At 35.9% G+C, this 144,179-nt stretch overlaps 1 protein-coding gene across 2 annotated transcripts; it reads left to right on the top strand.

The window, feature by feature from the left end:
• Positions 1-39,356: 39,356 nt before the first annotated feature.
• On the top strand, positions 39,357-98,160 carry RB1CC1 (RB1 inducible coiled-coil 1). 2 transcript variants are annotated; one of them, XM_026699204.2, is made up of 24 exons: positions 39,357-39,688; positions 49,550-49,662; positions 51,892-52,021; positions 52,494-52,620; positions 52,709-52,879; positions 56,822-57,024; positions 58,441-58,873; positions 63,627-63,797; positions 66,205-66,389; positions 68,052-68,238; positions 68,362-68,443; positions 71,786-71,847; positions 73,356-73,459; positions 74,240-74,366; positions 77,632-79,547; positions 88,094-88,247; positions 88,884-88,992; positions 89,083-89,323; positions 91,304-91,358; positions 92,840-92,887; positions 94,681-94,739; positions 96,255-96,382; positions 96,836-96,906; positions 97,211-98,160. In XM_026699204.2, exons 3-24 carry the CDS (start codon positions 51,951-51,953, stop codon positions 97,286-97,288), a joined length of 4,782 nt encoding a protein of 1,593 aa, XP_026554989.1. In that variant the 5' UTR covers positions 39,357-39,688; positions 49,550-49,662; positions 51,892-51,950; the 3' UTR covers positions 97,289-98,160. The 2 variants fall into 2 exon arrangements, with proteins under 2 accessions (XP_026554989.1, XP_026554985.1); XM_026699200.2 differs by having other exon boundaries at positions 96,255-96,391.
• Positions 98,161-144,179: the final 46,019 nt, after the last annotated feature.

The following is a 144,179-nucleotide window of genomic DNA, read 5'->3' as shown; positions in this document are numbered from 1 at the left end:
TATCTGACTAAAGATTCCTGTCTTTCATATGCACAGATATTTTTATTAATGTTGTTTCAGGTGTTGATACAAAGTGATTTTTTCCCGTTTTGGTCAAGGACTACATATCCTAAAGGGTGATCTATTGGCTTAAACCAAGGGTGTTCAAACTTGGCAAGTTTAAGACTTGTGGACTTCAACTCCCAGAATTCCTGAGCTAACATGACTGGAGGAGGAAGTCTGGAAGTTGAAGTCCACAAGTCTTAAACTCTGTGGCTGGAAGCTGTATGCGCAACAAGATTTGGGGCAGCGCAATTTCCAGCCAGATCCAGGAGGGAAGAGCAAAGAAACTATGTGGATGTGTCCTAACGTGACTGAGATTTATACTTCAAATGGTTTCTCATGTATCTTTTCACCTTTTCTTCAGTTCAGTCTTTACCTTTTTTCAGAAGAGAAGTGTGAAAGAGATGGAGTTCTTGTGAATTTGACTCCAGCTTCCTCTACCTAAGCTTCGGTGTATGGTAGTTGCAATATTTCTGAACAATTAAAGTAGCTCAGATCATCTTTAAAGTGGCATCAGCAGAATAATGTACATTTGCTTATCATATGCAGAAAAAATCTGAGTGATTGCTGTGAAAAGGAATCTATGAAGCCATCAATCTAACTTTATATTAAAAAAAAGAATTGTTAATAGAATGCTATTTTTTTTTCTTTTGTGAAGCCCAGGAATAGGATTGAAGTAAAAATTTCTGCTTAAAGTAAAACAGGTGGTCAATAAACTTTGCGAGGTTTCATTGCTAGAAGCAGAAATATCACTTCTATTATACTGTATAAAATACAACACAACTGAACTAGAAATTAATCAACTTGGTTGATAAAATAGATGACACTCAGAAAAAAAGAGATCCAGAACTGAAGCTGAAACAATAAAAAGAGCCTATAGAAAATACTATTAATGGGACTAATCCCAGATTGGAATGTTCACCAGGTTTGGTCAAATCTATATATGTACTTTCCTCCTTTGCACAGATATTATGGCCATCCAAGATGAGACAGAATTTCCTCTGAAATTCCCAGTACTCAATCTTGATCTTTTAAACATTTTGTGAGTTCTTTGAACTTCTTAGGGCAGTAGATGGGCCAATAAATTAAAATAACACCTCAGATTTGATTTTTTTTCAAGGGTGTCAGGCTTAGAACTGACGTAGCTTTATATACACCTTCTATAGGTAGTATAGACCTCCTGTCTCTGATCATCTCTTGTGGGATACTTTTGACGTGTTCTGAGTAGAACTCAGTGATGTCACAGTTGTAACTTGGTGACCACTCCTCTATTTGATCATTAACTATAGTAATTGTGTAGTTTCAGTTTCCAGGAAGAACTTGCTTTCATGTTTTGTGAGCTCCATTGTTTTCTACAAAGGAGAACTATGACCTTTACTGGCTGGTTCACACTATCATGTTACCAGCATATCTCTTAATATAATATCATGTTTTAAAACATTTTAGCATATTTATACTTTGTAGGAGGATGTTGTTATATGTTTTAATTTTCATTTCTTTTGCAACTGCAGACAATCCCCTACTTATGAACACCTTACATTCCAGGACGCTGTCCATAAATCAATTTTGTTTGTAAGTCCAATCAAAATTTAAAAATATGCACATCACAATTCTTGCCTTGCATAAATGACACTTATGCCTAATTTCAGACATAATTAATTTATAGTCAATACACAAAGGAAGACCACAGCAAATTAAACACCAAGAGATCAATGAACACAACAGAATGAGCTAGCATTCAAAGTGGTGTGAGCCTCTCAATGCACAAAGGTGCTGTCAAGTGTACATGTGCAGCATGCCATAAACAAATCCTTTCTTACCTTCTCCCACCTTTTTCTGGGACCCTCTAGGTTGGAGTTGCAGACAGGTTTCACTTTGCTGAAAGTTTCTAAGTAGAAGACGGTCTGTAAAAATATCCCAAGTTAAAATAAAATTTCTGGAAAAGCCACAATTTAGACTATTATTCAGTTTCTCTAACTTTTTCTAATTAGCCTTTACAATGAAGTATAAAAAACATTCTGTATTATCATTTCTGCAGTTTATTAATCTGTACCGAAGACCATGGTATCTCTAGTACATTCAGGCATAAAATCAGATCAGTCGGCCCTTTGTTTTTATCTAGATAGTTTCCGCATGGAGGTTGATTGCATTCTTTATTTTTTAAACTGAAGATGTGTAATTTCTCAATGAGTCACAAAAGTATATACAATTAATACGACTTGGGATTGACCAGTACTGACTTTTAAATAACGATTCACTATTAGCTGATACATTTCATCAATGCTAATTGAATGTCAGAGTTATCCAGGGCATGGCATCGCATCTCTTGCTAGAAATTCTAGCCCACTATCAGAAATTTGCTGCTGAAGAACTAAGAACTAATACATTTATTTCACTGCTGATACCCCAAGATCTTTAATAATGATTAGCAGCTGCAGAATACAATGCAGAAATCAAACTACATTTATAACAGACCTGGTGTTTAAATTCTAATTTATTTATCACATGCTTATGTGATAATGGATTTCTAACTATTCCTTTCTTACTCTTGGCTATGGAAGATAGCTGCAAATATTTTGAAAATGCCCCTGTTTGGTGTCATACTTCCAGCTTTGTCAGCTTCAGCCCTCACACTACTTTTTCTACAACTTTAGAGGATGATATGTTATATAGTGATTGCATAAGATACCATCTATGATATTTTTCTAATTTAATTTAAATTTTTTGGGAACTCTTGGATGCTTAAATACATCCTATTTCAGATTTAAATACATGCTATTTCACAATACTTTATCAGACTAACTCATTCAGTCAGAGATGAGATGACATATTCAGGTAAAGCAAAATGTGTATAACTTCTGACTTACCCCTTCTGTCTTTAGAGTTGACTACTTTTATTCCTGAATTGGCTTTTCAAGCAGTATGATATATCTTTCAAAAAGATGAGTCATTTCTCTAATTGAAAGAATTGGAGAAATGCATTATTCATCTACCACATTTCCTTAGATTATTTTTATCAGTTCCATCTGGGCAGTTTATTTTCTGTTACTTTATGCAATCCTGCTAATGCACATATTACCCTACAGGCCAAAATGAATAATTTTAACACCTGCCACTAGAAATATTATATATCCATAATATGTAAACAGGAAAATTGTAAGAAGGGCTGTTTTTTCTATGATGAAGCCAGATGCTCACAGCATGCAGATCCATAGTCACATATGTTATATCCAGTCTATACACTTTAAAATATATGTTCATATGGGCAATCCTGAAAGCTTGTAGCCCCCAGGATGAAGCCTACAAGAATCTGAACAAATTGGATAATATCAAGCACAGACAAGTTAAAATGTAATTAATAAAGAATATATCCAAAGAGTGGGGAAATTGCTGGAGACAAAATTGAACAGTGGTAACATGGTAATACCATGAGAGTCATCAATACCTAGGCCAGACCTGTGATGTATTGTTGAAATTATTGATTGGATACAAACTGAACTGGACAGTTTTGACCAAAAACCCCTCCCCCCAAGACAACTGATAACCGGGGTTGGGATTCTACCAGTTTGGACCAGTTCTATAGAACCGGTTGTTATGATTCTGCACAGTTTGGAGAACTGGAAAATGGTGCCTCTGGCTGGCCCCATCCCTCTCCACTCACCCCTCCCCTCTCTGCCTAGTCAGTCCTTATCATGCATGCGCATCATTGCGTGCACACCTGACATCACTGACTACGTTCTTCCCTATCCAATAACTCCTTAAGTTATTTCTTTTTTCCCTTCCTGACAATCAGCTGATCCTAAGATCAGCTGTGCCGGGATTCCCCTCAGTGTCTTACTGCTTCACCCAGGAGGCTTCCTTGAGGCAAAAAAAAAATGAAGAAGGGTGTGCAGCACCCTCTCCATCCCCCTGTTCCACGTTTTGCCTTTCTGGGCCCCAGGGAAGCCTTTTGGGAGCAAAAATGCCCCCCCCCCCAGGAGATTTCCCCAAGGCCCAGAAAGCCCCACAAATGGAGAAGTGCTGCAAAAAAAGCCACACCCACCCAGTCACATGGCCATGCCCACCTATCTACACCTACCTGGCCATCTCCACAGAATCAGTTGTTAAAAAATATGAATCCCATCCCTGCTGATAGTTATTCACTATGCATTATATCCTCATAGTGATATTGGTAAATTATTCCTGTCCCACATAAATGGAGGTTTACTTCAAGTCAAACTGTCAAAGAAGAAAAGCATGCATTGGCTAAGTATATAAAAGACAGTGAAAAACAGGCATCAATGCAAGTTAAATATGAATATCAACAGAATGTAACAGAAATGTGAAAGAATGCTAGATAGGAAAAGCATTACATGGTTAACTTATATAAAGACTGAGGGAAAAATAGATTAAAGATAAATCCTGGCAATAGTTTAAAGGGGTACATTTAAAAAATGAAAGCTTGATTTTGGCTGCTCAAGAGCAAACTATTTGAACTAATGCAATCAAGACCAGAACTGAAAAAATCACTAAATTATTCAAAATGCAGATTGCAGTAAGAAATAGAAGAAACAGTAAATCAACATGTGCAAGAAGATCACACAGATTATAACACAGTCACTAAAAGGATTCACTGGAGCATGTGTAAGCATTATCTTGTGCCAGTACTGAAAAAAATTGTGAGAACATATGATGATGGTAGTTAAAAAAGCAGTTGAAAATAAGCAGGTTAGACTAGAGTGGGATTTGCAAAGACAGACTGATAAAGACTTGGCTTTATGATGCACAAGATTTAATTGTCGTCGACAATGAAGACTGTGTGGATAATTGATGTGAAAATGCCAAGGAGTAATAAAAAAGAAGAAGAATTGGTGAAGATCTCAAAGTATCAAGATCTGAAAATTGAAATTGAAAATTCATGGCATACACTGGGCATAGTGGTCCCAGTGTTGATCAGCATACTGGATGCTATACTAAAATCTTGGACAGCATTAAGAAATTCTGCACATTGATAAAATTTCCATCTGTCAATTACAAAAGGCCAATGTTAGGAATATGAGTCACCTAACAGCTATTTGGGTTGGACAATATATAAACCAGGATAGACATTTTAAAACTGTATCTTTAAGGGAATGCAAAAACTGCAATTGGGTGTGGTTCTGCAAATGGCCATAAGATGGAGCCAGAAACCTGGGTTGTTTGGTCTTAGTCTCAGAAGAGACTGTGAGTGTATCTCTGTTTCCTTCTGTTGGAGAGTATTGCTGTTCCTCCTAATTGACTGCTATTTCTGGATTTGATGTAAGTCTGATACTGAACTGTTTTTTGACACTGGGCTTGTTACTTGATTATCCCTGGATGAAAACTGATTTATCTGTGAATGACTTTGGACTGCCTATTTTGGACTTTGCTTAACGTTTCTGGAAGTAAAAACCTACATTTACTGTACAGTGTATCTGTGTGCTGTGTATGTGTGTTATTCAAACACTACTCTCAAATACATCTCCCTGTATGTGCTCATTCTCCTAACAGGAAATTACCTCAACAGCCACACTGCTTGGATCTGCACATACACTATTCCATATATTAATACCATCCTGCATTCTTGGGAAGAAGTCAATATATACTTTTTTTTTCTTCTTTACTCTTTATTGGCCAAGTGTGATTAGACACACAAGGAGTTTGTATTGGTGCATATGCTCTCAGTGTACATAAAAAGAAAAGATACATTCATCAAGAATCATAAGGTACAACATTTAATATAGTCATAGGGTACAAATAGGCAATCAAATCATACTAGGAAACAGTCAATATAAATCCTAAGGATACAACAAAGTTATAGTCATAGAGCCACAAGTGGGAAGGGATCGGTGATAGGAGTGATGAGAAGATTAATAATGATAGTAATGCAGACTTAGTAAATAGTTGGACAATGTTGTGGGAATTATTTGTTTAGCAGAGTGATGGCATTCCGGGAAAAACTGTTCTTGTGTTTAGTTGTTCTGGTGTGCAGTGCTCTATAGTGTCGCTTTGAAGGTAGGAGTTGAAACAGTTTATGTCCAGGATGTGAGAGGTCTTTAAATATTTTCACAGCCCTCTTTTATATGAAGATCAACCCAGTTAAAGAACTGGCATGTGTGATTTCACATTCTTTTGTCAATAATAATAACAAAGCTATCATAGAACTGATATTTCCATGTCATTTTTTTTTTTTTTTTGCATATAAATTTTATTGAATTTACAATTAAAAAAAATAACATAACAACATTACATAAGAAACAGAGAGAGAAAAGAAGAAAGAAAGAAGAGAAAGAGAGAGGAAGAAAAAACAAACAAAAAAACAAAAAACGCTCGGTCTTGCGACCGAAAAAGGAGAAAAAGGAGTATAAACGAGAGAAAAAAAACAAAACAAAGAAACGGAAGAAAAAAGAAAATACGTTAAAACCAGACAAATATTCTTTTTGACAGTCTACAAGATCCAATTCTCCAATTCTTCTCTTACTTTAAATATGTCATATTTTTAATTTATCATTTGAGTGAATCAGTGTTATCTTTTCATATCATGTGTCTTCCCTTAGTTGAGTCAATAATAAAATAGAAAAGTTATGGCTTTGATAGAGAGAGAAAAGAAACTTCTAGTATAGATTACAAATCTCTGCAGATTCTTTTGAATTCAACAGAATTTTATTCAAAAGATCAGCCTGTCCATCATAAAACCTCATGTGCAGCTAGATATTAGCTGTAAAGTCATGGGATTTGCAGGACAGGAGACCATGTGAGATCACTTGAATATTTTATTATTTTATTTATTTTTTAATTTTATAGAGACATTATTAATTATATTAAACTGGGCAGCTTCCAATCAACAGTTAAACACCCTCAATAATATATATATATATATAAACATTAAATATATATATATATATATATATATATATATATATATATATATATATATATATATATATATATATATATATATGACACCAAAGTTAAGCTTCCAACACAAAGTCTTGAGGGAATCATGACAGCAAGCCTAAATTTATTCTTAATTTGATGAGGAACAAAATTCCATACCCTTACATTAGCAAACCAATGACCAGATAGGCAACAGATGAAACTTTAGGACATTGCATCTTTTCAAACATATGTGGACTGATGGTTTTGCAAGATATATTTCTCTTATTAAATTAACAGTCTAGAGTAGTCAAATTATTTTCTTTCTGTCCACAGGTTCTATAGAAATCACACCACATCCATTTTTGATCCACGGCCATATACATGAAAATACTTGTAGTGAAAGGAATTTTTCTAGGGTTATTTATAAAGAACTGAGGAATGACATTTTACAAACACCCTGCATTTTTTTTCAAACTTCATTAGACCTCCTTGGAAGCATGAATATGCAGAAAGAGAGGGAGGGAGGAAGAGAGAGAGAGAAAGAGAAAGAAGAGAGCGAGAGAGAGCACACACAGAAATTAGGTTTATTACATTCTGCAGTGCCTTCTACTGTCTTAAAAATAGATGCACTCCATTCATGTGTTTATTTGCTAAAATGGGCATTTATATTATCAGGCTGAATGATGAAATGCAATCAATATCTTAGACGGAATAGACAAGATAAGCACTTAGACTAGAGCACAGGAAGGCAGCTGTGAAGACTTGTTCTTGCCAGTCCCAGAACTCTTTAACGCTGTTGAGATTTTGTACTTTAATTATCTACATTGCATGACCTCTGATCCTTTTTTCCCCTGTAATCTGGATTTATCTTATACATTTTTAATGATAACTAATGATAACTAATTTACATGGCTGCTGTAATTATACTACTACAGCCATGAAACCACAATAATATTTTTAAGAATCATATCTGTACAGAAGACCCAGTTTATTTAGGACTACGTCTATGCCTACTATGTTTTTGCCACATTGCAAATACATGGATGAGAGTAAAAAATTAAAGAAAATCAACCACCACCACCACCACCACCACCACCACAACAACAACATGACAAATGGCCCAGAAATAAAAGTCAGGTTGACCTCTTCAGGGTTACAAACGTTGAGGCAAATTTTAAAGTTTCACTATAGATTCAATGCCCATTTGTATGTAGAGATTCTAAATCATCCAGATGATGGTTGCCCTAAAGGTGCTTTTTTCACCAGATAACTGGACTTTCTTGATTTTTTTTCTTTTAAAAATATTTTGCTTCTCATCCAAGAAGCTTCTCTAATGAGAAGTAAAACATTTTCAAAGAAAAAAAACAAGAAAGTCCAGTTGCCTTTTGGAAAAAAGCATTTTTGGCTATGCTATCTCTTTACTACAATTTTAAATGCTTCTCTTAGATCAGGGGTGTCAAACTTGCATTGTCATCGTGGCATTTTTTTTTCCCTTTGATAAACCGGGCGTGGGAGTGGCCAGTGTGACATATCCGGCCTGTGGGCCTCAATTTTGACAGCCCTGTCTTAGATATTGATGTTGATATTAAAGGCGGCCTGCAGAAAGATAGCAAAAAGGAAAAGAAACATTTTGACAAGTGCAATAGCAGAATATTTGGCAAAACATACTTAACTCTTTCTGCTTAAAAACCTAAACAATTGGAGAGCATTACAAATCATTATTTTCCACCTTCCAACCACTGTGTCTTGCTGCAATATCAATGGAGGTTACCAGAAAGGCCATGAATTTCTAGGCTTTTCAATTGCTTAAATCGATTTTGTGGCATTCAGAGAAAATAGGAGGCAAAAATGGTCTTGTTGCTGTTTCCTTGACGCCTTTATTCAACATTATTTTTTTTAACTTGCTTTTTTGGAATTCAACAGTATATTCAACTTGCAGAAAAGAAAATCTACATGAGATCTGATCCCTTGCTAAAAATTCTCCTTCAGATGTCTGTTGATGTGATTCTCCAAGCTTGTTCAAATTACATTATATTCTGACTGCTGTTATTTTTGTGAGTGTAATAATATTTATCAATCTACACTTTGATTTGTTCACAGATTGTACTTCAGTATGCTTGGAACAACATCCTGATGTTGTTTATCTTTTAAGCAACGTTTTTGTGCGTTAGTTCAATAATTTAACATATTCCCACTATGCATTCCCTGCTGCATAGTTTTGATAATCCTGCTGAGTCTATTGCAGAACTTCACTGCAAGTAAAGGAAAATGTAACAAAGGAGATACAGAAAGTCCTTGACTTACAACAGTTCATTTAGTGGCCGTTCAAACTTACAACACTGAAAAAAATGACATGACCATTTTCACACTTATGACCATTGCAGCATCCTCAAGGTCATACGATCAAAAATTTGGATGCTTGGCAACTGACTCATATTTATGATGGTTGCAATGTCCACGATCATGCAAATCACCTTTTGCAACCTTTTGATAAGGCAATGGGGAAATCAGACTTAACAACTATGTGACTAACTTAACAACTGAGAAGTTCACTTAAGTTCACCTCAGGCCTATATTAAAATAGCAAAGGAAAACACAGCAGCTTCATTTTTGCCTTCACGTGAATCATTCCTAAATTCTCTTCCAAAATGAACCACTTGAAAATGGAATAAAACGTCATCCAGAGCCTAAAATTCTGTACCAGCAGCAGGATTCTCTCCAGCTCAGATAGCTACTGCCTGTTGAGAGTCTTTACTTTGCTAAAAGAGTTAAGGACAGAAAATGCATTTTTGTTTAACATAAGGACTTGGATTGCCAAAGAAGAGGTCAAAAGATTATTTTATAGCTTTAAAGCACCAACGCATTTAAAGCATGACTTGCTCTGATGAGATGTACATGCATGTATTCTGGCTGAAAAATATAGAAAGCTCTGGCCGACCAGAGCTCCATATTGATTTAAACCTAGACAAACCAAGAATTTGAAAAAAAAAATACAGTAAGAAAAATAGCAATAATAAAAAATAAGAGATTGCAAATTGAAAAAGTATACTGAAAAAAACTCAGATACCCATATGTCCAATCTTGAGGAGAGATACATGTTTTAACAACCATAGTTCAAAATAATATTAATGCAAAATAATTTTAAAAAATAAATAAATGTGTCTTTCATTTTAGAAATGAAAATTTCATTTAATTTTTTGTTGTGGGTTTTTTGGGAGAGGGAGCACTAGGACAGACAACAATCAGATCGGAGGTGGTATTCAGCAGGTTCTGACCAGTTCTGGAGAACCAGTAGCGGAAATTTTGTGTAGTTCAGAGAACCTCTGACTGGAGATTTTACAGCATCCTTCCCTTGCCATGCCCACCAAGCCACGCCCACCGAACCGGTAGCAAAATAATTTGAATCCCATCACTGAATCAGATCTGCCATTTGATCGGCTCCATACTACTCTGGAGTCCACAGGCCCATTGGTAGAGCCATGTTTTCAGAGCCTTGAAAAAAAAGTGTCAAAGTGGAGCCAATCGTATTTCTGTATGGATGATGTTCTACATGGAGAAAATCCTTCTCTTGGTCTTGCTAGAGGGGTCTCCTTAGTACAGGGTACCTGGCATTCCCTGTCTACCTGTTCTGGTGGATTGGTTATGATTGGGAAAATACTGTGCTTCAAGTAACAGTGTCTCAAGCCAGGTAGGGCTTTGGAGGTGACAACAGGCAGCTTGAACTGGCTCTGGAAGCAAATTAGCAACCAATGCAGCTCCCACAGGATTGGTGACACAGGTGCAAATCTAGGTTTGCAAAAAATCATCCAGGACACTTATTTTGAACCAATCAAAGCTTCCAGATACATTTTAGGACAGCTCCATGAAGAGTGCATTTTTTTCTATGGACCAGAGAATCACAAACCCAGAGCTAGTTCATCTTTCCAGAGTTCATTTTCAGCTGTTGGTCCCCATCCAGCCTTTAACAGCCTCCAGGCACTGTGAGAAGGAGATCAAGAAATCACTTAACTCATTATGGGCTGAGACATACAGCTGGGTGTCACTGGCATATTGATGATATCTCAGCCCATGGTGGTAGATGATATTTATGTAGATGTTAAACAGAAGTAGATAAATTATCGAGCCTTGTAGACCTCAGAAAGCATGAGGACTGGATCTGTCACCTTATTAATACCAACTGAGAGCAACCAGAGAGGAAGAAAGTGAACAAGGACAACACAGCATTCCCAGGGGTGGGATTCTACCAGTTCGCACCTATTCTGTAGAACTGGTTGTTAACATTCTAAGCAGTTTGGAGAACCGGTTGTTAGAAGAAATTACTGGCCTAATCCTGTAAGGAAGGCAGGAAGGAAACATTCTGATGTTGCTTACAGAAACTGCCTCTCCATTAACCCTTATTACAGTCTTGGCAGGACTAGACTTCCTGTCTCAGGAACTTCTCTGGAGTTTTTTTCCCTCCTTTGCTGGTACTATGCTTGTGTGGAGTGACCATTCAAAGTTACAATGGCACTGAAAAAAGTGACATGACCATTTTTCACACTTACAAATGTTGCAGCATCCCCACAGTCATGAGAGGCCAGGTGAGGAGATGCGTGCCTCAATATCGAGTGATATTGAGTTGGCCATGCCCAGCCAATAACATGAGCACCAAACCACATTCACCCAGTTACATGGGCGTGGGCTTAGTTGGTGGGTGTGGCTTGGTGGTCATGTGACTGGATGAACATGGCTTGGTGGTGATGTTATTGGCTGGACCCGAAGACACAAGCCTGAAGATGACGAATGAGACTTCGTCGAAACGTCGCCAAGACACTTCCAATTTTATGTGGGAGAAAACCTGAATAACCAAAGATCCATATACAAATACCCGCAAAAACCTCAGAAAACACACACATATACATATACATATACATATGCATATGCATATGCATATGCATATACATACATACATACATACATACATACATACATAGAACATACCAGAGAACACACCCACCCAATCAGAACACAGCAAGCCCCACCCAGTCAGTCCCACCCCACTAGCAGTTAAAGGAAGAAGCAGCCACTCACATCACTCTAGAAGAAGAGCAAGACAGAAGCCTGAAGATGATGAATGAGACTTCATATATATTAATTTAGGGAAACCAACAACAAGATCCATATATATATATATATATATATATATATATATATATATATATATATATATTTGTTTTCTAAGATTTTGCGGGTATTTATATGTATGGTATTCAGCTTTGTTTGGGTATTTTCCCATGTCATTATAGTTGTGCTTTTAAAGTTGTAGCAACGTTTCAGCAGAATCTCATCTGCCATCATCAGGCTTCTGTATTGTATTTGTATGTGAGTCAGACTTTCATAGGCGTTTCTGTTTTAAATTTGGTGCTAGCCTACTGCTGTGCCAGAATGGTTTTTTCTTCATCCTGATTGGTTGGGAGTCTTGGTCTGTGTTTATTGGTCTTGGAGTTTGCTGTGTTCTACTTGATTGGTGTTTCTAATATCTTCTGTCTGTTTTGTAGCTTTTTTTTTTTTTTGTCTTGATTGGCTGGCAACATTGTGTTTCCTGTATTGGAGGCTTTTAGTGCAGCTTGGCTCTGAGTAAACAGATGGCTATCAGTTATTAGGAAACTAGGTTTCATCTGGGTGCCTAGTTGGGGTGTGTTTGAGCTGGAGGTATCGGGGGGGGGTTCTGTTTGTGCCTAGGTGTTTGCCTGGCTTGTGGTGTGGAGATTTTTTTGTGAGCCTGCACTCACAAACAAACAAATCTCCATGCCCAAACAAAGCTGAATACCATATATATATCTGAATACCAGATATATATATATATATCTCCATAATGTTTACATAAACGTCTGAATAATTCATTGTAAAAGGAGAGGTGCTTTGTAATATGCTTTGTTCTTTATAGGTATCACTCATGATTCTTACCAGCTCATTATAATATGTTGAAATTTTGATTAGAAGCTGTAGAAGAATAAATTACTAAACTGCTTGCAAAATCAATTATAGTACTTTTTATATATCTGATGTGGAAATATTAAAGAGGTAGAAGAGCAGAAGGAAGATAAGCTACTAAATAATGGATGTGCTTGTTTAACTGGACTTTCTTTGCCTCCCATAGGAGCTATACAGTTAGTCCTTGTTAACAACCACTTGTTCAAAGTTATGATGGCGCTGACTGAGTGGAAGCTAAACCTGATCCTAGGAGCTATGGGCATCACAAGCATCCCTGTGATCACATGATCTGAGCACTTAAGAACCAGCTCACAATTTGACATCATAGCATCACATTATCCTGGGATTGCTATTTGCTGGTTTCTGACAAGCAAAGTCAATGGGGAAGCCATCAGGAAGTCACAAATGACAATCACATAAAGTTGCACATGGAATTCACTTAACAATGGCAACTGGAAGTGCCCAAATGGCTGTTGCTAACTGACATGGTTATGTGATGTCACACTTTATGATTGCGTGGCTTGGTGTTGGAAATTCCAGTCCCAATTAAAGTAATTAACTGAGGGCTGTGTGGATTTCCAACACAAAAGATTTGTTAAATCTTTGACTGGCTAAATCTCTTAATTTTAGCAATAGCAATAACACTTAGACATATATACCACTTCACACTGCTTTACAGCCCATTCTAAGCAGTTTACAGAGTCAGCATATTGCTCCCAACAATCTGGGTCCTCATTTTATTGACCTCAGAAGGATGGAAGGCCGAGTCAACCTTGAGCCGGTAAGAATCGAACTGTTGAATTGCTGGCAATCAGCAGAATTACCCTGCAATACTGCATACTAACCACTGAGCCACCATGGCTCTTTAGCATTGCCAACTCCATCTTTACAATGGATGCTACATCTTTAGGAACCTGTGTTATCATTCATTTCCTTATTTATTAATGTTATTCTCTCATAGGCAAAGATTTTAGAAGAATCTAGATATTGCACCAGTGGTTCTGTTTTAAGTAATAAAATTACAGAAACAGAAAAGATTATGGACTTGGGTAAAATTGGATTCAATAAGAGCTAGTTGGGTCTAGTAGTTAAATCACCAGGTTAGAAAGTCAGAGACCATGTGTTCTTGTCCCACCTTAGGTATGAAAGCCAATTGGGTGACTTTGGGCGAATCACTCTCTATCAGCCCAGCCCACTGTACAGAGTTGTTTCTGTTGTGGGGAAAATAGGCAATTGTATTGGATATTTTTGCCATTTGGTGTTATTTGTAAAAATAACAGAGGTGGGATGCAAACAAATAAATACCCCCAATTTAAAAAGTATTCTGTGGCAGTCAATGACATAGAAAAATATTCAAGCCTGGAAAGACTTCCCAGAGTTTGGATTAAATTGTTCTTTTTTTAAAAAAAACAAACCCTTTGAATCCTCTTTAACTTAAACCTCACTGTGGATTCAGATCAATTTTTGGATGTATTGTTATATACTCCTTGAAGTTATTTTCACTGTAAGAGCTACAGTAGCTTATGGGATCAAAGGCTCATGTTAAGCAGACTGACAACTATGTAAGACTTTTATAAAAGTCTTAAATACTAATGTGTTATGTTTTGGAGCACTGTTGTAGAAGCTTTCATGGCTAACATGGCATCATAGATAATTAAATTCCTATGGATAATTAATATGTAATTAAATTGCATTGGATATTTCAGTACAAGTTCCCACTTGATTACATAAGTGGATGATTTTAGAACCATTGCTAGATTTTGTAGGGATAAAATTGAGAGATACATTGTTGGATGGACAATCCAGATTTAAATGAAATAAATCAATGAATGATGTTTCTCATTTCCTTAGGAGTACTTTTCCCCCAATCATCATTTGTTCCTGAAGTCCAGGTGGGTTATGGTTTGCTCTACTAAGCACAATTACTGCAATACCATCTTTTCAATTTTTATTTTTTCCTAGTTATTGTAGGTATGTGTTATTAACTATTGTCTCTGAAGAGTTAGGATCTACTAAGAAGATGGCAAAACTTTTGTTTGGTGTCCCTTCTATCATCTAGGAATTGCAAACTCTACTGACTCTAAAGAGAGGTTAAGTTTATTTCTCTGATTAATCCCTTCTTTACTTCTCTGTTACTCTATTGTACCCTTGTTAATTGGTTGCTTGTATCAATTTATTTTCTGTTCAAGACCTCTTTCCCCACTCTAGTTCCTTCTGTTCATCCCACCTGTATCCTACCTATTTCCTTTGTTCGCTTTCCATTTTCTCCTCCTTTCATTACTGGGGTTTTTTCTTCTTTTCTCCCTCCTACAACTCTGGTGAATACATTAAAATGGTCTTGTTGACCCATATGAACAGCTATGGTTTCACTTAACAATGATAATTGGATCTGGGAATTCTGTTGCTAAGCAACATTCATAAGGCACAATGTTACATGACCCCATTGATTTATAAGGTCAGGTCTGGGGGTCCCAGTTGCTATTGTTCGATGAATTCCATGTGGTTGCAGCATCTCATAGTTACATAATTGCCATTTGCAACTTCCTGCTGGGCTCCCATTGGTTTTGCTAACAGGAATCCAGTGGTGAGGGTCACAAATGCTAATCAGATGACCATTGACCTAAGATGATGTTGCAACACTACAAATTGCACACTACAGATGAACATGTACCACCAACATTTTCTTCATTCCTACTATCTTTGTAGTTGTCTAAGTAAGCTCTTATATTGTTCAGGAGAGCAGGAGCTGCATCATGTGTTGTTAAATTGACACAATTTGGCATTTATTAAAAAAAATTACAATAGTATTTATATGGGTATGGTATACTTCCCAATATTGACTTTTAAAATCACAGCAAAAAAAAGCAAAAAAAAGCAAAAGCAAAAGCAAAAAAAAAGCTAAGCATGGTCTTCAGTGAGAGATACTATTTCCACCCCAGAAAACCAGAATTGAAGAGCTGACTGGGATATTGCTGCTGATGAAACAGCATAATCCATATAATAAGTAGGGTTTGAGCTCAACTCAAAAAAAGTTTTTTTTCTCCTAAAGAAAGAATTATTGTTTTCTTGTAGTAATGTCTTCAGCTTTCGCTGCCCAATAACCTAAACAGTATACTAAGAGAAATACAAAGAATCATTTGCCAGATTAGGCAATATTTCCGTACTAATTACTACTACTCTTAAGGATGTCAAACCTAGTCATGTGACACTATACTAGCATGCAACAGAATCGGAAACAAAGCTAACTCTTAATTGATAGTACTTTATTTTGCAATGGAGATTTCCTGAACTATAACTTACAGGTTTTTTCTGCTCTTGGCTATATAACATTTGAAATGTCAGATATTTACTCAACAGAAATCAAATGATATTTACTCAACAGAAATCAAATTAAGCTGTTTTTCTATTGAAATTTATTTGATATCAAACAAAACATGAGGCAATGGAGGTTTAACCAAGTTGCTTGTCCCGGACCATTAGATTTTTACCCAAGAAAAGGGGGAAAGTACAAGTGATAATACTCTATTGGAAATTTAAATGGTGGTAGGGTGACAGAATCTTCCTTTTCAAACTGAATTATGGCACCGAAAATCATATTTATTTTCAGACTTTTTGGAAGAAAAAATTCTGCATAATAGCCAAGAATGAACTAGGAAATTCAACAGAATTCACTTCAGATAATTAAGCCTTTTATCTGTAATATTTTTTAAAATATGCTGCCTCAAAACAAGAGTTTAAAAATACCCTCACTGAAAAGCTAGAGTTTAATTTGTATGGTACTATTCATCTTGCAGGTAGACAGACATGTCATAAAACTGCTGAGAGTCAATTCTATTTTTACTATATTATTCATTTTTCTGGTTAAATATTTTTGGTATTATAGTGGACCATTTAAAAAAATAGGAAGAGAGAAATTTAGGAACCGAGCTATTAAAATATATGAGTATTTCTTCAAAGAAAGGAAAAGGAGAGATAAGTATACAAGCTATTAATTAAAACTAAGGTTTATCTGAATATTGCTGCATTCAATCAACATGTTCTTTTTTGTGGAATCCTTGCTGCTTTCTGAGTTTGGTTGTTTTCTTGTAGATGTTTTCTTGCCATGTAGCTATCATGTTTTGTTTTGTTTTCTGGAGAAAATAACACATCTCAACCCATGTGGAAATAGGTTTTATTGGAAATTTAATTCATATATTTGACTAAGTTATATAACTTTGACTTTATAATCTTGCATAGAGTTATTAAATTGCCCTGCAACATCTGAATTACCATAATGTGGCAGGAAAAATGTTTGCTATCATTTGTTAACAAAGATGTGTGTGTGTGTGTGTGTGTGTGTGTGTGTGTGTGTGCATATACACACAAACGCTTTTTGCCCTTTTATTCAATATTATGCTACAGGGTGTACTTGCAAATAATCTCTGATAATTGAATCAATCTGTCTAAATATTTAAACTGAACAGCAGGGACAGGGAATTAATGGATTCAGAACATTTCTGTCCCCAGCAACCTAAAACTAATAAGGATAACAGTGCATGAAAAATAGATGTTTGTGCAGGTAAGATTATCAACCTTGATGCCAACCAAAACCAAGCATTTAACAGTGAGTGTGTGTATTAATACCATGTGTATTAATCAAACAGGTGGCAAGAAAGAAGGGACAGGCAGGTACAACACAGGTTATGGAGACAGTAAACACAGTGCCAGACATAAAGATCTCAGGTGCCTATATACAAATGCACAAAGTCTGGGGAACAAGCAGGGTGTGAAGTCGAACTATGAATACATAAAGGTAAATATGATATAGTTGGAATAAAAGAAACTTGGTGGGATGAAACCCATGATTGGAACATACTGGTAGAAGGATACAAAATATTTTTAAAAACCCAGACCCTACAAAAGAGGAGGTGGAATTGCACTGTATGTAAAGGACCCCTATATTGCTACAGAAATGCATGAAACCAAAGATGAAAACCTCCTAGAATGCATATGGGTCAATATAGAAGAAAAAACGAATGACATGACCATAGGTGTATATTATAGGCCACCCAATCAAGCAGAAAAAAATAGATGTCTTTTTTGCCAGCCAACTAACAGACATATGCAGGAAACACACAACAATAGTAATGGGAGACTTCAATTATCCTGATATCAATTGGAAAACTAATTCTTCACCAAGTGAGAAATCAAATAAGTTCCTAACCAACCCAGCTGACAACTTTGTTGTCCAAAAGGTAGAAGGTGAAACTAGAGGGACAGCCATACTGGACTTACAAACAGAGAAGAAGTGATAGAGGAGTTGAAACTGCAGGAACCTTGGGTGAGAGTGACCATGTTATACTGGAATTCAACATAACACAAACACAAGCAACAGAACATAATGACACCAGAGTCTTGGATTTTAAAAGAGCTGATTTCAATAAACTCAGAGAGAACTTGGGCAAGATTCCATGGATGAAAATCCTAAAGGGGAAAACAACTCAAGAATCTTGGGAAACTTTAAAAAGTATGATCATACAGTAGAAGCCCAGACCAGCACAATACCACTGAGAAAGAAAAACAAAAAATCCAAGAAGAAACCAGAATGGCTGCACAAAGATCTCTCTGGCAAATTGAAAGCAAAAAAGGGCAAGCACAAAAAATGGAAAGAAGGACATACAACTAAGGCAGAATATTAGTAGATAGCCAGGATCTGCAAAGATGAAGTCAGCAAAGATAGCAAAGGCTCAGAACAAACAAAGACTTGCAACAAAAGTCAAAGATAATTAAAAAAAAGTTTCTTCCAACATATAAATAACTAGAAAAAAATCAAGGAAACAGTTGGTCCACTAAAGAGAGAAGATGGCAAGGAAGTAACAGGCAACAGAGAGAAAGCAGAACTGCTTAACTCATTCTTTGCATCCATCTTCACACAAAAAGAAACTATAGCTCAACCCACCAAAAACATAACTGTAAAAGACAGACCAGAAATAAAAGTTAAAATAAGCAAAAAGATAGTAAGAGAACACTGTCTGATCTTGATGAAAACAAATCACGGGGACCTGATGGATTACATCCCCGAGTTTTAAAGGAGCTGACAGAGGTCATATCAGAACAACTGCACCATATCTTTCCAAAATCCTGGAGCACCGGGGAACTACCAGAGGATTGGAAAAGAGCTGATGTGGTTCCCATCTTCAGACAGACCCAGGAAACTATAGACCAATCAGCCTAACATCAATACCCAGGAAGATACTGGAAAAGATAATAAAAAAACAGATCTGCCAACATCTAGAAACAAGTAAAGTAATAACTAGCAGTCAGCACAGGTTTGTTAAGAATAGTTCATGCCAAACCAATCTTATTTCATTCTTCAACACAGTGACTAAATTAGTAGACCAGCAAAATATATTAAGTCCTCCAAGAAATATAAACAATCATCAGATGTATCTGCTTCCAGTTATAAAATAATATGTTTTTTAAAAAACTTCAAATTATTCTGAAGATGAAAAACAGTTAGCTGCAATGGAGGGAACATTTGCATTTCATACCATAATTCACAATCAAAGTTTTTGTAAAATGGATTGTACAACTAAATTATTGAAAAAGTTTCACAATGCTAAATTTTCATGTGCCAGGCCAAAATGCGAGGCTATTATTAAATCAGTATTTAAAAATTACTGTGATAAAATACTTACAGAAGACTTGGAAACTGCAACATTTGTAACGGTTTTATCTGATGCATCCAATCATAATGAAACTAAATTGTATCCAATACTAGCAAGATAATTTAATGTTACCAAGGGCATTCAAGTACAAATTTTAAATTTAGAATCCATTGAGGATGAAACTGCTGAAATTTTGTCAAACCATCTATACAGAGTAATAAATGAAAACAATTTGAAATCCAAAGTTGCTGCACTAACAGCTGATAATACAAACACAAATTTTGGTGGGCGGAGACGCAAAGGAGTGAATAATGTATATGTAAAATTACAAGATTTACTCCAAAAGAAAATACTAGGAATAGGTTGTAATGCACATATTTTGTCAATGTGCCATGCCAATTGATGTAGAAGTAATAATAACTACAATTTATTTGTATTTTAGTCGTTTTAACATTCATGTGGCTACTTTAAAACAATTTTGTGAAGAAGTGAATGTTCAATACAAAAAAGTTTTGGAATATTCAAAAGTTAGATAGCTTGCTCTAACATCTCCTATAGAGTGCATTGTACAATTATTTGAGCGTCTCCGTTCATATTTCTTAAGTTTAGACAAATGTCCTAAAATCCTGGAATCATTTTTCAATAATGAAATATCTGAGATATTAATATATTTTGTACATAATCAAGCATCTACTTTTCACAAAACAATTCAAAAGATTGAAGGTGAACTCATTTCAGCTACAGAAGTTAGTCTTCTTTTGAATAACTTTATCCTTCAATATAAAACTCGATTTGAAGAAAAATTTCTTCCTTTAGTTATAAAAAGAAAATTGCCAGACTTAAAGGAATCAAATCTGGGCATAACAGAAAAGTTTATCAAAGAAGTGCAGACTTTTTACCAAACATGTTTTCAAAATATCCAAGAATGGTCTGAAACAAACATCACAGGAAATAACAGTTTTCTTTTTTAAAAAAACAAGTTTTATTCAGTTTTCCATATTTTAAAATCTCTTTTAAGTGAACAGCCTGATTACAGGTTTCACATATACACACAAATATGACCATGGTTACATATTCAGTTTTTATATCCAATTCCGTATCTTAACAGTGCTTTTATACATTTTCTATTTTATTGTATTATCCCAAATATTTATCTCATTATTTAATTCACTTATGATAACTTCATAATCATTATACTTTAGTACTTTTAACTGTCACATTTGTATATTTCATCTTAAATTCTAATTAAAAAGAGACACTTCTTCTATAAATTGGTTTCTCCCCTGAAATATCAATATAAGTGCGCCATCTCTAAGTTATAAATTCATTTATTTTCACCCTTTTAAATCTCGTTAAAACATTTAAAACTTTACTAAAACACTAAACTTAATAATCCCTTTAAAACTACATAGCATACATAAATCAGATTCTGCATGATTTTTCTCCTGTTAAATTTCATTAAATTTCTCCCCCCCCCCAAAAGGACATATTAATCTACTCATTCAAACAGTAAAACAATCATAAACCCTAAACTTAATTCCATTTCAGCTCTCCTCCTATATCATTTCATTTATTTCCATATATTTAATACACATATTCCATTAATTATTCCATTCATATTTAAACCAAAAAAAGCCAACATTCCAATCTTAAAAATATTTCAATGTATCTACTTATTCCATTATTTGTTACAATTATCTCTCTGTGGTGGTCTGGCACTTGAAATGAGACGCAGGGAAACATCTGAGCAAATGCCAGCCCTGAGCCAACTCAGGTAGCAGTATTTATTTAAGAAAGAAATCAAAAGTACAGAATCAAAAACAAATGACCTCAACAGAATGAGAATATGCAGCTGTGGAAAGTCCCATGAGAATATACAGGCACGAAAAATCCCATGGGAAAGTCTCGGCTGTGTACCATGAACTTTCACCTATATTCCTGGTCCCTCTAAGCTCGCAGATCAAAACAGGATGAAACACCCATAGCAAAGGCAATACTGCCCCCACCAGGAGCGTTTGCACATCCCTAGATCTATGCGAAATAGCTGTACAAAGGATTTACAGAAAATGATGAATAAAATATATTACCACATCTCTCTACATAAAGAGGAAGAGCATTAGATTCCATTATCCAAAAATAACAATTCTGTTTTTCCATCTTGTCAGTCTATATGTCCCTATTTCGTAACTCTAAATTTATTTATATTACCCCTCAATACCTTGCAGAAACCCCTTTCTATATAATAATCACCCATTATCTCTGTGTCCAGTTAAGGATTTCCCCATTTTTTTTACAATTCCCATATTTCTTTGTTTCCAAATCCTGTTTCTTGTCCCTTCTTTCCCCCTGTCTTTTCTCCTTTGTTCTTTCACTCCAGTTTTTATCCCTCTCTATTTATAGCTTCCTTTCACCCTTTGAATTTCTGCTGACTGTTTTTCCCTTTTTTAATTTTTCAGATAGTCCCCTTTTTATTTAATTTCTTAAATATCCTGTACTCATTTCCAGCTCCTTTCTTCTTTCTTTCAAGAGTTCTTGGTTCTCGATGATTAAAGATGGTTTCTTCAATGATTTGCTCCACCTCCTCTTCTGCCTTTTGTCTTTGTTGTTCATATTCTGCTGTTGCATTTTCAATAAATTTTAAAGCAAAACCCAGAGATTCATCTCGTTCTTGTAGTGTTTTTTTTCATTTTTCTGAGTTCCATTTTTAATGCCAGAATAGAAATCGCCATTTTACAACTTTCTAATTCACAATTTAATCCAAATAGTATCTTTAAAGTTTATTTCCAACAGTCAACTTTTCTTCCTCTCAAGTTTTTAAGTCTCCGCTAATCCAGTGCCAAATTCATGTCAGAATCAGCAACTAATCCAAAGGCAGAATCTTCCTAATTCTTTCTTTGTTACAATGTTTCAATTTTTCAAAGTTCTTGCTTTATTGTATCAATTTCCATGCAATTTCAAGAAACAAGAGTTTTTTAAAAGAAAAACAAGTTGAGTTTAACTGAGATGGCACTCTTTATTATGCTAAGTCTTCACCCCCTCTTTTCTTTTTTCTTCTCTATTATTCAGAGCTTTTTAAACCACAATTTTCCAACAAGAAAAAGATCAAATCCAGTTGATATTAAATTTCCTCTTTAACAGTCTATAGTTCAGCTTTATTAGTGCCAATATAAAATCAAAGTTTACTTATCCAAGTTGACTATATAGTTCCTTCTCCAGCTTCTACCTTTTGCGGTTTCAAAGTCCCGATGCTATCAAAAGCAATTCACACCTTTTTTTCCTCTCTTTCTCTTCGCCGCTTAGGTCCTTTCTTAAAGATACTTTGAAATGTTAATCCTGGGGGTATCTTCCATTTGATTATATCGTCCTGTTCCTCCTGCTGTTCGCTTCTTTCTCTCTCTCCTGCACAATCTTATTCCAGTCTAATCTTCCCTTTCAGGGTGGCCATTTTAGACCACTGCTTCAGGCGTCTTCGGGAGGGAGAAATTGCCAAGCCGGGGAGGGGATTTGTGACTCCCCTCTACTCTTCCTCTGCCACCCCTACAAGGTAGCTTCAGCCCCGAATCCAAAGGATTGGGGGTCTCCGATGCCAAAGCATGAACCAAAGCGGTCAGCAATCCGTCTTTGGGGAAACTCAAAACAGGAAGTTGGAAATAACAGTTTTCAATGGTGTTTTTTGACCTCATCGCAAGTATATTAGACAAATATTGAATATTGTATAGAGGTTTGATCTAAAGAAATGCTAGACATTAAAATAGACGACAATTGTCTCTTTGAAGAAATTAGAAGACTGAATGTATTTTTAAATTCTGAAAAGTTAATACAATGGGAAAATAAACATGTTGAAATTGATAAAAGATGGGTGGAACTATTCAGCCATTTCAAAAATGAACATATTCTATGTAAAAATTTATTTATTCTTGTTCAATTTACGTTGTGCTGTCCTGGAACTAATGCAGCAGTTGAAAGGGTTTTTTTCAATTGCTAATGATTTTTGGAAAAGTGAGAAATTGAGATTGAATGTTGATATTCTAGGTGCAGCACTTCCTGTAAAATTCAATATGGATATTTCTTTTTCAGATATTTCCAATATATTGTTAGAATATTCATTCCAGGGAAAAATATTAATTTAAATAAAAATTAATAGGCATGTAATAAAATGTTATTGTTACAAATGTTTTTTATTATGCATTTATCATATTATAATGTATTCTGTATTATTTTTGCAGTGAATAAAATGTTTCTTTTATTAATGATTTTTTTTAAATTTATTTGTGCCCTCCTCATTGTAAAAAAGTTGGTCACCTTACTATACGAGACATATAGGCATTTGTTTTTGATAGGAGAATTCAGATAAACTCAGAGATAGTATATCTGCAAAACTGAACACATTTCTCCTAAGTTCTCCATAATAAGAAAACAACTGGGGTATGGAAAGAATAAAAAATAGGGCATAGTTCTACAACTGATTGTCTTAGTTTCCATCAAAGTGAATGGTTTTATGAAGTTTTCCAGTTTCAGTACTCTTGAAGTCTATTTTTTATTTTGACAAGCAGGAAAGATAGTTTTGGCAAGACATATTCTACTGATTACAGCACTAAGTACGCTGATATTCAAATTTTGCTTATCTTTTGTTTGTTTTCCATCCATCATCCATTTTTATCTTACTGCGTTTCTTAAAGTTAGCCCCAATTCAATCCAATAGAATGTTAACACCAATCAAATAGAACAATAACAAATAGCTTGGTTACAGGGGTGGGATTCAAATTTCTTAACAATCGGTTCTGAGCGTGGCATAATTTGTGTGTGTGGCTTGTTGGTCATGTGACTGGGTGGGTGTGGCTAGGTGATTATGTGACTGGCTGGGAAGGCTTGGTGGCCATGTGACTAGTAAACCAAATATTAGTGGTCCTCGCTTAATGGCCAGTTGCTTAGCAAGTGTTCTAATTTACGACTGACCTCCCTAGAACTACTTGACCTGTTTTTGGTGTTTTGACATCCATGCACATGCGCACGCACACACACACACTTATGATCAGTTACAACATCCCACACAGTCTTGTGACTGAGATTTTTTGCTAGTTTCCAACAATTCCTTCTGGTTTCTGGTTAAAAATGCCCACTGGGGAAAATGGACTTGTTTAACAACTACAGTGTTTGCTGAAGACCACAAGGTTCATTTAATGACTGTGGTGTTTGCCTAACCTGGGGTCTGCAACCTTAAACACTCAAAAAGCCATTTTTCGATTTTCTTTTAAACAGGTATCTCTCTCTCTTTTTTTTTCTTTCTTTCTCCCTCTTTCTCATCTCTTTTTCTTTCTCTCTCTCTCATCTCTCTGTCTCTTCTCTCTCTCTCTTTCCTTCCCTTCCTCCCCCCCCTCTCTCTCTGTGTCTGTCTTCTCTCTTTCCCTCCCTCCCTTTCTCTCTATATGTGTCACTTGTCTCTCTCTTTCCCTTCCTCCTTTCCCCCTCTCTCTTTCCCCCCTCTCTTCTCTTCTCCCCTTTCTTCCTCCCTCTCTCTTTCCCTCCCTCCCTCCCTCTCTCTCTCTCTGTGTCCCATCCCTAGGGTGTGTGTGGAATATAAGTCACTTTTTTTCAGTGCTGTTGTAACTTTAAATGGAGGCTAAACAAAGTTGTAAGTCAAAGACTATCTGTATCTGCCCCTTTAACCTTCCAATTAGCATCTAAGTAAATTTCAGCTGCATCTCTGCACCAGGCACATAGGATAATTTCCTTATTCCCAAAATCCAGGAAAATAACCCAGGCTGACAAGAAGTTGTACTTCTGATGTTTTTCAAGCTTAGCAATTTTAAGACATGTGGACTTCAATTCCCAGAATTCCTCAGGCAGCATGAGACATTTGATTACTCCCAAGTCAGTAACATGAAAGAATTATCAACTTTAAGGATACTGAGCATTGTATCTCTGTATGAATTGATTTAGTAAGATTCCATACTTACCACACTCCTGTCTCTGCTTGGACAGAACCATCAAGGCACTTCTACTGGATTGCCCCTTGTACCAAGGCTCTGATTTAATAATCTCCTCCTCCTCCTCCTCCTCCTCCTCCTCCCCTCCTCCTCCTCCCCTCCTCCTCCTCTTCCTCCTCCCTCAATGCATGGATTGACCTCAAATGGATGTTACCTATTTTCTACTGGTGGATTAATCTATAAAATGTAATATAAACTGCCCCTTCATCATCATTCACAGCTTTAAAGATATTAAAGTCCGTCCCCCCCCACCCCACAAGGGATACTTGCTCCAGGTTACTTTAAAATGCTTTAAAGCCCAGTTCAGCTCCAACAATGCTCCCTGCAGCTTCTCCTTATAGCACTGAGCTCCTTGGCTTTTATTTTGAAATCCAGCAGTCTTGGGCTTCAGCACTGGATTTTAAAAGGCAAGCAGCTACTCAGTGCTACAAGACATGATGGGAAGCCAATGAACTAGTCAATTAAATAATACTTTTAAACTACTTTCTCTCCCAGCAATCTGGGCTGAAGCAGAATTAAACAATATCTGCTCCTTTGTTTTCTGAATGGATTTTATAGGAAAGAGACTTAAATTCACACATGTACGCACACACCAGCCACTTCCCACTCAATCTACCTCATTTAGGAAGCACGGAGGACATAGTCAGCAACAGCAAAACTGAATATCTTCCAAATGGGATGGTGCGGGGGGAGGAGAGAAAGGGATTCTTGCTCCAGGCTTAAAGCCAGGCAGCTCCAGCAAGGTATCTTCAGCCTCATCAGAGGCAAGTGGCCAGCAGGGGAAGGGGCAGGGCCATCCAGGGGCATGATTTGCTGGTTCTCTGAACCGAGCAGAATCATAACATCCAGTTCTATAGAACCGGATGGAACCGGTAGAATCCCACTCCCTGCGTGGTAATTTTATTCTGCATTTATCTTTCTGAAATTTTGTAGGCTCCTTGTGTGTTTATTTGTGTGCCATTTTCATACAGTTTGCAAATAAATAAACAAGCAACATGCTATGGAGGAGGAATCAATCTTCTGCAAAATCCACTTCAATTATCATTCTGACATACCTTAGGGGTCACCTTGATCTATATTCTACTAAAACTCTCAAACTTTCTGTTTACAACTTTCAATTGGGTGAAATGGTGCATCACGGGAAATACTTTTTGTAGCAATATAATTCAGATAAGCTAACTTAAAGCATGTATCCAAAATCCATGACCCATTAATCCAATGGGATTGAAATTTGGCTAAGTAGGGGCCGCTTCAGCACTGCCACTATGCCACACTGCCATAGTCAACGAAGGCCACGTGATCATCTTTCCAGAAGAAAAGTCAATGAGAAAGCTGGTAGGAAGTCAGAACTCACTCCCACTTCTTTTTTTGTCTACCCTCGGTCATTCTGTTTTTCTCTTTAGGTAACCATATATCTCCAAAACACTGACCTATGGGTCATGGATTGTCTACTATTCTCTGAAAAAAATAGTAAACTTAAACTAATTAGGATTGACCTCTCCTAAGATTCACTTGCAAATTTAATCTACCTCTGGCAAGAAATAAGATGACTGCTTTTTTTATTTTTGAAAAGCAAGCAAGCATGAGCAAGCAGCAAATTGCATTGTACCTATCCATATAAAATTATTGATTAGTTATTAATAGACTTAAGATCTCGATTTAATTCTGTTAAATGTAGAAAAACATGGATTCTCCCAAGCTATGGATGCTCAGAATTTCAAGTCTGGATGGTTTTTTTTATAATCAGCTTGTTAAATTATATCTCTAACAGGATCTAAATAAAGTTCAGAATGGGCAAACTGTCTTGCTTTCTAAATTTCTTTCAATGTCTTTAGATAAGGATGAAAGAAATTTATAACACTTCTGCTTATGGAATTTGACTAGCACAGGGGTGTCAAACTCGATTTCATTGAGGGCCACATCAAGGTTGTGTTTGAACTCGGGGGGCGGATTGGGCGTGACCAGGGTGGGCATGGCCAGGTCAACATCACTCGTGTTGGGGGTGCCTATTGTGGCCAGAGCACTCTGCCAGTGGACTAGCGTGTTATAGTGATGCATCAGTCTGTTCAACAGAATATTATTCCCCAGTTGCTGCATTTATGAACGAGCTAGAGTAACTTTCATTCAGTTATTAAACAAAAATCATTTCAGGAAAAAAAGTTGTTGCATACACTCTAAAAATATAAACTGTACTGAAGCGCCCTCTAGTGGTGATTTAAATGTGGTGTACTTTTAACATAATATACATTTTTGTACTGTAATTCCCCCCCCCTCCCCACATCTTACTCTGACACCCAAGGTCACATTTGTAAGATCAGGAACCTTATAAATTGATTTAAATAAGTATTTTAAAAATAAAATAGCAAATATTAGAAACATGGCTAAAATATTTATTTTATAAATCCATTGTTGATTATTAAATAATTTTCGTGAAAAGGTAGCACTATCTTTTGGGTTTATGCATCCCATAGATGTATTTAAGTAGTTTTCATCTGCATTGATATGTGTGGTCATTATCTATATTTGTCAGAGAATAAGAAAATTTACATTCTTCTGAATTGGGGGGAACTATACTTATGCTAGAAAGCATCCCATGCATATTTGGGGTAGCCACTGGATGAAATAAAATGTTGGTCTAAATAGGCCTTAGCCTGATTCAGAGAGCTGTTCTTGTTGGCAGTTTCTCTTGAACTAGATAAATACCATATAGCTGAGGCTGTAAAGTCACTGACAGTTCACCATATTTTAAGCTCTCAGAGCAGAAAATTGCATACTGTATGTAACAATATGTTATGATTTCCCATATTTGGGGTTTGCAGGATTTCTCTTTCTCTATTTTATGGCACATATCCGGTGTGGTGTTTTCAGTTACACTGATCTCAACAAGGTAGCAGATCATCAATTTCATCCAATTTGAAATTATCAAACATAGATAGATGTTTCTCAATGGAGTTTAAACCCTTTACTGGCAATTGAACTCATGTACATTAGTAGTTTGGAAAGGATAGTGTAATGCAGGGGTTTTCAAACTTGACAGCTTTAAGACTTGTGGACTTCAACTCCCAGAATTCCTCCTCCAGTCATGTTAGCTCGGGAATTCTGGGAGTTGAAGTCCACAAGTCTTAAACTTGCCAAGTTTGAAGACCCTTGGTGTAATGATATGTGGGAATGGACCCTGGAAGACAGCTGAATGATCAGTTAAGCATGTGCTTAACAGGAAAAGCAAGAAACTCTAACTTCCCAGTCTGTAAAAAACACAGGTTTGTATTATCAGATTTGCAAGAATCTGTTAATATAGCCTTACAACAAAGTAGAATTAGCTATTCTTGACAGACAGCATCTAAATTAGTGCACTGAATACATGGTGCAAAGATCCATGAGTTCAATTCCTAGTAGAAAATTTGAATTTCATAGAACATCTAGTTACCCATTTTTGAGTCTCAAGCAGTTATATGGTGCCTTCTGGTGGTCAATGTAACTAAAAACCAAGTTTGTAAAGCTTTTGGAAGTGCTAAAGCAGATGAAAAATAGAAAAGAGTGTTTGAAGTGTCCCTCCTTTCATATTTCACCACTTACAGTAGGTCTTTTAGACACCGATTTTAGAAGTTCTGTCAGAAAAGGGAGATTCTTCTAGAGTTCCAGGAACTGCCAGAAGACTATCACTGCTTCAAACAAAGAAAACAGTTTCCTGGGAAATCAAATCAGCACATTGCAACAAAGAGGGTAAGAGCCAGGTCATCAAGGAAGACTAAAAGCAGAAAGTGTTTAGCAGAAAGCAGGGTGAGCACTAGAATCCAAAAAAGTACCTCAAGTATGGAACATAGTGCACCTGGATTTAGGGGTATGTGGAGAATACAATTCAGGGGACGGGAGTATAAAATCAAGCACTTGTACCACTGAGCCCAAACCATACAGTGCTGGCAAATAGAAATTTGCTCTATTGCTTTAAGGTGCTGAGATCCCTGTATGGTGCCTCTTGGCCTGCTAGGGAAGACCATGGCTGCTTGCCAAGTAACAGGCTTCACTGGGCCATTGAGCCAGGTTTTTTTTTCAGCATAAAGCTTTGCACCTACTTTTTGCACCTACTTTTCAGGACAGTGACCAGAGGGTGCTCTTGTTGTTTAATAAGCACAAATAAATTCCATGCCCCAAATGCTGTATGTATGTATGTATGTATGTATGTATGTATATATATACATATATACATATACACATACATACATACATATACATACATACATACATACATACATACATACATACATACATACATTTGTTATGAGGCAGAAGGAAGCAAACCCCCATACAACTCAAAATGCCCTTAAATTACTGGTATTCCACAACTGCCTTGCTGGCAGCAAGAGGGTCTTAATTGCTTTTCCTTATTATATATTTTCCCAATGCTCCCTACAGAGTTTTTCAATTCATGTTTTCTGCTGGTGTCAGTAACAATCTAGGATAACCACAAGAGTATCTGCATAATTCCAATTATGAGTAAAATCAGAAGCTGTATCCGGGGATGGGGCAACAGGAAGGAGGGTTTAGTGTACACTGAAGTTACAAGACTTCAGTGTCTGAGGAGATTGTTGTTCATCACGCATTCCCACCAGTGGTGGGATTCAATTTTTTTTTTACTACCGGTTCTGTGGTTGTGGCTTGTTGGCTGTGGCAGGGGAAGGATACTGTAAAATCTCCAGTCAGAGGTGGCATTTGCCGGTTCTCCGAACTCCTCAAAATTTCCACTACCGCTTCTCCAGAACTGGTCAGAACCTGCTGAATACCACCTCTGATTCCCACCTGTTGAACTAGTTCCAGGGGAACTGAGGTCCAAGCCCATTTTCAGCCCCTGAAGCCCACTGGATAACCTCAAGACCCATCACTCTCTTTCAGCTTAACCTTTCTCACAAGGTGATGGATGTGGCAAAACAATGAAGGAGTGCTATATGTAGGACAAGGAGAAAATGCCAGATAGAAATTACAAATAAGTAAAATAAAACAAAGACACAGGTAAACCATTTGTCTTTTAACGTCTCTCCCAGGTTTATTTAAAGATATAGAAGAATGTTAAATAATTTGAAAATATGGGGAAAAGAGGATGGAGAGAATTTAGATGGATAGGATAAACTGCTTTTTCTGGCTTCAGAGTCTGCTCTCAACTTCTTCAGGGCATGTAGTTTTTTTTTTTTCTGAACCTTTAGTTTAATATTCAGTATTTTCCCTGATGAGAAATGTCAAGAAAGACAAAGTAAAAAGCTTTGTAACCATGTCTGGTTGTCACTATTTGATTTTAATTCCATGTCTGTTTATGCTCCCTTTGCTATTTTGCACAGTAAGATTTGTTCTAATGTGAGATAGACCAGAATGTGACTGTTCAATCTGTGTATTCTAAGCATGCTTTTTCTTGCGCGAAAAGTTATCTAATAATCAGTAACTATACCTTTACATGAAAATTTAATATATTAATTCCATATCAAAATACTGTTTTGCCCATTTAATGATGTCTTGTTACATCAGCATTTAGCAAAACTCTGTCTAGAATCCTAGTACTGATGATTGTTACCTAGCTTGTAGAATGAAATGTCTGTATGAAAACAACCAAGCTCAGATAGTATCAAGGATCCCTCATTTCAACCCTGAGCTATAAATATTCTCCTTTATGGATCCTTTTGTATTTTCCAATTGATGGACTCCAAGGATACTCCTTGACCTACAATCATCATTTAGTAGCTGTTCGAAATTATGATGGCACTGAAAACAGTGACTTAGGACCAGTTCTTACATTTACAATTGTTGCAGAATACCTGTTGTTACGTGATTATGATTCATGCACTTGGCAAGTATTAACAGTTGCAGCATTCTAGGATCACATGATCACCATTTGCGAGCTTCCCAGCCAGGTTCTCACAAACAAAGTCTAGACTCTAAGAGGGAAAGCTGGATTCACTTAACAACTGCAGGATTTGTTTAATGGCTTTGGCAAAAAGGCTTGTGGAAGTAGTCCTTAATTTACGGCAATTGGGACAGGAACTACTGTCAGTAAACATTGCAGTCATTAAGTTAATATCAACTCAGATATTCCTTCTGTTGCCTTTAGGGAATATCTGCAGCTTTACAAAAGGGAAAGATCACAAATAGTATAATAAGACCAAAAGTTACTTATATAAGAATTTCAATAATGGAAGGGTCTTTATTGTATTATTGACAATATGGAGTGGACCCTCTCCTTTTAAGTGGAGACATTATGTAACAAAATATGTGGGAATTCCCTAATCTTGGCTATTGTCAAATATAAAATGCTCACATTGGTCCTTCTCTGGAAACATCTATAATAACAACAACAACAACAACAACACACATATCACTGATTTATCTCTTTCTCAACCCCGTCAATTTGATATTACGGTGATAATGACTAGAAAAATACAATGTTTCCTATTCTCATAAAATATCTTATTCATTTCTAGATTACATTGTGAATGATATCCCAAGTTAAATGGAAACCTTGGAGCACAAATGTAACATTTCCTTTCACAAGCGATTTTCATTCAATATAGGTAATGAAACTGAAAAGATATGGGGCAGACAATGGACAAACATGCTGCCCCAATTTTCCCAATGTGCAACATCCTTGGCAAAGAAAAGTTTGGACATAGATATGTGCACATGCATGTGTGCGCGCAAACACACGCACACACACACACACACACACACACCATAAATATAAATAAGCTACATGCTGGTAAGTGCATTGACCCTAGAGCAGGGCTATCAAACTCCTGGCCTATTGGCCACGCCCGGTTTAGTGAAGGGGAAAAAAGTCCCAATACATCACATGACGCCACCGTGATGATAGGAATTAGACATCCCTGCCCTAGAGCATGATTCAACCAGACAAAAACAACAACAGAAATACAATGATATAGATTGTATATGCTAACAAGGACATTCTTTGGGGTGCGTGGGGGGCACATATATCAGAGTCTAGTGGAACCCCAATGGCCCTTCTTCTCTGCTCCATAAACATGATCTACAGAAAGATAGCCATATGCTATTCTCAGTTTTCCAGAGTTCAATATAAGACATTCTTAATGGGTGTGTACTAGGTTCCTTGTCAGATGAAATGACAAAGACTTAGTCACTTCCCATCTTGGCTGGTATTCTAGACACTACTGGTATGATCACTAAGTTGACACTTCCTATGACTGTGTATTTATCATAGAAGTTAAAAACCAAACACATCAAAGATTCAAGATGCTCTGCCCACATGAGGAATTCCCTCCAGCCCTTTGGTGTTTGCGTTTCTTGCACCTGCACAGAATGAAATCAGAGCTAAGGGCAGCAGAGGAGTTGCAGCTGGAATAGCCCCATTTTGCTTCTATTGTCTCCGTATAGTATAATAATAATATTAGATAGAATAGAATAGTTCTGCATTAAATATAGTTTGTACCCGTGGTTTGTTTTCCATCAGCCTCAACCATGGCGTTGGCTATTATCCCAACACTGAATAAATGGAGGTATTGATTATGGTGGTGGGGAGAGGGAGAGAGATAGATTTAAAAAAAGAAAATTATTGTAGACTGTAGATTAACACTAACTCCGTTTCTTCATGTTGGGATAATAGGCAACACCATAGTTAAGACTGATGCAGAACAAACCATGGGTACAAACTATATTTAATGCAGAACACAAAGTTATTTAACTTATAGTCTAGGCTTTAACCAGGGGTGGGATATGCAAAATCCCAGCAACCAGTTCACTGCCCGGTTGCTGGATGGGTGTGACCATGGTGGGCATGGCCTACTGGTACTTCCAGGAGGGCCGTTTTTCACCTTTCCCAGGATCCAGAAGCTTTCCTTGGGCCTTTGGGAGGACAAAAACAGCCTCCCCCGGGATGTCTGGCCTTCCCGAAGGCCCATTTTTCGCCCTCCCAGAGCCTCTTTGCAGACCCTGCACTTACTTGCATTCAAAACAGGCCATGTGGAGACTCCTGGGCCTGGCCAGCTAGTCGGTTCAACGGCCGGTTTGGCAAACCAGATGTAAATTTAACATCCGGTTCATCCAAACCAATCTGAACTGGCTGAATCCCACCCCTGGCTTGAACATCACATTATTTCAGGTCAACCAGGTCAGCACAGTAGCTTTTCCCTTAAATCAGTTTTCCTTTCACTTTGTATTGTTCATAAACAGTATTATTGTATTATAATATATACTGTAGTTTAGTATACTATACTATTATAATTTAAAAGTGTATTTTAGAATTTACAGGAATGCAAGCACAACAGATATGTCTTCTGCATGAGCCATAAAAACTTGGTTGCTTTATGGAGTTCAGTTAAAGAACTCCATAAAGTTCTTTATGTATCTTGCAAGGAAGCCAGAAAAAAGACCCGGCTGCTTTAAAGAGATACTACATTCCTACCCATTCTGAAGCATCTTTTCTACATCTCTTTTGAAGCTTGCAAAATACTACAATACTATAATACTACATAGTAATCAACCTTTGTCCCTATTTTGCAGATCAAAATGTTTCTGCCTGCCAGTGAGTTTTGCACACTAATCAATTATCTGCTTATTTTGGTTATCTTTTTTTTTTTTGAGGGGGTGGGCAAATGGGCTAGGGATTGATGGCTGACAGCTACCTTTGCAAATGTATCTACCACATCATAATCACAAGGATATTACACTAATCAATTATGTTTCTGGCAGGCAAAATCTTTTGGACATTAGATTTTTAACACTAACAGCATGCAAAAATGGCTTCCACTTGTTTGAAGCTTCTGGGATAATTGAGAAGTTTCAATGCAGTTTACTAAAATCTTTCTGACTATACTCCCACTTAAAAAGTTTTGCTTATAGCTTTTTGTGGGATGTGAAACCATGCAATTATGACTTATTCAAATAGCTGTGGTTAAACAAAACATTGCTTTGTGCAATGTATAAACAAGGCAAAAGATTCCCTCCTATGATAATTATACTTAAGGCATCTATGATGATATCCAATGCATAGTAAAAAAAAAAAATCAGGTATTTGGCTTACTTTGAGATATCATTATCTCATCAAAACATCATAACTAGTACAGAATGTGTAAACAAACATATTTTTTTTCACAGGGCGCATTTCTTCATAGGATTACATTAAGATATCAGAATCACAGTCATAACAATGGCTTATTTTTAATTACATAATCATATATTTCAAACAAGACCTAACACATTGTAGATAGATCATGTGGACTGAAACTGTTTTGGGCAGAGACGTTATCACTTGAAATTTCTGTTAAAAATATTCTTCTACCCATAACATCACTTCCTATTTTCCTCATAAATGCTAAGCAACAGATCAACAATGGTCCACTTAATATTGTACAGTTTATGTCAAATAGTGTTTCCTAAGTGAACAGAAGCTGACACAATCCCAACATGGTATAAAATTAAATACAGTATATTTCCACAAATTTGAATGCATACCTACTATTTATGGCAGTTATTAATAAGAAATTAATATGGTATTAATAATTAACATGGCAGGTGCATACGTTTGCAGACCCTTTTAGTTGGTAATTTGTGACAACTCTATTTCCAATTATTTTCTGTAGCCTTTTTTTCTTACATTTCATTTTTTTTCTCGTTTTCTTTGCACAATTCTTGCAACATAGTTCAAAAATATTACTACTACTCCTTGAATGCACTATCTTGAGATTTGCTGACATATTTTCAATATTATTGAAATGGCCACATTCTCTGAATCAACTAGATCAGGATTGTCAAACTCAAGGTCCACAGGCTGAATCTGGCCCACGGGTTGTTTAGATCTGATCTGTGGGACCACCCTGGAAACAGCGAGGGACCGAACTGCAGTGCTTCTGCCAGTGAAAATGGAGCTCAGGAGGGCTGCATGCAGCACCCCCGAGCTCTGTTTCCTCTGGCAAAGGGTTGCAGGAGGCTCTTGCAGCCGCAAATGGAGCTCAGGAGCCCATTTTCACTGGGAGAGTGCTTGAGCCACCACAGGTGTCCCTGACATGAGTTGGGTGACCCTGGCCAGACCCTCCCTAGACCCACAAGGTCAAACATAACCCTGATGCGGCCCTCAATGAAATTGAGTTTGACACCCCTGAACTAGATGAATATGCCTTGATGAGTGATCTCTGTGGTCAGATAAGGCAGATATATGCTGTACTTATTGCTTTAATGTGGGGCAGGTTAAAAACAGGAACTTTTGAATCCTCCTTGCTATTGTGCTGTTCTCATCTCATAGTAGGGGAAACCAATTATCAGGAGAAACAGCATCAACACTGTCCTTAATATGTAGATTATTAATTGATTAATCTTAGGGCTATACTAAAGAAAATAAAAGTATGAGATCTAATTCCAGGGTAAAATGGATAAAAAATACAGTAACAAAATACATATGTGATAAATATAAAGAATTAGCATTCAGAAAGATACATCACCTTTATATGATACCCAAATCTATTTGATATAAGGGGGTCTTAGCAAAACTGCCTTAACTCAGTAATTATGCTCACAATGTATACATTAGTGGCCAGGAGAAAAAGGACAATCTGTGATTCAGATCTAAGTGGGCTATTCTTTCAAGTATGCATGTTAATTATTTAAGACAGTTAAACAAAACATGAGCAACATATTTGATAGCTGGGGCACTGCACAGACTCTACGTGTCCACTCATGATATGGCAGGTAATGGAAACACCCATATTTGGCCATGGAATCCAACCACTCAAACTTGCTTTAAAATATGACCTGCTTAAGAATTTCATCAAACTCATTGGCAGATATTTTTCAAATTGGAAAATAGTTTTGTCAAATTTACCAGCCACTTTGAAACTCTATTTTTTGCCAAGAACTCCATGTCAATTTGGGTACTGATATATATAGGACTCTGTTTAAAAATGTCCCTTGCCTGGGAGGCAGTTGAGAGTAAATACAGGTTGAACTAACTTTGGCAAGTCAGCTTAGTGAGAAGTTGAGCTGAACCATACTTATCTATTCCACTAAACATACCTTAGGTAGATCCTCTGCCAGTATGTGGAAAGTTTAATTATTGATTGGCTATGTATGGAATGGATATCTGTTTCTGCTCTAACCATAAGGCTCATATTTTCTTATCAGTTTTTGGGATGCTTCTTGAAAAATGGATCTGAATTTGTTCAAATGAAGTAGCTATTGTAAAGCCGCTCAACTCTGCACATTGGGACTATTTTTGCCTTCAGAAATTTCAGTATAGGGGTGTCCTTATACTGAGCCAGTCTTCGGGGACTATGGATAGCTGCTGGAAGAAGGCTGTAAGTATTTTTAAAGGCGTGCAGAAGTATTCTGTGATTGCGTCCAGATACTCAGACTATTTCTTAGCATGGGGCTATCAGTCTTCTGGAAGTTCAGGGTTCTCATATCCAAAAATATCCCAGCAGCAATGTTGATAGGGCATAGGAAGATGTAGAATGAAGCAGCAATCAGCTTCCAGGACTTATCAAGACAGTTCCCTCCTGCTTCATCCCTTACCTCTCTTATGCCCCACAAATCTGCGGGCTAGGATATTTTGAATACCAATCAGTCTGATGATCACTATTCAATATGAGTTTGTTTAATTCCTGACTGACAGATTGATGGGATGTAGGAGGATGGACAATAAAGTGGGAATGCCATGATCTTGTATGGTACAATGAAAGAGCATCTTGCTTCATCCTATTAACTGGGATATTTTAAAGATGAAGCTTTGCTACACTTCCAGAAGATCAGTAGATCTATGATCAGAAATAAGACAAATCACAAGTTATAAGAACAATGGAGCAGTTCTGAGAAACATCAGGTGAGGTCCATTCCACCTCACTTTATGCCTCTTGGTTGATGTTACAAGAGGATCCTTGTCAATTTCACACCAGCTCCTAAATATTCAAAATCAGTAGATACCCCATGAAAAAGCAATGCTAACAAGTGATCCCAGATGGAAGCACCTACTATTATCCTATAGTATGTACAGAAATATATTGAAGTAGGAAAAACAGGCCTCCACCTCAAATAATGAATACAGCAAAAAGTACAGACAAAAGAAATTCCTCATCAACAGAAAATCTGTAATGCCCTCTCTGGGGCCAAAACCAGCAACACAGCGTTGAAAGAACCCACCTTTATTTTCTGGTTTAAATCTTCCTTGCACTCAATTTCTTAAACATAGGTTTACTACTTTTTTAAAAGTAACAGTAAGGCTATGTTTAAAACCAGATCAAATGCTTTTCTGGAAGAATGCTAAATATCATGTGATCAGATGTCTCTATGGAATCACATGCACGATTTCTTCTTGCTAGCACAGCCCAGAAAGTCAACCTTGGCATCTTTATGATATGTGGGAGACTTCAGCTTCCAGGAAAGTGGCTGGGAAATTCTGAGAGTTGAAATCTACACCTGCCAAAGTTGCCAAGATTCAGAAACAATAGACTACATCAGAGGTCTCCAAACTTGGCAACTTTAAGACTTGTGGACTTCAACTCCCAGAATTCTCCAGCCAGCATAGCTCTCCAGCCAGTATAGCCAGCATAGCATAGCTGGCTGGAGAATTCTGGGAGTTGAAGTCCACAAGTGAAATTTAACTAGAGAGTTGCCAAGAGCTTTAACATCAATTCGTTGGCTACCAAAATATGCTTCAGTGACCAGATATTGCAAACCTTCACCACAGTATTTAAAAAAGAACCTTGGTATTTGGCTAAAAAACGTACCACAGTGCATTGCCTAAGTCAGATGGACAAAGTGATGTAATGCTTTTCCAATGCCAATTTGGTGCATTTTAAAAGGGACCCCTTCCCTTTACGTATGCTTGCCAAGGAAAGAAACAAAACACACAACCAAATTGCAAAAGTCCTGAACTGTAGTAAAAATATTTCAGTCACAGACTGATTAAAAATGTATAATCACTCTGCAGATGTGAGATTTGGTGTCCATCTGTACATTTTACTTGGGTTCCTCAATTGTCCCCTTGCTGAGATCTGTCATTTTGGGATATTTTACTTTCTTCTGGTCCAGTTCATTTTGAGCCCACAGTAGTAGCTTCAATAATTTAGCCAGCTTGGGGGTTGATTCATGATTTTCATAATCTAACACAGCTTGGTTTACTTCGCTCCGCATTTTATGTCGCTGCATCATGTTGAGCAAATCTCCAAAAAGGGGGTTCCTCCGGATTACCAAAAGCAAGGAGAGCAAGCGTGAGTCCACCTCCGTCAGACGTTCCCGGCTCTCTTCTCCTTGTTCTGCTAACTGAGTCTGAGAAAACTCCAGAGCGGCTTCAGTTTCCCGCTGACGGATCAGTTCAATTAAATGTTGCTGCTGCAAATGGAAGTCTTAAAGTTGCCAAGTTTGGAGACCTCCGGACTACATCAAGAAGGCAAACAAGCACGCCCCTCCCCGCTCTCTCTCCCTCCCTCCTCCCTGAAAAAAACGGAATTAACCTACTCGCCCATATTTGTGACAACCTGATCTTCCTATGAGGGATCCTGGGTGCTTTCTGAGCTTGTTTTCTTGCAGACATTTCATTACCCTAACTAGGTAACATCATCAGTGCTAGTTGGGTAGCGAAACGTCTGCAAGAAAGCAACCAAGCTCAGAGAGCACCGACAACCCCCATTTCAACCCTGGCTACAAACGATCTCCTTCATTTGTTACCTTCCTATTTTTCCTTCTGGTCAACCCCCCAACCCCCCACCCCCACGGACTTCGGGGTGCCGCTCTACCCAAGAGGCCGCTGGCTTCTCTCTATGGTTGCTCCGCACCTCCACAACTCGTCTATCCGGCTTGTGACTTTACCCATCGTGCACCGCGGCGGAAATAGGCGACGACAATAACAAACAGCGGCAGTGAGGGCTGCGCTTAAGCCCGCGGGGCCCGATACACAGCCCGGAACCTTCGAAGTACCTTCGCCGCTCCCCGCGGGCATCCCCATCCCACCGACTCCTCAGTTTCTTCGCGTCGCTGCCGTTCCTCGTACTTCTTCCCGCCGCTTGTCTTCTCCGGGCACCGGATCCCCGAAGCTCTGTGTGTTTGTGTGTGTGTGTGTGAAGCCGCAGAAGAGGGGAGGAGCTCCCGCAGCCGCCGGTCCCCGGGGCGGGACGGTGCCCGGGGCCGTCCAGCTGTTGCTCTTGGGATGGCCCCCTGCGGGTGAGTCGCGGGAAATGGGGGGGGGGGATAATATTCCAATGCTGAGGGGAGCCCTCCGGCATTGCCTGTGGCTGTCACCGAGGCGACCGACGGCTGCCCCCAGCGCAACACCCCCACCACCCCCGGACCGGACCGGTCTCTTGGCACGCTTGTCCCGAAAATGTCCCTTTTCCCTTGTCCGAGACTCTCTTTTCCCTGAAGTTAACTCCGTGGGGGATGACTCAGCCGTCCCGCACTTTTGTAGTTCCGCCTTTTCCCCACCTTGTTGTGTAAGGAAGGCAGCGTTAATTTTAGGGGTGGCTTCTCTCTCTCTCTCTCTCTCTCTCTCTCCTTTCTCTGTTTTCCACTAAGCGCTATCATTTAAAATAGTCGATGTGGGTAGGAAAAAATGACTCGTTTCACCCTTCGTTGTTTCTCATGTTTAATCTCGTGCCGACCTGATAGCTTTTCCGCTAAAGCCCATGTATAATTAGCAATTTGTAGCTTTTTTTGGGGGGGGGGCATAGCTAATATTACCGAGAGTTGACTCTTTTTATTGTATTTTTTTTTTACTGTAGTGGTGGAAGTGGCTGAAGGCTTGTTACTGACTGATTTTCCCATCGTTAAAAGATTGGTAAATATAGAAAATTGGTACCAGCCCCCATGCTGAGATTCCATGTTATCTTGTCGCTGTTATTATTAGTTCAGCTGGATGGTAAATCGTTTTTGAGTTTGGAGGCTATAATAGTAAAAATTATACTGATGTATTTTATTTTTAGCTGTGGTACATATGGAATCTATAAACACAGCCCATCCTCGATACATATTTTGGAAGTAACTCTGATTGTAAGATACATTTCCTATAATTTTGTTTATAAACGTAATACAATTTATAACATTGGTTTGTAAAATTTAGCTGGATTTGCCAGAACTTGGTCATTCTCACTATTTTGTACTAGATACCTACAGTGTGGTTAGTTTGTGAGTTCATTGCTACAGCTGGCAAGCTTTTGCATTCTCTTTATGTATCAAATCCTTATAAATGTGTTTAATCTGTTTTATAAAGTAACAATTATAAAATTAATAGCTACTTTGTAGTGTGTCCACAAAGTGTTTTGTTTTCCTTTGGTATTGTTAACTTTATATGCATTCTGTTTTTCAGAGAATATTAACTATATATTTTAATTTTTTAAAAAGAAATTATAATTTAAAAAATTAAATATATTGATATTCAAGTTGTCATATGCCGATACGTTTCTTTAAGCACAATTGGAACTGGCACGTGATATTTTTTTCTGTAAATTTAAATGCATAAATACTATTAATGTACAGTTCAGATTCCAGATAAGAAAATAGTGTACCTGCTAAGGGAAGACATTTGGACAATTAAAAAGAGATTAGATATTTCAGCAACAGAGTGATCTAGTATTTCCCAGGACAACTATTACATATTTAAAAGGAAACTAAAGGTTTTGGTATGGCTTTAACAATTCATAGATCTGAATATTATTAAAGGAGAAAAAAACATGTTGAGCATATAGACACCTCAGATAGCAAGAATGGAGAGATTCTTAACTAACTGTAGTAGTGGCCACCAAACTTTTGGGCACCAGAGACCAGTTCCATGAGAAGAGATTTTTCCACGGATAGGGGAGAACGTGGTTTTGTGTGCTGCCTGTATCCTGCAGGTGAGGCTTCACTTGTTTGCGCAGACTAGTTTATGGCATGCCACGGACTGCTGGTTGGGGACCCCTGGACTACGACAAATGTTTGAAAGCTGTTATTTTTGCCAAAGAAGGTGTTTCAAAGTACTGACTTGAAAGAGTGTGCAAACTTCTGCACCTGCCATCGGGACAATTTTCTTGCTTTCAGTTATTGAACATCTGTACATAGTTGATGAATATGCATTCAGATTTTTTAAAAAGATAGCATATTCTGTTCGATGCCATGGAGAGTTTATGTCTGCTTGCGTTTAATTCAAAATTCATTGAAATATAAAATTTATCCATGAGTGCCTAAAACTTTGTGTGCAACAATAAATTATTGCAATTTCATACAAATGTTAGAGGTTTACAGCTGGCATAAAGTAATTGCTGCCCAATTTTGCCATGTGATAATGCATGGGTCTCATGTTTATATCAAATAAATGACTCATAGTTTTAAATACTTTCCTTAATTTGCAAGGATCTGACATAGTAGAATGAAGAAACAATATTCCATATTCAGAGTTTTCTATTCTTTTCATGTATGCTGTTTTCGTGTAGCTACCCAATATGTGTTCTAGGCATTTCTGAGGGCTGATTTAAGTTTCAGCCTTACTTGAGAGTTGTCTTCATTCTGTACATATTTTCATTTTTAACCATAAGTGTTTTGATATTTTTATCCTATGTTTATTCACCTGTCAGCTCCACTGAACTCAGTAACATTTACTTTGAAAGGATATATTTAGTATTATGCTATGATCTCATGATTTAGGCTACTTTAAGTTAGTGTATTTGAGATTGGCTAAACACATTTTCTTATTGCATGTAAGCATGCTATTACTATTAAAACCTAAACAATATTGATGATGAGAGAAATGAAACAATATATATTGCTGCTGATAGCATGCCTTACTTATGAAGTAAAGACTGAGACTTCTAATTTTTACATCTTTGCTAATATTCATAAGACTTATGCATTGTTGTTGCAATAATGCAACGTAAGCATCCAACACCACATCTATACATACCATGAGGTTTTTGATCTCTGAACTACTAGGCAAATAATCTTGACTATTGACTATTTTTTTCATTCAAATAATTGCCTTTTTCAGAACATCTGGCACTGTTCTCTCCCTCAAAGAAACATTGACCTCTGTATAGATCCAGCACACATGAGACCCTCACCTATTAGGAGGCCTTGATCAGCTAGGAGGAGATAGGATTTAAAGAACAGGTGGCTGAATTCACAATTCCAAGGTCTCTCTAATTGGGATAAACAAATTCAAATTCTTCCCAGCTTGTTTATTTCCTTATTATATTGCCAATAACTAAAGGTATCAAACATACCTAACATACTCCTTTCTCCTCTTTTCCCCACAACAGTAAGGTGAGTTGAGCCAAGAGCCCAAAGTCACACAGACAGCTTTTATGCCTAAAGTAGGACTAGAACTCACAGGCTCCTGGTTTCTAGCCTGGTGCCTGAACCACTAGATCAAACTAGTTCACATCATATAAAGACTGCATTACAGGCACCTCCTGAAGCGTTTAACTAAAATTTGCTTTCTTGCAGTGTTTACTCATTGATTCTTATCCCATCCTCTTTCAAACATTTATTATGGTCTCAGCTAGATCAACCGTTCATATACTTGTTTAAACACTGTTCTCAAGTTGCCCCTTAATCTTGTACATACTTTTATCACTATTGTAGTTGAATAGTTTTTCTGGAGTTTTTTTCCAACTCTTTAATTCTTCTAATCACAGGCATGGTCTAAGCATAATCCAGAGTGTCAATATCCTCTTTAAAATTTAAACTATAGATTTGACAAATACCTGTTTTCACATTTTTCTAGATCACATTAAAAAGAACTGCAGTTAATGTAGGACATGCATTTGTAGTTAACCAGTGAGTAAATTATCTAACAGTAGTATATACATAATTACATAATTATTAATTTTTCAATACAAATATAATGTCAGATAGATGCTGAAAAAAGGTGCACCATGTCCTTGGCGTTCCTGCAATCTACCATATTGAACAATAGTAAGCTTGTATGCTGTACATGCTTATAAGCATGCAAACAGAAATATGAATCTGGCCTGTATGACCTGCTCTTAGTACAGGTACTCTTCAACCTATGACCACAACTGAGACTAAAAGTTCTGTTATTAAGCAAGACAGTTAAGCGAGTTTTACCCCATTTTACCTTCCTTGCCACAGATAAGTGAGTAATTGCAGCTGTTAAGTTAATAACTGTCATGCCCCTGTTAGAATCTGACTTCAAGGGAGAGGAGGAACAGCTGACAGGGAGTGGGACTGTGGCTCCAGAGGTTGTGGAGGAAACTGGAGAAGGGCACAGGCCAGCTTGGCATTCAGAGGAAGACCCGGGCCCATCCCCTCATCCTAGGGCACGCAGGGAGGAGTGGATAAGGGAGAAACGTGAATGGCGTGGTCTACGGGGAAAGAAAGGGCCTTGATCCCCTTCATGGGCTGCAGCTTTGAGGACTGTTTAAAAGGACAAACTGCAAATGGGCCAGTGCCGGAAGCAAAGCGTGAAAATATTTCTAGTTTGTCAGTTCTTATCTGAGTTCTGGCATCCTTCCCAGTGTGTGTATTTCGATATCTGTGGACGTCTTCAAGCCCTTATCCTGCCTTGTCTCATTAATTGCTTCATGTGGTTTGTGTTTTTTTCTATTTATAATTTATGTGTATTTTGAGTTCTTTTCGCAACTGTTTGTGGGGGACTTCACCTGTTTTCGTTGACTTAGTTGCTTTTGTTTCCCACCCTTGGGTCATCACAATAACACAATTGAAAAGTGAATCTGGGTCTTCCATTCACTTGCCAGTTGCCAAGTGCCCAAATTTTGATCATGGAGATGCTGCAATTTTCGTAAGTGTGAAAAATGGTCATGAGTCACTTTTTTCAGTGCTGTTGTAATTTCAAATGGACACTAAACGAATGGTTGTAAGTCAAGGACTACCTGTATTATGCTGTGCTGACTATTCTAGTTTTCTGGATTTGCCTTTTTGCCTGTTTGGAAAAGATACAAACATTTCTTCGCATCTTTATTTATTTTAATCATCTTGTCGGTTTTTCAAATTAATTCAGTGGCTCTAAATAAAATACCCAAACTTTTTTAACAATTTGAATTGATCTGACCTTGGACCCTAAGCCTTATAAAGGATTTTAATGCTTCTCTAAATTATAAGTTCCTTTCTTCTACTTTCACACATTTTTTGTGGAAGAAGAAAGAAGCAATATAGGATTGTGATATTAATAAGTAATAAAGAGAAGTTATAACATTTGATAATTTTCCTGTAGCAAAGCTTCTTTGATCATCTTCATGCTTTCAATAAAATCAAGTGTTAGTTTGTGGTAACATAATCTTAGCTATTCAGATTACTGTACTATTTGTTTTCTGATCTCCCTTTATTCCTTATAGAAGTTGCTTCTGATCTTCAGCATGTTTGGAGAGCTCGTCCTAGAGCAGGGGTGTCAAACTCACGTTGTCATGGTGGTGTCACGTGACATATCAGGATTTCCCTCCCCCCTTCGCTAAATCGGGCATGGGTGTGGCCAGCGCATGACACCAGGAGTTTGACAGCCCTTTTCTAGAGTCACTTCTCAGTTTTTTTTTCTCATAATTTGCGTCAGCATTTCAGTTGTATTTAGTGATTCTGTACAGTAGGAATGTATCTAATTGCAAAGAAGAAACAGACATACATGTGTTGTGTGTGGTACATTTTCATTAAAATAAATATATTCCCAAGTTAGAAATTAAGCTGAAATTGTATTTTTCATGAAGCCTTCCAACAGTGCTTTGGTTCTTGCAGTTAAGAAAAATACCAGTTAGTGGCCTGAGAAGAACATTCTTAATTTTGAGTTTCTTTGAATGTCTTTCCAAATGAGTACTGGAGTAGATCTCCAGAGGAGGGCTGTTACTTGGCATAGTGGAACCACTGACCCAGTATTTTATAAGTGGTGATTATTTGTGTGAAACAAGACCTTTCTTGTAGAAAAACCCACTCCAGTCAGATTTGGTGATTTCAAAGTTGTACAATTTGCTTTTCAGATGTTCATTTTAAAATGTTGAAAAGCGGGGATTTTATGGATACCCCTAACTGGTTCCAATGGCTGAAAGATAGAAGAAAGGGAGAATAAGCTATTAGAAGCTACAGAAAATTAGACAGGCATTGTAATTGGATTCATGCACTTTTGGAGGGAAATTCTCATTTCAAACTTTTCCAGAAAACCTGGATCTCTGTTTCTCGGTAATGGCACTCTTGCTATGAAACTTCCTACTGTGTCTTTGGAGATGTATCGACTGTTTGTCCACAGTTAGTTGCCATTGTTTGCTTAAGATAGGCATCAAAATGCTTGAAACTTTTTGATACATTTTCTAATAATTAAAAATTTTGGTATTAAAACGATTTGGTATTTGATACAGTTTAATTTTTGTGATTCTGTAACTGCTAGTTCTATCAATATCCATATCTGAAATAAAGAATTTTGTAAGTTTTGTACAAGTAGATTTTATTCAGCTTTTTAAGCTACTGTAATAGGTAATGGTCAATCTGTCCTAAGTAAGTTATTTTCATACATAATCTCCAAATAAACAGCAGTATAGAAACGTATCTGTGCTTCTGTTATGGAACTGCTTTAGGTTAGTTAGGTTATTTCTGAATCCACAGACAAAAACTTTTTTCCTGAATATATCTGAGCAACAGATTACTAGCATAGGTAGATGTATGGGGGTGGACTTATTTACAAAATCTAATTTTCTCTAACATAATCTAGTCTTTATTGAAAGTATAATGTAAGTATTCTGTACAAGAATTACAGAGTAGAAGTAGTCCTCAGTTCTCACCCATCTCATTCAGAGATCATTCATAGTTACAGTGGTGCTGGGGGGAAAAAACTTTTACACCAGTGCCCACATTTATGACCTTCGTGATGTCCCTCAATTATGTGATCACCATGATAATAAGCATTGTCCTGTTCATGGCCTTTTTAAAAAATCACCCCTTGCTATTGTCTTTCTGTCTGCAATGTCTCCTATTCCTGATCTATTCCACACCTCACTCAGAATGGAAAGGTCGCAGAGGAAGGGATTATAAGAGAGCAAGCTAATACAGAATGGGTATTTGAGAAGAGTGCTTGAGGCTGCTGGCAGGAGCACTTAGCTTTCAATGCATCTTCCCCATTGTGGGCCTACTTACTCTCTTGCAATACCTTCCTCTCCAGTGAATGTAAAATACAAGTATTAATTCCCTTTTTGTTGTCAGTGTCATACTAGTGTCAGATCAGCATTCTGAAGGACAAGGAAATGGTTAGGAGGAAAAAAGCCCAAGTTGTGACTGATTACTCTTATGAGTTTCTAATTAGCTATCCTAGTGCTGAGGAGGGGGAAATCACAGTTGTGGTCACTTGATTTCCTATTTAGTGACCACTTCGCTGAATAGTAGGGTTGCCTGACCCAATTTTCACTAAATGAAGTCTATTTGTATTGTTCCATTTTATAAGTCGCAGTTTAATGTTCTCTAAAGATATTTTATAAAGATATATAAGGTTGTCGCTGACTGAAATGTAATATATATATATATATATATATATATATATATATATATATATATATATTTTTCTGAGGTTCTCGCGGGTATTTGTATGTGGATCTTTGGTTGTTCGGGTTTTCTCCCGCGTAAGATTCGAAGTATCTGTTGGGTATATGGATACACCAACCAGGTTTGGGTTGAATAAATATGTAAACCTAGGATTAAGTGTCTTGTAGCTTTAAGCACAAGAAACTGCAATATCATTGTGGGTGCGGTTGCAGGCAGTAATATAGGTAGGAAGGGAAACGTAATAGCCCCGGCTTCTGGATGCACCTGGTTCTGTTCCTGGTCTGCTGCCTGCTGGAACGTCTATCTGCTTACTTTTGGAGGCTACTGTGCCAGATACCATTTCAACTGAACACAAAGACTGTTTGCTTGGTGAGCTGTGGATTCAGCATTGTCTTTGAGAGAAAGGTATCTTAAGAAGAAGATTTACAAGCAGATAAAGACATTGTATTTACTGTTTAAAAGACTAGGTAACTGGATAGATATACTGGATACTGACATATGGACTGAATGACTCTTCTTAATGACTGTGTGAATTAAATACCTATTTAAAATCACAAACAGTGTTTTTGTCTCAAGTGTGTGTATACTCTTGGGCCCAGCCTCTCTCTCATTTGGCTGCCTGGCTTGACTGCTGCTGTGCACTCTGCTCGGGGGTTTATCCCCAAACACTAACAGTATCTAGGCAACGTTTCGATGAAGTCTCATTCATCATCTTCAGGCTTCTGTCTCCGGCTCTGTGCTTCTCAGAGTAATGTGAGATTGCAGCTGCTTCCTCCTTTTAACTGCCAGTGGGGGTGGGACTTGATTGGGTGGGGGCTTGGCTGTGTTCTGATTGGGTGGGGGTGTGTTCTCATTGGTAGGGGGTTTGGCTGTGTTCTGATTGGTTGAACAAACGAGATGACACCTCCCGCCTTCCAGCCATTTGGAAACCCGCCCTCATGAACAGACGAGTACCTAACATGAAGAAGGACACCAGACCCACACCCATGAGAGCCACACAAGATGCCACCACCACACTTCCATGTAGAAAACAGACTCCCACCCACTCAGAAGATGAGACACGACCATGGACCAGAAGCTGCACGGCAGCTGCATCACTACCCACTTCAAACCCCTCCGAGCCATACATGAAGCAAACCGACACCCACTATGAAGATGCAGAAGGACCACGAACTCGAAGCCAAACAGCAAGATCACAACTCACCAGCTCAAATCCCCCAGCAACTAAGACTAACCTGAGCACAACCAAGCCCCCACCTGAACAGAACACACCTCCAACCAATCAGAACACGGCTAACCCCCAACCAATCAGAACACAGCCAAACCCCTACCAATGAGAACACACCCCACCCAATCAGAACACAGCCAAGCCCCCACCCAATCAAGTCCCACCCCCACTGGCAGTTAAAAGGAGGAAGCAGCTGCAATCTCACATTACTCTGAGAAGCACAGAGCCGGAGACAGAAGCCTGAAGATGATGAATGAGACTTCATCGAAACGTTGCCTAGATACTTCGAATCTTACGGGAAAACCGAACAACCAAAGATCCATATATATATATATATATATATATATATATACATATACATATACATATACATATACATATACATATACATATATATATATATATATATATATATATATGCATTCAGCTTTGTATGGTATGCAACGTTTCAGCAGAATCTCATCTGCCATCATCAGGCTTCTGTATATATATTCGTAGATTTTCACAGGTACAGGTATGTAGGTCTAGGTGTCTTTGGGTCTTTTCCCATGTAAGATTAAGAGTATCTTGGCGACGTTTCGGAGAGGTCCCACTCGCCATCCTCAGGCTGGTGCTTTCGGATTCGTGCCAGTGCAAGCAGTGTGTGATCGGAGTTGCCGTCTCTCTCTCTAGATATATATACTGGTGGTGGGAGCTAGTGTGCTGGGCTGGTTGGCTACGCTGCTGCCTCTTGATTTGTTGATGGAGTTGATGTTGGTATAATGGGTTGTGTGATGGGCTTGCGAGTTCTTTTGTTGTGGACCCAGGATACCACAACAAAAGAATTCGCAAGCCCATCACACAACCCATTACCCAAGTCGTTAAAACACGAGAGGCTAATGGAAAAAAGATCACTATAAAACAAACGACCCAGGAGATTACAGCACAAGATCCAGGATATCTCTACAAAACTCACAAGCCCATCACACAGCCCATTATACCAACATCAACTCCATCAACCAATCAAGAGGCAGCAGTGCAGCCAACCAGCCCAGCACACCAGCCCCCCCCACCAGTATATATAGAGAGACGGCAGTTCCGATCACACATTGCTTGCACTGGCACGAAGCCGAAAGCACCAGCCTGAGGGTGACGAGTGGGACCTCGCCGAAATGTTGCCAAGATACTCTTAATCTTACATAGAAAAAGACCCGAACACACCTAAACCTCACCCACACACACATACACACACATACGCACACATATATATACATATACATATACATATACATATACATATACATATACATATATATATATATATATTCACAATTTCTGTTTTTCACTTTTAGGTATTTGATGCTCTATATTTGATAAACATTTGCCAAAGTCTAATGAGGAAAATACTTCGTTTAGCAATCCAGCTATTTATAAAGGCAGGGATACCTCCATGCAGTTCCTGAAGGTAAACATTCTGTCTTGCTTTCAATTTAAGAAGCATATGGTCTCATAATAGCTCCCACTACTATGTTAAGGTTTAATTTTGTGAATTTTTTTATTCTTTTAATATAAATTTGTGATAATGACTTAATCTGACAGTTAAATTTTAGCAGTGTTTCTGGTCAAAACTTATACCAGCACCCTCTTACAGTTTGCAAATTATTGTAAGTAGAAAACATTACATTTTGCCTAAATGATGGAGTGATTATTGGGAAACAAGAATGCACACAGACAAAAATGTTTAGTAATAGAGAACTTTTATTTGATACACTGGCATAGTATCAGATGAAGATCTAATTATAGGGAAGCTCAGTCAGAGATAACAATATGGCTTTTGGTGGAAGAGATGGAAACAGTGAATATTGATGATAAGTGCTTAAGCTGTTACAATGTGATTTGAAGGATGTATTGTATATGATCACTTAGAATGAGTCTTTGAATTGAACAGTTTTGCTTCCTGAAAGGATTATTTCCATATAGTTTTACTAAAGTAAAACCCAGTACCTCCAATGCAAAGATGTAATTATCAATGATTCATTTGAATAGCAATCTACTAGTATTATTGTAGGGAAAACTACCATGATCTAAACGCAATTAAAATTCCCGCCTAGCACTGTTGATTGAGCCTTAATCACATTCTCTAATAAAGTATATTTAAATTAGGGCACTTGGGTGATCAAACCATGAATAACGAAGTTCTAGGCTTCGTTTCAGTAATTGATCTAGCATAAAAGGTTTGCTTTCAAGTGAGTTACATTGCCTCTGGCCAGTTAGCCATTTAGAATATTATTGACTATACAAAAAACTATAAGGCAGAAAACTATATAGAACTTTCTTATGTCCTATACCCAGTATAAACTATGGGCAACAAAAATCTCCAAATGGAGATAATGAAATTGTAATGTTATATTCTGTAGAAGTAGCAGTAGTTCCATTTCCCCCTCTATATTCTGAGAAATCAATGGCGTTAGCTATAATTCTCTTTTTCTCTTAATTTAAGAAAATTTTAAATTATGATGGCGCTGAATGAAGGGATTTAAGAGCCGTGGTCAAACTTATGGCCATTGCAGCATCCTTCTAGTCATGTGATTGCAGTCTGAGTGCTTATCAACCCTTCTGTACAAAAGACAGATTGCCAAACTGCCTGCAATCATATGATTGCCATTTGCAATACTTTCTGCCAGCTTCCCCAATAAGTCAACAAGGAAGCCTGCAAGTCACTGCCACATGGAGGCTAGCTAAAAAAGATCCATCCTGAAATCCAACCTTTGATTTCTACTTGGATTTTGGGATGGACTTTTTTAAGTTAGCCTCCTTGAAAGCTAAAGCACTGTGTGTTGGGTTGATTTCTGCCCACACAGGGGCAGAGTCTGGTAGGTACTGCTTTTGCTCTCAAAGAGCGGGGTTAAAAATGTCCCTCACAAAGAGACTTCTTTGCCTAGCCTGTGTGAGAGCAAAAGCAGTGCCTAATGGATTGATTTCCCCCTGTTTGGGACCATCTCTCTCCAGCAGGCAGGAGGGAAATTGCAGCATTAGGCCAGATAAAAGAAGGCTTCGATCACAAAGAGTCAACTTCTTTTTTTCCAGCCAAGTGCTACAGTTAGTTCCCTTCTGTGCATAGAAAGGAGATGCCTGCCCCCCTTCAGTAGGCAGTTTTTTCTAACTGTTTAACAGCCTGTGTGGTTGCTTAATGTCCAGGCATGAGAAAGCTAGGATGCAGTGGCAAAGTTGAGTCAGGTCACATGATAACCCACTTAATGTCTGCAACAACTTAACAACCTAATTTCCAGACTGAATTGTGGTTGAATTAGGTTTGGGAAGATCCCGGTTCAAATCCACTTTCAGGTATAAAAAATTACTGGGTGACTTTGAACTAGGCACTATCCCTCAGCTTAGTGCAGCCTATCACTTGGAGGGTTGAAAGAGAAAAGACAAAATGGAGTGCAGTCTATGCCATCTGCAGGAGGTTTCTGTTTTTATTTGAACAGAAATAAAAGTCCTCATGAATAGAGACTGGAGACTACCTGCTCCGTATAGGGATATCAAGACTGATATGTGTTGGTTCTATGTCTTTTATATTTCTAATGTAATCTATGCATGAATAACATCTGAATAGAGCTAAATGATTTAGATAATTTCAGTATTTATGACTAATATTGTTATGGAGTTGGGTTTTTGTTTTTGTTTTTTGCAGTTTCAAAATAATAATAGCAAAGTCAAAGGTATAAACTTCAGAAACCTAAAGACATCACCATGAAGTTATATGTATTTCTGGTCAACACTGGAACTACCCTTACCTTTGATACAGAACTTGCAGTACAGAAGTAAGGCATTTTTCTTAAAAAATCTTCTAAATATAATATTTTATTAGATTAACCTTCTGTCTTTAAGTATTGGAAACTTTGAAATTGAGAATTGAAGCAGAACCATTATTAAAATACATTTGGAAATTCTCTGGTGTTTGGAATAAGCCTTTCACATGGAGACATATTTGAATCTTTGCTAGAAAATCTCTCTCTTGATTTTTCTTGTAAATATCTTTTTCTTTGGTTAATTTTTTGTAAAACAGCACATGAACTGTATTTTTGTTATGATCATGGTGATATAGAATATCATATGTCTATTCTTAACAAGATTTTGGATACATTCTTGCATGATCCCTAGAGTGCAATTATTGCTAACAAATTAAAAGTTGGAAAAGTGAAAATTGACATTTTTCCACAATCTTAAATAAGGGCTAAAAGTCCTTGAATTTTACAAAGTGATTTGATACACACTTTTATTTTGTTTTATTAGTGTGGCTGATCTTAAACAAGCAATCCAAAACAAATACAGGATAGCCATTCAGTATCAGGTACTGGTTGTCAATGGAGGTGAATGTATGGCAGCTGACAGAAAAGTCTGTAGTTACAGTGCTGGAACGGTAAATATTCAGATATTTTTTTAAAAAAATATTTAAATTATTCAATAATGAAAAGAAAGTTGAAATAACTGATTTTATTTTAATACAGGATACAAACCCAATTTTCCTATTCAATAAAGAAATGATCTTGTGTGAACGTCCTCCAGCTATACCTAAAACAACATTTTTAGCAGAAAATGAGATGGAAATAAAAGTTGAAGAATCCCTTATGATGCCTGCAGTTTTTCACACAGTAGCTTCACGAACACAACTTGCTGTGGTAAGCACCTTAAAATCTTTAACTATTTTATGCAATTTTGTGACAGAAATATTCCATAAAACACAGCTGACCTAAATATGGAACATCAATTGTAATCCAGATCTGTTTGTTCTTTCATCTTTATGTTAATATGTTTTGTATATTGATGTATAGTTTAATTCATGAATATAGCTTGCTGTGGTAAGTAACTTAGAATCTTTAACAACTTGTATGCAGTTTTGTGACAGAAATATTCAATATGACAAGCTAATCTAAAATATTGTAAAATCATTTGTAAATCCAGATATTTTTGTTCTTTCATGTTAATATGTTTTGTATCTTTATGTATACTTTAATTGAATTAAAATATACATCAATGTACAAAACATATTAACACAAAGATGAAAGAACAAAAAAACCTGGATTACCAATTTTGAATGCCCTATGTTAATAATTATCAGATTTATTTTGTTTCATAAATAATTACAGACTAAAATATTAAACAGTAGGATGAACTTTGTGGGAAAAGGCAAAGGGTATGATAATCTATCCAAATAGGATATCTTCCAAATATGTGAAATTCATCTATCAGAATTCTATAGCAAGCATGGACATTGTTCAGTAGTCTGGAAGTTGAAATCCACACATGAAGCATGCTTGGTTTGATGTAGAAGAGGCACTGTTGATTCAGAAGTGCACAAACCCAGTGAATATACTTGAAGCAATATCTATTTCTTAACGATGCTATAGATCACTGCACCAGAACACTAGACATAAGAACAGTTTTTTCCCGAAAGCCATCACTATGCTAAACAAATAATTCTCTCAACACTGTTAATCTTCTCATCACTCCTTATCACCCATCCCCTTCCACTTGTGATTGTAGGACTGTAACTTTGTTGCTTGTATCCTTACAATTTATATTGACTGTTTCCTAGTATGATTAGATTGCTGATTGTACCCTATGTCTATCATTGTACGTTGTATGTTATGATTCTTGATTCTTAACAAATGTACCTTTTCTTTATGTATACTGAGAGTATTTACACCAAGACAAATTCCTTGTGTGTCCAGTCATACTTGGCCAATAAAGTATTCTATTGATGCCCTTTTAAATCAATTTTATTCTTTAGGTTTTTTAAAAATGTTTTTCTTTTCTTTGAAATGGAAACCCACTCTTAAATTTGCACAGATTACTCATCTTAAAGAGGGAGACTAGGGTAAAGAGCAGCATAGAAGCAAAAGTACTCTTTGCTATGGGAGAGGCAAGTTCTTGAGCTGTGTGAACGCCTTAATTGTGTTTGCAGAATAAAGAACTTGGCTGTGCATTAAATACCTAGATTTCATATATCTTCTCTTCATCAAGTAGATAAAGACACTTTTGGCACTAAGGAATTCAATTCTTTCAGGAAGAGCTCCCCAGCACTATCCTTAAAAATCTGATAATGAAATGATAGAGTTAAGTATTTTTCAATTTTTGGCGTTTCAAATGAGATGTCAAATAGTAGATAATAGGGAAGTACCTTGCCTGTGATGGCTGAGAAACAATAATCAGTAAAGCGATTCCATACAGTTTCCTAAATATCCACATTATTTTGTTTTCTCCCTTTTAATAATCTTAATAATCATGGCAATAATTCACAAATGTACTTGTTATCTTTGTTGTCATAACATCCAATGTTAATGAAAGAAAGCTGCTGAGATAGTTTTTTATATAAGTTTTATTTTTTTGTTGACCTTATAGAGTCATTATTTGTCCTATGAATAACTGAAATTATGTAATGAATTTTCATATTTAGTAGAAAAAATTGTTAGTGATACCAGCAAAATAAACATGGGAAGTCACATTATTATTTTGAAAGGTTTGGTTTCACATGTACACATTATTATAGTGCTGGTGCTTATGAAAGGACAAGTATGTTTTACCAGACATCTAAATTTATGCTAAGGGATAAAATTTCCATTACAGATACAGGATTTTTGTTGGTTTGTTTCTTAACAGCATGCTTCCGTTTATTCCAGAGGTAATTTTAATAGAAACAAAAATCAGTGGTAAGGAAAATCAACCTGTTCCTAATATATAATCTGGAAAAAGGGATAATTTTAGCAATAATCTTGAGTATCTTCCTCTTTGGAAGCTGTGAAAGACACTTTGGAATGCTGTTAAAATAACCCTTTTCCCAAATTATATATTAGGAACAGGCTGCTTTTCCTTATTGCTGATTTATGTTCTACTATAAGCAGTTCTTGACCTACAATCATTTGTTCACTGATTGTTCAAAATTTTGATATACTGAACAAATGGTGGTTACGATCAGTCCTAGGCGTTCAAGCCGCTCCAGTCGCAATCATGGTCACATGATTGTGACATGGACCCTTGGCATCAAGTTACACCTATGACTGGTTGCAGTGCTCCACAATCATGATTGCCGTTTGCAATGTTCCCTGCCAGTTTCCCCAGGAAATCAGTGAGAAACCAATTGTAATGGTATGTGAGAAAGACCTTGAAAGACGAGGCAAAGAAATACTGCTTAGGGAATGGTCAGCTAAGAGAACGCATACAGACTCAGAAGGGCCTTCTCTAGCTTCTCAGGCTGTAAAGGAGACAATGGGAAGTGTGTGCTTTCACATTTGCAAGTTTCTGTTATTGTAGATTTACAATAAAATAGAATGAACTTATCTGATTGTGTTTTCTCTCTGGTCTACTTGGCAAGGCTTATATTGACAGGGAAGATTGCAAATGGCTGAAATAACCCCCCCACAAAACACCTTACTCCGGCCTGTCTGTATTTGCACTGTGTAAGCCACTTACCTCTCCCCCCAAACACATTCTTATTCACCCATGTGCACTTTCTTGTGTTCTTCCCCACCCAGCAGCAGCCACTTACCTGCTGCTGGCCTGAGACCTGCAATTGCCTGCTGGCTTCCCCATTGACTTTGGTAAGGGAAGCTGCAGGAAGTTGCTTGCCTACTGACCATGGAATTCAGTTAATGATGACAACTGGGTTTCCCAGGATTGTCATTGCTAACCAATGTAGGTGTGCTTTATACAGAATTCTGACTCAGATTGCCATTATAAGTCAGGGACTGCAGGTAATATAAATATAATATAAATATTGCATTAATTTGATCATCTTCAAAATCAGAAATATTCCCAAATAATCCCAGTCTAAAAGGTAAGTATGAGTAATTTTCAATTTATGATGGAAATTGGGATCGGAATTGCTATCACTAAGCAACGGGGTTATAAACAGCAATGTTATGCCTCTGTGCTGTTCAACAGTTGCAATTTTGGCAGTCCTGGTTGTCATTGTTAAGCAAGGACCACACAAGTAGTTAAGTGTGAACCTCATGTGACTGAGTTCTAACTTCCTGCCAGCTTTCTGAGTGACTTTGCTTAAGGAAAGCTGGCAAGAAACATCAGAATTGGTGATCATATTGCCACAGGGACAATGCAATGACCGTGCATTCAGTGCCCTAATAATTTCGAACAGTTGCTGAATGAATGATCGTACCTTAGGATTACCTGTAATGGAAAGAAAAAATGGATGAGAAAGGCAAAGAAATTAAAGTAGTTACCTATCCAGAAAATTAGCTGGGATTGAAACTGCTTGTATGGGGGCAAAGTTTAATGAAAGACATCAGCATATGAACATTGCTTTTCTTTTTATCTACAAAAAAGACAAAGGATACTACAGAAAATGAGAACTGTATTGCTAGTGTCACATAGGCATTTCCTCTGAGAAGATTTACTGAAAAATATTAGGTGGTTTAGCTCTCCTGAAGGTTTAAAACTACTATTCACAAATGCTTTCAAGGGCATTTCTTGTCATACAAGACTCACATTTTTCTTGAGCTGCATTCTTTTTATGTTCCATATTTCTTTCCTTGGAAATGTATGTTATGTTTATGTTTTAATTAGAAAATATAGGCTATTGATATTTAACATATTTGTTTATACAGGAAATGTATGAAATAGCCAAAAAACTTTGCTCCTTCTGTGAAGGCCTCGTTCATGATGAACATCTTCAGCACCAAGGCTGGGCTGCTATAATGGCAAATTTGGAAGATTGCACATATTCGTATCAAAAACTGCTTTTCAAATTTGAAAATGCATATTCAAGTTACCTGCAATCCATAGATGATATTAAACTGAAACTTACACAGTAAGTTTTCCTTTAGACTCTTCAGTAAGAAGCTATTGCTATTGAAATCTATGTTTTTATGAGTTTGTTCATGTGGTTTTAATTTTGTACATTAATTCTGGTGCTTGGGCTTTAATACCAATTGAGAGGAAAGCAGTGAGTGATTGTAATTATGTTACTCAGTAATTCTGGAAATGTGACTATATGTTCGAATGCACTTGCTAAAAGATCAAATTCCTATGAATTCAATGAAATATAGTCCTTAGTGTATTACCCAAAAAACATATGACTGCAAATATGTTTGCAGTGGATTTCATTTGCTGGCTTATTATTTGTGTACTAATACTTAAATTGGAAAACATTCATGTGATCAGTTGCATAGTATTAAAGCATAATATAAAATAAGATAGCCTTTTTTCATAAGGAAAGGCCCTATACAGTTTAGTAGTTTTTTAGGGTTCATTATTTAATATGATATTGATGATGGATAATTGCAGACTACATTGTTTGAATATTTTGAAAGCTTATCTTCAGACACAATTTATAGTCAGACTTTTCATTCAAAATTTGGAGGAAAACTGTATTACTGTTCAATTAATGTTGCTATGTACATAACATTGAAAGCCATTTTGGTGCAGTGATTGCAGCATCAGTTTTGCCCTATTTTATGACTTTTCTTGCCCCAGTTGTTAAGTGAATCACTGCAGTTTTTAAATTAGTAACACAGTTATTAAATGATTCTGGCTTTCCCATTGACTTTGTCAGAAGTTTGCAGAAGGGAATTACACAACACTGGAACACTGCAACTGCCATAAAATATGAACTGGTTGCTAAACATCAGAATTTTGATCACATGACCATAGGAATCCTGAAGTGGTCATTAGTGTGAAAAACGGTCATAAGTCACTTTTTCAGTGCCATTGTAATTTCAAATGGTTGTAGGTCGAGAACTACCTGTATGAGTTGTAATCCGGCCTTATGCACAAATCCAGATGGATAATTTTGTGGCAGTCATTTTCTCTCAGCACTCATTTTCTCTTAGGAGGCAACAAAATCTTGCCAAGAAAATTGTGGGGACTTGTCTAGGCAGTCACCAGAAGTCAACAATGACTCAATGACAGATACACATAAAATATATAACATTTGATAAAATAGTGGAAATTAATTTTTAACTACCTGGTTTCCTAATTTAAATTTGGATAAACATTTCAGATTATTTGATAAACTCTTTTTAATGTATACATTATTTTTTTTTAGTTGTAGTGAAGGATAATTAAGTCAAAACACATTTAATATTTCATTGTCTGATAAAGCTTTTGGATAAACTTAGAAGAATTAAGATAACGTTGTAGTGAAAACACTGAAGAGCATATTTTCCATGCAATATGTCACATCTTTGTTTATTTATACTTAATAGCATTTGTTTATTTCCCCAAGCTTAGGGGCTGCTGTTTCTATTATGGCCAAGATCCCATTGCTGGAGTGCCTAACTAGACATAGTTACAGGGAGTGTTTGGAACGAATGGATTCTTCCACTGATCAGGGAGGAACAGAAAGCGAAGACACTGAAAATGAGAAGTCGGCTGAAGTTACGCTTTCTCCTGATACACTTAAAATGAACAAACAATTATTGATAGCATCATTTTGCAAGTCGGTGGAACATCCAACCTCAGATGATCCAGATTTTGAAAAAGTGAACGAAAATAGGGAAGCTAGTCAATATGCAGTCCAAGACAGAGATGTTTCAATGGAGCTTAACGAGAATGATCTGCCTTCTTTTAATGTTTCACTTTTAGACTGGATAAATGTTCAAGATAGACCTAATGATGTTGAGTCCTTGGTCAGGAAATGTTTTGATTCCATGAGCAGAGTAAGTTAATGTTTTTATAAATGTCATTGTGTTCTGTTTTATAACCCTTTGAATTATTGTTTTCTATCTTGCACAACTGTTCTTGAAAGTAATATACAGGATGTTAGATCTAAAGTGGCCTTTTCATGTTTGAAAATGGTAATTGCAGTTCAGCATACTGGTGGAAGAGGAAGATGCTTTTTCCCATGGTCTCTTTTCCCAGGCATTTTCTCCCAATAAAATTGTTTTGGGGTGCATAAGTTTTTAAATATTTATATGATATGCTACTTGCATAGGTTTTTCAGAAAATGTTAATATATACAATTATTTTAACAATTAGAGCAGTGTCAAACGTTCAAGGTAAGGATGGGAGTAATTTTATGTAGTAGTCCTTGACTTACAACCTTTCATTTAGTGACCATTTGAAATTACAATGGCACTGAAAAATGGGACTTATGACCATTTTTCACACTTGTGACCATTGCAGCATCTCTGTTGTCACATGATCAAAATCCAGATGCTTGGCAGCTGGCATGTATTTATGTATTTATCTGTATTTAACTGAAGCAAGAAAGGTTGTAAAATGGGGCAAAACTAAAAAAAAATTGCAAGCAATGAAAATTTTGGCTCAAATGTGGTCATAAGTCGAAGACTACCTATATTATATTGGTCACTTTATAGCCATAGATGAGAAAAAGTTCTCTGAAGGCTAATCAATGGTACTGTCAGATCTCTCCACTCTTCCACCAAGTTATTTTATTTTGTTTGCCTCTTAGTTGAGTTCCTTTATTTCCAATGTTGATAATAAAATATATATTTTTCTTAGTAGCCTGCTAAAAGGCTGATATTTTGAATTTCTATACTGGTTAAAAAATGTTGCTTCTGTACAGACATAACATGGCAGGGTGACAAAAATATTTCAAGTAAATAACTTATCGGAACTAGAAAATTGTCTAGGTCTCTCTGATTAATTGCATATCAGTCTATAATTTATTATCAATAATATGAAAAACAAAGCTGACTCCCCTAGATTTAGATTATTCATGTAGCAATTGACTTCATCTCATTTCCCATCCAAGCTTCAATCCACTGTCAACTTATATGATCAGTACACAGCACCAAAAAATATGGGTTTCCAAGCAAAGAAAATACAAATTTTGTAGGTTTGATCTTTGCATCCTTGGGAACAGCAGTGAGACATATCTTTCTCAGATTGGTGAAGTTCAAACATTTTAGTTTTAAAACTCGTAGCCCTATTCAGCATAATAGTTGGTAAAGATACTGTACAGTAACACATTTGTGATAGACAGCTGCATTTAATCTGTTTCTGAAATTTATATTTTGTCACATAGATGTAAGTTGATCTTAGCAATATATGTGCTACAATTGTGTGGCGTCTGACACTGATGTCTACAGGTATATTGGTAATAAACATCTGGTTCATTATTTGACATTAATTATGTCTTCCCATATACTTCTGTGTTTCAAATGTTTATTCCAGCTTTTCTCATAGACCACTATACATGTCATATAGGAATGCTAACCAGTGTATAATTCTAATGAATTCTATATCTGTTGTAAAAACAGTAACTATTTTTTTAGATTCCATGACCTATAAGTTCTCTAGAACTTTAAAAAAACCATATTTTCCCAAATGCGATTTTTGTTAATTTTTATTGGCTTGAGGAATTATTGTTCTCGTATTGATTCTAGTTACTTGACTATAATTTTTGCGAATGTTCAGTTGTTTGCTTAACATATAATATGATAGGATATAAATTAATATTAAGCAAAATTTAATTTTCCCTTCCCTTCCTTCCCTTGTTCCTTCCAGGGTGTAGGGAGATAAAACATTGAGACATTTTTCCTAACTGTATGGAATTATAAAATTAAACTTGTTTGAAACTGATCAAAACAGTTTCTGTTTTTTATCAATTACTGTGTTTAATGAAACCGGTATTTCTGGATGTTCTAAAGATCTTTTCACCCCTATTAAACTATCTTTTAAATAAAGGGCACTAAAAATTAAAAAAAATATGTATATGTATATAGGGAGACCAGATGGTGAACATCCCTAGAGTGTGACTGGCCCCAAATCATCGAGTTGGCTTGCAGCTCTCATTGTTGAGGAGGTTGCCCTTTATTTTTTAAAGGTGCATTCATGTATTTTTTTAATGGGCATCATGTCCTTCAAATGTACATGGAACACTGTTTATCCAGCCATTAGGAGGAATACCTTAATACCTTAAGTAGTTGTAAATTCTGTAGAATACTTAAGACAGGTTTTGCTCTGTAAGTGCCCCAAGAATATGTCTTGATAAGTGAATTCAACATGCTAAAATTATTATAAAAAATAACAAGAGCAGAATGTTCTTGCAATTGAACTGCATAAAGATATCCAGGACTAGTATAAAAATATAAATGATTTTGAGGTTGATCTATGCTGTACTTTAAATATTTTAAATATCTACTGGATTGAATTAATTTATGGATTAAGGGATGCTACTGTAAGTGGCAACTTCAAATTTCAGTCTGTTTCATTAGTAAATCATATCAATTACTGATGTGCTAATATGTGGACATGATGTAGATATTTGCTTTGAAGAAAAAAAATCAGAATTAGACACCGTTTAGAGGTTTTGCTTAGAAAGAAACCAGGATAGTATGATTTAAAAGAACTAATCTCTGTGGATACAGCAAGACTTAAATAGTTACTAAAGTTGCACTTTTAAGACAATTTCATAATATAAATCTCATTAAATCCAGATCTGCCATCTTGAAACTTTTATAGTAGCTTTCTCTATATGACACTTCCTGTGGGTTATCTTGTAGAAGCCATTTTCCAAAGTTTTATGGTGATCTAGTGGAAGAGGAGAGAACAAAAAGCTCTTCTGCTTAAGAAATGTAATTACATGAAGGTCACTGTTATGTGTTTCTTATTAAGAAAATCTAGTTTAAAATGTACAAGTTTCAGATTACATCACGACTGCATGTGTTTGGATACATATCTGTATTATGGTTGGTCCCACAATCAGCCAGATGTTTAGCCTGGATTTGGCATTTTTATCTACCTATCAAGTCCTTCCTAACAATTTGGAATAGGCCGATGTTGTTGCTTGATGGTATTAAAAGTATTGTTGAGGTTTGTAATAAACATATTGGAATGCAATTTGGCATCAACAAGTGTGAAACTATAGCCATAATGGCAAGAAAATTGTTGAAGCTGATGGAATACAGCTTAACAATGAAGATTTGATAAGAGCAGTGGCATTCAAAGAAGGCTACAAATATTTCAGGGATTTGGAAGCTTCCAATTTGTCATAAAATCAAATCAAAATACCTCTACTAAATATATTGTAGAATTATAAGACTGGAAGGGATCTTGGAGGTCGTCTAGTACAGCCCTCTGTTAAGGACTTATACCATCCTGGACAAATGGTTGTCTTGTAAATTTCCAACAACAAGAGCACCCACAACTCCCAGAGGCAAGCTGTTCTTACTGTCAGGAAATTCCTCTATATTTTAATCTCCCTCTAATGAGATCAGGTGCTACAGAGAATCAAATGATTAATACATGAATGGTCCCTAATATTTGATATGCAGCAGGAATAGTTGTCTGGACCCAGATAGAATTTGATAATTTGGATCGCAAAACAAGAAAACTAATGACGATGCACCATATTTTGCACCCCAAAAGTAGTACTGATTGGCTGTATTTAGCGAAGAGCTAAAATGGGTAGAGGGTTTGTACAGATTAAACAAACTGGAGAAAGAAAATATAGCCTGAATGACTACACTAAGAAAAGCCAAGAACCTTTGATAAAGATAGTCGATCAGGAAGAACTCTTGAAAATAATAAAGGTGAAGGCTGGATATAGAAAAGAAAACCAATTTGTTAATTGGAAGAAAAATCCAATCCATGATCAGTACTTCAAGGATGTAAAAGAAAAAGCTAATAAAATTAGTTAAGATCAGAAGTGTTCAGAAAGTGAAGGGTTTATTTTATGACTCACAACAAACTTTGCAAACTAATTTCATGAAGGCAAAAATTCAAATGTCACAACAGCCAATGTCACCTTTGTAGTAAAAAGGATGAACGATTGACCATTTTGATCAGTGGCTACCACAAAATTTCACAAACTGACTACAAGCAGCATCATGACCAAATTGCCAGAATTCATTGGAAACTTCCAGAGGTTTGGATTTGAATGTAGTTAAAACTACTGGACCGTCAAATTGAGAAGATTTTGGAAAATGATCAGGTTGAGATCTTAAGGGAAATTCAACTTACAAACGAACAGATACCTTGTACCTAACATGCCTAATATAATAGTTATTGTAAAGAAGAAAGTCTTCTTCATTAACATTGCTATTCTGGGTGATACTAGAATTGAGTAAAAACAATCGGAAAATTATGAAATAGCAGGACTTGTGGATAAAAGTTGAACACTTATGGAAAAAGAAATCTGTTGTTGTCCCAATCTTATAATCCTCAGAGTAATATCTAAAGGGCTTTGTCAATATCAGGAAATACTGAATTTTTTGGAGCTGAATACCCTAATTTTACAAAGGACTAATCTGCTTGGAACTGCCTATATTCTTAGACATTACCTTAAAAACTCTTGGATCCTTGGTTAGGACTTGAATTATTTAGTTTCCACCAGTGAAATTGGACTGCGAATCTAATTGTAGATTACCCATACATATTAATTTCTCCATAATTTCCTTTTCATAAAAAGCGATTAGTCATTAAATTTGTCTTTTTGTTTTTCAGCTTGATCCAAGAATTATTCAGCCTTTTTTGGCAGACTGTAGACAGACAATTGCCAAATTAGATAATCAGAACATGAAGGCTATTAAGGGACTGGAGGATAGGCTTTATGCTTTGGACCAGATGATAGCTAGCTGCAGCAGGCTCGTTAATGAACAAAAAGAACTTGCTCAGGTAAGTGGTAGTAGTTTTGAATAAGGCAAGATAGTCTTTTTATAATAATAGTATGTTCTGATAATTGTTCAATAAATTGGATTTGTTTAAACGTTTTATTTTAACAAAATATAAATTTGAAATTAAACTTTTTTTTTATCACAGATATGAATATCTTCCTAAACAGTATGAAATTCATTACCTCATTGTTTAGTGTAGGCACTGATTTGGGTGTGGATGTTTTAGTATAAATATATTTGCTGACCAATTCCCAGTGAGTCTTTGAAGGTATCACCAGAGGTTTTCAAGTCAGGCAATTTAATTTAATTTAATTTCTGTACATCTGATGTAATTCCACTTTTTTGTGTTATTTAGCATTGTTGTCATGACTGAAGTCAATGACCACTTATACTGAGATAATGCTCATCTGATGTACAAAATACATTTCCTATTATTTCTCTGAATTAGAGGTTTGTTTTATAGAAGCTGCTGAATTGAATTATCCAAAGAATCAGCCCTTATAGTCAAGCATAAGGAAATTACAATTCAAAAATTGGAAATAGTTTAATTCTAGAATATTATGAAATAGTTTGCCTCATATGTAAGAACTATCTCTTTCCCAAATGTAAAGAATTAAAATCTTAATTCTAAATGGAAGCATTTGGGGTGTGTTAAGATTTTTTTTTAATTTACTCCTATTATTCAGTACCATTGTGATGTATATGGTTTATTATTATTATTTTGTTTTAATTTTTAGTTTTTTCTGTGATTGATGCTTGGAGCCATAGGGAGTAGAGCACAATGGGAATACTAATAATAAATATTATGACTGAATAGACAATTAAATAGAGTTGCTATGCATAATGCATTAGCACAGGGCAGTTCCCATCCTTGGAGTTTTGTATCTTTTTTCTTTTAAATTCCCTCCCCTTCCCCACCTTTATTATTTTTATAAATAACTCAAGGCAGTGAACATAGGTTCAGCATGTCTACTTTGAAGATTTAATTTGGTTGTCTAGTAGGTGCATATATACAATTTGGATAACTACAAAAAGCCTTCAGATTAATTATGCTAAACCCTTCAGAGAAAGATCCATTTTAAATGCTTGCGTAGTCCTAATATATACCAGTTTATATAATCTCCCTTTTTCCTAGGTTAGACTGATTTTCAATCTTCTTCCAATCTGATATAGAGGCTGGGATCCCAAAAGCTAAACATCCCAAGTTTTAAAGGTTTTCCTTACTTATTTGCTTTTAAGAGTAGCTTTTCTGGGTCCCTCTTATACACACTGCTTTTTGTAGTTGTCCTTTTCAAAAGTCGTTCTCCTCACGTTGAGCTAAAGATATAGTAGCACATTTGTGCCTTCTCTTGCTCTAGAATCACTGGAGCACTTATTTAGTTCTTAATACAATGCATTTTAAAACCACAAAATAAACGGTACTGATTTAATTTACTAACATGCCAATTGAAAACAACAGGAAAATGAAGATTGAAACATCGGTCACAGGTGTTATCAGATAGTTTGATATTTTGTGTTATTATCACTGAATAAAATTGTACAGAAGAGTTAAAAAGTTCCAACAAAAATGCATACATATTTATAAAATCAATATGTTAAGAAAGTAGGTCAAGATAGCACCATAAATATAATAATAGAATACTAATGAAAAAACCTATTAATTAAAAACTCTTAAGTGTTTAAAACTAGTAGCAGAATTAATAATCTATGAATAAATAACTGAATTAGAAATAAAGACTTTTAGTATTTAGTAATTTATTCATAATGGTGAGAGAACTAACCAATATTATTGATTCTACTATTATTTCTGTATGTAAGTGAACTTAGATATAATTGAAACAAAAATAAGAAAATAAACAGAGGTAGTTTCTTACTGCAAAATTACATGTGTATATAACATCTTATTCAATATGGTCAGTAGGTGGCAATATATTATAAGAATTTTTTCACTTAGTTTCTAACATAATGCAACCTTGTTAAACCTAAATCACCTGCTGTGTTTTTATTGCTAATAAAGTCATTTGGGTCCTTTAGAATATTTTTATATGAAGGTATGAAACAATTATCTAGAACAGGGGTCTCCAACCCCCAGGCCATGGACTGGCATCTGTCTGCGGCACTCCAGGAACCAGTCTGGGCAAGCAAGCAAAGCCCCATCCAGCAAAGCCCCATCGAGCATGTGTGGGAATCCAGGCAGTGTGTGAAACCATGCCCCCAGTCCTGAAAAAAACCCTTCTGTTCTGAAACCATTTTAGTTATTAGTATGGATATGAATCAGTTGTCCATAGATGATACTGGTTTGCAAAAAAAAAAGTCTTCTGAAGTTATTAGGGATGAATTAACATAATTTTTATTTGGCAAAGAGAACAGAAAATGTTTCTATTCTTACATCAATTTATTTTATTAAGGGATTTTTGGCTAATCAGAAGAGAGCAGAGAACTTGAAAGATCCTTCTGTACTGCCTGACTTGTGCTTGAGCCATGCAAATCAACTGATGATCATGTTAACTAACCACAGGAAACTTTTAGATATTAAACAAAAATGTACTACTGCCAAACAAGAACTTGCAAATAATTTACAAGTCCGACTGAAGTAAGTGAAACTATGGAAGTAATTTATTTCACCCCATGTATTTTTTTTAATTGTATGTATACTACTAATACAATTATTGTTTAGAAATTATGTCCCAAATCAATCTTTCTTTCTTTCTTTCTTTCTTTCTTTCTTTCTTTCTTTCTTTCTTTCTTTCTTTCTTTCTTTCTTTCTTTCTTTCTTTCTTTCTTTCTTTCTTTGAATGACTTGCTCAGAACTATATAATTATTATAATCAGGAGCCACCTGATTTGCCGTGTCCTTTCCACCAAGTTTGCAAACTTCCTTTGCAATTAAATGCGTATGATTTTGCTTTTTTATTGTAATACCAAGTTTTCAAGAGGTCCCTAGCACTAGTAAAATGTATCTCTGAATGTGTGTAGTTGCATTTTTTTCCAGCTTCAAATTAATATGGGGGAAATCTTGCATTTCCTGCGTATATAATAATAGAGGAAAGTACTATTAAAAATAAGTGAATAAGCAGAAAAAGCGAAGTATATAAAAGGAAGCAGACATGTTGACTTGATTGTTAGCAAATAAAAGTTACTGTGGAGAATCTTTTTCTCTTGAGACTCTCCACATGAATAAAGACTCTGGAAAGCCAGAATCTTTCCTTGGTGAATATTGGCTGTCTGTTGCAGGCACACTCTCATTTTGATTGCTTTTTGGGTCCTTGGCAACTAGTTCACCTTTTTGAGTGCTTGCAACTGCAATTTGTGATGTATTTTTACCAGCTTCCAGCAAAAGATCTCCATTCAGAAGGATAGATTTGTACTTATGAGTGTGGCATCCAGTTGACAACTGCTGCAAAATATGGCATAAAATTTGATCTGGCACATGAATGCTTTGATTCATGATCATATCAACTTATGACTGGAAATCTGGTCCCAATTGCAACCATAAATTGAAGACTATCTGTATAATAGTTTATTTGAACAATTGGCCTTTTGTTGTTTGTATATAAAGATATGAAACAATTATTTAGAACAGACAACAAAGTATTGTGGTTGATGAATCATTAGAAATTTGAATGGTATGGATTTGAATAGCTATCCATGGAGTGCAGTTACATTCTTAGGTTAGTTTGTTTGCTTATATTTTAATTGCATTTTAATTGTGTAATCTAGGAGTCCCAGATCCCTGGTCCTGCCACTGGTCTGTGGCATGCCAGAAACCGGGCTTTGCAAACAAGCAAAGCCCCATCCATGAGATGGAGGCATCATGAGAAACCAAGCCCCTCCGGTCCACAGAAAATTTTCTCTCTAGGGAACCAGTCCCTGGTGCCCAAAAGGTTGGGCTGCTGATGTAACTTATCTGAAATATTCTGTGACTGAGCGGTTTATAAAGCTTTCAAATCATAAATAAGCAAATACCTGGTTGGCAATCATTAAAAGAGCCAGTTCTTTGAATGGCTCCAGGGTGGTCAGTATTTCTGAGTCCAATTTGCTTCACAGATTTGTTGTTGTGGAAAAAAATAGATTTGGAATATGAAACTGTCTTCACGAGTCCCTTGCGAAAAGGTAAGATATATATTTAACAAATAGCTATTCAGTAGAGGATTTTTCTTTTAAACACCAGTCCATATCTCACTGTACACATGTTGTACTCTGACAATAAAGGTAATAATAATAATCAAATTCACCTATTTTCACCTGTCCTATAGGTGGTGCTGCTTTGTTATGCTTCATGCTGACCAAGATGGAGAAAAACTACAAGCATTGCTTCGCCTTGTAACAGAGCTGCTAGAAAGAGTGAAAATTGTAGAAAAGCTCAGTAATGTCCCTCAGATGTATTGTTTGGCAGTTGTTGAAGTTGTAAGAAGAAAAATGTTTGTGAAACACTACAGAGAGGTAAGTAACTTGAGTAGATAATATAAACCTAAAATATTTTATAAATTTGTGCCTTAATATCTTTTGCCTTATAGAGAAAATGTGTTTGTACATTTGTGTTTAATTAATTTTTTTGTTTTACAGTGGGCTGGTGCATTAATAAAAGATGGTAAACATCTTTATGATGCAGAAAAGGCCAAAAGGGAATCTTTTGGAAAATTATTTAGTAAGTGTTGTAATTTTTTCTCTGTTCTCAAGTTACAATGGCACAAACAACATCATAAAATTAGAAGAAATGTGTATCTTGAATAAATTAGTGTTGATTTTTATATTATGCCCAACTATGTGCAGCATAATTATAAAATATGATGATTTTTGAAAGGTTTGACGCTGTCAGGGTAGGAATTAGTAGGATCCTGCCAGACAGAACCATTATGTCAACTTTGAACAGATGCAAGGTTGGAAAAGATTGAGCAAGACTCCATTGACATGGAACAGGACAGGAAAAAAAACTAGAATTTAAAGACCTGGATGATGGTCTGTTGACAATAGACCCTGGACACAAACATACATACACCTCCATTATTATGTTTGAAAGTAACAGATCTTTTAAATATGTATTTTTTCTGGTCTGAATATTATGCTGAATCAATTAAGCTCTGCTTTTTAACAGCAGTGTTCCTGAAGAGCAAAGAATATTCTGTTTGATGTGAATTCTAACAGTTTTATTGAATCAATGTGTCATGACTCACCCAAACTAAATGTAATTTATAAGTCACAATTATTCATATGCCTGGCCTCAGTCATGCAGTCACATTTTTGACAAAAGGTGTGAGTGTGTTTGCATGTGAGAGAAAAAAGGTAAAGAGCAGACATTTCTCTTCATCATCTTACTATCCTGTGCAGTTTTGTCCTTGGCGCTTTTCTTCTAATTTACTTCTTATATCAGGACTGTGCTAGAAAATGAAGAAACTGAGATCATGAATCCTATTAAAGGTGTGTGATCCATTAAGAAAGAGAATACTGAAAGTGAACAAGAGAGGGCTATACCATATTTCTCATATAATAAGGCCGAGTCTTATTTTTTTTTTTTTTTTTTGAGCCCAGAAAAAATGGCTTGGCCGTCTTTTCGGGGGTGACTTAATTCCCCCCCCCCCTTGCATCTACGGGCAGGCAGGCAGCGATGGCTTGGATGTTGACCTCGGCGTTGGTGGGGCACTTTGTATTAGGGTCAACGCAGGCAGCACCATATCCGGGTGTGCAACAAAAGTACTTCCTAACAGCAAGCCCCCCTGCCATTTCCCCCCCATTTCTCATGTTTTAATATAGGCCTTAATTTGGGGGGAGGGGCTTAATTTTATTTCATGCCTATAAAACATGTTGGGACTTCCTATTGGGGAAGGCCGTATTGTTGGAGAAACAGGGTAGAAATGTGCTAGTGAGAATAATAATGAGAATACAAATACCAATGAATGTTGTTTACAAGGTGTCATAAAAATGCACAGAATGTGGGGACAAAAACAACCACAAGTTTTAATGCAGGAGGGCAAGTATGGCTGATGACTGGAATAGAAGGATTGAAGAATATAAAGAAACTTATTCAAAAAGAAATTAGGTAAAGGGGAAGAAGGGCATTTTTTTTTTTAAAAAAAGCACACATCTGGGAAGCCAGAAATATGAGGATGAAGATTTGGAAAGTGAGATTAAAAAAAACCCATTGATATTATAAGGATATGCATATCAGGCAGATCTGAATAATTTGAGAACTTTTTAGGGAGGAGCAATATAATAATGATGGTGAACCTCAGCTACCTAGATACCCTTTGAAAAGCCAACTTGACTAAGACTCCCATTTCTTCTGTGGTCTTATTATTTTATTTTCCAAAACATTGATGAAGAGATGATGGGATTACCTGGTCTAGATCTGAACCTAAACAATAAGAAAGAACTGATGGGAGAAAGAAAAGCTGCTTTATTTTATAATTCTGTGATTTGGTTGCACAGTTTGTTTTATTTCTCTTGCACATTATTTTAGTGCTGTAGTAAAATTATGGTAGTGTGTAGTGAATCAGGTAGATAACTAGAATTGTGATTAGAACTAAGACCAGAATGTAGCTTTTTAACTAAGCAGGCATTTGTTAAATGCTTTACTTTTTTCTTTCTTCAGATATTTTGATATTTTGAAATGGAAGAACGTAATACTCATGGGATGAGTGTGATAAATTGAAAATATGTTTTGTTTTAATCCTGAAACAAACTATTGTGACTTAGAAATTTGCTCAAATTGAAACCAGGAACATTTTGGTTGTTCCAGGTTTTGGCCAAGACAAATTCCAGAGGAGTCTCACAGGGCAATTAGGGTAATGGCCCTAACCTTTAGTGGACCAGGGACCGGTTATGTGAAGAGAGGCTTTTTCCATGGATTGGAAAGGATGTGCTGCCTGCATCCCCAGATGGACTTTTGCTTGTTTGCGCAGCCCAGTTTCTGGCATGCCGTGGACTGACGCTGGTCCATAGTTTGTGGGTTGGGGATCCCTGGATTAGGGCAAGGCTGGTGTACCTCATCTCTCTTCCACATGGCCTGTGTACTGATCTGCCCACAAATTTTCCCAGTGCCTTTTTTTCTCTATCTACCTTTAATTATCACTACCCTTTAAATATCATATATCAAGTAGGAGGATGGGTAGGAAGTCTGGTTGTATCTATTATATTTGAATGAAAGGTCAGTGGCCTCATCACCCCAATCTTCCTGGTGCTTTCTTTTCTTCACCTCCCTTGGCAATCTCATGCCACTGTCCTTGAATTCAACTATAGCATATCCACCTCCCCTGCTTGCCATTTCTTATGTCTTTATGCTGTCCTTTTCCTATTTCCCATTAGCCAAGATCACCCTAGCTTTTTCCTTTCTCTTCCCATCCCAAAACACTTCTGCCCAAAATGTGTGTTTCAGTTCTAGGCCCAAGCAAAATATCTCTAATCAAAATGTTTTTTTTTTAATGGAAGGAAGGAGATCTCTTGGTTGATAGACAAATATTAGTGCTGTGTAAAGCATTACAAGGGAACACTTCATAAAGTGCTGAGGCATAAAGAAAACATCTCTTAAAGTATTAAAGCAGCCATGTTTACAAGTCTTGGGATAGCTGATTAGATGGCTTTCCTACTTGTTTGCATGTGTGTGTCTGTGCCCAGCCACTTCATTTACCTTGCAATAACACCTGCACTGTCATTCTGACAAAGCTTTGACAAACAACTACACCAAAGGTTTAATACTTTAATTAATGCTTTAATACATAAAAGGAGGATATTTCCTTTATACTGTTAATAAAATATCTCTTCTGCCAGCTTTATTATACAAATATTCATATACTTTTGTATTGAAAATATTTTGATCTTTCTGCTTCCTTTTGAGGCCTTCACACTTTTTCTTGGAAAGTTGTTCAATTTCAGTCTTGAAATTTGATCAGAGTGAATACTTACTTTCCCTAGAAATAGACGATAAAATATTCTTTCAAATTAACAGATTGTCTTACATGTGAATAAAACAAGCAACCTTTATTCCTTTCAACAGGGAAATCTTTCTTAAGAAATCGTTTGTTCAGGGGCCTTGATGCCTGGCCACCATCCTTTTGTGTGAGTATTTTATCTTTTTTTTTTAATGAAGAAAGCTAAACGAAGATTTTTTTTTCTAAGAGTGTTAAATAAATAGCCTCCTAGAAAAAAGTCTATAAATACATATAGTATTGGCAAATTTTAAGTAAGAAATATATAGGCTTTTTATGCAATAATCTGTTCGTTGCATTTCTTATTTTAATAATATAGATTGCTGTAAAATATTTTAAAATATTAATTGGTGTTATGTTCATTTGTATACGGCTTTAATAACTATAAACAGCTAATTCATATTTATTATAGTTTTAACTAATTTTCCACAGTAAGTAAGGAAATATTGTTCTGTGAAAACTGAATAGAGAATAAAACTTGATTCTTACTTTTTAAAATAGGTGATTAGCATTTACATGGTGATCACATGATGAGAGGCAGAACTAATAACTTAAATAACTGAGCTTAAACAAATACCACAGAAAAGGGATAAGGAATAAGATGTCAGCTTGGAAGCCATTTTTCTTTGACGCTTTTGGGTTGCCACATTCAGTGCCTGGGAATTTGGGAAAGGGATTTCAAGGAGCGGTGGAAGATTAGCCAAAACAACATTCCTTTCTCAGAAAGTAAGGACATGTTACCCTGCAACTGGAGGGGAGTGACTGGGGGTAGTCTCCAGTTGGAACGAAGTAATTACTGGACAGTGTGATGGATGATTGGGTGCAGGGGTTGAATTTTTGGTTTTCTTTGGGCTAGGGAAAACCTGGAATTCTCAGATTCAGGTTTTCCCCAGATATGCCAGTATGACATCTCTAATAAAATGGAAGATGTCTAATAATCTCTAATAATCTTTGGGAAGCTGAGTCTTTTTCTTTGGAGGTTGTTACTTGGAACCCTGACAAAATAATTGTTCCTCTCACCCTTTTCCCTTGCTGGCAGAACGTAAACAGGGACATTTTAAAATCTCCTTGTTAGGATAGCTGTTTGGGTACTCTTACAGAATTTAGAGCTGTATTACTTATTTTTACTGAGCTATCTACAGTAATTTAAATATATCTTAAGAGTATACAGTATAAGGTCAGATTTATTTTCCTTTGATGTGGATTATTTTGAATTATACTGTATTCATCAGTAAAGAACTGTACTGTGATTCAGTTATATAATCAATCATCGCATTTTATAATTGCAACAGGTTTAATAGTGACATATCTGACAGTGCTTTCTACATTTTGAGTAACATTTAATATAATGTAAAATTGTAACTTCATGAATGCCTCATATTAGCTCTGGTAGTTCCTCCAATCCTCCAGAGTACATTGGAGTATTGAGGAGAGAATTATTTTCAGGTGGAATGATGCCTATTCATGACTATCAGAATGGAATTATTGATAAAAATCCTTTTAAAAAAAAGATCTTTCATATTAAAACTCTCTGTTAGAACAACATATAAATGCAGCTATTAAGCAGCTGTTTATATATTTTATGTATCTGAATGATTCCCTATTTTAATTATATATGCATTTCTTTTTTATTTACAGACTCGAAAACCTCGCAGATTTGATGGTGAACTTCCTGATATTTCATTATCTGATTTGCAGTTTCTTCAGTCCTTTTGTCCTTCAGAAGTACAACCATTACTCAGGTAGGTATTATTTTAATTAGCTGAAATAAAGAGCTTCTGCCAATAGATAGCCATTAAGAAATACAACTGCAGATAATTATAGGAAAACATTCTTTTTCCCCTCCTTTTCTGGTTCATGAATATGCAGCTAACTAAAAAGATAGATTTCAGCGCACTCTTATAAATGTTAAAAAGACTATTTAGTATATTTATAATGAAATTAAAACATCTGCATATCAGATTTGTGAGTTGGGACTAATTTCAAAAGAGAAAAAAATCCATGTCAGAAATTCTGGGCAATAAACATAAGAGAGAAACATTCCTGTGTTCTTCTGTTATTTATATAGGCTTATATCCTACAACCATTTACATGTGGGTTAAATATTTCACCCAGAGTCTTTAAGTGGACAGCCACAGTAAATTTAATTAAATTCATAAATATTTTAGAAGTCTTTTTTAAATTAACATTTAAAGAATACTACTCCTTTTGGACTAAGTTCAGATTCTTTCCTGATTAACTTACCAAAAGGTATTTTCAAAGTATAAATAGTGAAATAGGATAGTTTGCTTGCTGAAGTTCTCCATCATTTTATCATACAGTCTCTTACATGGCCTGGTTTAACTAAGCTTGTAATTCAGGATTTAACAGTGGCATCAGAATGAATGGTAGGAGTCAAATAAGAAATGTTATCCTTAAATTGTAGTAAACAAGGCAATTAATTGTTCTCAAATGTGATTGTAATATAATTTATTATTTGATAGGTGTAATCAATTTATTTATTTATTTATTGTATTTTTAAGGGTTCCCATACTTTGTGATTTTGAACCTCTCCACCAGCATGTACTTGCTTTACATAACCTTGTCAAAGCAGCACAGAGTTTGGATGAAATGTCCCAGACCATTACGGATTTGCTGAATGAACAAAAGGTAGAACTGAGTTATATATGCCATTTTGTGAAAGAGCAAAATATCAGACTTCGCAATATTTAATTCTATGATAAAATCATTAAAGATTGGATTAAATCCAATGCATTGTTCAAAGGATACTCTATATTCCCTATTTTCTATTCCTTGTTCCCTTTATTGTTTCTATAAATAACTCAAAGCAGCAAATATACCTAATACTTTTTCCTTCTATTATTTTCTCCAAAACAACTACTGTGTGTGGTGAGTTGGGCTGAGAAAAAGCAACTGGCCCAAAATCACTCAGCTCACTTTCATGCCTAGGATGGGAATAGAAGTCACAGCCATTGGCTTCTGAATTCTTGACTGTCTGGCAAGTCCTGAAAAAAAGAAGATGTGGAAAATCAGGTTCAGGAGTCCATGTAAGCTCAGCACCATTCTTGATGGCTGGGGAATGTTCTTCTATAGATATCCTATGTTCATTCCATAGAGCCATGGGGATACAAATAGTCCTTGATTTGAAACTGTTGAATTAACGATGGTGAAAGTTAACAGCTGCCTCAGAAAAAGTGATGTATGACCTGTCCTCAAAGTTGTGAGCATCGCACCACCCTTGAGTCACATGGTCACAGCTCAGGCACTTGACAATAGGCTCACATTTACCAATGGTTGCAGCTTCCTGCAGTCATGTGATTGCAGTTTGCAGCCTTTCCAGACGGTTTCTGACAAGCAACATCAAGTGATTTAATAGTAATTTGTTTAATAACCACAGTAAAAATGAGCATAATATTGGGTTTGCTCACGTGGTGATTGCTTTACAATCACCCTAATTTATGATGGGAATTCCAGTCCTAGTTGTGGTTGTAAATCAAAGACGTAGCTATATGTATAAGAAAACTAGCATCTAGACTTTTTCTTTACATCTGTTTCCTATCGTATAATAAGTACTTTTGGGAATGTTGGTCTCTCCTGAACAGTGTCAATTGTATACTGGAAAATGTAATGTGGTGGAGAATTAACCAATGAAAGAATATAATACGACTGGTACTCACTTGCACACTGCTGCTCCACATAATGAAAATACAAATTTTGAAAGACCTTTTTAAAACCGGTACTGATAATTAATATTTCTTCCATTCAGAATTTAGAAGGGGAAAAGGGTGTTCAAAATGCTCTAGATTACTCAAGTAATACTTCATGGTAAATCATTAAATCTTTTTCTGGGATCACGTGGCTACTCTAACAGGCCTCCCACAATCATTCATGGGATTCTCAGTTCTATTTGTTCCAATAGAAGAAAAAGATTTAGAACAAGCTAAATTATTATTAAAGCAATCTGCCCTCCTTCATTTAGGCCAAAAGCATAATGGAATAAAATAACCTTTTTATCCCACTTATGGAAAAACTAGCCTCAGTCCAGCTGATTGTTGATTAAGATGTGAATTACTGTTGCTGGAAAATCCTGGTTCAAGTAGGGCCCTAATTGGTACACCAAATAGAAATATGTGAAATCCTCACCACAGTTTCTTCATGGTGTTTACAAAGGAGCTATAAGTCTCCCAACACCTTCAAATATTGTACCAACCCCTTCTGGGGAATACAGCCATTTCAGAATAAGTACTGTTATAGTTAGGATACCATAATGTGGGATACATAGAGTCTTAAATAATGGGGATTCAGATACATCCAGAGGACATTTGTTTAATTGTAGCCAAGCAGTTGTTTTTAGAGAAAGCACAATTCCATTTGTAATTTACGGCACTTTTAATTATTCAATTTTAGCCTTCCAGATGTTGTAGCACTCCCCATTAATGTTTGCATGCTAGACTTGATGTGCATTGGAATTTAATAAGATATGGATGTCATATTAACATTCCAGTTTAAAATGTTAGAACAATTTCCAGAACAATTTTATTACATTATTTAAAGCAATTAAAGTATACTAGTAAATTCAAGTGAGCCTACATTAACATAAAATGTAAAATTTTCAGGATGATGAGATGCCTTGGAAAAGTTTGCCCCAGCAGTCTTAAACTCTTTCAGGGATTCTTGTACTCCTGTTTCTATTTTTAAGAAGAAAACTCTTTCCTAGTCATTTCCAAATTGTGAATTAGAAAACATCAGACCATCCTCTGGTTTTTATTCAAAATCAGATTTTAACTACAAATTTAGAAATGCACAGCAGCCTAGGGTTTTATTAGAACTGGCATATGGATAGATGTAGTTAGCTTTATTTATTTATTTGTGCAATTTCTGTAGCTACCCATCTCAATCAATGACTGAGAAACTTTCACTTCAAAATCTATATTACAATTAAAACAATAAAAGCATTTTAAAACAATAAAAGAAAAATAAAAAACATCCAATAAACAAATATATACAGTGACCAAGATACTTGACCAGTTAACAATAAAGCCAGGAAATGGGTGATGCATTTAGTACCCCAGGCCTGTGCCATATTAAAAGGAAATACTGTGTCTGAACTGATTTTTTTCCTTCTATGCTGCCAGTGTCTTATATAATCAGTCCAAATAATTAGAAATAGCAATTATATACTGCTTCACAGTGCTTTTACAGCCTACTCTAAGCTACAGAGTCAGCATATTGATCTCAACAGTCTGGATCCTCATCTCTTATTTGTTTATTTGGGGTCTTCTATTAAACATGGTGGCAACTCTAAAAAGACCATAGAAATGTTTTGCTGGACCTGTTAACTCCCAATAAATCCTTTTGAAGTTTTGGAAGTTTGGCTCGAGGCTCATTATTTAATTGGGGTAACTGCCAGAATCCTGACACATGCTTGATACAGTAACATTTACATTAGTTTATATTTATGAAAGTTTATATTCATGGCTAGATTTCACTGATAATGTATATGCTTTCACTTAATCAGATTGTAATCTGATGCAATAGAGCTATTATACTTATCTTTAAAAAAAATCTTTAAGTATAATAAGTGCACTTCCTTTTAAAATTTTCTATTAGTTTAATTCAACCAGTTAAATTATCCTTGTTTGACTATTCTGACTTAGGATGGGTTGCCAAATAAGTATTTTCTGGCATACACTTAGATTTCCTTTCTCACAAAAGCTCCTCCTGCATTCAGTAGCTGCTTTTAAACTGTTATAAGATTTTAGGCATGACCATTTCTCTAAAAGATACAAAAAGGCTTCATAAACTGTATGGCATCTGTGGGACTTAGTGTATTTGAGTTGGGGCCTGTATTGGGAATTGTTAAAAAAGAATATTATTTTAACTCTTATTTACTTTTTACTTTTTATTCTTATAGGCTTCCAACAGTCAAGCCTCGCCACAATCTATCACTACACCAAGAATGGAAAATACAACAGGAACAACAATTGCTACCTCTCCTAAAACTCCACCACCTCTCAGTCTTCAGGGTGCTCTTTGCCCTTCTGTGTGTCCTCCAGCTCCTTTAGAAGAATTGTCTCCAGACAGTATTGATGCTCATACATTTGATTTTGAAACAATTGCCCACCCAAACCTAGAGCAAGCCCTTAAACAAGAATCATTAGATTTGGACTCATTGGCTGACAGTCCAGAATCTGATTTTATGTCTGCAGTGAATGAGTTTATAATAGAAGAAAATCCATCATCTCCAAATGTGATAAGTGACCCTCAAAGTCCAGAAATGTTGGTAGAGTCCCTCTATTCCTCAGTTATCAATGCAATAGATAGTAGGAGGATGCAAGACACAAATATATGTGCAAAAGATGCAGTTTTAGAAAATCCTGCCCTAAATGTTTACATGGACAAATGCAGAGATGTTGCCCAAGAATCTCAGTTAAATTTAATGAATATCAAAGAGGACCTTTATCACTTTAGAACATTTGTAAAAAAAGAACAGTGTAACTTTTCATCTTCTTTAAAATGTACTTCAGTAGAAATAAGGAATATTATAGAGAAGGTCAAACATTCTCTTGAAAAATCTTTAAAGGATAAACATCAGAAAGAACTACAGTCTGTAAAAACTGAATATGAAAGTAAAATAAACATTTTAATTGAAGATAGTGAAGAAAACAAAAAAAAGATTGCTAAATTACATTGTGACTTAAAAGAACTTGAAGAAGTTTTACATGACAAAGATAATGAATTTGAAATAGTGAAGAATGAAAAGGAAGCAGTTGTGTTCTTACAAAATGAAAAAGATCAGAAATTTATTGAAGTGGAATGCCAAATGAAGAAGCTGTATCATGAAATTAAAGAACTGACAGAGTCACGTGAAAGAGTATTAGAAAGTTTGAAAAAACTTAATGTTGAAAATGAGGAAAAATTGCAACTTCTGAAAGCAGAATGTCAAACTATGGAGCAAGATCATCTAAAGGAATTGGAATCTAATCTACATGTCAGACATATGCAAGAATTTGAAGAGTTAATAGCTAAACACAATGATTGTTTAGAGAAGTTGAAAAAAGAACATCAACACCAACTTGAAAAAATGCAGGAATCTCATGCTGCTGCTGTCTTTGAAAAAGAACAACAGATTGAGGAATTAAAGATTAAGGTTTCTGAATTATCTGACTGGAGATGTAAGCTTGAAGTTGAACTTGCATTGAAAGAAGCAGAAGCAGATGAAATGAAAGCGCTTATTGAAACAAACAAAGCTCAGCAGCAAAGTAATCTCAGAACCCTAGTTGACAAAGAAACTGATACGCTAAGAAAAGAGACTGATAAATTAAGGCATATAATTCAAGTTAGTAATGATGAATATCAGGTAGGTCTAGCGGATCTGAGGACTATAATAACAATTGAGAAAGATCACTGCATTTCAGAATTAATTGACAGACACGAAGGAGAAGCAAATTTGCTTAGAATAGAATTGGATAAAACAACCTCCTTGCACCAGAAAGCACTGGAAGCAGAAAAAAAAATGGAAGAACAAATTAAAGAATTGCAAGGTAAACTGGAATTAGGAATAAATGCAGTACAGAGACAAAAAGAAGAGCTTTTAGCATTGCATGAACAGCAGAAGAAATATGAAGACACCATTGAGAAACTCATAGAAGAAAAGGAACTGTTAATAGCTACCCATGAACAAGACAGGAAAGAGATGGTACAGAAACTCAGTTGTGAAAAAGAAGATGCAGTACAAAATGCTCGTAAAGAATTTGAATTACAGAGGGATGCTGGTGAAAGAGAACTTTTGGGAAAAATCCAGCAACTTGAGATGCAAGTTAATCAGAGGTATTGTATGAATTAGGATATCTTCTAATAATTTTAAATGACAACAACAACCACCTTGAATATATTTTGTATGATAAAATAGAATATAAAATTACAGGAGGATCTCTTCAGTCAGTTTGCTAGTCTGTTCGCTCAACCAGCCATATATCTTTCCCTGAGATATCAACAGCCTATCTCCTATGCTAACATACAAATCAATTTTTATTCCAATTAGTTCATGGGTTATACTGAGGAAATGAGTTATTTTCTCTAAGTTTTAATACTGAATGAGATGTTATGTCAAACCATCCCATATTGGACCACATATCGCTTATACTGCATTATCCTAGTAGATCAAAGACATTGGGATTTTTTTAGAAATGGTTGCACTTTAAAATTTTCTCCCATGTTAAAAAGTTGCCATCACAGGAAGGATATTTAAAAGTTTTACCTTTGATGTGGAAAGTTTTTTTCATAGAAGAGGTATTTTTCATACATGGTTTTCTTATATGTAGATTTTAATTATTCATATGTATTATTTCAACTATCTATACCTACAAATTGCCCACAAAACATCTTTTACTCATGGTTGGGTGAAATTTTGAATTTCTAGTTACTCTTGCAGAATGTTAATCAAATTGTTCCTTGCTTTTATTCCCCACCTACCCAAAGCTGTTGTATTATGAGTCATACCAGCTATGTTTCAACTCATGCTTTTTTTTTTTTTAATGTAACGGTCAGATTTATTTTGTGGGTCAAGCTTATATAAGTTAGCATAAAATTGTGCTATTTGAAAATGAACAAAAGTGTATAATTGAACATAATTCAGTACTTGCTATTTTCTAAATAGTTATTTAATCTACATACTGCTAAAACTGTCATGTCTGTAACTTACCAGGGCAAACTTTTTTAGCCACGGTACCTTAAATGGGCTATCTTACAGAATGCATCTAAAATTCCATGGATTTCCATGGAATTGAAATTCAGAAAATTTTATAAAACATTTTGTTGCATAAAATTATCATAAAACATTTTATGATATAATAAACAGTGCCATAAAACATTTCCTGTGGTCAACTTCTGATGTTTGTACTATACAATTCAAACAGGGCTACTTTTAAGGCAGATACATTTAAATATCTCCTTGTATTTTTAAGGAGTTTTCAGTACATTACTTTCATTGTTGAAGGTAATGAGGAATCTAGTAAGGAAGTATCTCTAAAATGATTACCCACCATGTCACATGTTGTTGTTTAACCTTTTAAAGACGAGTTATGAGACCTCAGAAAGAGTGCTTTACATTTTTTTAAAAAAGGCACTTTAAGCCATTGTAATGCATTGTGCTTCCCCACCTGGTCACATGATTATGATCTCATTGCTTGGAAACCTGTTCATGTTTACAACTGATCGTCCCATGCACAGTGATCATGATTGCCATTTGCAATCTTCTCTGCCGCTTCCCCAGAAAGTCAACGGAAAGCTACTAGGGAAGTTTCCAAGCTGCTACTGCATGCTGAGAGAACTCCTTGTTTCTGGGGCTGGTTGAAAGAATTCATGCTGGAGGGAATCTGAATTCTGTATGGAGTTTATACCCCTCCCCCTGAAAATCCTGAAGCTCTGTTCCTGCATCCCAATGAAGAATTTCTCCCCAGTAGAAAAGAGGGAAGGAGAAATAATTTGCCAGACTGCAGGCATGTAGCTTCATTTTAGTTCAAACCTGCAGCCTGATGATAAATTTCTCCCCCTCCCGGCTCAGCCCCCGCCCCAACTGTCAAGGCAACCTAAGCTCCTTGCCTGGTCTTCCATCCACTTAACAAGTCAGTTGCAACCAGGATTGCTGTTGTTGAGTGAAATAATCACATGGTCGTCTTGCTTAACAGTTGCTTTTGCTCAAGGATCGAGATTCTTGTCCTCACTGCAAATAAAAAAGATAATTTAGGGAGTTATAATTCACACAAGGTCTCATATTAACCAGTAGATTACTTTATTTATGTTAAACAGAACACAAAGCACAAACCATTCTTGAAAACTTGTCTTGGTTTTATAAGAAATTTAGTAAGAAGTTAAATGTTTGAAGAAAATAAGATATGTGTCTTTGTTGTAGCAAAAAGTTTTAGTTTTTAAAATTATGATAATAAAATATAAACCTGAAAAATGCGAAAGGTGCTCAAAAATTGATGTAGATTGTGTATGGATCAAGGTGAAACACTTTGTAGGCATCTCCAATTCGATTTAGTTGAAATTGTTGGAATAATGGGAGATGCTAAATACCTGAGTAATTATTCATATAGAATTAATCTACTATTGATTAGATGACACAAATATAGTGAAAATATTATAATTTATTTCTGTTTATATTCATATTTGATTAAATATCCAGATATCTGAACATTTTGTTTTAATAAATATATGTATAATCCTACGATATATTAATTAGTAATATTTAATGGCAAAGTATTTTATTCATATTATTAGATATTTTATAAACTGAATGGTGAATAATGTATATTTAAAATAAAAATTAATTTTGATTAAGAGAAGTAATAAATTGTTACATCATAGAATCAGACAAAAGCATTAACAATTATTCCTTTCAAATTATTTTACTAAATAAAAAACAGTAATGTTATTTTTTCCATATTTTATTTCCAGAGGAAAATACTTGCATTTTCCAATTGTTATGATTTGTGTGTCTTTATCTTTTTATCTGATGAGACAACCATTGAGACAACCATGACCTGGATGACTAAGATTCTCAGTTTGTTGTAGAATTTTGAATTTTCCCAGAGAGATGGCTTTCATTAAGGTTCTTTAATTATATGCAGCTCTTGCTGTTATCAAATATTATAATGCCAAAATCACCCAGTTATAAATTGGAATTCCTTGTTTTGTCAAAACAAAGCAAAATGTACCATTATTTATTAAAATTTCCAGTTAACTATTTTTAATCAGATATTTCTTATAATTCTTTCTGTGCAAAGTAGCATCACTAAAGTATCACTTTTCATTCATTCTGTCATAATTTAAATTGTTCAGTTTTGATTGTGGCTGATGGGTTAGCAACATCTAAGTTGTATGGTTTCAGTTATGAAGCATGTTAAATGAATGTATTCACATTGTTCCAGGATGTTCTTGTTTTAAAATGTAGCTTGTTGCAGTTTTTGTAATATCTCATACACCTTGTTTTATGAACTTAAAATAATTTCATCGAGCTTTACATTGATGTTTATTTTTCTAAGAAGTTTTTTTTCAAATATATATTATAAAATAGTTAAAATTGTCTTTGTCACTGAAAGATAAAGTGAAGATACATTGTTAACTAATTTATCATCTAGATGGTTTTTTAACTAGTTTCAGACAATGGCAACATTTTCATAGCAAAACAGTTTTGAACAAACGTCAAGGTTTTTTTTGACAAGCTAAATTTTGGTTTGAAGAAAGTTTCTTACAAAAGGTAATACTCTAAAGAGGATTTATCTATACACCCTTTCCCCATATATGTTCAACATTTTTAAGGTAATATCTAGCATACCTAATTTATCTGAAAAAAAATGTGACAGTGAATTTAAGATATTATCTCACAATAGAATGATTACTCACACCAAAGAAGACATGTGTAGACATACACACCATAGAACATTTGTTCCTTAACCATGTTCTTTGCATCTAGATGAAATTAAATAGAATTATCTAGGTGAATTAAGAAAAAATACAGATTTTTCAGGAAACTTGAACATTAAATATGTAATTTGTGTTTGTGTATTTAGAACATTTGTATATCATTTATTTGTAAAATTTCAGGTTACAGTTGTTTCTATTTATTTTTTGTGTGCTTTCATTTTTAACATCATTGTAGCATGCTAAATCAACTTTGACCCTTGGGTATTTCTGTCATGCATATTTCAACCCAGGACTTCAGCAAAGAATTTACATGGAATTACTGGTATAATACCTGAAGTTTGATGTGAGGGCAAAGTTACAAGCCAGGACTTCTTGGAGAACTCTGCTTGTTCTCTCTGACATGGTAGAAAATGAATTCTTCTTCATAGAATAGAATAGAATAGAATAGAATAGAATAGAATAGAATAGAATAGAATACTTTATTGGCCAAGTGTGATTGGACACACAAGGAATTTGTCTTGGTGTAAATACTCTCAGTATACATAAAGAAAAGGTACATTCATTAAGAATCATACCGTACAACACTTAATGATAGTCATAGGGTACAATCAACAATCAAATCATACTAGGAAACGGTCAATATAAATCGTAAGGATACAAGTGACAAAGTTACAGACCTACAATCACAAGTGGGAGGGATGGGTGATAAGAAGTGATGAGAAGATTAACAGTAATAGTAATGCAGACTTTGTAATAGTTGAACAGTGTTGAGGGAATTATTTGTTTAGCAGAGTGGTGGCTTTCGAGGAAAAAACTGTTCTTATGTCTAGTTGTTCTGGTGTGCAGTGCTCTATAGAGTCGTTTTGAGGGAAGGCGTTGAAACAGTTTATGTCTGGGATGTGAGGGGTCTGTAAATATTTTCACAGCTCTCCTTTTGACTCGTGCAGTATACAAGTCCTCGATTGAAGGCGGGTGGGTAGTAAGTGTTTTTTCTGCAGTCCTAATTATCCTCTGAAGTCTGTGTCAGTCCTGTTGGGTTGCAGAACCAAACCAGACAGTTACAGAGGTGCAGATGATAGGCTCAATGATTCCTCTGTAGAACTGGATCAGCAGCTCCTTGGGCAGTTGGAGCTTTCTGAGTTGGCGCAGAAAGAACATTCTTTGTTGTGCTTTTTTTGATGACAGTTTTGATGTTAGGTATCCATTTTAGGTCATGTGATATAGTAGAACCTAGACATTTGAAGGTCTCTACTGTTGATACTGTGTTGTCTAGTATTGTAAGAGGTGATAGTATGGGAGGGTTTCTTCTAAAGTCTACCACCATTTCTACTGTTTTGAGTGTGTTCAGTTCGAAATTGTTTCGGTTACACCACGAGGCAAATTGTATAACTTCCTGTCTGTATGCAGATTCATCGTTGTCTCGAATGAGACCTATCACTGTTGTGTCATCAGCAAACTTCAGTATTTTAACAGATGGATCATTTGAGATGCAGTCATTGGTATATAGGGAGAAGAGAAGTGGAGATAGCACACAGCCTTGGGGGGCCCCTGTGCTGATTGGACAGGTATCAGATGTGATTCCGCCCAGCTTCACCTGCTGCTTCCTGTCTGTTAGGAAGCTTATGATCCACTTACAAGTGTGTTCAGGTACCGCTAGTTGGTTTAATTTACTTAGAAGAGTGTCTGGAATGATGATATTGAATGCTGAACTGAAGTCTACAAAGAGGACCCTTGCGTAGGTATTTGGAGATTCAAGGTGTTGTAGGATGTAATGCAGAGCCATGTTAAGAGCATCATCTGTCGATCTATTTGCTCGGTATGCAAGCTGCATGGGATCTAACAGCGGATCTGTGATGGTTTGCAGGTGGGACAGCACAAGCCTTTCAAATATTTTCATAACTACAGATGTTAGAGCAACTGGTCTGTGGTCATTCAGTTCCTTGATGGAGGGCTTCTTTGGCACTGGGATGATGGTAGAACATTTGAAGCAGGGAGGAACATAGCACATCTCTAGTGATCTATTGAAGATTCGGATGAAAATGGGGGCCAATTGGTCAGCACAGACTTTTAAGCAAGAAGGAGTTATCTTGTCTGGCCCTGGTGCTTTTCATGGCTTTTGTCTGTGTAATAGATCTTGCACTTCTTTTTCTGTGATCACCAGAGGTTGTGAGCCCAGTAGATTGGGGCCAGTTGTAGGAGGCTTGGCTGTTGTTGGTGTGTTTGAGATGTGAGTTATGAAGATAGGTGGCTGTAGTTTCTTTTCAAACCTGCAGTAAAACACATTCAGGTCATCTGCTAGTTGTTGATTTCCTTCTGCCTGGGAAGGAGGTTTGCTGAAGCCACTGATGTTTTTTAAGAGTTTTCGACATATTTGCTGGTTCATTTGTTGAGAACTGATTCTTTAACTTTTCAGAGTAGCTTCTTTTTGCTGCTCTGATCTCTCTTGTTAATATGTTTCTGGCCTGGTTGTATAGCATTCTGTCACCTTTTCTATAGGCTTCCTGTTTGGAACGACATAGCTGCTTAAGTTTAGCTGTGAACCAAGATTTATTGTTACTATATATTTGCAGGTTCCTTGTTGGTACACATAAGTCTTCACAGAAGCTAACATATGATGTTACAGTATCTGTGAACTCATCTAGGTCTGCAGAGGCATCTTCAAAAACATTCCAATCAGTGCAATCAAGGCAGGCCTGGAGTTTCAGCTTTGCCTCATCCGACCAAATCTTCACTGATTTAATTGTTGGTTTAATGGTTTTAAGTCTTTGTCTATAGGCAGGTACAAGGTGAATCATGCAGTGGTCAGAGTGTCCCACAGCTGCTCGTGGTAAAGACCTATAATCATCTTTTACTGTTGTGTAGCAGTGGTCTAAAGTATTTTTGCCTCTGGTGGGACAATTTACATGCTGGAAATATTTGGGGAGCTCTTTCCTTAAATTTGCTTGATTGAAATCTTCTAAAATGATGGGAAGGGAAGTTAGGCTTCAGCCTCCGTAATTTGATCAGCTAGAGTTCGTAATGCCTTGTTTACACAGGCCTGTGGAGGAACATACACAGCTATTAGGAGAAATGAGGAGAACTCACGTGGACAATAAAATGGCTTGCAGTTATGTGTAAAGACACTAAGTTTTCATCACAAAACTTATATATTATAGTTATATCCTGAGACCAGCTGTTGTTGATATATAAACATAATCCTCTATCCTTTGTTTTACCTGATGTCTCTTCAATTCTGTCTGATCTAAATGTCTGAAATCCTGGGATGTATATGGTGTTGTCCCCATGAATTTGTGGATTAAGCCAAGTTTCAGTAAAACAAAGAACAGCTGAATTATAAAAATCAGAATTCCATCTATTTAAGAGATGAATTTTATCCATCTTGTTAGCCAGTGAGCGTAAATTAATCAGAAAGATTGAAGGGAGAGGAGGTTTTTTTCCCCTATTCCTTAGTCTGTTTAAAATTCCCACTCGTTTACCTCGTCTCCTCTTCCGGCGTGGTTTGCTTTCTTTGTTGTAATCCATAACACCAGGGAATTGGTTTAGAATCTCCTCTGCATTTGCAAAGACAGGTAGGGGTGATAGGTAGATAGATAAAGTAGATAGATAAAGTAGCTCTGGAATAAAACCCAGTAAGATTGGAGGTCATTGGGTTGGTTGAAACACTTTGCTCATTGTACTCTTTATGTATAGTGCTAGCAAATGTTAATTAGCTGCAATGTATAATAACTATACTTCAACTAGAAAAATATAGTAAGAAACTGAATGAAAATAAATCAACCAAAAAAAAAAAAATCAGAGATGTTAAGCCAAAATTCTTAATCAGAGTTATATATTAATAGCTGGTCAACTGTCCTGTCCAGGAACACAGGATGGTAATTCTCTTTTTTCTTCTCCCTGCAACAATAATTAACTTTGAATCACTAGTAAGTACATTGAGTAGATGTCCAATGACAGGTAAACAGCTTGACCAAGGTCATGAGTATCCACATTTAAGTCCTCAAGATTAAAAAAATCTGCAGTTAACTTTAATTATTAACCCCATATTATAAAGATGTCTGCTCAGGTGGCATCAGGGAACAAACATTCCTCCCTGAATTCCTTTGAAGAAAAAGAAAATAGACATGTTTTTACTTCTTTTTCAAACACCTTTATGAGTAACTCCTTTCTTATTGGATAAGGTGGATGTAGAAGTGTCTGTGGAGATTCTCAGTCACCCGGTTGTCTTGAAACTGCTTTTTTCTTCAAAAGGCAATTAGACTGGTTTTTTTTTTCCTTGAAGAAAACATTTTGCTTCTCATCCAAGAAGAACCATCAGAACTGATGAAGCTTCTTATATGAGAAGTGAAATATTTTCTTTTTCCTCAAGGAAGAAACAGTTCAGTAGTCTTGAAGAGGAAAAAACACACCTTCGAGTGAAGGTAGGAGGTTCAGATTTTAGTCCCTTCTGTTTTCTGAGCCAATAACATCCGGTCTTGTTCCATAAATGTAATGAAGCCACTAAAGTTATTCCAATCAAATCACTTTGTGCTTATGCTTAAACTGTTGAGTTTTGAGCTACTTTTTTTCTATTAAAATATCTTTTAGTCTACTGATTTTGCTTTGCTATATACTATTTGTACAGTTGAAATGGGGGCAAGGGGAGACAACAGACTTAGATATAGATAACCATTGGAAAAACCAGATTACTGGAGGTCTGAATTCATTTTTTAAATTGGCTTGGATTTTGTAAATAGGTTATTATTGCAAGGCCAGTATCTATTTTGCCCCAAAACATACTAAAATCTGGTAATTGCTGAAGCAACTAACGTTAATCAATTTTTAGCTATATTTCATTTTTAGCTATATTTACTATGCCAGATTAAATGATACTGAGACGTTGCCCTTTTTTTTAACTACTTCAGATTGTTTGTTTGATTATGTTCTGAATATTTTTTTCCTTTTTCAAGTTCATTTGAATCATCTGCTTCAAGCTTGGTTGCAGAACTTCAAGAAAAACTCCAGGAAGAGAAAGCCAAGTTTTTGGAACAGCTTGAAGAATATGAAAAAAGAAAAAATGAAGAAATGCAAAACATTCGAACATCACTCACTGCAGAGCAGCAGGTAGTTCTATGACTTCAGATTAGATTTTCTTGTTGCGGGATAATACAAAATAATTGGAATCTTTTTTGGTTTTGGCAGATTGAATAACAAATTTTTCAAATTTCAAAGGTTGATTATATCCTTATGTAAAGTAGGATTGCCTTGCTTGGGGGCAAGGTCACTGCATTCCTTTTCTTTTAGAATCCATATTCATTTTAACTGAGTCTTCACTGAGTTCTTGAATAATATCTTTTATATTACTGAAGACTTCAGATCCCAGGAATGGGGGACAGACTACGATTGTTTAAAAAAAAATGCTCAGACAGAAAAAATGCACTGCGACTGAAACATTAGTCGCTTACCTGAATAAAGCAATCAACCGTACCTAAAGTCAGCTTTATATCTCTCAAGTATTCATATCTAGCAAATTTTCACTTAATTCTGTGTTCATGAAGAAATATTTTTACACCACCATTTCTAAACACCAATGTTATTTAGAGCTAAAGGCAATCTAGTAGCAGGATCATGTAGTATTAGATATGTATCTAAAAGCTTCTAGTGTGTTTTAATACTATTAAGGATTAGACACTTAAGAGGTTGTACATATACATTTTATTCATTGTGTTACCAAAATTAATTTTAATGTTATCTTTTCAGACAACATTCAACACTGTTCTAATAAGAGAAAAGCTGAAAAAGGAAAATATAATCAATGATCTTAGCGACAAATTGAAATTGATAAAACAGCAGCAAGAAAGAGACAAGGGTAAGCACGCAATGTAATACATTAGGGTTGCATACCATAGCAATTGTTCAGTGCAATATTAAATATAAATCATTGAAATGCCTTGCTCAGATCTGATTGAAAGTCTTTCTGAAGATCGCGCTCGTTTACTTGAAGAGAAGAAGAAACTTGAAGAAGAAGTTAATAAGCTGAAAAATAGCTATCTTGTTTCATCAACGTGCTTGCCTCCTATTCTGGAACCTTCTGGAGCTTGTGCAGCTGATTTCACATCAGAAACTGAACGCTTGAGTTCTGATACAGCAGAAGAAGGAAAAATTGATTCCACACTAGAAACTAGCATGATGACTGTAAAGTAAGTCATTTTGCATTGAAATAAATATCTACATATTACAGAATGAATGAAATATGTTTCCCCTACCCTATTTAAAGTACTGGTCCTAACTTTTTTCCTGAGTATTTTCATAGATTTGTATCTTTATTATGCTAAATGTATATAATAAGGTTTGATTGTTATAACATATGTCTTGATTATTATCTGCTTATTTTAAAAGATAATATATTTAAAATTAGAATGTGGATCACTGCCAAATCCTCAACTATTAGTCAGATTTCATTTCACCCTCTGTTCAAGTGGAGAGGAAAAACACTCTTTTTCAACACATCAGTTTAATTTTTACATATATTTTATGAAGTTTCAGCCTTCAAATTTATGTGGAATATAGTTTTTTATTAAGCATTTTAAACAGCAGCAATCAGTTTGGTTTTATCACTGAAAGAGGCTTCTAATGCCTTAATAACAAAATGCGCATCAGTGCATGTGATGGTAGTAAAACAATATTTCATAGTTTTAGCAAATTTGCCTTTAAAAAAACACTAATCCAAACAACAGGCAAGAGAATGGTCAAGCAAAGTACAAGGATGAAAACTTCATGGGAGGTTCCTCAGCCAGTCCAGTTCCAGAGTCAAGGCTCACCATCAGGAGTTAAGGGCTGTCATCAGTGGAGAAGTCTTGAGCTTCTTGCTATTCTTAAATAAAAAGCATTACTGGTGTTCATTTAAAGGTCTCCAAACCTGGCAGCTTTAAGACTTGTCGATGTCAACTCCAAAATTCTTCAAAGAATTCTGGAGTTGACGTCCACAATTCTTAAAGTTGCCAGGTTTGGGGACCCCTGATTTAGAAAGACAAGGCTTCTTCTTTTCAAGCTGCCTCACTTGAGAGCACCTCTGCCCTCTTCTCTACATAGTGGGACCTTGCACTGGAGGGAGGTGACAGCTTAACCTCTTCATCCTCAGAGATGGTGACTGTTCGTTACTGGTCACCATCATCTCTGCCTGCTCAGATAGCAGTTTTTCCTGTAATTTTGGAGCTGGCTGCTCATTGTCAGTCTCCTCCAAATCTGAGCTCACCATGACAAAGTCATGTATAAAAAGATGGACAATTGTTTTTGACCTGTATCCTTTTAAATTGGCTGATCTGTTCAGAATTATATATGTCTGGCATTAATTAATAAAGAATTTATCCTGCATCATTAAATAAAGTTAATTCAATTGAATGCAGGTCGATAATAATAGGCTTTTTTAGCCCACCAATTTCTATTACTACTTTTATTCACTCATATTTTCTTACATGTTATGCATATAATGATTCCTTGGAATTTGAAGGAATTGTCTACTGAAGCAGTTCTCACAGTCACTTCTATTATATACTGAAGTTTTGCTGTCCTTCAACTATTACAAGAATTGAGCATAGGTGTAGTCATTAACCCACATCTAGTCTCTTAGTTTTCAGAACCTTCTGAATAACTACATGAAACATGTCACACAAATACCCAGAAGTATCATTTGCTGCTACTAGGCTTCTCAGAGCAGTGGCTGATATCTAGTCAATATTCTATTCCATTACTAATAGCCAGTTCATTTGTTGACATCCGTCCCATTTTGGGTTTGGTCTCTTTATCTGCATAACTTCTAATTACCTCTAATAAGACTCTTTATATTCTGCAGAATATTTGTTATAAGGAAGGCAGCTTCAATTGCTACCATGTATATCTGTATACATGAGGCTTGCATGAAATGGGAAAAATGGACCTATTATATACAGTCCACTTTTAATCATTTTTGTTTGACATGTCTGTAATACAAAGTATTTAGGGTCATTTGGCCAATGCTAAACAGCTGTTTGTTAATCTTTCTTGGTTCTTGTCAAACTATTAAAGGTTCTTTTTTAACAATCATTAAAAATATGTTGAAGAGCCAGACAGTTTTTTTTTAAAAAAAGAACTTCATGTCTTGTTAATTTCTTCTATTTTGCTTTCTTTCTTTCTTTTTTTAGTGAAAATGTCCAGATGTTGTCTGAAGAAAAACAGAGGATAATGATGTTAGAAAAAGTGAGTAGTTTTTAATGACAGTCTCAGTTTTTAGCAGCATTTCTGTTAATTCTAGGCAGAATTAAGTTTGGGAGGAAGCCTGCATTCAGCTTTTTGCTCCCCATCTATCCATTGCATATCCAATACTATTCATGTTCTACTAACCTAAAATAAAGTGTCCTTTGAATTGAGCTAATATGCTGACTTCATGAATATATCCATGCCAATGTCTTGTTAACCCCATGGAAATTGTTTACTATTGTCTTCTTCTGGGTGTTTTCTTACTTCCCTGACTAATCTAACAGCTCTGTGCTCACCAGACCTAGCCCCTTTTAAACCAATCCCCACATGCATCCATGCTTGCATCCAAGACCCATATGCATTCACAGCAGCCTGATTTTGCACTAATCTGCTTGCACAGTTGTCTTTGCTGTTACATTAATGGTTTCTGAGCATTATAGGCATGAAAGCATTCTAAAAATCAAAGCTGGTACTAAGTTGTGACTTGTAATTTCTCTGATATAGAGAAATATTTAAAATATTTTTGGATAAAAACATTTTTGGACAAAAATATTTTTAACTGAATTATTTTATTTTAAATCAAATATTCTGAGTAAAGATTAAAAAACATCCTAGAAAAAGACCAAGAAAACCTACTTTTCTATAATTCGTTTTTTTTTAAATCCACAGGAAGATGTCTGTGTAGTCACAAGGAGCTCAGATTAATTTTAAGAAATCTTTGGTTTTGATTGTTTTTTTAAGGGTGATTAAATTTATTCAGTGCTCCTGGTAAACACTAGATATATACGGAAATATTTAAAAGCTTATTTTCTGATATGCATATGTACCTGTTATGTGACATAATTCAGATTATCTGAAGTTTTATTGAACATCTTAGTTTGCTATAAACCTGAGAATATAATCCTAGCATACACACACACACACACACACACACACACACACACAAAAGTAAAGTTGGCTTCCTGAATAAGAGAGCATTTCAGCTTGAATTTTTATCCCATATTTACTCAGGAACAAATTTCAGTTGTGCTAGATTATAGTTGTTCCCAGAGAAGAGCATCTATCTTTTTTCTTCCTTGCCAAGAATTATCAACTGTAAGTTTTATTCTGTCCTTTACTAGTGGAGTTTTCTAATGTGTAGTCTTTCTGTGTATGTATATCTGGGTCTTTTTCTAATGTATTCCTATGTTTATGCTATTTTTTGACCTGTGAACTACGTCAGAAATTTCTACAAAGTGTTCAAATTCATGGTACATCTATACATTAGGTTATCTTATTTGGGAGATACAAAATTTGTTCATATGTGAAATTCTCAGACAACGGATTATCATTTTTCTCTGTTTCATGTTAGGAGGGTATGAATAGAATTGCAATTTAAAATACCGGGAATGCATTTATAAAGCTTTATAAGATTAATATAATATTATAATTACAGGTACATATTTGATTTGAGTAAAGAAATAAAATGTATCTTTTTATAGACACTGCAGTTGAAAGAGGAGGAAAATAAAAGGCTCAATCAAAGATTGGTAAGAGTTGTAAATTTTATTGAAAACTTATTTAAAGGAATAAAGTCAGTAAACTTAATTTTTTAAAAATGTATTGTTCTGAGGGTAGGATATCCACTGTATTTTATTTTAAAGGAAAATGTGGATCAATAGGTTATAGAGAATAGAAGAAGATCTGTTCCTTCCTCCTCCTCCTGCTTTTCACTTCATCCCTCTTAAAATTAAAGGGTCCGTTAGTAACACAATACTGGGAATTAGGAATAACATTTCACCTCTTGAATCATAGTTCTCAATTAATGATAGTGCCATAGAAGAGTTATCAGATAACACGTTTCCATTTTGTGGCTTCACAACAAAATTAAAGTTGATCTCATGGATTTAAATAACTTGCTCTCCAATTTTTAAGATTGGGGACTTTTCTCATGAGAAATAACAATATTTATTTTAGAAGTTGTAAATCCCAGCAGAACACTTAATGTCCGTTTAAATAAAGTATTTGATTAGTAAGAAACACACAACAAAGAAAATTTTATCTTTTTATTAAAAAAATGAATTTATATTAGCTTTATTAAAAAAATATACAAATAGACAAAGACACAGTGCATAACTTGGGGCCCGTTTTGGAGTCAAGATTCCCACTCAAAGAGCAGGTGGTAGCCATATCTAGGAAGGCCTTTGCTCAACTTTATATTGTGCACCAGTTACACCCTTTCCTGGATAGTTCCTAAGCAAAAACTACCTGTACTTTATTTGAACCATTTATTTGAACCATTAAAGCAGCCAAAATACTGACTGCACATTTTCCTGGTACAATATTAAGAAACCAAATTAACTTTATGATGATTAAGTGCCATCAAATCATTTTCAACTCCTTGTAATGACTATGTTTTTTTTCTATAATGATTTTTTTTCTATAATGATCTATCTCTAACCTATCCTTTCAAATCTTCCAGCTCATCATCACTGTAACTGAGCAAGATGGGAAATGTTTTTAATTAGGAAGATTTCTGAAACAATATAATTTTTTCTCAGCTGAGATTTTAGATATACTATTGGTTTAAGGGTTTATTTGATGATCCTATTGATGTCAATCTGAATCGAATCTCCTCCAGAGTTATTCAAAAGGATATCTTAATTTTTTGTAGGTCTGATTTCATGACAGACATATACTCTAGATCAGGGGTGTCCAACCTTGGCACCTTTAAGACTTGTGGACTTTGCTGGCTGAGGAGTTCTGGGAGTTGAAGTCCACAAGTCTTAAAGGTGCCAAGGTTGGACACCCCTGCTCTAGATTCTCTAAATAAGAAATTGTAAAAGGGTTGATTTAAAAAAAGGTATTAATCACACCTGTATGTTTTAAATGAATGGTGTTATTGTTACTGCTGCAACAGTAAGTCTGCCCAGATTGGTTACTTTTTGTATCATCCCAGTTAATAAATCAGAAAAAAATTCTGCTCTGGCACTTCATGTTTTTAAAAATGTTGAGTATAAAAATGGAGTTGGCAAGCAATCCGGATGAGTACGAAGTATAAGTTATAATGTAGGATATATGATTGAAGAAAAATGTGTTGACATTCATAAAAGCTATTATAAAATCATTATGTAATGACTAACTTTCTTTAGTTTCATATGATGAAAGTGGTTTAAATTTATAATATTACTTTGTCCAAACAATAGATATAAAGCACAGAACGCTATTTTTTCTTTTTTCTTTGTCCGTCTGTAACAAGATTAATCAATATTAATCTATGCCTAGAATATGGTTTATCATATTTACTATAATAGGAAAATAATAGTATTGTTACATTTTTCAGATGTCTCAAAGCATGTCTTCAGTTTCCCTAAGACATTCTGAAAAAATTGCTATCAGAGAGTAAGTATACATGTTGTTAATTGTGAAATGTTTTTTAAATTAAATTCTTCTTAAAAATAATATCACTATGGTAATTAATACAGACTAAAATCAGTGTGTCTAAAAATTATTGAGTAGGTTAATTGTTTACGTTTGTTTATTTGCAAAAACTTGAAAACAAAAATTGAATCCCTTCCATGCCGCTACTTTTTAAAGACTTAATAAAAGTTACCATGCAGGTTTCATTGGGATAGATTAACTTGTACAAGAATTTGAAAACAAATACAAAAAAAGCATGCATGCATACATATACCCATACTGACACTACTAATTATCATTCCTGTCCTCAAACTGCTGACATTTATATTTATTATTGGCTGAAAAAAAACTTAGCCACTTTTATAAAACCTTGAAGCCATCCAGAACCACAGAAGTCCAGCAGTTTTGCTGTGCACTGCGAATACATTCAATTGAGTCATGCATCTAGCTCAGGAATCCCAGTTTATGACTTCTTGTAGAAATTTTCCTTCTGTAAAATGATAACGTGAAAGGAGTGCAACAATCCAATTTTTCTGTTCTATGTCTTTATCGATTCCAAAACCTAGTCCGTAAAAGAACTCTCCAGTTGTTTATTCTTTCCCCATTAGGTTATGGTCAGTTGTAGTAATAATTGCTATTGATTAGACTACTAGGAAATACAAAATGTTTCACCCTTTCCAAATGTCTTTCTCTTAGAGAATCCAGAATTCTTATTATTTCTGCTACATGATCTTGCCAATAAAATAACTAAGGACTATTTTTGAATCCTCACTCATTATTCATAGAGATGTATCTCTTCAGCTGGAACAGTAAAATTAAAAGCCTATTATGAGTGTTTTGCCATTTTGTGTATTTCCCTGGATCTTGGATTTAGTAATTACTTTATTTTCTGAAAAGTTTAAGAAAATCCAGATATATCATTCGGGGATGGGGACAGTTAAGTGTACCATGGCTGTTACTCCTTAACACGGGCCACTGAGAAATGTTTTCTTTTTAAGAAACATGGAACTTCTTGCTTATCATTTACTATATTTATATATATGACATTATTAACCCAATAATAAGATACTAATCAGTGAAAACTTCATGCATCAGCACTCAAGTGTCAAAAGGATTAGCTTTTATTAGCCCATGTTAATAAACATCAGGGTTATATATATGCAAACACACACACACACACACACACACACACACACACACACACATATTTGTACTAGATAACTGACTAGAAATATGTGTAATGGTTTCATCTTCAGTTACCCACCTACCACTCCAGAATGTACTTTCTGCATAAAAAAACCTTTCTTAAAATTACAAGTTTACGAAGGAATGACTTTAGGTTGAAACCGGAATTTCCTGATTTACAGTATATTTCTATGGACCAGGATCACAAAAATAAATACTTAGGATATAATCTTAGGATTATAAATAGTAAATACGTCTCTGCTCAATATCGTATATTGTATTGCTTGCTTAACTTTTTCTTTTTTTAACTAGTTTTCAGGTTGGCGATTTGGTTCTCATAATCTTGGATGAACGTCATGACAACTATGTATTATTTACTGTTAGCCCAACTTTGTATTTTTTACACTCAGAATCTCTTGCAGCACTAGATCTCAAACCAGGTGAGTGTGGTAAGTGTCATCACCTTGGAAAATGTTTTTATGATATATTTAAAAAAGGTTTGAACTACTGTGTACTTATGGGAATGTATACACATATATATAGTTATAGTTACAATATGTATAAACATATGAATACAGCTAAGTAATACTAGAAACTTACAAGTATGTTTAAGTAGAAACATTTAATGTACAAATAAATATGTCATAATGTTTATATTGTAATATAATACTTTTGGAAGTCCTTATGGTCTTCATACCATTTACAGATAGGAGAGAGGAAAAATTATGTGTCCTCTATATCAAAATGGTATTACATATATGGAAGTTTTTCCCTATTAAATGGTTAAATACAAAGACGTATAACCTCAAACAGTATTATAAAGATTAGTGTAGTGAGCCGTTGTGTGTGTGTGTGTATAAAATGTTTTCAAGTCATGAACATTTTTCTTGCAGCTTCTGGAACATCTCGAAGACCTTGGGTGTTAGGAAAAGTAATGGAAAAAGAATATTGTCAGGCAAAAAAGGTAAGGGTTAAATTATTTGATTATTCATGGTTCAGTTAAATTATATAATAGAACTTTAGGATTATTTTTCCGAGAGAAATAATACAGCTTTTTTTCTAGTTGCATCATTGTTCAATAAATAAAAAAACCAATTTGGAAAGATATGAAGTGCCATGTTCTACTGAATTACAAAATAACTAAAATGTCATATATATATAGTATATGCCCACCCGTATATGCATTGCAGATTACAAATTTATTGCTTACAGTTGATTATAGATCTGGTGTTACCCTTAGAATAATCTTTTTTTCTTTTCTTCCTTAGGCACAAAACCGGTTCAAAGTTCCTCTGGGTACAAAATTCTACAGAGTAAAAGCAGTACCATGGAATAAGAAAGTATAACACATGAGGAAAACTCAACTCAAAATCATATTTTCTGGCTAGTCCCTCAGTGCCCATTCATCAGTCCAAGTAGCAGGCCATTTTTTTTAATACAAATGTCATATGACCATAATATGATCCTTTTTTTCCTTTTTAATGTGTTATATTGTAGAAACAAGAAATTCATCATAATGTCTGGCCTAATTGTTCCAATTTTTTATTCAGATAACTTTAGAAATGTGGACCAAAAGAGTTCATTTTCTGAAAGGGCAAATCTTACATATCATGGCTTGTTTACTAGCCATGTTAATTGCCTGTTTAAATATACATTAGCTCATATTAGATGTTAAATGTTAACTACCATTACCAGCATCTGTCCTTTTGTGAAACCATTATCAAAACTACTTTCACTCTTTAACAGATTCTTTATAATATGTATAAAACCATCAGTTATTTATAATACAGGAGTGTTCATTGCATGCAGATAATTTTCTTCAGCATGAGTTTGCCTCAGTAGATGAAAAGGTAACTCTTGCAACTTGCTTTATTGCATTTAAAAGCTGTTCAATATAAGAGAAGGGGGAAAAACACAGTATCTTGCTAAACTAATATGGATCAGTCTTTGAAGTTTTTGAAGGGTTGATCACTGATCTTGAAAGGAAGTAGCTATGCTCTTGTATTTAAACGAGATGCCTTCTCAGTCCTCAGAGAAGCCTTGTATTGATCTATTTAAGAGAAAAATCATATTAATGAAATTGTATTTCATGGCTAAGGTTCAGGGAGGAAAAAAAAACACATTGTACATTAACTATACAAAGATCACTTAAATAACAAATTATTGTACTGTAAAAGACATGTAGAATTTTAAAATAATAAAGATTTGAACCTGTAAATGTTCCAATGGTCTACATGCTTTTTAAATTCAATGTAGTAGGGCAGTCCTATCCATGAATATTCTTGTAAATTTTGAAGTTGAATGTATAAGATACTTTATATGAATATTTCAAAAATGCCTGTAAAAGAATTTTCTGAAATGTTCCATGTATGATCAAGCTTATTATTTTAATTATCATTTATGTTTGCACAGTAAAGCACCTAAGTAAAATGATTTAAGTAAATTACAGGCAAAATAATGTTTTAATCATTTATCTTCTAGAATTCTAAGGTTGAAAGGGACCTTGGAAGTTCTCAAATTATCCCAGACAACATTTGCCTGAAAACCCTACTTATTCATGCCCTGTGTAACAGCTTCTATAGTCAGGGCATCCCTCTTTATATTGAGTTTGGATCTCTGTCTGTAAAATTTCCCCCCTTAGTCTTCACCAAAAATGAGAATATCGAATTGTTCTGTTAAAAAAAAAATAGAACAACAGATAACATTAAAACTATATTTAATGACCAAGAATTTATAATACTCTGTAATATAATGTAACCAGTAAGTAATTCATGCTTGCTTTGTTACAGCATGCTGATCTTGATATATGATGACAAAAATATTGCCAAATTTATTTTTTCCTAATCCTTACAGCTCAATTCAGATAAAATTATCATTGTGTGATTAATAGTGGTTTGTTTTGAAATAGAAATAAAACATCTAACTTTTATGCCTAGTTTTAATGAAGATGAAGCAAGTAAAATCGTCAGGCCTTCTGTTCATGCAGCTCCCGTTAGCCCTTCAAAAATTGATTTGTAATGCTTGCAATGATCAGCAGAATCTTCCAATTTTCAGGGCTTTAAGTGATGCATTTTTTGTTGACATTGAGTGCTTTGTACTTCATTCGATATCATTTGGAAGACAAATTTAAGCATTTAAGAATTATTTTAATATAACTGTTCCAACAGTAAATACACTTTAAAATTGATTTATTACCATTTGTAAAAGACAGGAAGAACTGGGATGGGGTAAAATGTGGCCTGAGTCACCTTCCTCCAACATTGACATTACATTAGTGAAAGGCATGAATTGTTTTCCAACTATACTGCAGCCACAACCACCGCTAGCTAGCCAAAGCAGAACAGAGTACTACATTCTGTAATGGGACATACCGTAAATAGAAGAAGGAAGATGTTGTATACTATGTTTTGTATGCAATCCTGTTTATTGTGCTATAATAAGAAACCAGAAGCACAAGACACTAGTATATTCACTTATCACTGTTCCTCATTACATTTGAATCTACATTTTGCTCTCAATGTTTTAAATTAAAGAGTAAAATGCAACATACATTTAGAAATTTTAACTATGAAAAAAGTACACATTGCTTACAGTAGTGGCTCAGAAAAACGTTAGGAACATTAAGTCATGCATGTAGAATGTAAATAACTTGTGATAATCTTAGTTTTTAAGGAATATTTGTCATCTGTTTCATTTTATAATCTTTATGTGTATCTAAAATGGAACTTCTGTCAAACAGAACCGTTAACATATTCAGTAATGATTCTAAACAGTCATCAAAAAAATATTTCGTTTACATTCTTGTTGGATATTATAGCCTGGATGGCTTATGAAACTATGAATGGCATGTACTCTTATTCCATCAAGCTCTACAATAATAAAACCACATCCAAATTTTTATAATTCTATAAAGAACACATTACGGAATGAGGCGGATATATTAAATGACTCAGTATCTTCTTAGATTGTGGGGGGGAGATTCTCATTCTCTTACATATTTCAAATAGTTTCTGATATGAACCGAGTGGTAAGCAAAAATAGTTTGAACAAAAATATAATCAACTTTTTTAATTCAAAAAGTCAATCAACTTGTAGTTATGAAGCCTTCCATTTCAAGCTAGGAATAGGAAAAGAAACCGCTGTTACAATATCTGGTTGATTTGCCAAGCCAATGATTTTGAACCAATCAGCTCAGTGAACATGGAAAAGCCTTCATTTAATAGACCAGTATAAATCTTTCAAAATAACCCCTTTGCAATGTGCAGAAGCGCGGACAAAGCATCTGTCTTTCAAGCAATAAACTTTGGAGCTGCTGCCTGTTGCTGGGAAAAGTGACTATGCTGCAACAAATTTAGGGAGACATCTGGGAATAGCTTTCAAGTTGCTGTGCAGTCTAAAAAAATCAGGGCTGTGTCAATGCTTCAAACAAGATGATTTTGTATAGACTTCACAACATTGCAAACATCTAAAGGATTGCACACCATTGTGATTTCATCCTGTTATACAATTCAGTATGGAATCAGTTTTCAATAATCTCATACACAAATGGCCTTAGTTTGGTAAAGTTTTGGAAAGCTATGACTCACTGTCAAAAGAGAAATCGTTTTAAAAAGGATTAACTTGATATATCTGCAGAAACTTCATTAGCAATATATATAAACAAAATGGAGAATAAAATATACATCTTTCTGCATGAAAGGGAACGATATTCTGAGCAGCTGAATTACTTTTCTCTAAAACAGCAATATTGAAGGTCACTTGACTGACTACCATGCTCCTCCTCCTAAACCAGAAATTATATTTTAAATATGCTGGTAGTTAGAAATGCAGCGGAACTAAAAGTGCCATCATATTGTGGAATTTGCTATTTGGAAACACACTACCATTTGAATGTATGTTAAATTCTATAAAAAAAAAAAACTTAGAAAGTTTAATTTTCTGCTAAAAACTCAGTCAATGACATTATTAAAAAATTGTCTCTGATCAGATTCGTGTATCTTAGTTTATTTGAACTCTAGACTGCATAATATGTTTCTGCTTCTGTCCAAGACAACATGTTATGAACTTTGGTTGGACCAAGAAGGTTTACGACAAAAAATAATTCCTGAAAGCATTCCTACACTCTTTCAGTTTACAGAGTCAACTAACACTCAAATATATTTCTACCATATTTGGATATTAAGTTCCATGGTATAACTTACTTATATTTTTTCAAGTAATTGATGCTCTTACATAATTTTGTAAAATCAGACCAATAAAAATAAAATCATAAATAAGCCACCGTTTGCCTTTGTTTTTTGTATCAAGTTTTGTAATAAAAATTACAGGCCATATTAACATCTGTATGTATAATTTATTTCAATGGTCTGCTAGGGCTTTACTGATATGGTGGACATGGGTGAACAATGGTTGATACACTAATTATGAGCTTTCTAAAAGATGAAATATCTATTCAAAGATAACCAAGTGAACATACATACGGTTAAAACAATTCAAAATACATAATAGTAGCCTTCAAAGCACTTCTCCAATTCTGCTTTCTGGGGATAAGAAATTAATAGGGGCATTATGAAATAAATAGTAACTGAATTGTGGCCTGGTTAAATTAAGTTGGGTATTTTAAAGCTTCAAAGATATAACAACTTATAACAGTTCATTTAGTGGCAGTTCAAAGTTAAAATGGCACTGAAAGAAGTGACATGACAGTTTTTCAGAATTAATCTTTGTAGCATCCCCATGATCATATGATCAAAATTCAGATGCTTGGCAACTGGTTCACCTGACCATTGCTGTGTCCCAAAGTCATGTGATCCTCTTTGTGACCTTCTGATGAGCAAAGTCAATGGGGAAGCCAGATTCATTTAACAACCAGTTTACCAACATAGCAACTGCAGTGATTCACTTAACTGTGGCAAGAAAGGTCATGAAATGGGGCAAAACTCACTTAAATGTCTAGCTTAACAACAGAAATTATGGACTCAGTTGTGGTCATAAGTTGAGGACTACCTGTATTTCTCGTCCCTGAAACATTCATGACACTGTAGAGCAGGGGTGTCAAACTCATATCATGGCAGCATCATTTGACGTATCAGGACTTTTTTCCAACTGCTAAACCAAGTGAGAGCAGGACCAGCACATGACATCCAGCCCCCGGGCCGTGAGTTTGACAACCTATGAGCATGATTCTGACCCCAAACCCAGAGTTTGGGTCAAGTAACTTCTTTACAGGGAAAGCCATCTTCTAGACAACCCTGGCTGGGTTTGAGGTTTTGGATGACCTTTAAAGAATTCAGCTCCAATATTCAATATTCAATCTATCTCTCTTATCAGTATTTCAGTATCGACAACAGACAACCCAAGCTACATCCACAAAAGATTTTGCGGTGTCCTTCCAATTCCAAGGGAAATGTTTATTTCAGATGTGAATCACAACTGATTACAATTGGATTGATGGACAGTAATGACCCATATCCCTAGTTATCTATAAGTAAAAATCTGATATCTGTTTTGTTGATTGGACATTCTATTTTCATTCAGTGTGGCTTTCAATTGTATTCTAATTGCCATTCTAATTGACTGAGTTGCAAAGAAGAAACAGATTTGTCCACTAGTAGAAAGTAAAAATCTTATCCTGCAGCCTTTGGAAATGAATGAAAAATCAGAAATAATTGCTTCATCTATCTATGAAGATTCTTAGTCATTCAGGTCATGGTTGACCCAAAAGTGCTTTCTCCAGAGACAACTGGACTTTCTGGTTTTTCCTTTGAAAATGTTTTGCTTCTCATTCAAGAAGTTTCTTCAGCTCTGGTCATTTTTGTTAATAGATTAATACAGAGTATAAAAAAATTAAATAAACTTGGAGTTAAACTATAGAAATATAAATATGATTAAGAGTAATGGAGATAACAGATACTGAGTTGCATAATCAAAATAATATTTCCTAAAAAGAAACAATTAGAATTGAGTTGTATGATTACAGCAATATTAAATAGGAAAACTGCCAAGCTGTGCCCCTCCCAAATATTGCTGACTTTTGCTGCTATTGTTCCATTAAAAGTGATATTAAGGTTTTTTAACATGGCAGTCTAATCCTCTGTTTTAATTTCAGGAAACCACTTTTTGTGCTATTAGAAGAAAATTCTTGGTTTGATCCAGGCCAGATCAAAGAGCACAGAACAACTGCTTGAAGTGGAGGTGGGATTTATTTGACAGAAGAGGCAGCTTAGTAGACAAAAGTGGCCACCCATTGAAAGGCAAACCTAGAAAGGAAAGTTTGATCTTTGTTTAGAAAGCATGAAAACATGGTTTGTTTTGGAGGTGGTGGTGGTAGGTGTTGAGCTGAGTCCAGTAGACCCAATGTACCCAGGTGTTCACCTTGATTCTGGAGTCTGGAGAATCTTTAGTGTGCATGTGAAGGATTTTCATATCTTGAGGGGATTTCTTTTAGTTTTGACCAAGTTGCTGATATCTCCTGGCCAGAGACAGTCAGTTTCAGCCCAAGTGTCAGTACTCTATGAGCAAAAAGGCTTAGGAAGTCTTTTGTTTTATTGCTTTATTTATTTATGTTTTATTTATTTATACTGTCAGGGATGGTCAGGTTTGCTGAGTGGTTTGGGCGATATGGTTGACATGGGGATCTTACCTTTGCACACCGCTAGTTATGAATACACTTGCAAGGGTTAAGGGAAAAAAACTCAACTGGGATAGGGAATGATGTAACCCATAAAATTGGCACTTGTGAAATATTATCTAGAATCAATGTGTTCTATTGTTTGGTGCTTTGTTTCATGGCACATTTGTCACAAATATTAAATTTATCAATTGTTTCTGAGCCCTATATAAAGATCCCTCCAAAAAACACCTTTTACTTTACCTGAATACCTGTACTTTGGGGAGGGAGGGCACAAATAGTCACTCTGCAAATGTGTTTCTGTCTCAAATTCAGAGATCACAGGTTTTTTTTCCCAGCTCCATGCCACCCAAGTGCCTAAGTACTAACAGCTTTCTCCTTCAGAAACTGAAGGGAGGCACCAGAGGCTTGGTTATCTTTACTTCGTGCTAATCAAAATAGAAAACAGAAGAAGTAAAGCAATGGAACCAAGAAAGGAAAGCAGCAATTATGTCATTCTGGAATCAGGGAGATTAAAGCTATATATAGCAGAACTGTCTTGGATTTCACAAGAAAGAAAGAAAAATGATTTTAATATGAACACAATATAGAACTCAAATTCTAAATGTAGGACTACCTGGATGGAATCGCAGACTCCTCTGACTATTCTTAACATCTTCATTTCTGCTCTTGGCAATACTTGGTTGGATGATTTTCTAAGAGCAGTATTGACTATAAAGGATGGATCCTTATTTGAGATATGACTTTCCCCCTTTTACTATTTATTGATCTTCACTAATAATTTACTGTGCCAAAAAGAAGTTTCTCTTGTCAACTTTACCACATGGCAAGCTGTGAAGGAAAAGAAGAGCTAAGGATAGACACATAAAAAGTCCACAACATATAATAACCATAGCAATACCATCACCAAGAGTATCCATTTGGCACATATTAAAATTGCAGATGTAAATGTAACATGACTGCTTAGTCATGCCTCCCATTTTGAAGTTATTGAGTGCCCCTGTAGATCATCCAGTTTTGATTTTGTGTCAGTGCCATGTAAGAAGACATAATTATAAATATAATTCATAGTGGCAGAAATGTTAATATTTTTCTAGCGTTGTATAGGTAAAATAGATATTGCACGACAGTATTTATTTGTTTATTGATTGATTGATTGATTGTTTATTTATTTTGTCAAACACAATGTGATAGAAATAGGAATAAACATAAGTTTAAAAACAAGAAATAGGAACTAATAATTGGGAACAATAGGACAGGAATGGTAGGCATGACTGTGCACTTACGCATGCCCCTTACAGACTTCTTAGGAAGGGTGAGATCAATAAGGGTTAGTTTGAGAGTAAAGGAGTGGGGTTTTTAGCAGGTGACAACAGAATCAGGTTGTCAAGCACAAAATTAACATAAGTGTAGCCATTTTAGTTTGCGTTAGTATATATTCTTTTTCCCAATTTTCTCTGTGGCAGTAATGGGGGGAAGCTTGACACATTCCTAAGGGGGAGGAGTGGAGATAAAGAAAGTGTTATGGCTAGGTGATCTTCTTTCCTGTGGGAAACAAGCTGTCTGTGCTTGGGCCCCTGGTGGTGGAGATTTATGGCATCACGCAATGTTGAATTACTTCTGTTGGAGAATGTGACTTTTGGGGGTTGTTTCTACTTGTAATATTGTGGGGTAACTCCGTATTGGGTCAGATCTGGAATTACCATGAACTTTGCAAATTTGATGCTTTCCTAAATAAAAGAAATCTTTTTCAATATGGACTTCATTATTTTCTTTTAAAATGGATTTCATCACTTGGAACCCTGACACACATAGTGAGTTCCAGACCGGGGGATTCAATTTTTTAAAAACTGGTTATGTGGCCATGGCTAAGTTGGTGGATGTGGCTTGGTGGTCATGTTATTGGCTGGGCATGGCCAACTCAATATCACTCACATTGAGGCATGCATCTCCGCGCCTGGCCTCTCATGAGTGTGGGGATGCTGCAACAGTCGTAAGTGTGAAAAATGGTCATGTCACTTTTTTCAGTGCCATTGTAACTTTGAATGGTCACTCCACATAAGTAAAGTACCAGTAAAGGAGGGGAAAAAAACTCCAGAGGTTCCTGAGACAGGAAGTCTAATCTTGCCAAAAATGTAATAAGGGTTAATGGAGAGGCAGTTTCTGTAAGCAACACCAGAATGTTTCCTTCCTGCCTTCCTTACAGGATTAGGCCAGTAACAACCGGTTCTCTGAACTGCTTAGAATGTTAACAACCAGTTCTAGCAAATAGGTGTGAATCCCACCCCTGGTTCCAGACATTGACCACTCTGTTTCTGAAATCGTACTTCCTGCAATCAAATTTGGAGTGGTTTACATTAAGTTTATATCTATTGTGTGTTGTTGTGGTTAAAGCTGAAATATTCATTAATTGGCAAGACATTGTAACATACAATTTTATGTACTATGATAATCCAATCTTAGCTAGCGTAGTTCAAGGTTGCCTAAGCATAGAATCTCAAGTCTGCTGGTAGGGTATTCTATTGTGAACAGAGGAGTATAATACTCTTCTTGTAAAATACTTCTGGACTCACTCAATTGTATTGATGTTTGATATACAGTGCGGAACAGACAGCGGAACTGTATTCAAGTATTGGTCTAGCAAAGGTTTTGTATGCCCTAGTTTGCAAATCAGTATTACCAGAGGAGAAACTTTATAAGATTAGAGTAAAAAAGCTTAGTAAGATTAGTATAGAGTAACTGGCTTCTGTTGCCAAAAGGATGATGGAATAACTGCCCTCAAACCCATAGTTCCCTAACATTTTGTACAGGTCTGTATGCCAGAATATGCGATTTTAAGGAATGAGACAGGGAATACAAAATTATAAACCATATTTTCCCAGATCAGATGCTGTACAGATATACTTACTGTTTCCAGAATTACAGACTGTTGATCATGTTGGTTGGATGGAAGCAGGTTAGTGACAGCTCATATACAGTTAGTGGTAGCAGCTTTTGGCACACAAAGCTTGTCCTCTACTATTTAGTTATGGCTCACTTATTTTCTCAGAAAATAGCTAAATGTAGGCAATGAAGTGGAAACTTTCTTTAGAAATTTGATTGTGTTGGCAAATCATCACATAAATCTAGTCTTTTTAATTTTATTTACTAAATTTATGTGTATCTTAATTTTTTCTTTGCATATAAATGCATAGCTTTGTGGGTGTTAAAAAATGAGGTCTTAATTTTCATGTAAAGCAAAATTTGAGGAGGATACTTGGCCTGTAAAAGGCAGTGTATTACAAGAATTAAATCATGCCACAGAACAATTAAAACTTTGGATGTAAGGATAAAAGTGGATTTTCTAATCAAAAAGTATTGTTAGTTGGTTTTGTTTTCTTTTGTGCAGCTTCATTCATATAAATGAACAATTTATGAGAGAGAGAAAAAGATACATAAACTTAAGCCTTAAAAGGATGATTAAGAGCTAAAATTATTTTCTGGGATATTAGTTCTTGAAATGTCCATTGTATTAATTATTTTTATTTACTTACATCTGACTAAGCTCTGCAGTTTTGCCTTTACGAGAAATGATGTATGGAAATACTTGATTGTGGCTAATAAATCCACTCATTTCATTAAAGTTATTCAAGTGTCTAACATCACCCTCTTATTCATAGGATAGAATTGTTGGCAATCATAGTGGTGTCTCTATTGTTTTACCACAGCCTGGCAGGCTTGAAATGTTTTGGATTTCAGGTCTCATACTGACTGGAAATTCTGGGAATCTGTCCAATATATTTGGAGAATGTATGGCAGAGGAAAATTTCTCTTTCTTTCTTTCTTTCTTTCTTTCTTTCTTTCTTTCTTTCTTTCTTTCTTTCTTTCTTTCTTTCTTTCTTTCTCCCTCTCCCTCTCCCTCTCCCTCTCCCTCTCCCTCTCCCTCTCCCTCTCCCTCTCCCTCTCTCTCCTCTCCCCCCCCCTCTCTCTCTCCTTTTCTTTTCTTTCTACATTCAAATTATGATATTTCCTTATGACAATATCAGCATGTTCTAATGCACCAACAAATTTCAGTCTTTGTCATTAGAGCTTTTATTTAATTTCAAACATGATCCTCATGCTTTAAAGAGATATTTTAAATACATAATTTATCAGTGCCTATAATTATTGTTTTAGTATTATAGTCTCACATTTTAAAAAGTTTCTTTTAACAGTTTTGTTAAGCTTTGCTTATTTGGAAGAATTGTGAGTATATCTTATTTTCTTGGGCAAAGTTGGGATTTACTTGGCTTTAGAATTAAACTCGTTTATACCAACTGATCTTCCATCAAGATGAGTAATGCTTTTTTCTGTGCATCTTCCTCTCTGACTCACATGATGTGCGAATCACAAGACAAATTACTCAGTTTTCATTCCTGAGTTGTCACCACTCCATTTAGTAAGGAAATGTCCTTTTGTAATAAATTTAGTCCAAAATGTCACCTATTTTCATATGATGTTAGTGCTTCACTAACAGTTCAATTTGGCCCATGAGTGGTTATCTGCTCTGGAGTTTTGAATAGAAGATACAAATATGATTCCTTCCTGGTTTCTTATAAAGGAAAAGTTTAAGTAGCTTATATATAGGGCTACTGTTCACTTTCTAATTTCATAGCATCTCTAATTTGTTAAGATGTTTCTCATCTTGTGAAAACTATCTATAAAGAGCACTCCAGATTTCATCCCGATATCATCTAACAGTTGTTGCTGTTCTTTTCTTATTAATAGCATTATATATAGAACATATATTACTTCAGCTGATGAATAGGTATCCTGAAATGATATGGTAAAGTAGAATAAATTCATAGTCCAAAAACTCATCACTTTCTTAATTGGTTTCTCTTTATCTAGTTTCCAGATTCATATGAACAAAAGGTCACATTTTAAGTCACATTCATGCAGAACTGTTGAAAATTCAAATGGGTTCACAAATCTTTAAGCATCATTATATGGAAGATTCTCATAATTCTGGAAAAACACTACAAACACAACAGTTCCAAAATTAGAATAGACTTTATAATACAGTATATAGATCAATATCCTTATATATTCCAAGATTTTAATAGTATTTTTAAGATATATCCACTATACACATCTACCTATTCCACTATCCTTATTTTGGACATATTAACAAATCTGTTTAAAAGAAAAATAAATCTTATAGCTGAGTTTGACTAATTTTAGAGAGCTTTTAAGCAGTCTTTTCTTTTACTTATTCAAACATGATAATATTCCTGGTTCTGACATTTCACAGTTGTTAAAGAACAATCTTTATAGTAAATTATTCTCAAAATTTTATTTTTAAGGCATTCATGAAATTGATATTAGCTATATCAATTAATAATATATAAACATATAGATAATATACTTACCTGCCCTCTTCCACGTGATTGTTGACATGATTTTAGATTAGACCTGGGCATTTTAAGGCCCGTGGGGCACATCTTGCCTATGGGCAGTGCCAGTCTGGTCCACGGTACTGGTGGCATTCAAAGCAGGATCTCAGCGGTTGGGAGGCAGGGCATTAGTGCAGCAGCATTGATGGGGAGAGGGGGCTCTAGTGGGGTAGGGCAGCGGCAGCCTTCCACAACAATCATGTGGCCCACATCTGCTTTAGTACAATTAGTATAACTTAAGGCAGAGGTGGTATTCAGCAGGTTCTGACCAGTTCTGGAGAACCGGTAGCAGAAATTTTGAGTAGTTCAGAGAACTGGCAAATACTGCCTCTGACTGGCCCCACCCCCTCTCTTCTCTCAAGTCCCAGCTGATCGGCTGGATCTTCTTTTCTTGTCCTGCACAGGAGAACGGAGCTGGAAAGTAGTTTAGTGGGATGGGGAGGGAATGGGGATTTGGCATCCCCATTTGGCTTCCCCTGCCACACCCACCAAGCCACACCCACCTCGCCATGCCACACCCACAGAACCAGGAGTAAAAAATTTTGAATCCCACCACTGGCTTATGTTCTATTGGGGCCATCAAACAATGAAGAAACACTAAGTATACATTATAAGTATAAATATATAGTAGACTTATCACAAAATGTGCTAATATGCCTTGGCTGTCAGTAGGTACTGTTTATTCATGAATTATTTCAGTGATCTTTTCATTTTTTGAAAAAAAATTGCTTGTGGAGATGAATTTGAAGGAACTAGTTAGCAGAGGTTACAAAAGCAAGCTTTAAGCCTGAGAAAGAAAACAAAATAAAACAAAACATTAGAAAAAAACACATAGTGGTTCTGCCTTAGCTTCCTAGAATTTAAGGGGAAAGGAAGGACAACACAATCAGGCTTGCATGATTCTGTTACTACAGCCAATCTCCGTAAAATTCTAGGTATTCTTGAGTCAACTTTCTGCTCAGGTTCACCTTGAAGAGAAAACATTAGGTATTACATTTCTGTTTATATAATAATTTAAAAATCTCACTTTAATTATATAAACGTGAGTTCATTCTTCAACAAAGAAAATACTGAATTCAATTTCAAATCAAAAAGATGTCCCGAATAATTATTGCAAAATTTGCAAAGGAATGGCATATATCATACAATTGTTTATAAGCTACTAAAATCTAGAAACACTGCAGAGATCCAACATGGAATAGTTAGGCCGTCAGAAAGGAATGTCTCTGTTTACTTTAATGGAAAATGGAAATAGGAATATTCTATTTCTGACGTCTAATGGATTCTTTTACATTCACCTCACATCCAAGTTAGGAAAATCTTAAAAATACATATTTGTTTATGCATTTGTTAGCAGTGTGAAAGTTATGAACAATGTATATCTAATATTAGCTAATGTCTAGTTATTATGGATTAAACAGTGTCTGTATATAGTTATTTCAATCCTTTATATTTTAACATATCTAATAGTAGGCAATAGTAAACCAAGCTTCCTTTTATTCAACCAGTGACAAATCATTCCTTTTGCAACAACAGGAAAATAACAACTCAGGACAGCATGTATTGCAAGATAGGCTAGTCACTATTGCATTCACAACTAGCCAGGCATAGATTTAACTTGCTAGATCATAGAAGTTGCTTTTACAGACCTAAACAGACTGGTTAAGCAAGCTATTTGAAGACTAAGAAAAATATATCTGAGATTTTCTTGTGCCTGTAATTCAATTTCTGGAAAATCTTTGTGTATGAATGAGCCTTCAAAGAAGCTAAATAAATTCCTTTCATACCAAACACTGAATTCAACTGTGCTTGACCATGTTCCGATAAATGTTCAAATACATACCTAAAAGCGGATGTTTCCCTTCATAGAACATTCCTAGGTGATGCATATTTACAAAGGGAATAAAATATAGCTGTAATGAGTATGAATGGAAACTAAGACTAAACTCCCGTAAATCAGTACCAGGCAGGTATTTCCATAACATAGCCATTTAAGCATTTAAGGATCTGTTTAGCTGATCTTTTAGGGCAGTAGCCAAGAATCATTTTAGTAGAGGACACAAGAGAGCTCAAATAAGCCAGCTACCACCCACATTCCAGAAATTTTCAATGGAAATGGAAAAAGTTAAATTCCCATTTGCCTCATGGGTAGCCATAGATAATATGTCATTCTATAGATCCATTCCATTAATTTGTATATGCCTTTTATTGACTTTATTAATAAAATGAAATTAGGAACACCCAAAGACTTCCAATTCCTTTCCTAATGTTAGTGCATTTATACCCAGTGAAAAATTCAAACACTTTGGCACTTACCATCATTGAAATTTTCCACTTCCGAACAAGTCATGCTGTAGAACCCAAGACCAGTTGAAGGTTTCTAATCCTTAGAAGGGGAAAAACTAGAGTTGCTAAATTATATGTCACAGAAGGCCTTCCAAGAAAGAAGCTTCCATGTTTCACTCCTGCTTGTCAAACAGTAACAAGGTCAGCACAACTCTCAATCTTGCTATTCACAAAAGATATCAGAATCTTGAAGTCTTGCCATAATATGGAGTTATTATGGGTTTAGTATGTGGTCTACACTGCACTGCATTGGTTGGGGAATTCTGAAAGTGAAAGTCCACATCTCTTAAAGTTGCCAAGTTTGAAAAACTCCAGTCTACACAATTATCCTACATTTTCACTAATAATAATATTTTGACAGCTATGCTGCTAGACATCAGAAAATAATAACATTAAGATAAATCTCTCAAAAGGAATATTTTACTATCATTTTGCTTTAAATGCTGAACTAATGGGAGCTTGCTGAGAAGGCTGCCAAAATAGTACAACCCTGTAGCCTATAACAAAGTGGATTTATTTCATTACGTATAAAAATGCATAAAGTGGATCATCTCTCTATAGGTTTCTTAAAATATGTCATTTGCACATTTTTGCTTATTAGCATGAATGCACAGGTTTATTATCCAGTTCATCCTATCTACTTTCTTTTTTGTTCCACTTTCCCTTTTGCATTCTTTACATCAGGTTTCTTTAACATCTGCTAGCTTTCTTTCATTTAACTATTTGGAGATCACAAAGGCTAAAACCTAAGCATTGGAAAAGACTGGAATGCTAAGAGCTTGACAAATATAATATGGTGATCCTGCCTTGCCCACCTTTTCTGTAAAATGTTTGGAAGAAATTTATCCACAACTTTACCTCATTCATAAACTTTTGGAATGAATAAATTGATGCAATAAAACTTTTTGTGCATGACTTGAGTCAGGGATGTCTATATTTCAATTAAAGATTTCACGGCTTACATAAAAAAAGGCTGGAGGTGACAAAAAGTTAGTGGTTGGTTCAAATGAGACAACAAATTATTTCATATTTTAAAATTCTCATAAATGGCATGTTAAGGGTGAAAACCAGTTTGAATGTCAATATGTATCTTTGGAATGGAATATATCTAGTATACAGGAACAATTTAGGATTGCCAAATATTCCTCTTAACAATGAGTGTGATCAGCACGCCAGCTTTTATGGGAAAAATATGGGAGGGTATTTGTTTTTTTTTCCTGTAAATGCAATATCAGTATGAAACTGAAACCACTTATTGTGGGGTTTTGGTTTTTATTTTATTCAGCTCAAAAGTCTAGTTCCATTGTTGTGAGACTCTTTGTGTTCTGGGATTCAGAACAATATTCTGCGTTTATTGTGACAAGTGAGATCTCTGGAATGGAAAATAAAGATTATTGTAATGCATTATATATTAAATAGTTTTTACACACTCATCATATTTATAGACGGTTCTTTTTATGGGAATTCCTGTGTTAAAATTTGAATATATATTATCCTGAAGTCCTAACAACAGTAGATTTGGAATGGAAGCAACTAGAATGATAGAGAGAGAAGGCAGGAAATTATTTTTGTTTTAGTTTTAGTTTTTTTTTTTTTTCATTTTTCTGTGAGCTAGGTTTTCTTTCTTTTTCTTTCTTTTTACTTGGCTATTTTTGAATTAGTTTAAAATGTTTTCCCATCACTAGACAATTTTTCTTTTCTTTCCCATGACCCAAATAAATATTGGTCTTTGCAGTTTTTCTCTTTTCTTTGCTTAGTCTTCATTCAGCATGACATCTTTATTTTTTAATGGAATGTGAAAGGCCTTAGATGTCCTTCCAAGAGATATATAGAAATTTATTCCAAAGAGAAACATTTCTTAACTAGGGGATAGATTGGCCAAGTATATGTCAGTAGAAATTTCAGAGTTTGTGGGGTGTGATTAATGAATGTGCAACATGGTGGTAGAACAAGAGCTAAACAATGCTCAACAGAAAGATTTTTTTAAAATATTGGTAATTAGTTTTAATAAATATATTGTCATTTATCAGTTGTTATTTTTCCACTAAAGGTTGTCCAAATATATGACACAGGTGTTTTCAGCATATTTTCAATTTATATGGGTCAAATAATTATGGCTGGAATTTTAATAAAGTTTCAGATCCTTTGATCATAATTGTATTCTACTTAAGTTTAATTTTATACTTAAAATATTATAAACTTATACATCAGAATCAGTTTGGCAACTATATGACAATCCTTAAATCTTTTAAATCTCTTAAATCTCTTAAACCCCTTAAATCCTTCTTAAATTCTTCTCAGAAGAATATGGTTTATAGATTAATTTATATACATAGAAACTCTGTGATCCTAATGGTGGTTTGGAACACCTTTAAGACATATATACAGTATGTACTTATATGGTTACTTGTGCTTCATGGAAAAAGAAAGATAAATATCATACAGACCTCAAATAAGACAATTGGACGTGGGAATTAAAGAGATTTTTGACTAAAGGAACTTTTGAAGACAACTACATCAGAGGTGTATAAAGCTTTTATGGATGTTAACTTAATTCCTATTGTGTACTTGGTACACAAGAATATTTATTGAATCATTAAAAAAATTGGAAGCAAGGGGAAAGACTATAAATTATTAGCTTCATGATTAAAATAGCTAAAACAAAATAATATTATTCTTATTATAAAGGATACTGAGGCTAAAACATATTTTCCTAGTAAATGATGATACCAAAATAGTAATTGCAGCCATAGCCAGCAGAATACAGGCAATCTTTCATTAGCTTATCTATTCTTCCCAGTCTGGTATTAAGAAAAGGAGACAAATATCCAATACTAGATGATTCATTGGTATTTTGTATATTCATTCAGAATTACTAAAATCAACAGTCATGATTTTATCATATGTGAAAAAGCACAATGAAAGCTTGTGACATCTTTTTTCTCCAAACATGGATTTCTGTCGCTGAATTTAAGTATAATACCCAACTCTTTAAATTATTCAGTTATCTGTCTAAAAAAGTGGTTCATGAAGCAAAACAAGATGTCCTTTTTCTTGTTATATTTAATTTGATATTGATGTCAGTGGCCTGCCTTACAGACACACTGAACAGACTTTAATTAATATAAGTGTTCACGGAACATAGGATTTTTTATATGATGGTGTTTATTATGTTAAATTGACAAATATGTATATCCATATCTATACTTTTTAATGTTTTGCAACAGTCTAGTAAATGTAAGTTTCATATATTTCATACAGATTGGTTCTTCTGAAAAATGTAAAGGTGGAGGTTCTACAAATTCTTTTAATTGTTTTGGAATAATGATTCTAAGGAAAGTGGCTTCATAGTTCAATATATTACAAATATATGAAATTGTTTATCCCAAATTAATATTAGTTTCAATATATATACAGATATAGCAATACAATAGTAAAGTTGCTGGAGCCATTGGGGAACCCTGGGCTTACTACGTCCTCAGCCCAGGAAGCTAACTGCGGGATTTTGTGCTGGTCACATTTTCTTAGCCCAACCTATCTCTGGGATTATTTAAACACACACACACACAAAGCGTAGAAGGAAGCACCCTGCACACAGACGTAAACTTCTGAATGAAAGTCAGGATATAAATCTACTGAATAAATTGAATTATTTTATTGTTGTAAGGTGGCAGGAGTGATGTAGTCAATTGTTATTGTTTATTTCTTTTGCATTTTTTGTATTGCTTTACATCCCGTTTTGACTTCCTCTGCTGCCTGATTTGAGATTTTTTCCTGGGAGCAGGGGTCTTAATGTTCTCTATAACTCCTGGCACAATTATTAACCAATAGTTTACAAAAAATGTATTTTGGAATAATGAACAAATTTATGGGAGGTATGATGAATAATGAAATAAATATTTTATTTGAATAAGAAAATATTTTTGAATAATGACATAAAACTGCCTATTCTTTCTCGCTTTAATTTAATTATATTACACAAATAGACTAGAGCATATTTGTGTGGCTAAGTTTAACAGAAATGAAACAACATATTAGTTTTAATCGGTTAGTTGCAGTAAAATATCAGCAGCTCTTCTAAATATGTGACATTCATTGGAAGGAAATCAGGCATTTTTTGTTGAATATCATTTTTGATATTGTTTATAAAAACATGTCTTCATGAGTAAGCTTACATTTACATGTGAATAAAGCAGGACTTTGTACCCTATTAAGTAATGTTATATTTTTTTTAAACAAAAGTTACAATTAATCAAAAAATGTTCTCATCTCAGAAAAGGAATTATATTGTCTATATACAGTATAATAAAACCATCAGTTTATTTGGTTAACATCTTCATGGATTTGTTTCATTACTCCAGTTAATTTCCAAATGTACATTTAGAAGACAAAAATCTAACACAGAAAGATAGTACTTCTTCAGCCATGCCTTGGTTTATCCATATTATCTTAGAATTAATTAATTAATTAATTCTAAGGCTATATCATAAATAATTTGCATGGTCATTCTGTTACTCAGAAATAAACTTTATTGTGTTCAGTTGCGTTACTAAACAGTTCCTACTTTATTCTTTGTGTAATATTTTATAAATAAGAAGAAAATGAGGCATGTTTTGCCAGTTAAGGAAGCAAATGAAATGATACCAAGTATTTGTTTTTATAGATATGTATCATTTCAAACCAATGTTAAGACTGCCAAAGATAATTTTAAAACAGCTGGAAGAATTGTTATGCTGAAGTTTTGCAGATGGCTTTCAAGAGGCTCCTTTTACTCCTAGGTCTTTAAGTTGTATGTTCTCACCCAGAACAACTGAAAAACAAATCGGGCTATCATTTGCGTCTTCAGCCCAGATCTGGTATCTCTAATCATAGAAGTTGGCCAATATTGGAACATTATTATCATCAGATTCTTTCTATTGCTTAATCTGGTTTTTCTTCTTAAAAATTACTTCACTCTTTCTTATAATTCAGAAAAAAATGTGATGAATTAGGCAGGGAATAATTTATCCAGACTCCCCAGAAGCCCAATTGGTTTCTAATGAGGATTTTTACTTTTTTTTTAATCCTTGCTTTTATTCACTCACAGTGCTTTAACCACTAGGATAGACATCATGAAATGGATTGGATGAGACCATGTGCAGGACCTGGACGTGGCTGTGGGGTTATCTCTCTTGCAGTTTTATCTGGCCTAAAATTGTCAGATGTCTTCAGATGAGCAGAGAAGATGAGTTAGAAAAGAAGATTGGGAGCTTTGACCTAATTACAGACAAAGAAAGAAATAAGACCTTATTTTCTAAGATGTATTTGACCTATTTTCTAAATTAAGGTTAAAATGTTGAATAAGCAATCCGTAGTGATTATGAAGCATTCTAAAAACAAAAGCATAATATTTAGTATTTTACTAAACTTATATACGGAGATAAATAGAATAAATGTGAAAAAGAGAAACTATGATGTTTAATAACTATATTTAATGAATTTAAGAATATAGTTGAAATGAATTATGAGGATTGCTATAATGAGATTAATATCAATTTTTATGATTAATTGAATAGACTAATTTTTCTTTTTGAAATTATAAATGATTTGATGTAATTGAAGGGGAAAGTGCCATGCAGAATCTGACTTAAAAGATATAGAGTATGTATTATATAGTTGTTAGGATATTATTGTTAGTAATTATTAATATGATAATTAAAAAGTTAAATGATTATTGGGACCTAAAGAGGAACTAACCAAATGATATATACTCTAATTGGTAATTGTGGAGAAAACTTTTTTGAAATATTTGAATTGAGATGGGGTTTTTGAAATGATAAAATAAAAGAATATGTGATGAAATTGCACCTGACAGATAAAAATATAAAGTACAATGAATATGAAGATATGAGAATTATTTAAAGTTAAAAAAAATAGGTTAAGAAATGAATTGAAAATATATAAAATAAGTTTGAGGAAAGTGAGAAAATTAATAGAAAATATGTAAAGTAATGATAAGATATGAAACTAAATGTGAAAGATGAATATGTAATCAAGGTCATGTTTGTATGGAAATGTGAAAACCTGGAATGATGCTGTTCACTAAGAAAAAATGTTTTTGAAATGTGAAAAAAATAAAAATAAAAACTTTTTAAAAATGACAGCCAATTTGACATAGTTGTTAGACCACCAGGATATAAACTTGGAGAATATGAATCCTGCCTTTGGGACTGAGCCAACTGGGCGACCTTGGGCTAGTCACTGTCTCTCAAACTTAGGAAGGAGGCAATGGCAAAAATGACTTCTAAAAATATTGCCAAGAAAACTACAGGAACTTGGCCAGGCAATCACTAGGAGTAAACACTGAACATTGAAGCCACACAACCCCCTGCTACAGAATGTCACAGTGTAGGCGGTTATGGCCTTTGATCTGCACATATTACACCTCTGCTCTGTGATCTGCATTCATTTCCAGTTTGATATAGGTTCAGTTCAAGATGCTGTTAATGACCTATAAAGCTATATATGGCATGGACCTGGGTTATTTGAGGGACTGATTCCCCTCAGTTACATTAACTCATCCCCTCAGGACCAGTAGGAGAGGCATGTTACGGGTGACATCTACAAAAGAGTATCATTCAGCAGGATTCAGAAAAAGAGCCTTTTCCGCTGTGGTACCCACCCGGTGGAACATCATTCCCTGAGACCTCAGATTGGCCTTACACCCCTGGCCTTATCCCCTGGGGTCACCAACCTTTTGGACCTCAGGGACCACCAAACTCATAATTTTAAATCCCAAGGACCACCAATATGATTTTTTTTAAAAAAAGATAATATATTTAATATAAAATTTTTAATTTTTATATTAAATATAAATTTAATATTGAAAATTAATTTTAATATATAAATATATATATGAATGTATATAAATATAAATATTTAATATAAAATGGCTTAGTGGTCATATGACTGGGTGGGTGGGTGTGGCCAAGTTGACATAACTTCTTTGCCCTTGCTGTTCTCTCTTTCTCATTTCTCTCTCTCTCTTTTCTTTCTCTCTTGTTTTTCTCTCTCTCTGTCCCTGGGAGTGGGGTGAGGGGAAAGGTGGTGGGAATCTGACATGGTCATCTTGACTTTGCTGCAGAAGGTAAGCCGAAAGAGCAAAATAAGGCAGGAAAAGCTTCAGGTTGTTTTGAGCGCCTCCTCAGCCATCTGGGGAGTGGAGAGGAGAAGGGGAAATTCCTAAGGAACTGGCCCCATGGGGAGAGCTTCATTGATTCTGCTGGCAATTGCAGAAGTGTCTGACTCATGCCAAGGAGTTGCAGAAGGGAAGGGAGAAACTCTTGGAGGAAAGTTTGTCAAAAGTTGCAGTCCTTCACACTCACCCCTCATCCCCCTCCCCAAATCCTGAAGATCCCTAGGTTAGAGAAGGGCTGCCAGGGAAAAGGGTGAGGAGAGGCTTTTCTCTCCTGGATTGCGACCTTTGGCACATCGGGGTGTCAACTTTGCAGGGCTTTTTGCTTTGTTCTGTCTCTCTCTCTCTCTCTCTTTCTCTCTCTCTCTCTCTCTCTCTCCCTCTCCCTCTCTCTCTCCCGCCACCGGTACCACCCCTGTTACTGACATTGGTGCAACCAGGTGGCCATGTGCGGGGCCAACCAGGCGTGATTGTTCAGTTCAGCCAACCGAATTGTCCCTACCACCTGGTGCGAGGTGGTCGAATTTCACCACTGCTTCAGAGGTTTCAAACGAAGGGAATGGAGGGGGGAGGCTTATAATCATGGTTTTGATTATAAGTCTCCCCCTCCTCCACTCCCCCTGTTTGAATGCTGCCCCAGGCTGGCTGGGAACCAATTTGGAGGCCAGTGAGCCCTGTCCCCCTCTTGCCTTGGAGAAGTCCTTTCCCAGTCTTCAAAATTGTCTCCAAAGGCAGTGAGGATGCCACGGGGGCACAGATGCCTTCTGCCAGCCACGTTTGAAATAGAATTGGGAGGGAGGCAAGGGAGAGCACCCTTTACCTTTAGAGGTGGAGTTTTAGCTCCAAACTCCTGAGAGAGAGATAGTGGAATAACTTTTGAGGGAGAAGGCTTTGGAGTGAAGCACTGTGGTTTTCATTATAAGCCTCCCTCTCCTCCACTTTCCTCATTTGAATGCTGCCCCAGGCTGGCTGGGAACCAACTTGGAGGCCAGTGAGCCTTGCCCTCCTCTTGCCTTGGAAAAGCCCTCTCCCAGCCTTCAAAATTGGCTCCAAAGACAGAGAGAAAGCTGCAGGGGCTGCCGCCAGCCATGTTTGAATATTGCTTCTCTAACCTGGAGATTGGAAAACAAATGCTACTCACATTTGCACAGCATTAACATTCTAGCTTTGCCACTGCCACTTCGGCCCATTTCCACTGCCCCCCCCCGCAACAGCACCATTACTCCATCCGGCCAGTGAGGGTTGTGCTCCTTTTAGCACATTGCACCACCTGCAAATTTACACATTGCACGTGCTACCCCATATGGAGGAGATTTCCAGTCCCACCATGAGCCAGTCCCATATTCCAGAACTGTAGTAGACAGGACTGGCCCTTTGGTCATTCCAGAGCAGCTCCTCAATGGCAGGCCGGTGCACCCAGGTGGAAAAGTTGCTCCGGGGTGATCAAAGGGCCAGTCCTGACTACTGCAGTTCTGGAATATGGGACCAACTTTCCCACCAATGTCAGCAAGCCACCCCGGGGCAGATTTCCCTCCCCGCCTTTGGTCTTACCTTCCAGTTCCAGCTTGCATGGCTCTACTGAAGGTAAGGTTTGCGAAGGGTGGGGACCAGTGGTGGGCGGGCCATGTGGGCGGTGCAGCTTTGTATTCCCGCGGGCCATGTGGGCAGCGCAGCCTGGATTAATTGCTTTTGAGGGGGTGATTTTGGGGGGGACATTTCTCTACGGACCACCAAAATTTTCTCGCAGATCACCAGTGGGCCACGGCCCGCTGGTTGGCAACCACTGCTTTAGGAAGACCCTGAAAACATTGTCAAAGTGCCAAAGTGCCTAGACAACTCTTACGATGACTATGGTGAGCTGATGTAGAATGAATCCTGTTGCTGAGGACGCAAGCCATTTTACATCCTTTGCATGTCCTGTACATGCCCAAAAGGGAAATACTAATTTATCTGGTAAGTAATTGTATATGTATCAGCTATAAGTTTATTAAGAACTGCCTATTTTACAGGACTTTTTAAAAATACTAAGATTCAAGATTCAATTTAATTCAAGGTTGAAAGTCAAAATTGAAGTCAATCAGTGTTAGGTTTATAATGTTGCCATTGTAGCAATAGCAATAACAATAGCACTTAGATTTATAAACTTCTCCATAGTGCTTTATGGCACTTTCTGAGCAGTTTACAAATGTCAGCATATTGCCCGAAGCAATATGTCAGTTTTACTGACTTCAGAAAAATGGAAGGCTGAGTCAATCTTTAGCCAGTCACTATTGCAAAGTAACCTGCAATACTGCACTCTAACCACTGCACCACTATGGCTCATGTAATATAAGTGTTAATCATGATACTCTTCGGAATTACCCATGTAGTAGATGTTATGAGCACAATATCTAACACTATGTAATTTTTCAAACTAAACATTATATTATATTAATACTATATTATTATAGTAATAATATCCAGCCTTCCAGTCAGCCTTTGGCATATTTATTTGTTTGTATGTGTGCCAAAGGATGAAAAGAAGAGTCATCTGGAACATAGAACTCTGAGAAATGTTTAAGATAGAAGGAGTTTAAGGAATACAATGATTGGTATACAAATGGATAAGATCTGCTTATCATAGATCAGCCTTTCCAAACATGTGATCCTCCATATCTCCATTATACCCAACTAGCATGGCTAATAGGCATGTTATTTTGAAAACATGGGTGTTTTAGGCCATCCCATGTGGGGGGTATTTTAGGCCATCCCATGTGTGGGGTATTACACCAGTTCTAAATTAAGGAACAAATGAAGATGTAGCTATTTTTGCCAGATTTTTCACAAATATTTTCATATATTCATTAATACAAAATACTAATACCAAATTCAAAATAATTTAAATGCAAAGAAGAACACAAAATTATCTGTTTTCATATACAAATATAGATGCTGATTTTTGAAACCCAAAAATTAATATGTACATGAAATGAAATGCAAATGTGTCAGGACAAGAAAAAGGCTGATACAGAATCAAATAAATGAATTAATAGGACCCTTGCTTTTCAAGTTATGGCGATTTCTCTTATCTAAATTGGAATTCTGATTTCATTTATCTTGCTTTATCTTTGAAATTTTATAAGAACACTGGGTTCTTTAGTCTGGGAGCTAAAATGAGAAAAAAGTCTGATCTCATTTCAGTTACATATCCATTATAAATTTAATTTCTTCTTGCAACATGTGCTGACCAAGCACAGAAAAGTATTTGTGACACAGAATACTTGTTCAAATCAACAAACCATCACAATAGCCAGTAACCAAAACAGGATCAAACAAATCTATTTGTGGCACTAATAGAAAAAAGTAATTAGATACTCCTGCCCAAATACCCTTTTCTATCAATTGGCTACTCCTCATCAGTTAAAGAAATTTGACTCAAAGAGGCACCTGAAGAACAGGCAGAACTTGATGCTCTTCCTCAAATTTAAACTAATAGGGCACATGAAGCTAGTTTTGCGTTATCTACTTTAATGCTAATAAAATACAGCATTCTTTCTTTCTTTTTTTAAATAGAAATAAATAACTATTATTCTAGTAATCAAGTTTTACTCTTGGCATGGTACAAAATCATCCCTTAATGTTTTAGCTCCTTGATAGGGATATCATTGAATGCATTTTAATTTTATCTTCAAGAACACGCTGTCTTATACTGCTGAATGCTACCCTATTTCTTACTGCATTTCTATCCAAAAAGGCCACTATAAAAATGATTATAAATATAAACATTTAGAAGCTAGTAGTATAATGAATAATAATTTTACAGTAACAATTAGCTGAATATAACAGCAAGCATAAATATTAATGATCCTGATTTGGTTTGTAGTCTTGTAGATGGAATATCTCCATATGTTAAGCATTAAAAGGAACTAGAGCTACTTTCAGCAGGGGGAATTTCAGATTCGGCTTCCCATGGTGTGAAAGATCATGGAAGAATGCAAACCAATACAAACAATACTTAACCACCATGTGCAAGTGAAATTCTGCATTAAAATGGAACTTTCCTTGAAGCAGGATGAAAGAGTAACTAGACGGCAGACATCAATACGCGACCATGATTTATTAGCATGCCTGGTGTCACTTAAGCTATCAAATACCAGATGTATTTAGCAAATGCAACCAGACATACACACACACACACACACACACATATATATAGCCTAGTAGCCATTTTAAAAAATTAGGCAGAAATCTTATTAGTTACTCCAATCCAAAGTCCAACCCAAATCATCCTAAAATGTACATGTGAAACTGTTGCATGAAAAGGATGGCTTACTCTTAAAGGAAAGTAGACAACTCATGCCCCATTGGGCCACTGTTGGAGAGCTATTTCATTACCTAAACAGAATGACCAGTGACAGGCAAAAAAGTAATGGAAGCGGGAGTGACATCTGATTCCTGCAGGCTTTCCTTTGAATTTCTCTGTGGGAAGCTGGCAGACATCACCCAAACCCTGCCTCTCTGCCTGCCTGACTGCCTGCACTGCCTACCTTTTTCTTCTGTCTCTCCCTCACCTTCCTCTCTCCCTCAAATTTATGCTAGCTTCCCCATTTATTTTCCTTCTAGGAAATTTGTAGGGAGAAATTCAGTAAAGAAGCCAGCAGGAAGTTTCATGCCAAGGCCAGCAGACAGGCAAGTGATTGCTGTCAGGTGGAAGAAGGAGTGAAAGGTTTCATGGAGGAATGGATCAGGAATGATATGTGGGTGTACATGAGACATGCTACATGGGTGGGGCAGGATGCACAGATGGGTGGCATAGATTGGAAAAGTGCCCAGGGATATACAGATGCTGCTGTATGGATTGGGTAGGGTGCACAGAGGAACTGGATCAAGAAGATTGCATGGGAGTGCTTGAAAATGTGCAAGAAGTACTGCATGTGCAGAGGTGGCATTCAGCAGGTTCTAACCAGTTCTGGAGAACCAGTAGCAGAAATTTTGAGTAGTTCAGAGAACTGGCAAATACCACCTCTGACTGGCCCTGCCCCCATCTATTATCTGCCTCCTGAGTCTCAGCTGATCGGCTGGGTCTTCTTTTGTTGCCCTGCACAGGAGAACGGAGCTGGAAAGCAGGTTAGTGGAGTGGGGAGGGAATGGAGATTTTGCAGTATCCTTCCCCTGCCATGCCCACCAAGCCACACCCACCAAACCACGCCACACCCACCAAGCCATGCCCGCAGAGCCAGTAGTCAAAAGGTTTGAATCCCACCACTGTGCAGGAACAGCTCAGGTCAGCAAAAGTGCACAGGGAAATGGAAGAGATGCCACATCGATCAGAGGAGGTGCCTGGAGGAGAGTGGTGTGGGGCAGGGAAAGTCTGTGGGGATGCACAAAAGGGGCTGTGTAAGTCGGGAAGACACAAGGGAGATGGCACAGCTTTGAGCACTATGCAAGGCTAGTGGCATGGGCTGGGAAAGGTGCATAGGGTTTTCTGCCTTCCTTTCCAACTTCCCTTCCCTTCCTTTTCCAGCAGGCGAGAAAGTGGCTGCTGCTGGTTAAGCGACAGAGGGAGTGATTGCCAAAACTTGCTGGGGACTGTCATGGAATGTTGAACACGAAGATCCTATGACTGCAGCAGCAGCTCAGCAGCAGCTAGTAGTATTAAAGCAACCACAGCTTCCTGAATTTTCATTCCCTTGGGAGTCTTTTGGGTCCTGGATTTTGGACAGATTCTGTAAGTTATCTCATTTGAAGTGATTCAAAGACCTTTGCCCTATGATGCACTGTTTTGCCCAGTTAAAGGTTATGACAATGAGAAGTTAGTAATATATAGATGTGAAGTGTCAGGATACTAAAACACATCCTCTACTTAAACACAGCTCTATCACTGGGAAGTAAAAGGGATTTACCTCGGTAGCAAAATGCAACCTGAATACAACTCAGTACTGGAATACAATACCAAAGTAGCTTATTGTCTTCACAATTAGTAGAGCAGGGGAATCCTGAACAATTGTCAGGACTTAAGGAAAATCCAGTGATAAATTAATGTGACTTGTGCACCATCTATTAAAATAAGCAAAACAAATCCAATGCTTGGGAAGATCAGATGTTATTAGTTGTATCCATTTATAAAACCCATCCATGTTTTCAAAATAACTATGATACATGTATTCCAAACACAAATAATAGCATATAGGAAAACAAAATCCAGCTGTTAATACAACTCAAAAATCTGTTACTGATATGCATGAAATTTATCTCTATTTTGCTAACAATCAAAGATGGGATTTTCCTATGCCACATGAAGTAATGAAATACTGTTTTTTTTTTAAAATATAGCACTGTTCCTGGGCATGGAAAAATATATTTAGATTTAAGCCAGTTTTAAAGTTTTAGTTCTGATATGTGTCCATTCATGCCACTTGTTCATAAGATTTTGCATGAAAGAAGATTAATTTAGTAATGTTTATTAATAATGAAGAGTGAGTTACAGAAGCATAACATCACAAATTGTATCTTTTGAAAACGGGCAAAGGGGACACTGCAAGTCAAGCACGTACAGCTTCATAATTCATTGTGAATTGTTTTCTGCTAACTAGGAAAAATACTGAGCTTATTGGAAAAAAATGGGAAAAGCTTGTAAACAAGATCACAAGAGTTCATCTTGATATTTCATGGATTTATCAATTATTCCAGTAGAAAGAATCTTGATCTAGTTGCAAGTTTTAATGCACATGATTGTTTGTCAACACCATAAATGATGTCAATTGTTTAAAATTAACTGTTATTTCTAATTTTAATTTCATTAATTACATTTGCTAGAAATAAAAAATAAAGTCTCCAAGGGGATATTTTTTAAGATGAAAGATTATGCATGAAGGACTTTTTCAGGTACAGTGGAACCTCAGCTGACTATCATAATCTGTTCTGAGAATTCAGTCATCACCCAATTTGGTCCTCACTGGAAGTGCATGCGTGTAAAAAAATGGCATGACATAGAAGGGGAAATCAGCACAGAAAAGCAAATTGCAGAGGGTGTGTTTGGTCACCACCTGAGCACCGGTTCACGACCAGAGGTAAGAAATTTTGTTCATCACCTGAATTGGTCATGAATGGAAGCATTCACGACCAGAGGTTCCACCTATATTTTGTAAACATCAAGGATATAAACTTTGCCCAATACATCTCTAAAATGAAGCAAAACAGATTGTATATTTTTAAGATTAATGTGTGACTAAGTTATTACAGCCAACATGCTGTAAGAGCTCAAATGTTCCTCTTTTACTAGTGAGAGTAGTAATGTCCTTAGCTTAGATGACTCCTCTCTGAGAATACAGGTAGTTCTCAACTTATAACTGTAATGCAGCCTATCTCTTATAGTCATAAGTCATGATGGTCATCCAGTGGGTTATCACATGACCAACCCCATTTTACAAACTTTATTTGTGGCAGTCGTTAAGCAAACCCCATTGCTTGCATATTATGGTGCAGCTTTGCTTAAAGCTGGGTTTTTTTGGCAAAAATATAAATCATGGTCCTGTGACTACAGGATGCTGAAAGTGGCCATAAATGCAGGACATTTGCCAAACACTAAAAATGTCACAAGATCATCGGGGAGGAACAGTCATCAGCACTGGAGCATTAGTATTTTGGGATGACGGTCTATCATAACTTCTTCAAACATGTTTATTTATTTTTTATCACCAAAGATAAAATGAAAAATACAGAAAATGAAAAAAGCACAAACATCCAACACCAACCATATAAAGAGAAAATTCATGTGTGCAAAAAAAGAAATAAAAGAAAAGAAAATTTAAAAAATTCCAAGTACCAATTAGACTTAACATTAAACATAAAGAAACCCCACATCAAACATCTGACATTTGTTAACCCTACCCTTACATAACAGGTCTACAAATAGTTATGAACTTTCCCATCTGTATTTAGCAAAAATGCTACATTATGTAAGCAAATATCCCTGATGTGGAAATCTATTTATCTAATAATCGAATCCATCCTGCATCTCTTCACATAACCCACAGTTAAAACTAATCTTCAAATCCCTCTGTTAACTGTCTGTCATTATATTGAATGTGTGGAAAATTCACAGTTTCCAGTCTCTTTTTGTCCACTATCAAGTCCTTCCTAGATCCTGGAATAGACAAATGTTGTTGTTTGATGGTGTTAAAGTATTGTCACATGATGTAAGCTGTTCCAATTGCATTTTGCAATTGATGAGCAATGATTTTCTCCATGCTGATGGTATTCAATTTTGCCAAAGCTGTTGGTATTCCCCTATTACTATTAGTACTATTTTTGCTTTCTCTTGCCACTGTCATTCTATTTCTATTTTCTTCTTCTTCTTCTTCTTCTTCTTCTTCTTCTTCTTCTTCTTCTTCTTCTTCTTCTTCTTCTTCTTCTTCTTCTTCTTCTTCTTCTTCTTCTTCTTCTTCTTCTTCTTCTTCTCCTCCTCCTCCTCCTCCTCCTCCTCCTCCTCCTCCTCCTCCTCCTCCTCCTCCTCCTCCTCCTCCTCCTCCTCCTCCTCCTCCTCCTTCTTCTTCTTCTTCTTCTTCTTCTTCTTCTTCTTCTTGACTTAATTTCCTCCCCCACCTAGTGTGGCCCATATGCACTCCCCTCGCCGCGAGGCAGTTTCCATCAGTTGACGAAAGCTCCCCAAAGGCAGAGTCCTCAGCAGCTTCGGGCGTGGCATGGCTGCCCGTGTCCCCTTGCCTTTAGGCAGTCTCTTTCGGGCAATGGAAGCTCCCCAAGTGCAGTCACCAGCCACTTCAATTGGCCGATAGAAACGGCCTCGTTGTGAGGGGAGTGTGTGTGCGCGCTCGCCCCGAGGCCGCTTTTACCGGCCAATCGAATTGGCTGGTGACTGCACTTGGGGAGCTTCCATTGCCTGAAAGAGACTGCCTAATGGTGAGGGGACAGAGGCAGCCATGCCTCGCCACAAAGCATCTGGGGACTCTGCCTTCAAGGGAGCTTTTGTTGGCTGATAGAAGCTGCCTTGCGGAGAGGGAGTGTGTGTTCGCTCGCCCTAAGGCCACTTCTACCAGCCAATCAAAGTGGCTGGTGACTGCACTTGGGGAGCTTCCATTGTTGGAAAGAGACTGCCTAAAGGAGAGGGGACACGGGCAGTCATGCCACGCCCTGATGCGGCTGGGGACTCTGCCTTCAGGGAGCTTCTATTGGCTATTGGGGTATTCTAGCCTAGTCTACCTGCAGGGCACTCCTAAAGGCAAGTTTTCTCCCCATCCCCTGCCCTTCCCCTCCATTTCTTTTCACCTCGTGTAGTTCTAACGAATGACGTGAGAAATGGCGGGAAAACGCATGGTTTAAATAGGCCTAAATTTTGGGAGCGGGGTTTAATTTCACCTCATGCCTAGAAATCATGCTGGGCCTTCCTATTGGTGGAGACCGTATTGTTGGAAAAACACGGTATTGAGATATTTTGCCTTTTTAATCAACAATTGTTAAATCTGGAGTGTTGTGTGTTGAGTGTAATATGTATAGTTCAATGATATTGCATTAAAGTATGTCCTTTAATTTCTTGAAGCTTTTCTTTCCCCTTCCAAATGAGATTTTGTCTCAACATCCTCTCACTCCATCAACTATCCCCCAATTTCAAACTTCTTTGGATGTTATTTTGGAATTTATGGTTGTAAACATGTGGATGTTGTTCTTTGGTTATCGTGGTTTTTCATTTAAAAAAGCATCACCGGAAGGCTACAAACCATTGGATAGATAGTTGTATAATGAGAAGCAAGTAGCATGAAAGGCATTAACTAACAGAATAACAGAGCTGGAAAGATCCTAGTCCTACTCCCTGCCTTCACTAGTTCACGCCTTTTGGAAACCTATCCTCCTTTTATATGTATTCCATGATTATTTATAAACTGTCCAGTTTTTAAAGAATCAGATGGCCTTAAAATTTAAATAAACAATTTAACATACTAGCCATCCGGGTTACTTTTTTTAAAGCAAGATATTTTTTTTCAAGAAATCAACTCAAAATGTTGTTTAAAAAAATGCCTCAAGATCTTTTGGTACAGCATTTGGCATAAGTTTATTTAGAGATGTAAATTAGATTTCAGTGAATTGTAACACAAGCCTAACTTCAAAAAATGAGTTACTAGTTTTTATATGCAGAATTAGCTGACATGTCATCTATCCCAGGATCCTTTTCAGACATCTTCTTCAATTCATTTTTGAATTGATTACATAGACTCAGTTCCAGTGAGAATTTAACAGCCAAGACGAGGAGGCATCTATTGTTTTATTGTCATGGAATACAATTTAGAAGCACATTTGTCATGACAGTTACCTTTTCAATTCTTTTTAAATCACATGTAATTATATATTTCAATTGCTGACATCAGTGTTAATTATTATTATTTGTTTATTCTGTAAGAAATTATTGTGACAACAGCTACATAAGTATGATGTAATAGGAATTATGACAAAATAAAAGAATAAAAGTCTGACAGTAGCAAATGATTTTGCATTTAATGAAATAATTAAAATGAGTCACCTGCTGTTAACTTCTGTACTTGCACAGTAAACTACATTTATAGTAACCAAGTGAATCTCTCCTTGCCTCTCATTTTAAAAAGTCTTATTTAAAATGCTGCTGAAAGAATACTAATCAAAACTGGATGAACTTTTATACATTGGAGAAAAATATTGCATTAACAAAATGCATCACTATGACAGAAAGATTAAAATTTGAGAAAAAAAGATTAACAAGATTAAAAGATTCAGAAATTAAAAATTGAGAAAAGGAAAAAACTAACAGCTTTTTTCCTCAAAAAATGAATGATCCAAGCATGTCAGTCAAAATATGTAATATACCAGCAGAAGACTACTTTGGGTTCTAAAACAGTGAAAGAATAATTCATTTTGTTCTTTTATTACTTATTTAATTATTGAGATTTGGAGTTTTTGTTGGCTTGCATTTGTTGTCCAGAATACTTTGTTTTCTATATGCATACAGCATGTTATAGTAATCAGAAAGTTAATGCCTGGATAATGATGTTTGAGAATGTTCATATGATACTGCCTATGTTTGAAGATATTTGGGAAATACCTTTCTCTTTGGATGTGCCATTATGAAAATAAGACTATAGTAGCCTTCCCCACCAACAACATCTGTGAGGCGCACAGAGCTCTTGTTAGACTAGGAAGAGCTGAAAACTTCATCATTAGCTTTTGGAAAGCAGCCTAGAAGATAGGTGACAACATATGTCACAACATATAGACAGACTAAACCATAGTTTCAATTGGAAAAATGTGACCATCCTAGACCAAACCAAATCCAAAGATGCCAGGGAATTTCTAGGACCTGGCACTCTGACAAATTAGCCATCAATATTCACATAGATATTAACAACATCTAGAGATGGAAATCAATCAGCCAAAAAGCAGGGGGGGGGGGAGAGACCCAGGCACCTCTCTACCAGCAATCAGCACCCAGATCAGCATAGATTAATTCCAAGTTTAACATCAGACTAACAATCAATCAATATCCCAATCAATAAACTGTCAAAGAAGCCCACGCTAAACAGCCTGACCAAGGAATCTCCAAGAACACCCCCACCAACAGTGACAAGACAAGCCACTAGGATAATACCTGGCAGCAAACTTACTCCTTACTAGCACTGATGATGTTACCTTGTTTGGGTAATGAAACGTCTTCAAGAAAACAACCAAGCTCAGACAGCACCAAAGACTCCTCAAAAGTAAGCCTGGGAAAAGAAGTCACAGTCTCATAGAGTGCATTGTAGAAAAGATGGAGTTGCAATCAATTGAAATAACACAAATAACTGAATAATCATTTGTTATTTCAGCTTGAGAAAGTTCTTATCTTGCAATTATAAAATTACAAAGATTTGGTTGCTAAGGTAGAAAACTTGTGTCTTCCATTCTACATTGTAAGGTTATAATCAAATGTCAAAAATAAAATAAAGTAAAGTGTAACACAACACATGTTGCAGTTGCATAGTGCTCAACATGATACTGAGGTTTTATCTTTCCATACAAAATATTTATAATTTATATATAATGTAAACATGTAATATTTTATACACGAGATATAAAAGGTATTGTTGCTTGGAAAGGAAGAAAAAATATTGAGAAGTCTTTTCCCCCAAATGTTATGGCTTATGAAGTAACAAATAGGTATATAATTTCATAATACAATCTGGTATAAATAATAAAAAATAGGAAACACAGAAACAATTAAAACACTATAATAAAACAATTCGATTAGATGGAAGTCATATTCCTCGCTCCTCTTCTGAAAAAAATAGTTTAGAATTATACATTGGAAATGAACTGCAAACGAGATGTATGTTTCTTTCAATATTATTTAATTTTTCTTGCTAGTTACTCTCACCTTTCTGCCTCCAAGTGTATAAAGGATTAAATAATGCTTAGATAAATTCCAAGTAATATGGATAACTATTTTTCCTATCAAGTAGAGGGCATGGGAACTTTGTATGGATTGAGCTTCTTATCAGGAAAAATGTATCTCCTGGTATAATGCAGTGGTGTGGTTCAATTTTTTTACTACCAGTTCTGTGGGCGTGGCTTGGTGGACGTGGCAGGGGAAGGATATTGTAAAATCTCCAGTCAGAGGTGGAATTTGCCGGTTCTCCAAACTACTCAAAATTTCTGCTACCAGTTCTCCAGAACTGGTCAGAACCTGCTGAATACTACTTCTGGTACAATGCCTTTTGTTGTTTTTCCCAAAGTGCTCATAACATTTTTATTATTTGGATCTTTCTCTTTTTTTTGAAAAAAGTTTTTATTTTTTAAGACAAACATATACAAACAAAATATAAAAACATAAAAGCCATCTTCCATCTTATATACATACAGTGTGTCAGTTGGTTACAAATCTTTTGTGTTATCCTTTATAATCATTTCTCAATTTATATAAATTTCCACATTATCAAAGCTAACATATGCTTATATGTTTAACAATTATTAATTATCCATGACCAAACTATTTATTCTATCACTTTATATGAGATATTTCAAATTTTATTTTAAAATTTATGTTATACTTTCATCCAATGGTTATATATGTCTATATTATATTTTATATCTATCTATTAAACCTATTACAAAGTCATCAAATCTATTACATTACTATGTCTTTTGTCCAACCATTGATAAAACAAATCCCAGATCATATAAAAGTGTTTATCTTCTTGTTTTCTAATTTCAAATGTCAATTTACACATTTCAGCACAGTCCATAATTTTTTTAATAACTTCCTCCTATTTTATCATTTTTCCAATTCTTAGCAAACACAATTCTAGCTGCTGTTAAAATATTTACAGTCAAATACTTCAATTCTTTATTGTATATTTCCAGTATAATTCCCAATAAAAAAATCTCTGGTATAAAGTCTGTGTGTTGTTTAAACATTTTTTCCAACCACGTGTGGATTTTAGTCCAATATTTTTTTGCATCCGAGCACATCCACCACATATGGTAATATGAGCCAGGTATCTGATGACATTTCCAACATTTATTCGATTTATTCTTAAATATTCTCGCAATTCTCGTCGTGGGTAGATGCCACCTGTAAAACATCTTATACAAATTTTCTTTATATGCAGTTGACATTGTCATTTTACAATTTTGAGACCACAGTTTTTGCCACTTGTCTAAATCAATCCCATATCCAAAAATTTCCCCCCAAGCAATCATCATTTCTTTAACTTGTTCGTCTTCCAGTTTAAATTCTAATAAATGTCCATAAAATGTTTAATTACCTTTTCCTCAGTACCCATCAAAATTTTAACTAAATCAGTCAACTTATCATAAATATCTTCTGTTTTAAAATCTTTATCAAATCTAGATTGTACTTGCAAATATGAAAACCAATTCATTTTTACACCTTGCTCTTCCAACGCTTGCATAGATTTAAGTTCACTCTTTTCATTCAGTATCTCACCATATCTGTTTGTTCCTTTTTATATATTACTGGATAGGAAAAAGCTTCAATAGTAGATATCCATAATGGAAGTTTTAAATAATATTGTCTTTTTATCTTCTCCCAGTTCAAAAACAGTGCCTCTCGAATATAATGTCTTCTAAAGTACTCCTGTGTTTTAGTTCCCTTGTACCGAAGGAAAGCATGCTATCCTAGCAGCAAGTCATGCCCTTCTAAAGTCAATAGTCTAGTGTTTCTTAATGTTATCCATTCCTTTACCCACATCAAACTTGTCACCTGGTAATATAGCTCCCAATTGGGCAAGGCAAACCCTCCCCTTATTTTTGCATCTTGTAACAGTTTAAGTTTTATTCTTGCTTTCTTTCCCTGCCAAATATATTTCAACACAGTTCTATTTAAGTCTTCAAAAAACTCTTTCCCTAATCAGACTGGAATTGTCTGGAATAAATACAGAATTCTAGGCAATACATTCATCTTAATTGTATTTGTAAATTTTCCCATTTTGCCAAATCTGTCACAATCTGCTGTTTGAGTTTAATATAATTGTCCTCCTTCAATGTGCTACATCTTGGTGTAATGTGTATCCCTAAATACTTAACCTTATTTGTGACCTGTATTTCTAAAACTTCTTCCAACTCTTTCTTTAGTCTTGCTAACATATTTTTTGTTAATATCTTTGTTTTATCTTTATTTATTTTCAAACCTGCTACTTTTCCATACTCTTCTATCTTTTCTATTAATTTAGGTGCTGTTTCCAATGGATCCTCTAATATAAATGCCAGATCATCTGCAAAGGCTTGCAATTTATAATCTTCCTTTTTAATTTTTATTCCTTTTATTTCTTTATCTTCTCTAATATTCCTATTCAACACTTCCAAAGTTAAGACAAACAGCAGGGGCAACAATGGACAACCTTGTCTTGTCCCTTTTCTTATATCTATGGATTCTGTTAATTCTCCATTTATCATAATCTTTGCAGTTTGTTCATAATATATCATTTCAATGGCTTGAATAGTATTTCTCTTACTAAAAAGAAACAAAAAAGCAACAATAAAAAAATTTACATTCTAGTTCCTGGTTTGAAAAATCGAAATCCATTTTTTTTTTAAAAAAAAAAAAAACTAACTAGAGGGGAAGTAGAAAAGGCAAAAAGTAACAAACAATTCTAATGTGAAGCAAGCCTCTGCCACTAAATATCCAAGGCTCAGCAAAGTTTCCAGTTCAGTGTTTTCAAGGTCACTTCAATCTTCTTTCTTTCAACTTCAACCCTGGACTCCAGCTATCTCTAGTTTCACAGATGGGCACCTGTGTAAGCAAACTGCCATGCTCATCCCACTATCTTTTCTAGTGCAAAGCTCAGAATCCTTGAGTATAACATGAATACATAAACGAGTAAAAGAAAAAAGAAAATAATGTATCCAAGCCTTGACTTTCACTTCCCCCTTATAAATCCAAATCCAGGAACATTAAAAAAAATGTAAAATCTTTTCTTTTAAAAAGAAATAAATCTCAAATCAGAGTCTTAATCAAAAACAAACGTTCAAGAGGATTGTTAAAAAAAAGAAATACCAACAGGCATAGGAAATTTAAAAAGGACCAGTCCCATTTAGAATTAAGAAGCTTTTACCAAGTTCAAAATTCCAATAAAAAAAAACTTTCACTTTAACTAGCTTAATCTCGCTGCTTAAACTCTTTTCTCTTCACTTTTAATTCCACTTTAAGTCTTTCAGGGTGTTCTCTTCAAGAAATAATAAGTAAAAGTTCATCTCACCAAACTGACACACTTTCTTTCAATCTCTTCCATTCCGGAGCTGTCCCAGCTTCAGCAGATTGAATGGCTGCTTCACTGCCGCCAGCATAAAGGGCTTTTCCTGAATCAACCAGGGACTTTGAGATGTCCCTGGGATCAACAAGACATGCCCTTATCAATCACTGTCTCTACGGGACGGGTTAGGTCCATCAGGACCGTCCAGCAGCTAAGATATCAACAGTAATCTTGGAGAATCAAGATCGCACATCATACCGCCATGACACCAGCTCCGCCCTCCCATTATGGATCTTTCTGAATGTCTGTAGCATTAGAATTTTCCCCATACTCTGGTCAACATTTAGAAAATTTTGTCTCAATCTTCCATTCCATTCCATTCATTTTATTAAATTTTAGACTCAGTCGTTGTCATAAATCAAGAATTACCTGTATTTAGGAAATAATTGATCAACACAGAGCTCCACTGCTATTTTTTTATATTAGAGCAGGAAGTTGATGTCTGTAACATACATGTCAATTAAATCTCTCCTCCACCCTGACTTTTAAATATATATTTTAACACATTCCTTTTTTAAAAATCATAACTTACAATTGTGCAGATTATAATTATGAGAGAAGTATTTGACCTTCTATAACATCATCTATAAATAGTGACATAGCACTGATTAATTATGCTTTTTTGCATTTAAGCTTGTCTGTCATTCTTTTTAGTTTAGGTTAGTTATAAAGATTTGACTTTTCCTAAATTAAATCAAAGTCTATCTTAATATATATATTTAAAATTAGTAATTATATTTAAAATGAGAAAATTAGAAAAAAGTCTTAAAACTTTGTTTTTATATATGACAAACATAGCAAGATTATTATAGCTCAAAAGTGGAAAGATTTGACATTGTCCACCGTTGTCCACCATGGAGGATTTGACATTGTCCCCTTGCAGAGAAGTCTACATTAAACTTCTTTGGAGGAAAAAAAAAATCTGTATTTATGGCTGACTGGAAATCTCATTTCAACTTTTTGCACAAAATAAAAAATACACTCATGATTTATGGTTTTAATGATTATAAAAAAAATTGGATGATAGAAAAAATGATAGTTTTGATAATAGTAGAGTAAGAAACAATATTGTGATTTTATTTGTATTTGTTGCAAAAGAAATCAGAAGTTGTTTCTTTCTGTTTCTTTTGGTTTTCTTTTTCTTCACTTTTTCTTTTCTTTCTTCCTGATTTATTTAATCCTTTATTAGTTTGTGTTACATTTTATGTAAGAACTTGATTTAATAACAGTTTTAAAAAGAAACATATTGAATAGGTAGATATTCTTGGGGGGAAAATAATTATGCAAGTAATCTGATCCTATGCTATGTAGCACTTTAAAGGAGATCACCAACACCTTGAGCTGCATCCAGAATTCAACTGAAGCCAGTGTAGCTTGCGGAGTAGGAGCATCGTGTGAGTATCCCAAGCTCTGCTATTAGCTGATTGTGCCACTGCAATCTAGTCCAGTTAAAATTTCAAGATGGCCATTGGTGAGATTCAATTTTTTTTTACTACCGGTTTTGTGGGCATGGGTTGGTGGATGTGGTGTGGCTTGGTGGGCGTGGCAGGGAAAAGATACTGTAAAATCTCCATTCCCTCCCCATTCCTGGGGAAAGCTTATTGCAAAATCCCATTTGTGCCCCACCCCTCACTAACCTGCTTTCCAGCTCCATTCTCCTGTGCAGAGCAACAAACAGGGAGTCTGATCAGCTGGACTCCGGAGGCAGATGGGGGTGGGGCCAGTCAGAGATAGCATTTGCCAGTTCTCTGAACTACTCAAAATTTCTGCTACCGGTTCTCCAGAACTGGTCAGAACCTGCTGAATACCACTTCTGCCTTTAAGTGCAGTCCAGGTATACATTGCGGGAATTGCAGGAGGTGACTCGGTATAAGTCACCACAGGAAAGGTCTCCCAATTATATTTTTGAAGGACTTATTTTCTCCATATTGTCTGGTTTATCCCCTTTGTAGTTCTGTGGTGAAACAAAGAAACAGCACTTTTTAGAGAAGATTTCTTTTTCTGTTCTTTTCATCTTTCCAGTTTCTTCACTCTTACCCTGCAGTTTTCTTCACTCTTACCCTGCAGTTTTCCTCAATCATATCCAACTTTCAGAAGTTGGAAATGGAATATTTTTCAAGGGCTCACTGTTTTGCTTTTTAAAATAATTGTTCCTTCCCTACCTTGCTTTTTAGGTTTCTCTTTAACTTAGGTTCTTAGATTTTATTTTATTACTTTTAAAAACTTTTATGTTGAACTCAGTTTCAATAGACTAGGGTTTGATAGGGTCTTTTCTGTGGGAACTATGATTCTTTGTTCTTTGTGTACGTGCTAGGACAACGGAGCCTTCTGGTAGTTGGCTGGAACACGAAGCAAGGAGCAAAGACAAATTGTTGCCATTTCTTAACCAGAACTGTAGCAAACTTAAACACTGCAGCCTTGTATGCTTTATGTGAATGATCAGTGCATGTTGTGTGATGTAATGGGTTTGTGATAGGACATTAACAAAATTGCTACGTTAACAAAGATTGCTTCTAATAAAAGAGGGTTTCGGAGTTCTCTCTGCGCTCTCATCCCAAGACAACTTTGCGAAGTGTCTTCTTTTCATGAGAGACCACCACAACTGGTGACCCCGACATGATCCACTCAAAAGAGATACGTCTTTGGCACACCCATTCTCATCATCTGGAATAGACTTGGTGCACCTCATCCGCTTGAATCGCTGGCGACAACGGATCCCTCGTGAGTATGGGTGGTAGATTCTCTAAGGAGCAGGCAGCTCACATTCAGGAAATCAGAGAATTGACCAAACGAATTTTTTTTACCTTTAAAAAGGGGGGCTCCTTTCATGCCCCCCTCCCAAAAACCTCTATTGAGGAACTCCTAGAATACATTTGGCAACACTGCCCTTTTTATCCGGCTAAAGGCAGTATCAAAACTACAGTATGGAAGGAGATTGGAAAATACCTTCATGCAAGTTCTAGGGCCCCTTCGTCTATATTAATTGCTTGGGGGTGGTTTTTGAGTCTCTCTCCTCTCTAGAGCAACCCCTACTTGGCCCCCTTTCTGGACCCCCTTCCTATGTGAATCCTGCTGTACAACTCTTGCCCCTGCTGTGGCGCCTGTGTCTCTTAAACCGACTGCCCCCCGGAGGCAAATAAGGTCAGTAAACCTCCCCTCCTTCTCCTGACCCCCCTCAACCAATCCCTCTTCTTCTTCTCTTGCTTTCCCTTCTGTGCCTTCCTCCCCTGCCTTACCCCCTCCTATGGGCGCAATTCATGCCGTCATCGCTGCAGGAGTTAGAACTGGTGAGTTAGATCACTCTGACTGCCCATCGGCATTCCCATTAGTTTATGCGCAGAACGTGCAGGGACAAAACGTCCCGCACTGGGAACCCATCCCTGTTAAATCAATCAAGGATATCAAACAAGCTGTACAAATGTATGGTATTCAGGCTCCATTTACGATGGGATTATTTAGAATGATGGCTAACGCCCATATAATGATCCCAGCTGATTGGCATAGCCTTTTTCATATGACTCTAACAGGGACTCAGTTTGTTGTATGGCAATCGGAGTTTCTCCATCATTGTCGCCTATTGGCAGCTCAAAATCTGAATCTTACCACAGATGAACTGGCAGGAGAGGGTGCCTTTGCTGCTCCCACAGCTCAATATAATAGCCCTATTAATGCTCTTAACCTTTCTGCACAAGCCGCATCTGCTGCTACTATTCTATCCGCTTTCTCTCTTTCTCCCCAACCCTTTGGGACAGTCATAACTATTTTCATCAAAATAAAAGGGCTCTTATGAAGGAATTCCAAATCACCGCCCAAGAGGCTGCTGCAATTATTCAACAATGTCCTACTTGCAGCAAGCAAGCCCCTGCCCTGCCAATGGGAGTAAATCCCAGAGGCTTAAAAGCCTGCCAAATTTGGCAAATGGATGTAACCCAGTATGCGCCTTTTGCACCATGGAAACATATCCATGTTTCAGTGGACACATACTCAGGGTTCATCATGGCCTCCCCGCAAAGAGGAGAGACCACAAAACATGTCATTAACCACTGCATCCAGTCATTTGCGTGCCTGGGAAAGTCCTCAGAATTAAAAACTGATAATGGCCCCGCCTATACTAGTACCAACTTTGCTACCTTTTGTAAACAATGGGGCATTTTGCACAAATTTGGCATTCCATACAATTCTCAAGGGCAGGCCATAGTAGAAAGAGCCAATCTGACCCTAAAGAATGCTCTTGACAAAGTTCAAAACTCGATGGGGAAACTCACCCCAGGGCTACCCACGCTGCAAAACAAGCTTAACTTGTGCTTATTTACACTGAATTTCCTGAATGAGTCTGGCACACCTGCTTCTTCTGCTACCTCTCGACACTTTTGCTCTCCATCCAAGGATGCTCCTAGACCTCCAGTCTACTTCCGACAGTTGCCAGATCCCACATGGCATGGGACAGCTGAACTTATAACCTGGGGATGAGGGTACACGGCTGTTTCCTACAACAACGCCACCACCTGGGTCCCCGGACGACAAGTGAGGCCTTTTCTACCCAAACCAGCCTTGCCTACATCAGCATCATGAAGCTGCCCGCTGCATTCATCATTTGCCTCCTGGGTTTCCACATTGTTCCTGCCGATACGACAGCCACCCCATCCTCCTGCGACGCCTGCATCAAAACTACTCGCAGCAGAACGAAAACCCAATCCACCCTGATCTATCATACCTTGAAGCCTAAGTGCAACTCCACGATGGTCTCCCCTTGTCTGCATAACAACACTCAATATGTGCGATGTTACACTGCTGAAGGCATTCAGTGCTATGAGCCCAAGGCAGTGGGACCCATTACAGCATCCCTATATGTCTATGCATACAAAGGTGGCTCCAGTTCTGATCTTTCAGGAATGTTCTCTACCAGTCAAACAAAAAATGGATACATAACCCATAATGTCACTCGGGGGGGGGGGTACCAACACCTCAGTATGCTTTGATGCTTGCCTTGCCATCAGCAAAGGTCAAGGTCCTAATGATGCTGCAGGAGTTACCTGCGGCTCACACAGCTGGCAGAGATCTTATCTACAGGAAAAGAAATATCTCTTTCAAAAAGTGTCCGGGACTAACGTGGGGGCCACCACTGTTTACAACTACTGGTACACCCCACCTATTGACTCTGCTCAAGTAAGAGGCCCTCAAAATATTAATATCACTGTTAAATCAAGCTCTACTTCATGTACCACTGATAAATGTAATCCCATTTGCTTGTACACTCACTTACCTGAATCTAAGGGGGTACAATATTGTTTTTTAGGTCTTGATTTTAGAGACATGTTTGGATCCTGGTTCCCAAAATTGCCTGGTTTGCAAGCTATTGTAGTGCTCATTGGTATGATTGCTGCGGGATGTGTTGTATTGCCTTGTGTATTACCCATCTTTGTACGCACTATTTCTAACTGTTTATCCCTCTTGGCTGAGAAAAAAGCCACTGCGCAGGTAATGGCTCTCTGGAATCAACAAATAACTAACACATATGAACCACTGCCATCCGAAGATGAGATAGGAGAGCCAACCTGTGATGACCCAGACGAGGACAAGATGTTTGTGATGGTTGAAGAAGTCACGAACGCCGTGGATAACAGCATGCACAGCACTCTTGCCTACATGCCTGACAAAGACTGTTATTGGGACTAAAACACTCCCTGTCTCTTAAAAAGGAAAAACAGGGGAGATGTGGGAACTATGATTCTTTGTTCTTTGTGTATGTGCTAGGACAATGGAGCCTTCTGGTAGTTGGCTGGAACACAAAGCAAGGAGCAAAGACAAATTGTTGCCATTTCTTAACCAGAACTGTAGCAAACTTAAACTCTGCAGCCTTGTATGCTTTATGCGAATGATCAGTGCATGTTGTGTGATGTAATGCATTTGTGATAGGACATTAACAAAATTGCTACGTTAACAAAGATTGCTTCTAATAAAAGAGGGTTTCGGAGTTCTCTCTGCGCTCTCATCCCAAGACAACTTTGCAAAGTGTCTTCTTTTCATGAGAGACCACCACACTTTTCTACTTTGTATTTTGGTCACAGTATTGCTTTTACATTGGCAGAAACAGTTCTTCCTTGGTTTCTTTCATTTTCATTATACCTTGCCATTAGGTACATTTAGTTTCTATCAACTGCACTTACAATTAAATAAACAACGCAATATTTAAAACTACAAAGCAGCTCTGAAATGCTCCTGCATGATCTGGGGACCTGTACAGATCATAGAGCCTTACTGCATCATATTACTACTGCTATTATACAGTGGACCATATAAACATACCTGAGTGCTGTTGAACTTGTATCAAACTAGAGGGTCACTGCCATCTGTTGGTAGACGAAAAACAAAATATTGCATTAGTTTCTTAGTCAATGCACAGTTTTACAGCCTGTCATTTATTCAGAGTCTTATTTCATTTTATAGAATATTCTTGCCACACTTGTGTCATAATCCGAACGATGATTCCTGCAGAAAAAGTAGAACAACTAATATTTTCATGTGTATCTCAATATAATCCAAATGGACAGTCCTTGATAACTTAGAGAATACTGCTTATTCTTCTGATAAATATAATTTATCTTCTCTAAATTATCTAACATACATTACTTCCTTTGAAAGCATTAAATATTCAGACATGTTTAATCAAGGAAGCAATTTTGGGACAAGGATTAGCATGATGAAAGTTAGAGGAAGAAACTAACTAAAAATGGAATATCTTGTGAATTAATATTCCAACTTAAAAGTTTCATGCATGCTACAATAAAGATGAGTAGTTTTTCTGGGTATATAAGCTGCCTGTGTATGTAAACTGCTTAGAAAGTGCTGTATATCCACCATTTCCCCTTTTAGAATTTCTGTGTTCAACTAAATTGCTGCAGAAACTACTCACAGATAAGAACAATGGAATGAGTTTACACAGTCTGACTCCTTAAAAAGGCAAAGAAATAGCAACAATCATATTCAGGCAATGCATCTGTGCTGTTTTGATTAATTCAGTTTATTCTGAACTCTATTTTGCAGACTTTTGATATTTCCATGTTAAATATACCAGCTTTTTCCTCTGATGTTTGTTATGGTTATGATAGCCTTATTAAGTGATCCACAACAATTCTAACGTCCACATGAAAAGTTATTTTCAGATAAAAATACAGCAGCCATGTCTTGGTAGTATAATATCATGTTATGCATAAGAATACACAGTAATGATTCTAGTATGTTGAAAGTAAACAGGTAAAGGAGGAAGAATTCATTGCTCTGTCTTCTAAAAGATTTTATTTTGCTTAATTATTCCTGATAATATGAAGTAGTGGATTTATCAAGTTATTTATATACTTACAAAAATCATCAGTCAATTTTTCTCCTTATTCTTTACAAACATCTTCCTTAGGCTTTGTTAAAGAGATAAAATTTGGAATGTTTAATGTAGGAGAAATTCAACAATTAAACCCAGACAATTATTTCCAAAATTCACTGCAGTCTTAATTAGAGTTGGTAGAAAATAAGGAATATGCAGGTTTCCAAAATAAAGGAACTTGTGTACTATGAAAGATTGCTCAGCTTCCTACTGTAGCAAAAAGAAAACATAAGAGTATGTGAATTATAGCTGAAGGTATTATTTTTCACAACAAGAATATCACATATTAAACAGCACACTGTATCTAAAATAAAGAATATGTATTAGAAATCATAATTATATTAATTACACCCAATGTCAAAACCATTCAAGATAAATATATTTTGTACTTTAGCTGTGCATGGCTTTGGAAGCACTTCAGTTGAGTAAAACTTCAGGTTATTACATTCCTTTGAAGCGGTGACCCTGGATCAAAGCAGTGCTTTCCTTTGAAGTGCCCTGTTAGAAGAGCATTCAGAGTTTTCCACGTGTGCCAGAGAATGTGTGAACAGCTATACAGAAAATTATACTTGAACTGATTATTCAAGAATGTATTTAATGCTACCTGTGTGCAGTCCTGTTTAAATGCAAACAGAAAGAGAAAGTGTGAAACACATAAGAAAATTTAGCGGGACTTCTTAAGTTTTTTAATATATACAAATGGAAAAACATACTTTCCCTTCAACAATGTTGAACTAATAGAATTCCATAATCCCACAGTGCAGTTAAAGCGCAATTGTTTCATAATTAACAACTCAGACATGCATGCATTTTCCACAGCAATGTGGAAAATATTACTGTTTTATATTATTTTGTTTGTATTTTCCCTCTTAGAACACGTTCTATTACTGTTGCCTAAATAAAAAAAGATTGCAGTCCTGTATGTCGCGCAATCTCATATAGGCAGGATTTATAGAAAGGGGTAAATGTAATAGCCAAACTCTTCTTTTGAACAGAACTAAATTAGAAAGAAAAATCACAATGTTTATATATATCTGCAGAAAAAAAAGGAGAAAAGTTGAATAAAGTGAAAAGCTTTAGTTTCAAATTCATTACTTTTAAACATCTGCCTCCTTAGGTATTAGCTTTTGTCAACCATATTTTTCAAGTTATAAAGATATATCATTGCATGCACACAGGGGTGGGATTCCATTTTTTTAACAACCAGTTCTGTGGGTATGGCTTAGTTGGTGGGTGTGGCTTGGTGGTAATGTGACTGGCTGGGCGTGGCCAACTCAACATCACTCACATCAAGGCACGCATCTCCTCGCCTGACTTCTCATGACTGTGGGGATGCTGCAACAATTGTAAATGTGAAAAATGGTCATAAGTCACTTTTTTTTCAGTGCCATTGTAACTTTGAATGGTCACTCCACACAAGCAAAGTACCAGCAAAGGAGGGGAAAAAAACTCCAGGGAAGTTCCTGAGACAGGAAGTCTAGTCCTGCCAAGAATGTAATAAGGGTTAATGGAGAGGCAGTTTCTGTAAGCAACACCAGAATGTTTCCTTCCTACCTTCCTTACAGGATTAGGCCAGTAATTTCTTCTAACAACTGGTTCTCCGAACTGCTTAGAATGTTAACAACCGGTTCTAGCGAATAGATGTGAACCTGTAGAATCCCACCTCTGCATACACATGCATGTGTGTATATAATGATCAATATATTTATTTATTGTTTTGACCACAGTTGCAACAAATAGCATGATAAAGCAAATAATTTTGAAAGCATATAAATTCATATAAATTGAGATACTGAATTAGGTGGATTTTATTAGTAGTAACTGAATGCGTACTATAATATATCTTAACATAGAAAATTGAAAGGCAATTAATTTTTTTTTTAAAAAAAATTAGGAATGACATTTTTTTATTTTGCCATACAGGTTTGGAGTCATAAGGAGTTCTCACTGCAACACTGCAGAAAAGTACTGGGTTAAAATATCATGATCTAAATAGTAGCAATTTCCAGACCAAATAATTTTAATAGGATTAATTTAAGCACACCTTGATGATTTAATAGCTTATAAATCAGATTTGGACATTTTATTAACATCAATATAATATATCTTACAATTGATATATGTTTCAATTAAAAAACAACTGAAAAAATTAAACATGACAACAAGAATAAGAAAAAAAGCACAGTATAAGAAAGGAATAAAAAAAACAACTTACAATCCTTTGGAGCACATTTACATAAACAAACAATGCCATCTCCTGAAAAAAAAAATGGCTACAGCAATTTTTATCTGGAGAGACAGATAAACTTCATTGATGTATTGGCTAAGATACAGAATCTAGTTGTCAATAAAACTATTCCTAAGTTTACAGTATTTCAACATTTTTTTTGCTGTTGTGTCACTTTTTCAAATAGTACTCTTTGCCCCATATTTAAATTTGATTGAGCCAAAGAAATAGATATTTTTTCTTGGCTGCCAGTTTCCTAAGCGGAGAGCCTTAAATGCTAGTCTTTAGTATCCCTGAT

Source organism: Pseudonaja textilis, chromosome 3 (assembly GCF_049901715.1).
Source record: "Pseudonaja textilis isolate UNSWEBS1 chromosome 3, rPseTex1.2, whole genome shotgun sequence".
Lineage (NCBI taxonomy): Eukaryota > Metazoa > Chordata > Lepidosauria > Squamata > Elapidae > Pseudonaja > Pseudonaja textilis.
Note: the sequence above shows the minus strand (reverse complement) of the source record. Positions and strands in the feature narration are given on the sequence as shown.

Excerpts from the sequence above, each read along its gene's own strand:
- RB1CC1 (XM_026699200.2), top strand. The coding sequence starts at position 51,951 with ATGAAGTTATATGTATTTCTGGTCAACACTGGAACTACCCTTACCTTT. Across the intron at positions 88,993-89,082 it reads GCAGCAAGAAAGAGACAAGG|ATCTGATTGAAAGTCTTTCT; the intron begins GTAAGCACGCAA and ends TGCCTTGCTCAG. Across the intron at positions 92,888-94,680 it reads AAAGGCTCAATCAAAGATTG|ATGTCTCAAAGCATGTCTTC; the intron begins GTAAGAGTTGTA and ends TACATTTTTCAG.